The sequence below is a fragment of the Ischnura elegans genome, chromosome 1 (assembly GCF_921293095.1).
Source record: "Ischnura elegans chromosome 1, ioIscEleg1.1, whole genome shotgun sequence".
In the NCBI taxonomy this organism is placed as follows: domain Eukaryota; kingdom Metazoa; phylum Arthropoda; class Insecta; order Odonata; family Coenagrionidae; genus Ischnura; species Ischnura elegans.
In genome coordinates, this window is record NC_060246.1 from 39842461 (window position 1) to 39986639 (window position 144179).

Consider the following 144179-nt stretch of genomic DNA (forward strand, 5'->3'; position numbering starts at 1 on the left):
GTGGTTTGTGTGCCAAATCAGTGTGGCTGTTTTCACACTAATCCCAAGAGATCTAGTCCACTTAAACTTCCTCCTTTAAATTTTCTAGTTTCCTTTACTCCTATATCATATTCAGCTCTTCTGCATTAGTCTTCCTTAGCTCCAGCTTATGTAACACTTTTCTTCACCTCCACAATTCACTCTAGTGTAGTCATAATCTTCAAGCAGAGACCAATTGTTCAGAAATATTATCCTGCATTTGAATGCTTTTTCCAATATCTTTTTCGAGACCTCTACTAAGCTGTCTGGCAAGGATGGATCAAAGAATTTTTTTCTAGATGGTGCACCAGGGTCTAACAGGCAACAGTCTTCTCATATTTAGGATTAAAATCTAGTTCAACAATTGTTCTATGAAAAATGTTCTTAATCATAATATATACATTACTAACATATTAATGTTTTTACTCAAAATCTTTTCTTATTTAAGAACAAGAAAAAGTCAAAGAAAAGTTTGTAAAATGTATTCAGCCTGTAATGGACAGGTTTCCTAATTTTGAAACCTTAAGAATGTTAAACATGTGACTAATAAGACTGTAGCATCCTGTCTTATGTAATCTGCTTGTTACGTACAAGATACAATTTCTTGCTACAATGGAATGTTTGTATACTTCATTATTACAGGAGCAGTGCAGGACAGCATGATAGCCCGTGAAAAAGATGTGGAGGTTGCCATCCAAAACTGGCTAACGCACGCCAAGGAGCGGTTGCAGGGGAAGAAGAAAATTAAATAATATGTATGTAGTTTCTTGCATTGTATTATTTTAAGAAGCCAAATAAATATTGTGCATGAAATTGATGCCTTATTTATTTAAATTCTTGTCTGGACCTATTATTTATTTGTATCGAACAAAATGCAATCCTAACCTAAACGTGTCCTGAAGGTGTCCGGAGCGGACACTTTCAGGACGTCCGTAGGCCACCTTTTTTACTGACATGCGGACTTGAAGCGGACATCCTTTGGCATAAATCGCACGTCCGTAGGACGTCCATAGGCCACTTGGCGGACAATCACCGGATGTCCGAAAGGTGTCCGTGTGCTGTGTGGGTACTCGTCATTGGGTCCAGATAGTCGGCCTACCGAAGTAATTTATCTCGTCTCCTTAACAGAATGAGTTAATTTAGATCATAAATTAAGCGTGGGGGTAGTGGAAATGAGTTTTTTTAAGCAATACTGGTTGAGACGTAATTTTTGCCGTCATAGGTTATCGGGGCGATTGACTTCCATGTAGAGGGTCTACGCTACAGCCTTCAAGGTCATCGGTATTCACGGGGGAGAAATGGAGCGGTGGCAGAGTTGCGTATGAATAGCATCAACACATAAAAGGGTCCGCTATTGAGTCTCAAACACAATAGCTTCGTTCCCTCCCCGCAGTCGTAGGCCCTCTGCGTCTCAAGAATACAGTTCAGCAGTAGAAGGTGATTTCGATAGAGCCATGCAGAGTAAAAACCAAGAGAAAATGGCAAAAAATAGGAATGCGGGTAGAAAAATCAAGAATTTATTAAGAAAAACCATACACCTAGAAGAGAAATTGATATAGGTCAATTGCTTTGAAAACGGAGAACGTCAAAGCGATATTGCGCGGAAGTTTAAACGCACGATGCCTTATTCTGAATAAAGACGAAGTTAAAACATCAGTGACCTCAGCCGCACCAACTTCAACCAAGCGGTCTACACTACGGAAAGTTCATAGTGAATCAGTACAAAAAGACGAGAGTGGTAATCGCTCCGAGACATTTAGTGAAAGCTCCGGTTGGTTCCAGAATTTAAACGGCAAGCAAGTATTTTCAGTGCGGCGATATCAGGTGAATCTGCAAGTGTTGATAGCGCAGTCACCACAACATTTTCTGATGAACTCCAAGCTGTGATTGAAAGTGGCTCCTTTCCCCCTCAACTAGTTTTTAATGTTGACGAGACGATATTCTTTTGGAAATGAATGCATTCTCGTTCATTCATTTTCAGGGAAGGAAAACCTGGGTCAGGTTTCAAGGCATTTAAAGACTGTTTCATGTAGCTGCTAATGACTCGGAGGACTTCAAATTAAAATGATTTATCATTCATAAACTCCGCTAGCTATGAAATGGCATTCAAAGTAGCATTTGCCTGTCATTTCGATGAGCGACAAAAGGGCCTTGGTGACACAATAGTTGTTTTTAGACTGGTTTGAAAAATCGTCAACTGCCGGCAATGCATTACGAACCCCTGATATAGCAGATGTTAGCCCACCCGCACGACAGGAGGGAATTTCAAAAGCTCGTAAGAATTTTTTTTAACGTGAATAAAAGTCTTCAAATGCGTGCATACTATCTTTAAAGATGTTTTAAACTATAAACATTTATATAAATAATGTTTTCTGAGGCTATTTATGGGAATACATATGTTTTAGAGGAAATTCAATACCCAAGACCTATGCTACCAGGAACGCATCCCTATCTTCCCAATGTTAAAACGCTCTCGTATAATGCAAATTCGTATAGCGCAAAGACCCCAAGGAACGCATCCCTTGCGCTATACGAGACATGGGTGTACCTGTGTTTTTATATTTTGGAGGAGGGGGTCAAGTACCCCTTAACGCCCCCCTCGCTAGCCACTGATATCCATATAAAATTAATTGGATTAACATGGATATTGCATGGATGCCATGCATTAATGCCGATAGTGTTGTCTGGAAGTTGTTGGGATATTGATTGCTGCTTTGTGAGGAAGTAGTAGAGAGAGGAAAAGAGGAGATTCTTGTTGGAAGGCCGTATAAAGGACTTAAAAGAAAAGGGAGGCGACAATGAGGAGCCATTATACCTGTTCCTAGTGATAGTGCAATGAGAGTTCAGGATATTCAGGGTCCCATCACCACCTTATGACCTGGATGGAGGCTATGAGTCCTCCAAGCACATGTTGCTGCCATATGGATATCTAAGTGTGGAGGACATCTTTCATGAGTGCTATCTCAACCAAAAACTTGATGGCAAATGAGGATGAACATCCTCCCAAGGTCTCATTCAGGGCTTGACCTCTCCTCTGTCACCTCAGCCTGCTACAAATAGCCTTAACCAAGACCAGAGGGGACCGGAAATGAATCACCATGTTCAGTATAGGATAGCGAGCCTACAGTTTGGCTTCTTGAGATAAGCATATAATAATAATAATAATAATAATAATAACCTTTATTTGCCCAGCGGACACTGAACACAGTAAAAAATACATGAGTTGAGTGTATAGGACACGTCATATACATATAAATGTTGCAGACAATAATAAGATAAAATACACAAGTGTATGGCACCATAATTTGACCAAAAGAAGTTAATAAAGTACATAAAATTTATTCCATATTAAATATAATTATTTTTTCCCCAAAAATTCCTTTACGGAATAAAACTGTTCTTTCCTTAAAAACGTTATTAATTTCCTTTTGAACAGGACTGGGTCCATTTCGTACTTAAAATCAGTAGGGAGCCTGTTCAGCACAAGAAGGCCCATGGATTTAGGCCCCAAGGATGCATTTAAAGTCCTGCAATATGTTTGATGCAGATCTCTACAGGCTCTAGTTTGGTGGGAATGAACATTGTCATTAGACATATAATTAAATAAATTTCTTTTAGCAAACATGCTTACAACATAAATGTAAATGCATGGAACTGTCAAAATATTTAACCTTTTGAAAAAGGAAAGACAAGGTGCATTAAAAGGAGCATTACATATTAATCGTATTATACATTTTTGAGCTTTGAAAATTGAATCAGAATGGGTGGAAGAACCCCAGAACAGAATACTATAGATAATTAAAGAATAAAATTCTCCGTAATAAATTGAGAGTAAAATATCAAGGCTTACAGTTTTCCTGATACTTCTGATAAGGAAGCAAATAGAGTTCAACCTGTTACGAAGATTGCATATATGTTCGTCCCATGACACATTTTTATTTAAAACAACTCCGAGAAACTTGGAACTAGAAATCTGGGGTATGCGTGATCCCCCTAGATCAATGGTCAATAAAGCAGGGGGTTTATTTTTATTGGAAAAGTATATAAGTCCAGACTTGTCAGGATTGAGTTTCAAAAGATTTTGTGTACACCATTCACACAGGAGTTCAGAAACTCTAGATGCCCTCAAGGACAAATTGTTTAACGATGGTGCTGATACAATTACATTAGTATCATCAGCATATAAAATTGGCTCAACTCCTTGAACCGTCTGCAAAATTTTTGGCAGATCATTAATGTAAAGTAAAAATAGGATAGGGCCCAGGACTGAGCCTTGGGGTACGCCTAATGTAACTTCTTTACTGGGAGAAATAAAATTAGTGCCATTCTTTGATAAAATAACCTGTTGATGCCTTGCACTGAGGTAAGATTTTATCCAGTTATAAGGGATACCTCGAATACCATAGTGTCCTAATTTGGACAAGAGTAACTGATGATTGACTAGGTCAAAAGCCTTGGAAAAATCAAAAAATAGCCCCAAGGTTTCGATTCTGTTATCAAGATTTGAAAGTATTAAATTTACCAAATGATAGGTGGCTGTAGATGTAGATCTGCTTTTCCTAAAACCATTCTGTGAGCCAGACAAAAGGTTGGAAAATTCAAGAAATGATACAAGTCGATTATGGAAGACCTTTTCAAATAGTTTCCCTATCTGATTTAGTAAGGATATTGGACGATAAGAATTCATATCCTGTTCGCTACCTTTGCCTTTATATAGTGGTACAACTTTGGCAGATTTAATGGCATCAGGAAAAACTCCAAGTTGTAAGGATTTGTTAATTAAAAAAAGTATATGTTCCTTGATAGAATTAGCTGATTTTTTTATCACAATGCCTGGGATGCCATCTATACCAGGACTACTTTTGTTAGGAATTTTTTTAATGATGTTCATCAGTTCCAATTCAGAGCAAGGGAACAGGTACAAAGAATTAGGCAGGCTTGGGTTTAAAGAATGATTGACAGGAAGTGAAGTATTTGTAGTAGTCTGGTGGGACAAATAAAACTCATTTAAGTTAGATGCCATTTGAAAATAGTCAGAAATAATATTACCAGTGGAGTCCAGTAATTTGAAATCATGATGATCATTAATAGAACTCTTAGCTTCCTTTATGATCTTCCAAATTTCTTTAGATTTATTATCGGCATTAAGAATTCTACAGTTGTTAAATGATTTCTTAGCCAATTGTAACTTTTGACGGTACATTTTTTTAAATGTTCTATACTCCAAGCAATCAATTGAGTTATATTTATTTTTATAGGAAATAGCTAGTTCCTTCATTTTCTGAGAGAGGTATCGTATTTCGTCAGTAACCCAATGGTTTCTATTACTTAAATACAAGTTTCTAGTTTTTTGGGAGACCAGGGGAAAACAAATGTCAAAATAATACTGATATAAAGAATAAAAATACTCAAATGAGTCATTATAGGATCTGAGTTGATATAGATTAGACCAATCATGGGCCTTCAACATATTATTAAAGATATTAAAGTTTTGCTCTGTAAACTGCCTTTTATAAATTTTCTTACAATAACTAGGAGATAAGATTAAAATCTTGCATAACAGAGGATAATGATCAGAAATGTGGGACTTAATTACTTCAGTATTTACATTTCCTAAGTCAATGTTCGTTAAAATATTATCTATAATAGTAGAAGAATGGCCATTTACCCTAGTCGGTTCTGCATTAGTAACACAAATATTATAAGAAGTGAGGATAGCTAAGAATTCCTGTTTAGCTTTGGAATTACTTGAGAAATCACAATTAAAGTCCCCAGTTATAATTAAATTAGGTTTTGGTATAGCATCATGAATTAACTCTAATAGTTTAGCAAGTTTGTTAAGGAAAACATTAAAATCACTCATTAATTGATTTAAAATCACTCAAAAATTAATGCATTGAAGAATTTGAGGACTGTAATAATTGTGCTCTATAAATGACACTGTAATGGTTAAATGTAAATTGTAAGAATCAAATTAAATAATTTCCTATAAATTGCCACTTTTTTTTAGCCTTTGTGAATTAGACCCTGTGTAAGGTATGCACACCAAAACACTTAATATTTCATGATGGAATAAAAATAGCATACATGTTTATTGATAAATAATTGTTTAACATAGTTGAGCTATAGTGCAGATTGATGTAAATGGATGTAAATGGATTGTCCTCTTTAAAAGACTATAAAGAAATACATTTGCCCTATTTCCTGTTGCGTGATTGGAACAAGTAATCGGCCTTTTGTTATTGCATTGTGGTTCGGAGACTGCAGAACCCCAATATGCGTCTAAAGAATTAACAAGAATTTCTCTGAAGTAAAACATTTTGAGTAAGGGCTTCTTATTTGATAACATACACACAAATTTTGTATCTTGGACATATATTTCTGATTTATGAGCAAGAGGTTGAATTAAATAAGTGAAGGAGGTATGGATGTTAGGTATGCAATAAGGGATGAATAAACCCAACGAACTTTAAAAATCAAGCACAAAAAGAAACTATTTTGGCTGATTCACGGTGCACTACCCACAAGATTTTCGCCATTCGTACAATTGGACCATGCATAAGTATGCATATGCCTTCATGTTTTCTCTAAGGATCTCCCTGGAACCTGATAAAATTATATTTCAATGTCACTAATCATTATACTATCATATTATTATTATCGAAAGAGGGAAGAACTTTGTCAAAACGGATAATAATACACTATTTTGCTCTATAGCAATATCTACAGAAATTTTAAAAAAAATCCTATCTTTCCAGAAAAATGTTTTTTCGGCCTAAAGTAAATAATATGCACTATCTTTTTGAAATTTCCTAATTTGAGCACTTATTCATGTCATTGAAAAATGCACAAATAACATTCAGCATCATCTCTCAGAAATAGGGTAGTTTCCATCATCAAAGAAAACGAGAGGCATTGATTGGGATTCGTTACCCACCATTAGTGTATTCATAATATAAAAATTATTTGGTTTTAGAAATACCGGTTTAGACGAATGGCAAGGGTCAATTTTATCCTCATTTGAAAAAGGCCAGATTGGTGCCCATGTGATGCCACTCCACGTGACGTCACAGGGACCTAGTTTCTATATGAGTAGATAGGAGTTTCACATCGTCTGAGATTACCAATGCATGCATGAGGTACAGAGCTCAGGGAAACATGTCTTAATAATCACCTATTAAAACTGGCTAAGGTCGGAAAGTTTCCTTCGTTTGATAGGGGAATAATAATCCTTATTTAAGTCAAGCGCTACCAGCTAGCATGGTACTCAGCTACCTGCTAGCATCCTGCGTCGTATCAGCGCTCAGAGCGTCGCCCCAAGGTCACCTCACTTGCGGCAGCTGGAACCAGAACGACGTCACACGGAGATTTCCCGGCATTCGTACCTACCCGTCGTGTTTTCGCGCACATGAAAATTTTCACTTTTCCTTTAATTGCGAAAAATAGATATCGTTATAAAAGAAACTAAAAGCGTGAAATACGTACTCCAGGATTAATAATCTTTCGACTTAGGCAATAAAAAAATAACAGGAAACCACCATATTTAATTTCTTAACACTAGAAGGACGGCAGGGGTCATTTGACCCATTTTCAGAATTCAAATTTATTTTTCTCTTATTAAAATATTTTTTTTTAATTTTGAAAATTTTCACTTTGTTCATTTTGGTATATATTTTGATAAATTAGTGAAAGTTCAACTATAATGTTTTGTTTTAAATTTTTATGACGTTTTATACCTAGAAGGATGGCTAGGGGTCATTTGACCCACAACTTGCTTTCGCACTATTTTCTTGCCCGTGGGCACTTTTGTGCCATGTATATCATATAATCAGCAAGAGGCTAGTGTGGTAGATAATTTGCTTCATTTTGAACCTGGAAGTACCCGGTTCAGTGCCAGTTTTGTCCCAAGGGCTCCTATCTGTATTCGAAAACCTAGGCATAGCGACTTGTTGCGCTCAATCTTTTGATATTTTTTCAGGCAGCAAAGGGAGATAAAACGTTTTCAATCCTTGATTTTTGTAAATTCATGTAATTTTGATATTTTAATTTTGTTTTAATTATTGTTCAATGATTATTGTATTACCCACACTGGAAAATCGTCACGTATCCCATGATTTTTTTCCGTAGGCCAAGATTGAGAGCTCTCAGAGACATTTTTTTATTTTCAATATCGCATCATCAAGTTTACGAATAACTGTTTCATTTTTCTGGCCTGATGGCACTGTCACTTGGCCTTGCCCCTTTGCCGTGTGTCCAGCATTAGTGCCGCCTGACCCCGCCGGGGTTTGGGGCGGGTTGACTGCACGCTGCGCCCTGGGGAAAAATCCTGTCTCCTTTTGAGAGAGCGGAGGAATTGGGTGGACTATAAAATTCTACTGTAAATCCTACCCTTGGAATCTGCACGTAATTCAGAGAAGAAGCATTACTGCAAGTTCTTGGAAGATAGAATCAGGATACGGTTGGCGGTTGAATCCCTGCCTTTCGAACGGCAATTAGCGTTACTTCTGAAATGTTTGTCCTTTTGCATGAATTTCTAATGCTCTCCAGCTCTCTATACCTCCAATGCAACTGGAGAAGATTCTACCATAATGGGCTTTCATTTGTAGATTTTTTCGCATGCATATCAGTAGCGAGTTGAGGAAGAAAGTAAGAAGTTGAGAAATATATCATAAGAAGAGAATCGTTGCGATTCAAATAGCTGTAGGGAATATTGAAGATCAGTCTGGAAGTGAATCGGAAACATCAGTTCAAGGACATTCTGACCAATCCATCAACATCTGCGTGTGATGGAAGCGACGAAATCCAAGATAGTGAATCCGATGGCGACTTTGGCGTGACAGCAAATGCACAGCTCTATCCAACAAAATGCAGCTGTCCTTTTATGAGGTATATTCCAAATATACCAGACAAATTTGGAATCGAGAACTTGGTTTTGACAGATGTGAAATGAAAATACAGCCTAAATGAATTTCCATATTGTGGCAAAGATGATGATTGGCCATCAAATCAAGCGTTGGGGAAATAAATAGTAACTAAAGTGACCATAACATACAAGAATTCAGGAATAAATGTAACTTGTAACAATTATTTTCCATCCATCCAGCTGGCAGGAAATCATAAAAAAATGGAAAACTTCTCTTTGCACGGACAATCTGAAAAAAACAGGCGTGACGCAAGAATACCCATGACCCCTAAAATAGCCAAGTAATCCATTCAAAGCAAGTGTTGAAAAATACCTTAGGCCATACTCTTATGTAGAATCAGGCAAACTAGAACAATAATGTACTTTTACTCAGCAGCATGATCTCAGACGGCACTATTTCCGAAACGAATAAAAGAATACCAGAGACCATCCTATTTCATAATAAAAACAAAGCGAGAGTAGATATGATGGATAGCACGTATCAATTTATTTACACATCTCCAAATCCAACAACCATATCTCCACGGGCACAAAAAAGAAAAAGGTGCCAAATACCATCAAATTGAATCATTGCCCCAATTTCCTTTGCATTTTCCAAATTCCTTTTCATGTGCAAATGGCTGGTGTCCTAACACCCCCTGCCACACGCTTTTAAGTGGTTTGCGTGTTAGTGTGTAGATTTGGATGTAGATGAATAAATCGTCCAATGTACGCATTCAGTGCAAAACATATTTTGAGGAAACAGCGCTGAAAAAATACTGTCTGTCTGAGATTTACAACAAAGTAATAAGTTTTAAAAATTTTAATGCAAATTTTGTAAACCCAGTACGCCTATGTTTAAACATGTAACACAACTTTTGTATTGAGTGTAGGTATTTTCATTATTAGATTTGCAATCGACTAATAAATACGGTTTAATTCATGATTCTTTAAAATAATTGTTATTAACTTTTGACAATGGAAATAATATTTAATATGGTTAAATAGTGTTTTCAATGAACTGATTCAACAATTAATACGATTAAACTGAATATTGGATGAAAATTAGGCGTTTTATTCCCAAATACATTTTAGGGGTCAAATGACCCCTAGCCGTCCTTCTAGGTAGCGCGAAACTCCCGTCCTCCTAGTGTTAATTACACTTGTAAGGAAGATGAATTGAAAATGCCAAGCAGGGCACAAACGAGGACAAAACCTGTCTCCAAACGTCATTTTTTTCAATTAAAGTTGAATTCACAGCCAACTCTATGGATTTATTTAAAAATATTTACCAATTAAACAACATTTTTAATGTCTTTTGTAATTAATCCTTCTCAATATGGATAAAATACCTAATATAGTTTTGGGCTTAACTAACTGATGGATTTCATTAATATACCTTCTCTTTCACCAAATTCCGAACCATACCCATGCCCTTGAAATCATAGGGGGCCACTTCCTTGATTAGATTCATTATACGATGATTTATTCATCATGGCAATGGTAGTTAAATATGAAATAGTAAAGAATGATTTTATCACAGAAAAATTTCAAAATCTAACATTATGATGACCTCATTGATGACAATACTGTTGATGAAAGTATGAAATTTGATATGAGATGCTACCTGGCATCAGTGAAAAAAATTACATGATCCCATGACAGTAAGCATGTGGTATCAAAATGTGACAATCTGAAGGCTTCCCTCATTAGTGACAGTAGGAGCATTTAAGGATAACCGCTAATTTGGGAAATATACTGCTTATAGCCTCTTTACTATTTTTAATGAACAAAGAAAACATTCAGTAGGAAAATTAAAAGATAACCACTTTTTTGGGAAATCTACTGTTTATAGCCTCTTCATTATTTTTAGTGAAATATCAAAATCTGTCTACAAAATACGGTAGATTTTAAAGCAAAAAAGAATAAAAAACTGCCAATCTAGCCATTGTGACATTTACATAAGCCATAGGGCTCATAACACTTGGCATTGCATAGATAAGCTCTACTATATGAATGCATAGAATTTAAACGAATGAGCAAATTTGAGATGGTAAGAATTTGGAATCAACTCATTACTGATGCTCATTCAAGTAAAAATCTGAGAGAGGACAGTTTCAAATGCTAAAAGATATGCATCCATAGATATACAGTTGCATAGATATACAGCTGCATAAATATACAGCCAAGACTTTCACCAAAATCTATATAATTTACAAATTATAAAAAATAAAATTCAGAAAACTCTATTATGTATCAATAATTTATTCATCGGGATAACTGAACAAAAATTAAAATTCATAAATGCCAGATTGTATGGACCTTGAATAAATTCATTTGTGTCATACATGCAGTATCAAAGTTTTTCAATGCAATTACATTTTAAATTGGTACCTACACCATCTTTTATCATCTGACCCTGTGATGTAGTGGCTAACAAGCACAGCTGACGAGCTGTAGGCTAAAAGTTCATTCCTCCCCATACTTTTTTTTCTGCCATGAGGAAAAATTTTATGCTTTGCATCTTCACCAGCAAGCCACTTGAAGTTGATAATTTTTTTCTACTATTGGAAAATCTGTTATCAGTTGTTTTCAGCTCTTATAAGGACTCTCTGAATTTTACCGGTAGGCTTTAACCCTTTAGCTGTGGGAGTAAATGTTTTTCACTACCAGCCTGTGTGGGAGAGAACCAAGAAAAACTTTTCCTCTAGCCTGGCTGAGTGTCTTGCTAAGAGTTAACCCTTATAATCTGGGGCAACCCTTCTTCCTTTCTTACCAAGGGATGGGCATACATTTGGGCACATATCGTAGGCATATTAACTATGTGAAGTGGGAAGGAAACAGCACGAAATGGGCAGTACGACAGGAAGTGCAGGGATGCACCACCTGCCGTGAGGGATGGCCTAAGAGTGTTAAGCCACATTAATGATCCCTACAGTGAGGAAAAGTGCACCAGGGCTTTACTCGGGTAGCAATAAAAATTTTAGGAAACTGCCGTAGGTAGTCAAGCAATGTAGGGAGTCGAGTCAAATGTTTGAAAATGCTTTTCCCACAGTCAGCATACAAAACGTTTAAATACATTCCCGCAGTCTAAGGGTTAAATTCATGTCAGGCAGCGTTTGTAGTAGCATAGCATGCGTAATACGCTGTTCTGCCACCTTTGGCGCTCATCCAACAGAAGCAACTTATGCAAATCTGAGGATATTTGATGGCATTCCTTATCAATTCTTCCCTAAAATCTTATCCTTGCCTTACATAAGTCCCTTAGCTTACGATAAGCTGCTTATCATGTTCGTAAGAAAGCCATAAGAAACTGGTAATGCTCTAACTTTGTCCTACCTGGGACATTACCCAGAAGATCTTCTTCGGTGATTGAGCTATTCATTCCTTCAGTGGCAGTTTTCAGGTGATAAGAATGTAGAGCCACTTCAACAAAATTTTGAGAGGAAATATGAGAATGTCAATTTTCATATAAATAATGTAGTGAATTTTGGAATAAACTTTAAGTTTTTATAATAAACTCTACAGACATTAAGACAGTGGATAGATGGGAACCAGTAAAGCAACGCTCCCAACGGATGCTGCGTTACTTTCCAATAAGCAACAATTGAGTCTCTCCAGTAGGTGAAGGGCCCAGCTCTGCCACTTCACTAACAATTGTAGTGACAAACAGGAATGTAGGGAATTGTGTGCGTGAGGCAGAGAAGCATATGTAGTTGGTAGCCATAGCTACAGAAAGTAAGGTGACAGGCTTTTCAAAACACCTCCCTTGCCTATAGAGCTTCCTCGTAGTTTTCTAATAATGCATACCCATTAGGATGATCTACATGCCGGCAAATTGTCTGCAGCCATTAGTTTTCCAAATTTAAAATTACATGCATGCATTTTCAGCTATATGTATATCAGTCACCTCAATTCTAAGACTAACTTTGTCAGATTTTGGAAGATTCATTCACGTGATGAAATAAATTTCTTCAAAGCAACTCACTCTTCCATTACATTTTGATGTTGAAATAATGGGTGGATAGCAAATCAATAAAATTAGTCTTCTACTTACGTGGCATATTACTGTGGTTAGGCTCTGTTGGTTTAAAGTGTATTAGTAAGGAAATATTAATATAACTGTCATTGGACAGTGCCTCAGATATTGTATATGTTTCAACTTGCTCTTTCAAAGGTGGTAGATTGTCATAAAAGACTAAAATTACATGTAATATTGACTGCGTAGCTGTTATTTGATTAGCCTATGATGGAAGTTCTAGGATTCTGAATGCTGCCCTAGGAAGTTAGTTTGTCAGTTGTAATTCACTCCAGTGAAAAGCTACGAGCTGCCACTGCATCAAGCATTACATTAGGGGTACTAGGATAATGACTCACCATCAAATTTAGACTTCATACGGAAAACTTAGCCATGGGGCAGTCCGAAACTTGATAGATGTGCCAGCACAGCTGAATGAAGGATGGCTCTAATGGTGCAACCTAAAGGGTTGAAAGATTAAATATTTATGTAGCACACAAATCATTTAGAACTTTTATTTCTATAAGTAATTCATAAAATACATATAAAGAGGAGAAATATAGTTAATTAGGTACTTGTTAGTGAATGGTGCAGGAATATGCTTAGGAGGGAATGCAATGATTGGATTATTACCACCCTCAAGTAAGTTTTGGAAAGTGCATTTGTGCTGCTGAATGATACAGAGTCAATTTACTATAAAATCCAAGGGAAGTGTGGCATTATTTAGGGCTCTCAGCTTGAAATAAACAGAGTCTCATATTTCATTGGTGACTGGCACCTGTCAATTGCATTGTCCAAGGTGAGTGGGCCCCCACCGAAGTTGTATTTACACTAATTTTTTGTACAAGCCTATATCTTCGTAAAGCTTTTCATTTTACCTGGCTAAAGAAAAATTTTAATATGTACTAGCCCTGTTTAGCACATTTTTCGCTATTATGGGATTTCCTCGTTTCGAGTAAAGCACAAACAAAGAGCGAGGACAAGTGGTCCATTAAAATATATCCTGACACCAGTGCTGCTCCACCAATCTGATGAAACACACCATCCAGAGGGTAGTGTGTTTCGCCAAATCTATCTTCCTCCCCCCAAACGTTAACAAAGGCCTTCCATGGAAGAAAACGCGAGTGACTTATTTCACACACAGCCGCATCACATGCGTGAGCCGTGCCACGTGGAGCAGCCGCCCCTTCAGAGCCCTTATTACTTTCTCTCCCTAGCCTTGTGCCCCCTTCATTTTTATTCTCTCAAAATTAATTTTCCATCCTCTCTCTGTTGTGGCTTGGCGAGGGGATCCGCTCCAACGCCAGCATTTCACATTCTTATCACTGCCCACATGGGTATTTGGTGGTAGGAAAGGGATTGGAGGAACGTTGGAAGCTTAGGCGAATGAGCGCCATCCATGGCTGCGGTGATTACAATGCACTTTGGGACTCAAAAACTACTTGTGCCCTTCTATCTCTCACATCATATCTATGCACTGATGATTGCAATTTCTCCATGGCGGAAGAATACCAATTTAAGAATGACTGAGAAGATGATTACATACTTTTTATACGAAAAGGCCGGGCAGCCTTGGTGGCGGCTGGTTAATATTCTCGCCTGCCAAACAAGAGGTTGTGGGTTCAAATCTCACCTGAGTAGGTTTCCCCCCACAGGGCATGGTTGTTTGTGTACATATACTTGTTACACTTGTTGAATACCCCGTTATAAAATGGCCTTTATGAGCTGTATCCAGTGGTTTGAGAATACAGTACAACAATAAAGTGAAAGCCTCTTTGTGACAGAAACATTTTTTTCATCAGAATTTAAACGTTGCTGGCAAAGTAAATAATTTTCATAATGATGCACTGAATAGTAGAGGCCTTCACGTTGTAGAAATCCATCTTACTGATTTGTGAATGAAAAACTTTGCTGTTTCTACAATTTTTTTTTTTTTTTTTTTTATTTGTAGAAACAGCAAAGTTTTTCATTCACAAATCAGTAATTTTCATAATGATAATAAAAATAAAAAAATGATAATAAAATGATAATAATTATAATTATGTCTCAAATGATCACAGGTGGGCCTAATTACAAGAGTTATATTATGACAACTCATTTAAAAACACCCATGCCCTGGGTAGGTGGGTTTTGCAAAGTGGGACTCAAACCCAAGTTGACCCAGTTATGTTGGCGCTAATTGATGGTCAGTGAGGCATTATGATAATTTTAGGCAAGTGGCATAGCCAGGGGGGGGGGCAGAGGTTCCGGACCGTTCAAATTGAAAAATCCATTCAAAGGTAGCACCTGTGAAACGGATTTCCATTCCGAGATTGAAGTTGTGCGGTGCACTTCTACTTTCACGCCTGTACAAGAAGGTGATAAATTCATTAAGGGTAGAGATTTTGGAATGTTTTTTTGTGGACTGACTCCTCAGTTGTGCTGCATTGGATCGCAACAAGCCTGACAAGATGGAAAACATTTGTAACAAACAGGGTCTCTGAAATTCAGGAAAATGTATTCATATACAAATGGAAGCATATCTCATCTGGTAAGAGCCCAGCAGACTTGATTTCTAGGGAGAATACTGGAGAAACCCTCATTAATTGCAACTTGTGGTGGCATGGGCCAGCATGGATGATGGATTCACCTGCAAGGGTGTCTAAACACAAAGAATTTACCGAGAACAATCATAATGAAGAGAGAAAGATAAACACAGCTTGTCTAGCAGTAACTCAGGAGGATATCACACTTCAAGTCTCTATGAGTAATATCTTACATGTTGAGATTTATCTTCAACGTGCATTGCAAATGGTCGCTACGGAGAAGTGGATCACTTACAACTCTGGAGTTGCAAGAAGAACTAACTGTATGCTTACAGTTAGTACAACCATAAGAGTATGGCAAGATAACAGATCTCTTGATCAAATCAGCAGTCTCAAACAAGAGCAAGTTGAAATCATTGCACCCATTTCTTTGTCAAAATTGAATTCTGAGACTAGGATGAAGGCTCTGAGTGTCTCAACTTCCATTTGAATGGAAACATGAAGTGATTCTTCTCCCTAAACATCATTTTATGAAGTTGATTATTGAAGAAAAATACACAAGACTGTTGCATGCTGGTTGTCAGTCAGTACATTCATCTCTGCAACAAAGGTACTGGATAATCAATGGCAAGAATTTGATTAAAAAAATGATTCACCAGTGCTTGACATGCTGGAAATTGAAGGTAGAGGCAGCAAAACAACTAATGAGGTAACTTCCACAATAAAGGGTTACGGCTGAAAGACCATTTTTAAACACAGGAGTGGATTGTGCTTGGCCGTTGCTCATCAAGTCTAGTCTGGTTCACGGAGAATCAAAACCAAAGTGAAATGTTACATCGCCATATTTGCTTGCTTGGCATCCAAGGTGCTTCGCTTAGAAGTTGTGAGTGATGTGACAAGCCAAGCTTTCCTTGCTGCATTGTGAAGATTTATTGCAAGACGAGGAAGGTGTTCCCTGGTATAGATCAATAATGGCTCAAACTTTGTAGGTGCCGCTAGAGAACAATGAGAATTAGCTGAGTCTTTCCTAGCACTTCAACAATCAAGCATCGCTCAGGATTATAGAGCCCAAGAAGGTATCCCTGCGAGAGCTCCACACTTTGGAGCCATCTGGGAGGCAGGAGAAAAATCCTTGAAACATCACTTGAGATGGGTTATTGGAACCAACTATCTAACGCTCAAAGAGCTAACAACCCTGTCAACTCAAATAGAGGCATGTCTTAACTATTAACACCTTTTTCAAATGATCCCAATGATAACTTGCCCGTAACACCAGGGGTGCAGACTAACAAAAAATATTGGAGGGGCCCTAGCCGGGAACCTTGCCCTGGTAAATTTCATAAGTAGCGAATTTTAAGTTTTTTAAGCATTTTAGAAGAGTCATATGATCAACATTAGAACCCTGATCACTCGAATCTTGATATCTGGACTCTCCGGGGAAAATCAACAAGCCTGACACATGTTTTCCTCACATCTGTAACGAATTTTTGGGGGGGCTTGGGCCCCCTCAGGCCCCTTGGAGTCGGTGCCACTGCTTAACACCTGGTCTCTTCCTAATCGGAGGTCCCTTGACTTCCCTGACTGAGCCAGATCCAAGCAATGCTTGTATTGGTCTGCTTTCCAGGAGGCAATTACTTTAAGCAAAACTTCAGCAATTTTTGGTGAAGCTGGTAAAATGATTATTTGACACATCTGAAACAGAGAGCCAAGTGGTCAAGGGAATCCAGCAATGTTCGCCCTGGCATGGTGGTGTTACTCAAGGACGACAATACACCCCCATTGACTTGGACTCTTGCGGATATCGACGAGGTGGATCCTGGGGCTGATGGACTTGTTAGGGTGGCCACAGTGTGGAACTCATAAGGAACATTTAAACATGCCATCACAACACTATGTCCTCTCCCATCACAGGATGAGAATAGGGAACTTTAGTTCCTTTTGGCCAGTAGTATATTTGGACCTTAGGATTGGGATGAGTGGAGGTTGGGATGATGGATGCATAAGTGGAGGCCTGGCGTGAGTGGAGGCCTGGGTTGGGGGCCTTCGGTGGGGCCCAGGGTGGAGACCCTGGGGTGACGTGACATGGTGGGAGTTACACGCTCAGGGACATAGACAAAGGAGGCAGTGTTCGGTGTGGCATTAGCCGTGAAGCATCTATCCTGTGATATGAACCATTCACAGTCCACCTATCTTTAAATGTTTTCATTTCATTGAAGTAACCACCCTTGGACAAATCCTTTTGAAGATGCAAATTCAGTATCGAACACAAGATCTATATATTTTGAGGTGAGACACTCGTTATAATATTGCTACTATAAAGGTACTACACATATCCCTGTTTGCACCACTTTATACAGGATTTTGGGGACATGGAATGAGTGTTGTCTAGACGTGCAATTACCTCTTTGCCTCCTGCATCTGAATAAACCACTGCATACCACCCAAGAGTATGGAAAGACAACTGAACTCTGTCATCGAGCATCTTCCATGAATAGAAAATTATGCATGGAATGAAATATTGAGAGATTTGGATCTATCAAGTTGAAACATTATGGTAATTGATACCACCTGCAGAACTACGGTTGCATTTTATAGTTATTCTTTATAGTTACTATATATAACAAATTTTCCCCATTTTTAATTATTTCCAAATTAATTAGCAAAGATCTTCATACTATAGCTGCATATCGTCGATTGTTATTACATAAAATAGCTGGCTACATTAACCTTAATTGCAGTTGCAACGACATTAATTTTTGCGTGCTATATACCTAAATTCAGAAAAAGTCCAGCAAATCAAATAATAATGAAAAAGCAAGAGACAGTCTGATGCTGTTGATAGATGAACAGTTAGACCAAAAAACTACCCAAAAATCACAAATATAAACTGAAATCCCATGAATTGTCACGAAAAGTATTTACTTGGAAATTTTCCACTACAAATATTTGAGCTGAGACCATACCAAATAGGGGCATAAAACATGATATGCTGAGAACAAAACTTGAAATTAAAAAAAATAAACAGCTCTGAGTAGTAGATCTGGGAAAAAATTATATGCCTGTAAAATTCAAACTCCACTGTAGGTACCGACCTATTATTTTACATCAAATGTACGATCAAGTGAACTGGATGAACAAATTGCCATTAGAAATAAATAAAAAAATACTGGGGAATTAAAGTGTACACCTTATGACAGGTTCATACCAATGTATTTTAATATCGGGGAAAAAAAATTGAATGATCATATGTATACAGGGGCGGATCCAGGATTTCTTCCTGGGAGGGGTACAAGCAAGGCCATATCCAGGATTTTGTTCAGGGGGGGCACAAGGATACCTCGTCATACAAAACGAACGAAATGATAATGGGACCGTATTAAAAATCTAGCATATTTTTAAGAGTCTGGGGGGGGGGGGGGGGGCACGTTCATAGCGCATCATCAAGTAATTTGTCATTTAAAAAAATTTGAATGCTAGAGGGTATGTTAGTTCACCATCAATAGCGAAATTTTTTAGGAAAATCCAAATTGTTGTTTAACATAGACGTATGTTCAACAAAAAATCGCGACAGATTGTTATTTAAAACCTCCGCCAAGAGATGTAAAGGAAACATGTTCATCATGTACTTCAACTAATGTCAAATAATTTGGAAAGTGAATGAATCATTTCACGGCCATATAATTTTTCCCCTGATTTACAGCAACTCGCAATAGTGCAAAACTAATTTTTGTTCAGAAAACTACTTATAAGTTGCATTTTACGCCCTCGTGGCGCCATCTCTTGCGCATTCATAAAGACCGCGCTAAAAGTTTTCTCGTTGGCCGGTAGAGCTCCATTTCCCTATATAACTCAGTTCAAGCGCGCTTAGATTCACTTCGACGTTCGACGTGAACTGTTGCAGTGACCACCTCTGAAGACCACAGAATACAACGATACTACCTGAAGAGTTAGCAGCCACTACCGGAGATTTCCGAAGCATTCACCATTGTGAACATTGGTGGTGAAGAGATCATCCTACAGCTGACATCCCCTCTGGCAGCCAAGATGATTCACCTTCTCTATCAGCTTTCCTGGTTTCTACTGGGGATGAGCGGTCTTCGTAAGTACCTAACCCTTTTCTAATTAGTGAAGTGCAATTGAGTTTTTGAAGTGAAATGCCGAAATTTCGATCAAGTGAACTTTATGCTAATGCGTGAATTAATGACATTTTAACGCGACTGAATGACGAGGTATTTCATTCGAAGAGTCATTTTCATTCTTCGTTAGATTCCTCGAAACTTCGGCCATTTTTCAAAAATTCTTTTTGAATCCGATTTTCGTGTCCTACTCGTCCTACTAATGAAATGCCGGAGTTTAATAATAAGGCGTCGTTAAGCTGATATCCATGGGTCCAACCATCCAACTATGGTTGACTAGGTCGGAAACAATCGGAAATAGCATTGCCACTAACAGTACAAGGTGTACATCAAAATACTGCAGTTAGTCAATTATATTGTCAACCTAATGGATGGATAGAAAATGATAGGGTTGGTGTTAGGACTGTGATGTGATTTATCTAATTGTAAGTACTTAGGGATATAAACCGTGGCGTAGTCAGGAATTTCGTTCGGGGGTAGGGGGTCCAAAACCAGGGGGAAAAAGTTTTGAAAAATAGGGTACGAACAATAAGTAGAGGGTTTTAAACTAATTTTAACACTTTTCATAATCGAAAAAACTTCATTTGTTAAAGAAACATTTTGAAAATTCATGATTTTTCAATATTTTGTTTTATTTTATGAAGTAAAATAATTGTTTTTATATTTCTGGGGGTCCGGACCCCCGGATTCCCCCCTGGCTACGCCACTGGATATAAAACGTTTATTCCTAAGGTACGTTAAAGGAGACGATATTAAACGCGTGGATAAATTATGTCAGTGCTTTCTATCAATTGCTACATTGATGTTAACAGACAGCCTGAGCAACGATCTCGATTTGCTCAACACCGGTGTCCTCCAGTGTCTTTTCGGCAGCTACCTCGCGAGCTCGGGGATCTTCGCCTGGGCGCTCTTCATGCAATAGAGCTCACTCCTGAATTGGATCCCTATTATGTTCAGTGGCGCCGACTCCATGGGGCCTGCGGGGGCGCGAGCCCCCTCAAAAGTTCGTTATGGGTGTGAGGAAAAAATATGTCAGGCTAGTCGATTTTCCCCGGAGTGTCCAGATATCGAGATTCGAGTTAACAGGGTTCTAATGTCGATCACATGACTTCTAAAATGCTTAAAAAACTTAAAACTCACTACTTATAAAATTTCCCGGGGTTAGATCCCCGGTTTCGGCCCCCCAATATATTTGGTATGTCGGCAATCCTGATTATGTTTATTGTTTCACCAGACTTTTATTGAAAATGAAAAATTATAGTTGCTCTAATTAATCGATTGTTGATAATTACTGTACTGAATTCATGATATCTAGATCCTTGAATCGCATAAGTTAGTCGAATGACGGCGTCATGTGCTTACTGTCAAAGAAATACTCCGTGACAACGTTAACAATCGTTTTCATAGCATAGAATTGCAACGCAACAATGAATACATAACTAAGCTCGCCGGCATGGTGTGATGTTCAGAAAAATAGGTGCATAGAATTGTAATCACTAGATAGTGAAAATGAGATGTGAGTTATTGCTCATAGTTTATCGCTGTATTGGTACATATATGCAATGGCGTAGCCAGGAATTTCGTTCGGGGGGGTCCAAAACCAGGGGGGGAAATTTTTGAACTAAGTAATGGCTTTTGAACTAATTTTAACACTTTTCATAATCGAAAAAACTTCATTTGTTAAAGGAATATTTATTTAATTCATGATTTTTCAATATTTTGTTTTCTTTTCTGAAGGAAAATGAGTATGTTTTTATATTTCGGGGGAGGGGGGGGGGGGGGTTCGGACCCTCCGGACCTCCCCCTGGCTACGCCACTGCATATATGAATATATTTTCATGACATATGATCAATTTATGATTGATTTTGAATGGAATTAGGGGCCATGCCTAGCGTTAAATAAGTTTTATGACGCGATTTGTATTACCTTTGTTTTCAACATACAATCAGCTCACTTAGTGCACCGACCTGCTAATCTACTACTTGCACCGCTGTTCGCTGCAATGCCTTTATTAGCTTGCATTCGAGTTTGTAACTGGCGTCTTGAACGAGCCCTCGTGACTTCTTCAGGGTATTCAACTATTTATTATGCTCGTGGCAATGTTTTTCTTCCATTTCTTCCGTGTTGCCATTTGGGGGAGTCCGTTAATTACGTGAGGCGATTTCGGCGATCTCGGGCCCCTCCTTCCCCTTTAGGTGCGTTTACACTGTGTAACATGTTACATAAAACAAGTTACAAATAACATGTTTTGCGAAAAAATTACAAATCCGTGTAACATGTTACAAGTAACACTGTGTCACAAAAGAAAATATCATGTTATACAAGTTTTTGGTTTCCCGCTTCCTGTGGGAAACCAAAAACTACCCGTAAAACACGAATTTTTGTTTTAAAACACAGTGTTACATGAAATATGTTACACGGATTTGTAACTTTTTCGTAAAACATGTTACACGTAAAGGTGCGTTTACACTGTGTAACATGTTATATAAATATCTTATACGTAACAATGTGCTTGTAACATTTTTTATAAAACATTTGTTTTATAACAAAAGTCCGGCAGAACCAAAAATGCACAAATAAAATTGTTACAGATTCAGTCGCAGCCTACCCGTCAACTGGATATCTCCAGCATGCGCCTCACTTCTTTTCTGTCACATGTTACACGTTTTCCCCCTTCGTGCGGGAAACCAAAAACTTGTTATACAACACGAATTTTACATTATTTTTTATGTTATACACAATGTTACATGTACCTTGTTACACGGGTTTGTAACTTTTTCGTGAAACATGTTATATGTAACTTGTTTATATAGCATGTTACACAGTGTAAACGCACCTTTAGTGAGACATCGTGACAGTGGCGGATACAGATGGGGGGCGCGCGCCCCCCCCCTTGCGGGACCGCAGGCACGCCGACTTACAAAAAATATTGGGGGGGCCCAAACCGGGGATCTTTTCCTGGAATATTTTATAAGTAGTGAATTCTAAGTCTTTTATGCATTTTATAAGAGTCATATGATCAAAGTTAGAACCCTGATAACTCTAATCTCGATATCTGGACACTCCGGGGAAAATCGACAAGCCTGACACTTTTTTCCTCACACCCATAACGAATTATTGGGGGGCTCGGGCACCCTCAAGCCCCATGGAGTCGGCGCCACTGCGGGTCCGGCTGTATTGCCGAACATTGCAAAACCACAATTGTGACTTTTTTATATCATAAGATGGCATTGTCTTTACCTGTGACTTGATCATCTCTTATTACGATAAAAGTATAGACAACTCAAGATATGTTGCGCCCCCCCTTGAGTTTTTTCTGTATCCGCCTCTGCATCGTGAGAGCTGGCTCACCCCCTCCTCCCTCCCTGTAATCTTACGTGAGATTGTTCAAAATGCGTATTGTCAGTGTAAATACGTAAATATATTCTTCATTGCCCTGTATTTGTTTAAAGATAACTATATGTTTGACTAATTTTATTCATAATCAGTTAATACTTTTATTTTAGATTATCAAGAGCGCAAGTTTACACTGTTTCTTGCGGAAAAAAAATATGTGATACTTGCTGGGACCCTCCTTTCCCACGTTAGATTGGGTGAGAATCGGCTTGACCCCCCCTAAACGCCTCACGTAATTAATGGGTTCCCCCTTTCGGATTTCTTAGTGCCGTAATGCAGGTATTCTGTATAGCTACACCTAGGCTTCAATTACAATTGGAACTCAAAACAATTATTACAAGAATTAATATGTTCGTGGTGGAACTGAAAAATCTCTCTTCCAATAGCCCGGAAAGGGCATAACTTTGTAGGGCACAAATGAAGCGAATTTTCACTAGGCACAAATTAGTATATGCATTCGGCATACCCAAATTAGGTGAGCTACGCATGCGAATTTTTGCCAGGAATATGCTGGCGTATGCTGTTTTGCACTGTTTAGCAGTGGACGATTTGAAGCTTATGGGAGGAGTTCATGACGTTCCTGGGTTTGTCCAATAGAAATCTTGCTGAGCGTAGGTTCTCAGATACAAAAAGTGCTTAGAATACGATAGAAAAAACTGCACTTGATACATGATAGTCATGTCATGATGATAATGGCAGTGTACCAAGAAAAATATCTCGACAGGTTACAGCGTAATCCGGCCTCATCTCAAAATTAGCTGAAAAGCAGGAAGTTATTTGTTTTGTTTCCGTCTCAATCTTTATGCACAATCACCTTCACTTCCGTTCACGCGTTGAGTAGGTACGTATTTGAACAGCAGGGAAATGATAATTTCCGTTCTGATTTCCACGAAAAAATTTGTTGGTAAAATCTACACCGTCGTCATCCTAGTATGCCCAGTACTACTTCACGTACAGTAGCGTATCTGTAAAATGCGTAAAATTTATGCGCACAAGATTCAGGATGCCAAAGCCCAGTGTTATTCAGTACAGCTTAAAAAAAACTATGATAAGGAATGACCAATTGATTGACCAATGATATGACCAATTGATTGTTGAGACTTTTGTTGAATAACGTCTCATATCTTTTCATTTTATAGAATTTTTCAATTTTTTTAATCTTCGTCACATGAGTGCCCTTATTTTCATTAAATATCTTTATTTTTTCATTTTTTTCATTTTTTACGGTTTACCTTCTTTTATCCGATGTTTTAAGAAGCGTTTACACTTTGTAGCATGTTATATAAACAAGTTATATGCAACAAGTTACTTGTAATATTTGTTTTATATAAAATTTGTTTTATAAAAAGAGTTCAGCGGAGCAAAAAATGCACAAATAACATGTTACATATTCAGTCCTAGCCCACCCTTTCAACTGGCTATCCCCACCATGCGCCTCACCTCTTTTCTGTAACATGTTACACATTTTCCCACTTCGTGCGCGAAACCAAAAACTTTTTATGTAACACGAATTTTACATTATTTTTTATGTTACACACAATGTTACGAGTAACTTTTTACACGGATTTGTAACTTTTTCGTAAAACATGTTATAAGTAACTTGTCATTATAACATGTTACACAGTGTAAACGCACCTTTAGAATAGTGGCGAAAGCTGTTCTCATATAACCAGAGGAGAATTGAAATACTTAGCATTTTACTTAGGATGCAGTAAGAGCCATCTCGTTGTCGGCCCCAGACGTGTTAAAAATATCACACCAGCTGATCATCCTTTGGGGTCTTGCGAGTACATTGTTACCCTCATAGGTTATCATTTATTTATTCGTTATTTTTTATTTGGTCCATTGATTACGTGAGATGATTTTGACGTTTTTTGGACCCCCTCTTCCCCCTTTTGGTGAGATTTGGCTTGATCCCCTCCCTCACGCGACATTATTCAAAACGCGTATTTTCAGTGTAAATACGTTAACCTATGCTCGATTGCGTTATTAGTTTAGTATAGCATTTAGGATTACTAAGATCGCAATTTTACATCGTGCCTTGCGGGAAAAAATTACGTGATACGTGTAGTGATGGGTCGTTCGCGATAGATTCGTTCAAAACGATTGAATCACCATGTGAATCAAAAGACTCATGATTCTTTTCTTGTAACCAAGTCAATCATCAATCGGTCCCACTCTCGGAAATAAGTGCCGGGACATATGAGTTTTTTTTTGACTGGTTTGAACTTTGGAAAACGCTCAGGAATTAATAGAGAAATGGAATGCCACAATAGTGATAACGTGCATCAGTTCCTGATTTACAAGTAACGGTTATACGATTTTCAATGTGTGTAACGTCGATTGTGTTGATCATGAAGGATATAACCTCTATTGTCGTAACCACCGAATCCTTCGAATCTCGAAACAGGCTCTCCCAACGAGAAACGTTTTTGATAAATGAGTGGCCATAGTCATATAGATAAATAAGATTCAATATAAAAACTCAAAATGTTTAACTGTCAGCAGCGTGAATGTGCATCATAGGTGTGGTAACAAAATCTATGAATTAAATAATGATAAATATCTTAATTTAAAATAACCTACACATTTTAAAAGTGAATCCATCACATCTTATATCATATAATTGAATGCACTGAGTAGAATATAGGAACGATTTAAAAAAAATCAAAATCTAGCCTTTTTAATCAACCAATTAATACGTAGGTATATACCAGGCCCATGACGATCGAGAACGAGAATCTTGAAGGGGAACGGTGGATCCCACATGAGAGAAGAATCATGATTCTTCTATGACTGAATCAATTGATTGAATCTTGAAGTGACTTGAATAAAAATGATCGAATCAGCAAAGTGAACGACTCGCCCCATCTCTAGATACGTGCCAGTACACCCCAAATCCCCCAAGTGAGATTGGGTGAGAATCGGCTTGACCCCGTCCCCCCTAAACGCCTCACGTAATTATATAATGGATTATAGTGTAATAGGGTAACTATGAGGGGGATAGATCCCCCTCCAAAGCCTCAGAGAAGTAATAGTATCCTAATGTTTTCCCTGTTGTGATGATTTCCCGCGGAATCACTCATCACTCTGCAGCGCTGAGGGCGTGAACGTTGAAACCGCTGAAACTTTACCGGTGAGCCTATCTCACCTCAACCAGTCCCACAGAATTACGAGTGAAGCCTAAATTTTAAGTGCGGATATGTTGCAAAATATATTTCCAGGCATGTCATTTTTTGTTAAATTTCCGGACTTCTCGTTGCCTGGGGGAATCACCTCCCAGAGACCCCCTTTCATCCCTCCAAAGCATATACCTAGTTACGCCAATGCTCCCATGTATATTATGTGTTTTTGCTCCCTTCACCTCTTTGACAAGAGTGTTGTATGCAAGAGTGCGTAGTTTGTATATATTTGTGCCTTTTCTTCTCAACTCCCATCCCTCCCGTCTACTGCAATCCTTCAACTGAAACTTTCATTTCCACGGCAATTTCTAAATTGGCGAACTCACATAGTCCGCTATTAAACCCTCTGAAGACTGCTACATTGTATGAGAGGCATCTGGTTCACGCACCTCGATTTTGAAAGTGCGTCTCAGCGCTTGCAGATTTAGGTTTTTTTAATTACGTTAACATAGACAAAGGGAACAAAGACGCCTAGAAAAATTATAAATCTGTACCCATACGTAAAATAATTTCTTTCAATGTTCAATCCTTCACTACGCGCATGCATCTATTTCCTAAATTATGAAAGAGTGGGGAATGTTACCTGATTTTTCGCAATGCCGCAGGTCTTTTGATAAATTTTTCTGAAGGACACCACATTCTTAATCACCAAGAAGACTGGACTGCACCCTAAAAGCCTAGAGTATTAGTTTCCCCAAGATTCTTGATATTCGTAAGTCACCATTCTGATTCCGTAGGTCCCTATTCTGTGGTGTTGCTATATTTCTGCGATGCGACAGCGCCCATAAGGCAATATTAGGAACATATGGTCTATGTTAGGAATCTTCAAGGAAGTTGTAAGTATGTAGGATATTAACAACCTACTTGGGAACCGTAGACCATATAAGGTACTAGACGAGCCGTTGGGCCGGTACGCTGTAGCCAACATCACACGGAGGGTGATTGAGGGGAAGGTGAGGGAGCGTAACGTCACGATTGGGAATGCAGACGATATAGACTTTGGGGGGGAGATGGGATGGCCTGGGGTAGCGACTCCTCCCACCCCCAAGACCACAATGAAAGGAAAAAAATGAAATGCCTGGATATAAATTTCACATCATTTTGGCACTAAAAATTTAACTTTAAGCAGATGCAGTTATTGTACGTCAAAACTAAACAATGGTTTAAAAATTTTTTTCTCAGACGCTTTGGCGGGGGATCTATCCCCTCAACCCCCCCATAGTTATGCCACTGTCATATATTAAAAAGCTTTCAAAGTTTCAACACTAAATAGTGTGTTTTTCTGGTGTCCGCACTTTATTTACAGTAGAAAAAACGTGTTCAGTCGCAGCATTAGCTCCTGGTAAGGCAGCAAGTATTCCTTAATTTTTAGTGCATTATTGTATGGAATATGGTTTGTTTCAAAATGATGAACCATTTGTTCTCTATCTATATTTAACCTTTTTCTTATCAATATATTTTTTGATAATGATACCGTACCTCATTAAAAAGATCATTTTCGGAAATATGATGTATACTATGATCATGATTTTTTAAACATCATTCTCATTACATTCATGGTTTAATGTAATCCAATGAAAATTTTCAATATCAATATAATATACCGTCCATTCTTCCATATAACGTATGCAGTAAATATGGAAATTTTTAACGTGATTCTTGATATCTGCACGATTTATTGCACTTTGTTCTTATATCTGACTTACATTCTTACCGATATTTAACGGAGGAAAATTACTCTCTGACCGCTGTTGACAAAGAAATTTTTAATTTTTAAATTCATTCGGCACTTCGATTACCGAAATTTTATCGCCTTCGATAACTATAATAACATTTTGAAAAAGAAGTGATTGATTGTGCATAAACTCCAGCTAAATTTGAGAATTCTTTTTCAAAAATCTCATTTCTCCGTTGGTGAGGCTAAACATTAGCGCTAAATATGGGAGAACTGCCAGGTGATTCATCCGAGGTTCCGGGGAGAGAGCTTTCGTGCTCATTGTGAGCGGCAATGTTATCTGGAGGATGATAGCACGTGTATGGAAGACTCGAGTAAAGAAGTTACGACGCGCGGAGTTCTCGTTGTCCCTAAACACAGGAGTAAATATAGACGAGTTCAATGGAAAGAGGAAGCTATAACCCAAAACAATGCGCATGACGGCAGCAAGGAAACTAGGTATGCCACGCGCTCTGTTTTCCAAGATACCGCTGAGTATCGTCGACAATCCGAATCATGCCATCGGAATCCTGGAAATGAAGTTTGAGTTTGCCCATCGTAACTAAGAAACAGAAAGACAAACGTTGCTGTTTTAGGATGTGACGCCTGCAACTCTTCGAAAAGCTATTATTCTTTTACACATCCTGTTCTTGAGTCATTTCCAAAGCATCCGCATTTAGTTTATTGCTCGTGATGAGGTGACTCAAGAACAGATCCGTACCCGTGGTGTGTTTATTGACTGTAAGCCTTGAAAACAAGATTCAAGTTTTGAATGTGGATTCTTTGCTGTTTCAATAATAACGTGAAATTTCAAGACCACTATGAACAATTCATGGAAAATCAAGAATATACGATTTTGAGGAGGTGGGAGTTTGTAAAATAAATCAACAGATCGGTCTTCTGCGACGCTCTCGATGACAATATTGTTCAGTTCCATGTTATGTCCTTGAATTATATTGCGCTCACAAGTGACGGCAGGAGTCACGTGATCCCAAAAAGCGTCAACTTAGTTTAATGCCTACATAAACTTTTTTTTCTCGTTGACGAAAATTTACACCCAAAAGGAGCGCCTGAATATCATTCGAACAAGCCAAAACGACACGAAAAGACGCGTAAATATGCCAGCCTAGACAAACTTGGGCGTATCCAGGAATTTATTACGAGGCTTAAAAATCAAATCATTTGCTCATAAAATGCGAAATTTAACATGTTGTGCCCATTTTGGGAAGTTGGATGCATTCCCTTCATCACGAACTAGGTTCGGCCCTGAAGATAAATAACGGTTTTAAGGTTCGAGCGCTACGTTGCGCAGCGAATTATTTAAATATTATTTATAGATGAAAAAAGGAAATGAGGAAACAAAGCTTCATACGTTTAATTTATTTAGATGACGATCCTAAGCTGTGCGAAGTCGTTGTCTGGTAGGGAACCGAAGTTTTAACTGAAGCCAAAGATAAGAACCGAAGGAAGAAAGATAACCGCTGCTGGAGGAAACTTGCATATTACAAGCTCTAGTTTGCCGCCTTTAGGGACCAGTAAGAGCCCTTGACGAAGTTCCTTTCCCTGCGAGGCGTGCAATTTTTCCTTGAAATCACTGCTAACCCAATAATGTACATTGTTGCCAGGGATCACACCCATTGTCGCCGGAATTCTGTAGAGATGAGTCATTCTCCAAAAGACGTAAATTTTCCACAGGCATAATTTAAAAAAATTAATTTTGTTTGTATAAGGACCAAAATTGTGCAGTTACAGTTTGTCAATTGTGTAATTACAATTCATACAATCTAATGACGTAAGTGGTAGAGATCGTTAGTAATATTTACACTTTTTTATTTTTCATTTAGCGTTTTCTACAGACATGATTATATTGGATTTGCCTACGAACATGACATATATGTCCACGCACACGACAGAACAGGAATATTACGTGTTTACTTACGAGAAAAAGTTTGTTTTATTTGCCATTGGACATTCTGTATTTAGTCATAGTGTATCACTTTGCAGTCCACGGAAATGATAATTTCCTATAAATTAAGTTTTATTAGAACGTAGGTTTCCGCGGCGATGGTTTGACCTCTGCATTTCTTCCGGGTTTCCTTCCGCGTCAGCTTGTTAGTAGACAACAGTTTCGCTGGCTATCCTGCCAGCGTCTTCAGGTCGAAGGTATCGGCTGTCGGTTTCTGCCTCGCTTATATACCGTAGGCTGGATGGGAGCTGCACTGCGATTGGCTGTTTGACTGGTCGCTTCTATCTGATTGGCTCTCTCTTGGATTACTCTTTTCCACGCGCTGTGAAGGAAGTATCCATCTTCTCTATTGAAATTCAATGGTGTTTTTTGAATTTCTATTGCTTCCCTGATTTGCCTTGGGAAGTATCGGGACTCCTTAGCTAAAAGTTTCTTTTCTTTCTCTCTCAAGCTCTCAGCCATCGCCGAACATGCATGGTCGGAACCTGGCCACGACATAAAATTTGAAGAAAAGAAACTTTTAGCTAAGGAGTCCCGATACTTCCCAAGGCAAATCAGGGAAGCAATAGAAATTCAAAAAACACCATTGAATTTCAATAGAGAAGATGGATACTTCCTTCACAGCGCGTGGAAAAGAGTAATCCAAGAGAGAGCCAATCAGATAGAAGCGACCAGTCAAACAGCCAATCGCAGTGCAGCTCCCATCCAGCCTACGGTATATAAGCGAGGCAGAAACCGACAGCCGATACCTTCGACCTGAAGACGCTGGCAGGATAGCCAGCGAAACTGTTGTCTACTAACAAGCTGACGCGGAAGGAAACCCGGAAGAAATGCAGAGGTCAAATTAAGTTTTAGTTGGGACTGACAATAGGTTAGGACACTGTCCTTCCTACACTGAACTTGCATCATAATGCCGTAAAATAAATCGCAATTGTAATTAATAAAAGGTGCAGAGTTACCTCGTTTCACTTGTCCACGGAAATGACTGATGATCTTGGCTCTTTCAATAAACTGAACTAAACTTTTACTTTAAGCATTAAAATATTCACTAAACCAAGTATAAACTCAAGCAACCCAATATATCTGACAATCTCCTTCTCTGCACACTGGTTATTTAGGGCTGCCACCATCTCCTATGAATAATTCCACCTTTTCCTTGTGTGTCCACGGGTATTACTTTTTTGGGAAGGATAAATGCTTTTTTATTTTATAATAAATGTTATGAAATATAAGTAACCCCAAAATACTATTTTGGAACGTTCATATTGTTGTAACTTGTTTAATTATAGATTTTTTTATAAATTATTTAGTAAAGGTTGTTAATACAATAAACACCTCTTCGAAAATCTATGTGGGACGGCCCACGGACATGTCGAATCATAGTTGTTGACGTTAAATTTGGGAAATATAATTTTTTCTTCACTAATTTGTTACTAAAAGTAACAACAATAATAATAGGCCAGTTTAGTATTGCTTCAATATTATTATATTTTTTAATGGCAGTCGATGGACATAATTTTGTACGATTATGGAAGTGTGATCCAGACAATCCTACATATTTGTATATTGTTCTTAAGCCGAATCTCGCAGGAGCACTTTGTTTGAATGAAGCGTAGGGCGTGATTTGCCTTCTGGTTTGGATTCTTTGATTTTTCATTTATAGTTAATGATACGATGAAAATAAATCTACAAAATTAGCGTCAGCATAAGAGAAGGAAAATGAATAAAGCATCCTTTCAAGAAACATTTCGATTGACCTGTGCTCCTCTGAGGATTTTATCTGCCTGCAGATGCACTTCGCTCAGTCAAGCTACCTGCATCAATGCTTTCCCTTAGAAAGTCTCCTCATGAAGGGATGAGCTGGAAGATGGGAAAAAACGAATGCGAATTTATGACCCCGATTATTTTTTTGTCGCACACCGTGATGGATCAAAACACAGGAACACGCTAAAAGCAGTCAGAAATCCTACATGCCCATCCAGCGTCAACAATCTAAACTTTTACAAGCGAAATAGACACTATTCCAGGGTTTGCATCTAAAGCCTGAATCACACGATCATTTTTTTTCGTCGCGAAAGTGATCACTATCGCGATCACTGCGCAAAATGATCGTCGCCGGCAATTGTTTTTCGCGATCGCGATGAGGATTCCCATCGCTATTTTTCATCACTCGTCCGGTCGCTTTTTCCGTCGCTAAAACCGTCACTAAAACCCCATATCAGCCAATCGGAACGCATTCTCCTATGGAGCGATTGCAGCGCAACGTTTGACAATTGTGGGAACGACATAAATAAACAAACACGCTATATTTCGTGATGTGGGTCCTATGACAACGAGCTGTGATATTGGAAATGATGCGAAAAGCGACGGCGGGAGTGACCGTGTGATTCAGAAAAATGATCACTGGAGCGATTGCTTTTCGCGACGGGAAAAGTGATCTCGATAGTGATCACTTTCGCGACGAAAAAAAATGATCGTGTGATTCAGGCTTAACGTACGGGCAATTGTTTTCATTTCAACGAGACATTTTCTTGTGGCGCAGTCTAACGCTTGGATCGCCTTGACCTTCAATCGGAGTCGGACTCGGAGCGTCTGCTATACGGGCTCAAGCATCCGCATCGCCTAGATTTTTTTCACTGAGCGTTTTTCAGCTTGATTGCTTGAGATCTCGGCAAGGACCACAATGCGACAACGCGGTTTCAAGCAAATATCCCGTTGATTCGCCAGTAGTTCGGGCCGATTTTACCCTAATTTCCTAGAGCTATTACATTTTGAACACCAGCAAGAATTTAGTATCAGGGCTTTCTGTTATGTTCCTTGAATTTGATTTGTGTGTGTGTTAAAATATACTTACATTAGCAGCAGTAATTCTCCCAAAAATATCATCCATAACTGATGCAGAAACATTATTTTCCTCACGTAAGTTTACCACTTGTTCAATTGTTTTCGAGGCAATTACCGAAAAATATTTTGGATAAGCATGGCTTTGTCAGACATGGGCTGATGACTCGTATTGTTAATGATACAGAGTCAGTATTCTCATTACCGGCTGAAAAAAAAACGAATCCTCTAAATATTACGTGATCATGAAAGTATAGTAGAAAACAATCTCATTTCTAGTTTTGAAAAATTTCTCCTTACCAATAATACTTTCATGGTATGATGAAAAATTATCATTTTGAGAATACGTAAGTTTTAAAATACGTATTTCAATCAAAATCTCGCCAAATTTTTCTTCAGATTTCACAGGTGAAAAATTTGAGAATGTGGATAGCCTAAGCATCAGGGTTGCGATTGGCGGTTGTTTCCCTAAAATAGCAACAGTTTGTCTCTCTTTCAATTGTCACCAAACGAACCCCATCCGCTTGCATACCCTGTTTGCTTCATTTTATCTCCCTATGGAAAAAAGAGACACTCGGGAAAATATTGAAAGCCATAAGAATCAGAAGAATGAAAGGAAATAAAGATATTACTATCGGAACAAACCGAAAAAATACAAACGATTGGGATTTCCTATCGCACGAGTTTTATTCGAGGAATTTTTGTAACGAATACTTTTGAATTATTTAAAAAAAGGTTAGACAAGAGTTTCCTTCCTTTCGTTCAAGCCTTCTTTAGAATTATGCAGTTATATTTTTTTTCCTAAAAAAGTTTTAATTACTCTACAAATTTTACAGAAAATAAATGCCTTACGGCGTCGCTTCGACAAATAGTTGAAGAATGAGTAGTGGCTAATCATAACAAAGACAATTAATGAACGGTGCTTCACATTTTATTTTTCGGAAATCCGATTGTGGTTCCAAAAACTAAGCTGTACGCTGCTTTGAGAGTGACCAAAATGCACTGACCTTGATTGGTATAGTCAATGGTTTAAATTATGGCTCTTCCTTAAATTAAGCACATAATGAAGTCTTGGATTGACTCCCCTTATTATTTTAACTCCGATTATTCAATATTTTGACGCATATCAGTTTAACTGCGCACAAAACTCGTCAACACGTTTAGTAGCACCCTTATTGCAAAAAATATTATCATAGGATCACGAGTGTCTACAGAAACGAAGACATTCAACGAATGGATGTGAAGGCTCTTTATGTATATAATTCAATTTTTTGCCACATAATTCAGCAGCAAGCATCAATTTTTTTAAAAGATACAGGCGATTAAAGTTTTCCATTATTTTTCTTTATTTCACAAAGAAAATGTGGGTTGCGACAGTTGCTAATTAATCCCGGTCCCGATCACACTTTTACTAAATTATGTGTTTCGTCTTTAGAACCTCTTATATTTTCATTAATAGAGTAAATCTAATAAGTGCTAATAGATATCTCCAACAAACGATTTCATAGCGATTATAATTCAAACCGTCAAAGAAATTGACCGATTTTTAGTGAGATATCAATACATTAAACTACGTACTTGTTTGTGTCGGTGAACTCCTTGATCCTCTATGTGTTTACATCTTCAATGAAGATAGAGATTGAAATAAAGCAACCTCAATGCAAATAAATAAGTAAAACAGGGTTCATAAGTTTTATTGGTGCTCCATGAGAGATACTTTTCACATCTAATGGGCTCTTGCAAGAGTTCATTCATGAACTCACTGCCACATGACAATATCAGAGATTTTTGGATTGGCATGACATTGTACAGTGATTGATTTTTACGGACGGAAGTGGACATTAACTGGCCTGGAATCAAAATATGAATTTTAAACTTGTATGACTTTCTGATTTCTAGTAGATGCGATTCATTTGCCTCCAACCGCCCTCGCGCAATGCATGACCTTCGAACCACGCATAAAATAACTGCAGGCCAGCTATGAAGGCGCCGGCACAGAAAAAGCTAAGGATGTCAAGGGCTTCGCGCTGCATTAGAATAACAGTTGTTATGACATAGAAACCTCCACAGATGAAAACTCCAATTCTAAAGTTCATTCGCAAAACCCTCGCATCACTGGCGCTCAGCAACAGGACACACGACATAAAGCCCGTTGCTTAAGGAGATTCAAAAATACAAATAAAGTAAAGTTTTATCCGGTTCCGATAGTTTCTTTAACACTTCCTGTGAGAACGAGATAAAGACGAGAGAAAGATGAAGTGAGTGGGGATAACTATTCTGCGAAGCTTCCACTCGTGTAAGTCCAGATGCTTCAAAGATTTCGACCATTATATTTCACGCACGTTATAATTTTGCTCTTTATGCAGCGAGTTAGAGCAGTAGCGGATACAGAAAACACTCAAGGGGGGCGCAAAATATATCTTGAGTTTCCTTGACTTTTGCCGTAATAAAAAATAATCAAGTCGGGGGCGCCCCCTGCGCCCTCCATGCATGTATCCGCCACTGACTTAGGGACATCACTTTAGGATTATAAATAGTATGTAAATGATTTTATAAAATTGTGCTTACACGGTGGGCATTTCCTTCACGTTTGATGATCTATGCATGCCTACAAGCAAATGGAAACAGATGACCATTCTCTAACTAGATGTGAGAAAATAATATTACCATCGATCACACAACGCTTGGGTTCACGATGGTTCATTATATTAAAACCGTTAAAAAAAATGTACGTACGAGAAAGATGCAAATGGATATGTGAGCGTGAATTTTGCCAATTTTTCACTCAATATTTCCAGCATATTGAACAATCTAAGACAATAGAAATGTAATGATGCTCACTATCTTTAAAATTGCATAACAGATATTTCACTTAGGAATAGTTATTTTTATAGGTAGCACAATAGCGATGAAAGACCTTCTATGATATTCAATGTATTAGATTTGAAAGGAGACAACTTCATACAGATGAATATCATAATCATATTTCATGATAATGATATTCATCTGTATGAGGGTTCATGATGTTTCAAGGCCAAATTAAGAGCGGGCTGCTACCTTTCTCATATAAAAAGGTTTCCAGTCAATCACCGACATTACATTTGCAAACATGCTGTTAAAAATTTCCGACTTGAATATAAATCCTCAATTTAAATGAAATTGTTTACAACTCTTTCCGCGCATAACAATTTTTGAGAGGGAAAAATGGTACACCGAGGCTCCTTAATGTATATTTATAACTGTTTACAAAAGAAGTTCATTGTTTTTTGAGCAGGTCTGTTTTCCGGAAAACTCACAATCGAAACTTTCTTAATAACCACGAAGAAATATATTACGCCCCTAATTATCCACGATTAATTCTTGCGTGGCTAAAATCTGTAAATGAGACGAAGGTCTCAGGAAAACATCAGAAATTTTTAGAGCGTTGTTTATCTTCGAAAGTTAACCCTATGTTGGATGGAACCTTTGGTTGATTGTTGCACGAATGCCTTGAGATTTGTACAGTCGCGTTCATAAGTACTGCAACGAATTGATAGGCGCAGATTCGCCGCAGTTCGGAAATATGAGTTTCGATATCTTCCGTAGTGCTGGAAGGAGGGAAATTTGTACAAAATTTTCGCTATATTTTTATAACTACATCATTCCTGGAAAATGTATACGGGATATGTAAAATGTTTAATACTACATGAACTGTGCGGTGCAAGTGTAAATAATATTGTTTATCGTTTAATAAATTGTTCTATACTACATGAACCATGCGGTGCACAGTTCATGTAGTGTGCAATTAAACACAGTGTGCAGATAAAAAATTCACTTCCATAACTTCAATTTACAGGGTGTTTAAAAAAGAATATGTACGTATTTCGAATGAATATAGTTCTTGAACTTTAAGACACACGAATATGAAACTTTATACGCATATTTACGAAGCTTTCTAGTTTATACTGCAAACGTTCGTTATGTCTTCCATCACCGATACGAACAATATCACATCTATACTCAAATTCCTTTCATACTCGGGCAAGCATTTCCTTCGTCACTGATGTTATCAGGGGCGCAGCTAGGAATTAAGGCTAGGGGGGATTTCAGGCGCAAAACACTGGAGTGTTTGAGGGAGTGTTCGCCGCCAGGGTAATCGGGAGGTGCGGGGGCCCTCCCCTAGAAATTTTTTCTTATAAATCGTTCAAAATGGTTGAGATTTGGCCTTCTGAGGGATATTTTATTGATATTTACATTATTCTATAAGTAATATTAATCCAGTTAAGTGAAATGGATTAAACTTAACAATTTCTCTGAGCTCTGGGGGGGGGGGGATTTATTCCCCAAACACTCCCCCCCCTCGCTGCGCCACTGGATGTTATGACAGTATGGATCCGATTCTTCACCTCTTCAAGGTTCTGTGGAAGTGGTGGTACATAAATTTTGTCTTTATCGAAAACCCAAAGGAAGGAGTCACAGGGTGTCAAATCCGGTGAGCGTGGAGCCCAGCTGAGAGCCTAAGGCCGTTTTCCAATCCACGTAGTATGCAATCTTATTCCCTCGTTCTCTTTCTCCCTTGCACCCTGCTCCCTTACTAATGCTCTACTGGCGCCATAAAGTGTGAACGGAAATAATGCGAACTATTGACAGTAACGAAAGATGAAGCGCGGGGTAGTGTTAAGGCCGTTTTACACGGTACACGGAATTGCGCAGGTTAGAGCTGCATTAATTTCTAAAATGGCGTGGAATTGCGCGAATTCATGAACGAAATTAGAACAGGGGCTATTTTGCCGTCTCGCATCCACGCATTCTCGCATGTGTTCTAGCAATTTACCGCTTTACACGACGCAATTTTGATTGCGCCTTCACACGTGCGTCAGACTGCGCAATTCCGTGTACCGTGTAAAACGGCCTTTAGGACATCTAGTGGTGATTTTAGAATCAATTTCACCTTTATACTTATATTTTTGCTGGTGAAGAGCAAAAATTCACAATGCCGATATAATATTACGTAAAAGAGCTCACCCGATAAGCACAAAATTACTTACAACTCCAGTTCAAGATTTCTGAGTTTTCCATTGCCGCCATTTTCACGTCCACTTCCTACGAGGGCACGTTAACGAGGGAGCATCCGCGTTCCTTTGTTCACTTACCCTTCGTTCCCTTGCGCCCTAGCCGATTGGATTCACCCTTGATGTCGTCACATCCGTAAGTTGACGAATGAAAAGTGCACTAAGGGTGAATAATTGCGAATTGGAAAACGGCCTAAGTCGCCAGCTCCTTGACGACCAATACAACTGTTCCGTAGAGTTTCATCAACGAGGTTGTAAATATCTGGAGGCGCTGTTTCCGAGTTTTTAGCGTGGTCAAAGTTCCGCCATCTTGGTTTGACAATTTTTGGAATTAGTCTCCGACTGATAATTTGAGTTGGCTAAGTTTTGTTCTGAAAATGAACTCCATTAGGTAAAAACCATAGGGCTACCATAATCATTGTATTTCGCTGGTGATTGTCATCTGATTTTTCCGTCATTCGCGATACTTCGGTGTATGTTAGCCACTTTACTGGTGGGGATATACATGAAAATATACTTCATTACTGTGATTGTTAGATTTCCGTTGTTAGATATCGTTTAAATTAAATATCAGTATAAGTGAAGGTAAATGATTAGTTTACTCTCGTAAAATAATATTTTCAGCTGGTTGTAGAACGTAACTGGGGTGATTGATAATAATTTTTCCCTGAGAAAAGATGAATGAGTCATAACTTCGCGAAGCCTACCAATGAAGAAAGAAAAACAGGTTTGCATTGTATGTTCCATAAGTTATTTTAATGTATTAACGAATTACGACCAAAAATTTCACCCAATAGTAAGCTTTGACCCTTACGGGATTGTCAATGTTTTGGTCAAAATGGGCGTGTCTTGTCTTACCCATGCACCTCCATTCCGGCCGCACTGCGCTCCACCCTCGAAACCAGTGGTACCCCCTCCAGATATTTACAACCTCCTTGAGTTTCATTCAGATATTCACTTACTTGGCGCTCCAAGAAAGGGCACTGTATTTTGTGGCCCCGTATTGTTGAAAAATGAAGTTGTCTTCGTTCAGCCTCCGAAACAACCGAGGCGCAACGATGGCTAGTTTGGACAAAATAATACTTTGTATTAAGTATATTCTCTTAGAAAAGCCCTGTACCTTCTCTCGCAAATTGGCCGATCCGTCGAAGTAGGTTCATTTTCTTACCATTTACGCTGTGGTCTTTTGATGAGACATAACGAACGTAAAATATCTACATCTACATAATACCCCGCAAGCCGCCAAAAGACGTGTGGCAGGGGGTGTTAGGACACCAGCCATTTACGAATAAAAAGGAAGTGCTCTAAGGAAATTACGACTAGCATTTATTAAAATCCTATATGGTTTGGGGGAAAAACGAATTTCCATATCTATCCGTTCGGCAAAACATCTCTCTCAATTTATCGCTTCTGTCGCACCTTGAAATATATTGCGGCTCTAATCTAATAATTATGTTTTCCGTGTCGCTCTTAAAGATATCCATTCTCAATTGTTCAAGGAATCTAAGGCTACCGCGCAGCCTCCGAGTCTCCAGCGGCTCCCAGCCTAATTCGCTTAACATCTGGGCATCGCTGTCTGTACGCCCATAGCGGTTAGCGCGCAGACTTCCTTTTCTAGTTCAGTATTTTGTTCAGTTCGCGGATTAAGTCTTTCTGCATCGGATTCCATACGCTCGCTGCATATTCAGAGTGTAAATATATGACAGATCTGAAGCAATATCACTGCAAATAATTCCACTGTGTGACACAGTTCAGTTTGATTTTGTGGCACTAGAGGACTGGTTCGTTCGCCGCGGTTAGGGTAGTGCATTTTCAGCCCCAAAAACTCTATTGTAAGTCCTCAGTTCTTAGGGCCCTTGGGGCACGGGTTCCCGTTATTTTGAAGTAACCAAATTTTAGCGCGTGAATATAACCTCATTTGGATCATGTTGAGACTAGGAAAACATAACTTTTCTCAGTTCTGAAAAATAAGGACCGGCCTAATTGTAGCCCCTTAATATGTCTCGGCACCCCATTTCCAGAATTTATTGTTATCAGTAAACATAACTTGGAAAAACATCTAGTAGTAGCGCTACATCTCGCGCTGTACCGTTCTTATGACGGCTAGAATTTATCCCGCCCTCGCCCATCCGAATCTATCTAACGAACCCATTCTTCCCCAACAGGTCCAAACTCCTCTTGAAGAGCGGTGTAAAATATTTCTTTGACTTGTAAACTCGGCTTCTGAAGTGTAAACCCCCTGAAGTCGAAGGACTTCTGATTGCAGTTCCACTTATGGTTAAATTTTTGGAAAAGGAGCACCATCTATTAACAGCAATAACCTTAGAATTTGATTTTACAGTGACCGCCACATTGTCGATGGCCATCCTGTTGAAGTGGAAGAAACCAGGTGCTGCCAACGTATTGTCAAAATTATCGCTGGCTTTAAGTTGTGTCGCCGCTCTGACCGTGCTCTACTCGGGTGGATACATCAGCATGAAGCTGTACAGCGCAGACGATGAAGAAGCGTGCGCCTTTTTTGGCCTCAAGATCAAGCCTAATGAAACTCACTCAACAATGGTTGCTCACACAAGCAGCCAACCAAAATTCAAGGCAAGCGGTGAGTATCGTAACAATATTAAACGGAGCAATCATGTTTTAAATTACAAGGTGCTTAGGTATAGTTTAATATAGATAGTCACTTGCTTGATAACATTTTCTCAATAAAGCCGAGGGATAATTTTCGAGTTACCACCTGGGTGTCTCACTATCAATTAATAATGAACGTTGACAAGAAATACATTTAAAAGCATTATCTATAGGTACTGCTTCTGTATATGATTTAAAAAAAAGCTTACATATAATGAATACACCAATACGCAACAACTTAACTGTGGACTAAAAAAATTATTTTCAAGGTCAAAAAAAGTATCAACTAATTGGGAGAAAATGTATGCCACCATAAGATCACGTTAGAAATTACTTACAATTAGAATACTTGATCATCACAAGCATGCGCCAATCATTAAAGTTAGACATTCTGATAAGAGAAATAGTGATTCACAACGCTTAATTGGCTACAAACTAGAATTTTTTCCTAAATACAAAGTTTATTGCTAACCCTTCTTATTAAAATACCAAGTTCTCAAAACGTGTGAGTAAATGTACTCATTTTGCGAAGTTAGAACTGTAGTCCCAGAATTCTGGATATCAACAATTGTGTACTCTTAGATAGCCATGGACGGAGCAAGTGGCAGTAAGTTTCACAAATGTTCTTGGTGAAATGGAAATTACTTTTACATTCAAGCAATAATCACAATGAAACTCTATACTCAGCACCTATTTATTTGACCTCATCTCTTCCTTCGATTATTTCAGTTGCTTCAGTTTTCTGGATGGTAATAACCGAAGATTGCGTTATGCTGGATAAAGTGCTTCTTTGGATCGGCATTTGGCTATGCATTGGCGCCATATTATCATTTTTCTTTGTCCTCAAAAATGCTTCACACCAGAGGCGAATTGAGAAGAAGAGTAGCGAAATCAAAAAGGCACTGCTGACACGCCTGATGAATAGCCACCATATGAAGAAGTTGTCAGCGGGTGAGGATTCCACTGCGACGAAAATCAAGGGGCACACACCATCTGTTTGTTCTCCAGTGGGCAGAATTGTTCATTTCGGAGTTAGTAAGTATCTATCGTTTGATGTTACTTCTCTCTTTCCCAAAAGATGAAAAATTAAAACATCCAAAATCGAAGCAACCCAAGAGATGCCTAAATATAATGATAATTTCTTTCCTGGCGTATACTATGAGTATCGACTACGCCATGGATCAGTGGCGTAACTATGAGGGGATGTGGGGTGAGGATGAGAGGATAGATCCCCTCCAAAGCCTCAGAGAAACAAAAAGTTATTTAATACTATAGTCTATTTTTTTCAATTTCATGACTGCATCTTGCTTAAAGTTAAATTTTTATTGTCGAAATGATTTAAAATGTATATCCAGGCACGAATTTTTTCAAAAATTTTCCCGGACCTCCGTTGCTTGGGGGGGAGAGGGTCGCCACCACAGGCTATCCCATCCCCCGCAAGGCATATTCCTAGTTACGCCACTGCCATTGATTATTATATCCATTTCGGCCGACGCTAACTCGTTTTCTCCCAAAGCAGAACAGGTTTATATCTTCCCGCCAAGGTTGATGCTGAAACGAAAACGTTTTTGTTAGTCCGAGGGTTTTACCAATAATGGCTGGCTCGTAACTTTATGCATCCGTAATTGTACTGCGAAATGCTGGACCAGCCCACCGCCGCTTCATGTCGAGGTTTGAAGTGGTTGTCGGTCGGCCAGCTCAACCTGGAGGAATTGATTTTTTTCTTTCGCATCGAATACAGCAACTTACAAGTATATCAGAGGGTTTTAACTCCTTCTACTCCGCTCGCTACGGCCTCATAATGCTCGAGGACTTATATTATTAATTGGGTAGGGATATAACGCTATATACTTTTCTAAACTAACGAGTGCTTTACGGCATCGGCAAAATGATTATTTATAACAAATTTTTTGCATCAATGCACGTTGATACCGGTGGCGTAGCGAGGTGGTGGGGGGGTAGGACCTCCCCCTCCGAAATATAAAAACACAATTACTTTGCTTCATCATAAAACAAAACAAAAGATTGAAAAATTATGAATTTACAAAATATTTCTTTGAAAAATGAAGTTTTTCGACTGTTAAAAGTGTTAAAATTAGTTTAAAACCATCAACTTAATACCCTGTTTTTTCAAAAAAATTTCACCGGCTTTGAACCCCCTCCCCTGAACGAAATTTCTGGCTACGCCACTGGTTGGGAGCCATGCAATATCTTTAGTGAAGCAAAAAATTTAATAAATTTCTTCTAAGATTTGTTTGGCTTTGAAGCCAGTCCATAATTTTTTGAGCAATACTGCATAAGTGTATTTGGTTCATCGCACGACACCGATAAAATAATGCAAGTAATTGTAAGAAAATCAAAGGAAAACAGTGATTTTTGCTGTGCAAATCAAGGAATTGCGGTAACAGAATTCGTATAACTCTGAAAAGGATTTAATCTTTCGACACCTCTGAAATACCAGTAATTAAAAATGATTCCGTGTCATTAGGCTTGATTTCCGATTCCCACCTGATTTTTCGCAAAACAGAGCGAAAGTCATCGCTCACGCTGCGGTGGGTACCATTACCTACCGTTTTTTTTAAATAAATATTAGTATGAGATCCTGCTTAAAGAGCTCAACTTTCCCTAAATTTACTACGAAAATTCTGTGTGAAAAAATTCATTATTTTCGATCAACCTAAGCAGATTCATCATTAGGAAAACATCAGAATCGTATATAACTGTAAAAATAACTATAGTAGCTGGGGCTATAGCCCCACCCCCTTGGGTATCCAATTTACACGAGATAAAATGGTAATTTTTTCCGACCCCCCACTACTCCTGGAATTTTCCCTCCTCCCCCCCTTGTTCGTTTCCCGTATCCGCCACTGCCTGAGGTCGATCAATTAATGCATGTCAGGAACAAATGAGTTAAATTATACATAATTTCACACCTGTTTCACTTAACTGCATGCGGGGAACGGAGAAATTTTGTATTTTCAGTGCGACATAATTCGTCTCTCTCTCTATCTCTCCTTTCACAGGAGCTCCATACCGGCCAGTGCCCAAGCGCATCTTGTGGACCACGACTGCAGCCATCATCATCTTCTCCGTGACCCTCGCTGGAGCCCTACTTCTGAATCATTACTACAGCAACACGAAAGAGAGACTCATGTACAGAAACTGCGTGTCTCGAGACTACGTTCCACTGAAACACATGGCCAGCGGGGGTGCCTTGTGGAAAAATATTACTGGTAAGCATATGAAATTATAGACGCCGAACAACTAACACGCCTGTGAGTATTTGTTAAAAAAAAGAGTTAAAAATATTTGTGATTGCGAACAGGTCCTTTTCTTTTCAGCTCCGCGGTCTCCGCTTAATTATTTCAGCGACCAACGCGATATCCCAAAATTTAGGATCAAGTTTTAATGAGGCCTAAAATTAACCAGAGGAGGCAGAATCTTGGTGGAAGAGGTTTTAAACCTCGAAATAAATATACGATAAACAGTAATTAGTTTACATGGGATATCCGGAACAGGGTTTACGAGGTGGTACAGTAGAATTTGTCTCCATGCCTATTTTACTAACAAGATTCAATTAGCAGACTTATATACTTCTCCGCTATATTATAAATTGTCCCTCGCCATTTACGAATAAACGTGATTTTCATCTGAAATTACTACTGATAACACCACTGAAATGCATTAAGTCAGTGGCGTAGCCAGGATTTATAAATGAGGGGGAGGGGTTTACCGGAGATTTCGGGGCCTTTCCTTCCTAGGTGTACGGAAAACACCCAAGGGAAAGGGGGGGAATTTTTTTTTTATTTTTGCCTTTGAAAACGTGATTTGTAGGACTCAAAAATAGTAATTTTCTCCGAGTATTTATTAAAATAAAGTAAAGGCAGTGCTTTTAAAGGCTCTTGGGAGGGTTGTAAACCGGGGGGAGGGGGGTAAAATAGCCTCTTTTTGTCTTCAATCATTTACCCCCCCCCCCCCCGAAAGATCCACCACTGCTTACACTCCGTCCTTCTAAAGCCTTTTCATACATTGGAACGGCACGTCTTCTGATCGTCATTTGTTTCTGTTATTTGATTCACCAGATGAACTCCATCTCCCGATGCACATTGTCTCCCGCGACGAGTGGATGGCGATGCCGCCTAAGGAAACCAAACCCCTCAAGAACCCCGTGGGTCACGTGATCCTCACCCACAATGCCGAGGGATCCTGCTCCACCCACGACGAGTGCATTGCGGCCGTCCAGATGATGCAAGCGAACAACATGGGCCCCCGAGACGACATGCTGGACATCGCCGGCAACTTCTTGATCGCCGGGGACGGAAGAGCGTACGTGGGAAGGGGGTGGACCGCGAGGGCCGACGACGCCGGTTACTTCACGAACGACAGCATCACCGTCATGTTCATGGGCACAGCAGTCAATACCACACCGACTAAGGGGCAGGTGCAGGCTTTCAATGAACTGATTGGCGAGGGAATACGCGATGGGCACGTTGCTAAGGATGTCAAGATCGTTTTGGGCCGCAAGAGCAAGAAATCGGAGCTCAAGGCTTTGATGAACTGATTAATGGACACTCCATTATTCAGGTCAATGGATGCTCCATTTCCTTGACTTAATTTATATCCCACCCCTTTTTCAAGTTCCGACTGAATTTAATGTGTTTCATAGAGTATTTGTGCAGAAAACTGCAATATTTCTGGGGTTTGGAGATAATGAGCCGGATGATTACAGGTCCTTATAATTATTGCGATGACGCTTATATCACAGCGAAAGATGGCAAACCTTTTTTTGGGCACAAGAGTAAGAAGTCCTGTCTTAAAGCAATGTTCAATTCATTGGATATCGTCGTCCTACTATCTTGCTATTTCAATAGTTCACGTCTTTGATGCTCCCTCTTTCATGCTCCCATGGCTGTGTTTCATGGAGTGGTTTCGTAAACTTTGCTAACAGCCCGCTCAGGGGACAAAATAATTCGCCTTCTCTATACGGTTCGATTCTAATAGACTGATAACACTCCGAGGAATCTAATTTTTCTCATGGTAAGAAATATAGGAGGGAATAAGCATTGAATTTTGACGATTTAATGGTGTTCCATCACCTCACGTTTTACTTCTTCATATATCTCTCTATTCCCATTTTCGTTTTTTTTGTGCAGTAAATATAGGCTTTACAGGCAATTGACGACAGCCAGCTTTTAGGGAGAAATAATGTGTATTCATCGGACCTAATTTCAGACCTGACAATTGATGGTTTCATAGAGTTATTCCGAAAAGCATCCGAACTGAGAGAAAAATTGAAATGGCAGGATAGCTAAGGACTTTTTATTGCTTGTGGATTATATTTGTTTTTAATTTGGTTTGCCACCCTTTCATGCTGTTTTTAAATATTTTTGTTGCAAATATTGGCTTCTCAGGGCACTATTGACAGCCAGTTTTGCGAAAATGGAGAAATGCTCCCGTCTGATCTCGTTACATGCCCATTTAAATGGCATATTTTTTAGTCAATATTTAGCTTTTCCCTTTTTCTTGCTTCTATTAAATATTTTGTGTCGCAAACTTAGCTGTAGTTGCTGTGATCACAGGGCAATAAGCAGCCTTTTCAGGGATTGTATTGATGTTCATCCGTCCGACCTTTTTACGGGTCCAATCTATTAATATTATTTCTTTTGCTAACGTTTGAGAGAGAAATCAAATGATTTCAATTGATTGTTTGTTTTTTGAAAGAGCCCGTTGTATTGAACCATCATCATTTCAGCCATATAGATGTAATCATAAATCTTCACTGGGCTCCTTGTTTGAGTGAATTGATGATGGTTCCCTTAGATACATTGTAGTTTGTAGTTGTTTGTTTGAAATTGCAATAAATAAAAATGTAAATACAACTGTTTCATTGGACCAAATTAGCCGTTAAGTACTACTTTTCTTTTCCGTCCGTATTTCACATCATTCTACCATGTTAGAAGATATGCATTCAAATACTCGACTTCAAGGACCATGGAATCGCGCTTACAAGACCCAGAAAAGAGTAGGAAGAGTCGGTAATAACATTATGGATAGTAATGGCTGAAAAGCCAATTACTTTCGGATCGTGGAATCCACAAAAAATGTTCAACATTATAACCAGTAGTAACATAGAGATTAATTATGAATACGTATCAAACTTATGCTCGAAATCGCAGGTACTTGATTTTTACAAGGTCAATCATTGTACGGACACCGAAATTTATCCAGCATCCACACTTTAATTATAAACAGATGTTAATCGGAAAATCAACGAAGTTTCATCGACAAGTGACGAAATTGAATACAATAATTACAATAAAATATCATATACTGAATAGATTTTGTCGACAGGATAATTATTTTCTGTTTAAGTAACTCCAAACGTGGAGCGAGTCTCCAAGGTAAGTACGATTCATGACTTAGAAACATCAGCGCCCTCAAAACGTGGCCAAAACTCGACCAACCATGAAGGGATAAAAAATCACACGAGATTCACCAAAAAAGCAAGCCGCGTATCCCTAGAAAATTGCTGGAACTCAGCTGAACGGTGAAAGTAGATCTGAGAGGTTTTAGATTTATGGACAACATTTTTAATAACTGCATGCAATGCTCCTGCGCTACTAGAAAAGTTTATTTTCCATGATAGAACCTTGCAAGATATAGTAAGAACATGCAATTCCAAGGAGATACGCCCGGAAAGCATTTGTGCATTCTTCTGTGTGCATGTGCCTTTCTTCAGTGCTGTAGTTGGAAAAAAATTTAGGCTGTACCCACCAAAAATTCCAAAAGCTGAACATGTATTATACATCCAGCCGCGAAGGTATTTTAACCGGTACGCTTATAAAAGTTTGGATTTTAGAGGGTACGCCGTACCGGCCCAACTACAGGACTGCCTTTCTTTCAAGTTACAACTACTCATGCAGTCTAAAGTAATCTGACGAAAGACAAACGAGGATTCAGTTCTTAAACGTGACTACTACTCATCAAGGTGTAACGAGATATATTGCGCAATCTAAAATATAAAGATTATTTACAGAAAGTTTATTTCAACTACATTCAAAATGAACAACAGTGGCCTCAAGTTATGGGCAGTAGCAACAAGTATTTAATCAATTACACAGTCGAAAGAAATCTTTGGGAAGATGGGCACTACATCAATCAATCTAAATAAATAAACTGTCCACAATTATACTCATTGCGAAGAAAAATGAAAAAAAATACTGCTCTAGTGCTTCCATCCTTAAGGTCTTCTGGTAAATTCACATGGAAAAGTGAAAAACGAAGTTAGTTTTTTCAGGTAGAAGCCCTTATTACACGATTATTCTTCTCTTCGCAACGGTAAACTCCGACTTCTCATTCAACACATATTCTTTATTCCTTTTACCTGTTTCGATAGATTCGCTCATTCAGAAAATTAACCAACATCTAAGTTACAAATAATTCACTTCCCATCATCGATGGCTCCTTCCGGATCTTATACGACAGCCGACAACACGTCGAGAACTTCAGTTATCCTCGATTTTTTAAACTTGCCCAATTAACAAAATTCAATAACTCATTAAGTGTTACTCATTATGCGTCAAAATATTTTCAGTAAAAATAAATTATTTAATTTCCACTCTGGCCGTTAATGGCAAGCTAATTTCAGAAACTATTAAGTCCTGGTCAAATAATCACCATATGAGAAACGAAACAGGTGGATAAATGCATCATCTCATATCAGGAAAGATTCATACAATTTTCAAACAAATTTATAAGTTTTTGACGAGCAATGTGAAATATTAATACACCTCCAATACCATCTGTTTCGCTCAAATTAAAATTGGCTATGCGACCGAGGAGCAATATAAGCCTACCTATATATCCTTCGCTTGCCAAGTGTGTCTCTGGCGCACTTCTCAAAGCTGCAACCCAAATAACTAATTAAATCTCTTCTCCCTGGTATTCCCATGGTCTGAACGAAGTATTTCTGTGTGGAAGGAGAGAAGCTGCTAATTCACCATAACTTACTACGCAATCAATTATTCTCCAATCATCTTTCATCACTAAAAACCTTCAGAATCGAAGTCTTTTCTCACTAATGTTCTTTCTCATTAAAACATAAATAACGATGTTCAAGGAAAAAAAATATTCGACAGCATGATGGACAGACAGGTAATCAAAAGGTTGAATTGACATTATAGAAAAAAATTAAAATAAAATTATTTTAAATTAGTGAATAAGTGAAACAGTACTTTTCCCACGATTTAATTCGGATTTTTTCCATAGCTTGAAAAAATAAAAGAGAATCGCGCCATTTGCGCATTTAAAGAGCTGACACTGCCTACTAGTAGGCTATTTTGATAGATACCCGATGTCGCGCCGCCAAGCCTAATTATGATTTTCAACCTAGCGCAAGATCGGGGAGGAATTGCAAATGAAAATGATCAATTCCAAAATATCAGAGATTTTTTTGGCGGACATTTTTTCAAATGTAAAGAGGCAGCATCCAGTGGTGTTATGGTACCGGAACGCCATTCTGGCGATTCCCTACCTTTTTCCCGAATTTTTTTTTCCGAATCCATTTTTCCCGAATAACCATTTTCCCGAAGTCAATTATACCGAACGTCTTTTTTTTCGAAACTTTTGTTCGATGATTCCATTGCTATGAATGTGTTTCCATGTTCCAGTTGAAGACGTTGAAACAACTTTCGAGCTTCTAAGAAAGTACGCGGATAAAAATATTCCCAGACTTGAGCCAATTATGAAATATTTTCAAGAAACATACGTTATTGGTGTAAAAGCTGTTGGCAGACGACGCGCTGTTCCTCCTCGATATCCTCCTAGTCTATGGAATCAACATGAAGCTACAAAAGCAGGTTATGCAACAACAAATAATCCATCTGAAGGTTGGAATAACCGCTTTAGATTACTAGTCGGGAAAAACCACCCGGATTTATACTCAGCTGTAAAAGAGCTGCAGAAAGAACAAGCTGACACAGAGATTGCCTTGATTGAATTAAGTGTTGGGAAAAGTATCAAGGGCAAGCCAAAAAAGAAATGGTACGACATGCACGAGAGGCTGAAATCGGTTGTAGAAGATTATGAAGATTACAAGAACGATAGGAATTTTCTTGAATTTCTTAGAGCTATCGCGCACAATATAATTTTCTAAAAAAATGATGTATCTTGTGTATGAATATATTTGGTTATGAAAAATATGAACTCATTTTTATACAATCGGGAAATAAGGTGTTCGGTAAAAAATGTTTCGGAGAAAAGGGTTTCGGGAAAAAAGCTTTCGGGAAAGAGGACGCGTTACGATTCGGGAAAAAATTCTTTCGGGAAAAAGGTCGTCGGAAAAAACGATTCGAGAAAACGGTCGGGTACGGTTCTGGAAATGGTTGAGAAAAGATACACTAGTAATAGATGAGAAACACTTTTAGGAAATTACGCATACATATATAAATATACATTCGTAACCAAGTCAAAAATATATTTTAAAATATGGAGACATAACTAGTAATAAATAAATATACACAATAATATTTTACTTGTAAAAAAAGGTTAAAGAAAGTGCGTTCCGGTACTGCTAATTTTGCCATGACACCGCTGGCAGTATCATTAAACACCAAACTAAACGATAGGAAAACGAAAGCTTAGCGGGACACAACCCTTTACTTTTCCCTCATGTGTGAGGAAAGCTGCGGAAAAATAATCGCCGTGACTGCGAGCTAAGCACGACGAGCGTGCTGATAAGGACGCTAAGAGAGTCGAGCGGAAAAGCGTATCGGCAAGCGGGCAATGTGGCGACAGTGGAAACGAGACACCTAGGACGGGCTCGCGGGTTACACTCCTGGAGCAGGGACTGCACGCGCTAGCTTTTCTCCTCTGCACCCAGAAGAGGAGGGACGGGAAGGAACAAGAAAGGAGGCGCCGCCGCGATAGGAGCCCGACGACGCCTCCTGGGAGGGGATAGGTAAGGAAGGGAAGGGACGAAGCAAGGGGACGAAGAATCCCGCACCGTCACAGAGGCGGGCGGGTCCTACTATTAGCGAAACCAAGCAGACGCAATTAATGTGCCAGCGATTTTAGTGGGTTTTCCTATTAGGAAGAAAAATCCATCGATCAAATCGCTAGATGGCAATGTGGCGACAGCCGGCGAGGCTCGTTGCGTGCCGAGTCCGTGACGGTTCAATTTTTCCCGCTCGCTCTTGTGGTTTCACCGATCTCCGCCAGAGAGCCGGAGTATGCGGAGACAAATCGCCAAAACGAGACCTTGAATTGGCGGCGAGAAGATACGGCGGGTGCTGTCGCCTGAATTCCACACGAGATCAACACGCTTTTTTCCGGCTCGAGAGAAATGCACTGGCCTCTACTCATCTCAGGCATTGCCCTCATCATAAGCCTCATACGTGAGTAATTGCACACGCCACTTTCTTTACTTATAATCACGGCTGGAAATGAAACTCGGGGTGTAAAGACACTATGCCTTTGGTACAAAAGACGCTAATACTAGATAGGCCAATGCAAATGTGAGCCCATGTGTTGATCAGAGCTTTCCGGGAATGACGTCACTCCGCTACTATAGAGGTCCAGGAAGTCTGAATCTACATCCACACAGGGCGATAATCGCCGGCAAATTTTCCGCAGACGATGTTGCCCGGCAAGTGTCTGGATACAAAGAAAAATCGTCGCGTTGCCCGGCGACAAATTTCAATGGAGTATTGAATTTGCAGTGTATCCCACTCGAAATCGAAAACATTGCTCTGCTACCGAGGGTGGAAGTTCCTCGCGATAAATCACGACTATCTCCCATTAATGTTAAGAAGTGAAAATATTTTTTGCATATGTTTTTGATACAATGAATACTAGTTACGAGTGCCCCGCCTCCAACATGCCCTCATTAGGAATAATCTCGGCCACCCTGCGTTTCCGCAAAAAAAGTGCGACGTCAATATTTTTCTTGCAGGAAAAATGCACCATAATAGGTAAAATGCTATATCGACTCCCAAATCCAAACTTTCCTGCTCAGTTTCGGGTACTAACTTTCTCCTTTCCACCGGATTAATTTTTCTTCTTCTGTTCCGTCGTCTTACCACGCCTCTTATCTTCAGTGTCTTCTCCTCGCTAAATCTCCCCCTCCTTATTACGGGCGATAACTTCGAATGAAGAGCGGAAGGCGAAGTGGCTGGCAAAGAGGAAATCCCCTTTCTTTCTCTCTCTCTCTCTCTCTGCCCCGCATTTTCCTGGCCAGGAAACAAAAAGCGCGATTCCCTCACCGACTGAACGTATCGCGGCAGAACCTCACAAGATTCGGTATCAAAGTTTCTACTTATTCATATAAGGAAATGGATTCTCTGTTATCTACCGCGTTCTTTAGCAATGGCCAAAGACGTGTACGGAAAAAAATCAGCATTTCAACATTGAAAAAAATGCGAAGTAATTCAATGCGAACAGACGGGAGCGGAATAGATTTTATCCCAGCATAGCCGTAACCGGAAAAGATTCATGAAGCTGGCCCGGCGTACACTTGAAGCTCAAGAAAGTAGAAAAAGTTCTTATAAATAAATTTTATTTCAAATAAATATGCTAAATTTTAAGGACACATTTTTGGGATTCACTTCATATTGTAATAGTTGACGATAAGAAATACTTAGGGCAATACTTCAAAGCCAGAAAAATACTTTTCAATTTTACATCCCGACGTTCACGGCCGGAGTTATCATATTTCAAAAGTAGAACGCCGAGGTGTATTTGACTGCCGGTCATGTAAATTTGAGAAAGGAGAACGAAAACCTATTGCATGAGTATCCACAATAGGGTGGTTTCCTATTATTTTTTATTGCCTAAATTGAAAGATTATTACTCCTGGAGTACATATTTCACGCTTTTAGATTTTTAAATGACGATATCTATTTTGCGCGATTGATTGAAAAGTGAAAATTTTCAAGCGCGCCTAAACGCGACGGCTATCATAAATATGAATGCTGGGAAAACCCCGTGTGACGTCGTTCCCGCTGCCGCAAGTGAGGTGACCTTGGGGCGAGGCTCTGAGCGCTGATACGACGCAGGATGCTAGCAGGTGGCAGAGTACCATGCTAGCTGGTAGCGCTTGGCTTAAATAAGGATTATTAATACCTTATCAAACGAGGAAAACTTTCCGACCTTAGCCAGTTTTAATAGGTGATTATTAAGACATGTTTCCCTGAGCTCTGTGCCTCAAGCATTCATTGGTAACCTCAGACGATGTAAATTCCTCTCTACTCGTATAGAAACTAGGTCCCTGTGACGTCACGTGGAGTGGCATCGTATGGGCGCCAATCTGGCCTTTTTCAAATCAGGCTAAAATTGACCCTTGCCATTCGTCTAAACCGGTATTTCTAAAACCAAATAATTTGTATACTATGAATACACAAATGGTGGGTAACGAATCGCAATCAATGCCTTTCGTTTTCTTTGATGAAGGAAACTACCCTATTTTGAGTTCTCTCAGTGGAAGAACCATGTCAGGGTACTGAGACTAATGAAATCACATCACTGAAGAGGGAATATTTTTCTTTAGAGCACCACGGGAAGTTTCCGTACTTCAAAAATATATAAGTATCTACATAATTTGTTACGCATAAGTTACCGCATTTCTTGCAGGGATATTGAAAATATATCCTCATATTCCAGTGACTGCCGGCAATATACCCAAATACATTATCAATGAACCGGCTGTGATCGCTTTATTACAGAACCATCAACTGACTAAGGCAGGGTTTAGTCAGAGGAACTTGTTCTCGCGCAGGCATAATAAGATAACAAACGAACCGGAGGTTACTTCCGGAAACAACTTCAGAATCAGAGGCGTGAGATTCCTTTATCCGCCAGAGCGGATATCCACCAACAGGAGATAAATAAGAACTGCACCTCCAAATAAGAGCCTAATGTGAGATGATCTATTATGTACATCCTAGTCATTCACGCGTTCATGTCTGTGAATTACTAAAAAACCATTAAGATGGAGAAAATAATAAAGAATTTTGATAGCTGCTCTAGGTTTGCCGACCCTTGGTTATGAGATTATATTATGCTATATGATTTGATGCCTCCTTATATCCACAGGGCATTTATGCATAAGACAGGGTACCAGTCCATAACCATAAGATTTCCGCGACTGGGTTCATTCACTGGGTCACTTGCAGATGCAGACGTTCGCACAGTAATAGGATAAAACATTGGCGTGCGTGTACCAAAAATTACGAGCTTAGATTAATAGAAATTGAATTTCAAATGGATACTGCATACAAACAGTTCATGACGACAAGATTTAATTAATAGTATAACGAGATGTGATATATGGTTCACTTGATACCTACGCACATATTTTGCGACTCGGCAGCTAACTCCAGGTTCATCGTTTGTCAATTTACAGAATTTCTTTCGATTTGCACTAGTATAGGCTTCCCAGGAACCAATCAGTCCCAAAATATACGTATATGGTATGTTTGTAATTATATCTTTTTCGTTGGCCGCTGAAATTGGGTATATTTTAAACACTGTCATCCGTGATTGTGGGAAGAATTAAAAATAAAAGCGGAAGGGGTGGGATGAAGAAATATTATTTCGATGTCTAGAGGAAAAAATGCGATCGATGGGCATGGAAAAAAATAAGCAGAAACCGCAGCGTACCTGCTTCATCTTTCGCTCATCCGCACGGGGTGCCCTGAGAACGGAAACTCGGAACGAGTGAAATCATCCGCCTCTTCCACGTCAAGGCGGATTACTTATCCCGGTGAATCGCTCAGTTAGTATTAGTAATTCAATTATTAAATCCCGGGACCTCCTACATAAATCTCGGTGCATGAAATTACATTCGGTAGCAATTCTTTCCATGAATGATGTAGCCGTAAGGTAATTCAGGTTTTAAATTCAGGTTTAACCTTAACGCAGTCAGTAGCGGATAAAGAAAAAACTCAAGGGGGGGGGGGGGCGCAAAATGTATCTTGAGTTGCCCTTACTTTTATCGTAATACAGGAAGAGTATAAGAAAATTTAATTTAAAGTGATTATACACATGTAAAAGACAATGCCATCTTATGATATAAAAAAGTTACAATTGTGGTTTTGCAATGTTCGGCAACACGTGCGGACCCGCAAGTGTGCAAGTGCAAGCGCGCAGTATCCACTTGAAATTCAATTTATATTAATCTAAGCTCGTAATTTTTGGTACACGCACGCCAATGTTTTATCCAATTACTGTGCGAACGTCTGCATCTGCAAGTGACCCAGTGAATGAACCCAGTCGCGGAAATCTTATGGTTATGGACCATATGTCTTATATACCCTGTCTTATGCATAAGTGCAAGTGCAAGCGCGCCCCCCATCTGTATCCGCTACTGAACGCAGTACATGTAAGCCACACAACTTCTTTTAAAAACTACATTTTTTAAGTTTTCGTGCGATTAATCTGCTCATATCCTCTTCAAATGAGGCTCACAGGGATGATATCTTGGTAGACTGGGAAAATTAAGTTTCACTACTCGGCAGAAAACGATTTAGTCGTTTTTATTTACTTCTTGCAACTCTCATGTCTCTACAATCACTTAGCACGTATCATTTACGTGATCTGAGTGGTAGCTAAAGACCCTTACTATGTGCTATCTCACATACCTATCTGCAACCGCCAATTCAGATTTAACCGCCGGATTTCCTTGCTGTGTCTATCTGTGGTCAGGGGTCATCCGTTACATACGTGAGGCGTTTAGGGGGCGAAGGGGTCAAGCCAATTCTGATCCAATCTCACGAGGGAGAGAGGGGGGATCTTAGAAAGTATCACGTAATTTCTTTTTCTGCAAGAAGCAGCGTAAAATGCGACCTTAGACTGCGATCTTAGTAATCTTAAATGATAATCTTAACTAATCTTAATAAAAACAATTCAACAAAACATTTTTAATAAATATAATGCAATGAAGCATAGCTTAACGTATTTACACTGAAAATACGCATTTGGAATAATCTAACGTGAGATTAAAGGGAGGGGGTCGGGCCAAAATGTCACGTTACCTCACTAAGGGGGAAGTGGGGGCCAAAAAATAGCCAAAATCACCTCACGTAATTAACGGACGACCCCTTACTGCAAGTTTCATAAAATTCACTCACACTTCGACCACATTCAGCAGCTCATAGTATCACTACGGTTAATCTGTTCAGCAATCTCTTCTAAAGTGTCCACTCAACTAATATTTATAAATATGGAGAATATTATTTTTTTAATATAGAAAACTTACCAAAACACACGTTACTAATCCCTCCAAAATGTAATGAACGGCAATGAAGTTCTCTCCCCCCTCAAATCTCTCATCAAGTTCAAAATGAAACTGAATAGTATATAGACCTGTTTATACGATATCCAAGACGAGGTACAGAAAATTATTCAAGGAAATCGATGCTGGTCGAGTCATGTACCCTTTTTGCCAATTATAACAATTATGTATATAAGAAATATAGTTCCTGAAATTTCACCACTTTCCATTACCAAATTGATAACTACCTACGAATACCTTTCACATATATTTCTAATAAACAATAACAAATTCGTCCGTCACTCAGTGCTTCAATGTTGATACCCCCTGCTTATCCACTGACAAGCGAAATTTGAGAAGAGGATATTTGTTCCTGAAGGCAACTGCGATTACCAACATTGTTCTCGCGTGACAAAAACTTGTTCCGAGAGGATTTTCGTCGTGTCCACAAGCATCAAACGCATATGAATACTGAACCTCCGGTCGGCTTCCGAATACTCTACCATCTTTATCTGGCCAGCCACTTACAATTTTTTGATTTAATATTCTAAAATCCCCGTTCTTTTTACTCCCCGTTACTAAGCGAATATTCTCATACTACAATAGTTTTCTCGATTTTTCCATTAATTTTTTTCTATTGACGCCTTCCTAAATTTTTTCCCATAGAATTGAATTCATTTCCCTCCTATTTGATTTGGCTGTACCTAATTTTAAACATGATCATAATCTCAACATTAAACTTCTATTTATTTTCTTCGAAAGAATTAACACAAAGTATTGCCATCGTTTATCGCCTGGATCTTCAAGCCTTTGTATCTACGACCTCCATTATCATTTTATTCTCAGATATAGATAGAAACCACCACAACACTCACGGAATTAACGAGAAATAGAAGTTTAAGTAGGAAGATTAGAAAAAAGAATATGAGATATCACTAATGGAAATAACATTATATAATAAGAGCTTCAGTCCAAAGGTTGAGTTGGATAGGTGGATTAGAGCTCACCCCAGACCAAGCCACAGGCGAGAGAATCACCGTTAACACAAATAAGGCACTATTAACAGAATATCAAGGTACAGTTTTGAAAAAATTAACTCGTAAATTAACGGTAAACATTTGTATGTGTAATGGGTATTTGAATCCTGCCACGTGATCAGCGGTGAAATTCCTGAATTGTCATGAGAATAAATTACCCTGGGCCGGGAATCGAATCACGGACCATTGGCTTCCGGGCCACGCAATTGTGCGAAAAACCAAAGGCCCGTGGTTCGATTGCAGATCCAGGAGAATTTTTCTCATGGCAGTTCATGGGAAACATTTGCATTTTTTCGATAGTATCCATCTTGGAATTGTTAAATTACGCACTTATAAACTATATTCAACAGACGAAGGAAATAACGACTGGAAGAAACATTTATGACAAATGGAGGCACTTGGCATCCCGAAGAGGAGATGACACAGAAAATTCAATGATGACATCGGAGTTCCAAAATTCGAAATAGTAGACCTCGTTAAGCGAATTTAAAATTATATGCGCAGTCGTCTTGACAACATATAAATCATTTGTAACCGGAAGACATATGAACATCATCTTCGACATATGATCATGGAAGTTCCAAAGGCCAGTCGAATGAGACGTCAGGCAGACTGAAAATGCGTCCTCTATAATGAAGAGGAATTCTTAGGTGATTTCGGCTCAAAAATATGACTAAGGGTTAATCGTAAGCAATCGCAGTCAGGCTATCACAATACAAATTGTGAGCGTTTATTCTATTTCCTTGATCATTCGCAGGTCAAAAGGATTTTATTACACTTTCCATCATTTCGCGGTCACCATATAGTCATACACTCTCACTAAATAGTGAAGGACTAGTGTTACATATAGGAGCCATTCTTATTCATATACACTTTCGTCATCATTATTGAACAACAAGCACGAGGATTAAATGTCGTACAAGATCTGGCCTTAAACAGCCTTACCAGGTGCCAAACCCAGAAGATTTCATCACAATCCTGAGATTTCAGAAACGGCTCTTACTTAATCTCTCGTATTAGCTAGTTTTTATTATTATGTATTTCTCTTCTTTTGCACCTCACATCACGCTAGAAAAACGAAGAATACCATTTGAGAACGGAGAAAGGTACCATTAACAGAATATTATAGTAAATTTTAGAAAAAAATCAACTGAGTAAGCAGTCACGCAAACAGGTAAACATTTTTATATTTTTTTCTCGACAAATTACATCTTCAGGGTACCTAGTGAAATCTATTCAAATGTGAAAAAATGTTAGATTATTCAGTTAAAAAATGTCTTTACATTTCTCTGAGGATAATTTATTTGCCTATCATAGTTTACTATCTCCACAGCAATAGGTATCGGCACCCACGACGCGACGGTTAAACCTCAGACGAAATACTTCTATGGCAGATTATGACCAGACGTTATGAACTGTACCGGACAGAAAGAAAGAGGATAATTATAATTGAGATATATTTACAGCAATTCGAATTTCCTCAATGAAACACGCACTGAAAAATATAATCATTTAAGAAGGAAAGGAAAATTTCATGTCACTGTGAGCGCAGATCCTACTAAGCATGGACTCACTGAAAAAGAATGTTCCGCACACTCTAGAAGATTCGCGTGCCTTTCTCGTGTCTCATAGATGAGCAGGCACAACCAAGTCACACGTGCGAGGAGCGAGGAAAAAGGGAGAGAGGGAGTGCTCGTAAAAGATGGGAGAGACTGGCGTGTTATTATCGGAACGAATGTACGGCCAGACTCGGTTGTCAATAGCAACGGCACGAATTCACAATAACACAGCGTGCCTTCTGTTTTGGGGTAGGAGCTTGTGAACTAACTTCCCACTTCAAGGAGTCGGATTCTAACCCCAGAGAGAGGACTTTTTTCCGTAGGACTTTCAGACAAGTGTAAAGAGCGGAGAACAAGAGACTTCACTATTTTCCGGGGAGTAAGTTACATGAAACACTCGAGCTTCCAACTTCCAAGGTTAAAGTTGGTTTCAAGCCGCTATAGCTACATCTGATTGTGCTGTAGACAAGGCCGGCTGCGTAAGATGACAAGCAAGCGCCTGAGCGCTGTTTTTAAGCCCTAAAAATATCACATTCAATAACTATGAGCAAGCAAGTAATAAGTCCACGCTGTAATATTTAAGTCGCGACCCTTATTCCTAAAGTAATTGTATTTATTTGAAAATTTACCCAGACAGAATCCCTACTAACTCTCAGGTTATTTTAGAGGGGAGGCGCGATGTTGTTCTCTTACGCAAGAAAATGACTAGAACCGGCCCTGGCTGTGGTCATCAGGAACTGAATGCCTTGACTAATTTTGGTCGGACTTAATAGATAACGCTTGCGAAGGAAGTGCCACCGGATTGGTCGTTTTTAACCGCGCCCTTTTCATGTATTCTATGATTAGCATCCACTTACAACTGAGTTGAAAACCTGTGTCGAGGTTTATTTTTTTCTCCTCCAACATGATTGCAATAGTTTCTTTTATTATACTGTCCCAGTAACAAGTGGACCGCCGATGACGTTTAGTTCTCTTAAAGTGGACTTCGTGGCCGTGAATCGGCCACTCCGACGCATGTCTCTCGGCGCAAACGACGCTTGTCGTTTGATATTGATGCCTACTGGTTACTGGAATCGCAAAGTAAAAGAAACTATTGCTGTCAGATTGGTTGGGATGAAAATGAACAGTGACTCTGGTTTTCAAATAAGTCGTACGCGGACTCCGATCACGCAATACATGAAAAGGACGCAGAAAAAATCAACCAATCATATAGCACCTCCTTCTCCAATCTGAGCAAGTCCGACCAAATTTAATCAAAGTACTCATGTCAGTCCTAGAGGACGGCCGCAGAGTCAACTGTCGCAACGTCGGCATTGAGCCGGCATTAACACGTTTGAAAGCCCGACAGAGCACAGTGGGGTAGAATCGAAAAAAGCTGGCCAAAACCTCAAAATCGTTTTTTTGAGCTAGGAAGTTGAAAATTCGCATACATATTCCCAAACAAATTGTGCATAACTTTCCAGGTTATTTATTTCCTGTATTTCACGTTAACAATTTATGTGAGGTCAAAGTTGAACAAATTTTATCGAAAAACGACCACCCTCGATTTTTTCTAAAAATTGCCGACTTTATCCTCGTGCAGTGGTTTCATTAATAGTTTTATCGAAAAAACTGTATTTTCATCTTAATTGACACTTTTTAAATTTCATTTGAAGGGTTTTTAAAGATTTTGTTTCATCAATAACCATAGATATATAACAAAATGGCGGAGCCTGTTTTCAACCCTTTTTTTACATAAACGTAGACAAAAAGTAGACATTACCCCGGACTTCCGCCAAGCAACTGATACCGCGTCGTTCTATGAAGCTTCTACATTGTGGATCTTAAGTAAAACCTTGCACCAACTTGCAACCCCGAATTTTAAATCGTTTTTCCGAGCGTGCGGTCGACTCCGGTTCTGGTCGGCGGCGGCGGAGAGTACGGCGACGAGGCAAGCGTGTGGATGCAATATGGTATGTCATTCACTTTTATATGTGGATAACAGATATAATAGTGATAGAAAATAATCACCAGAAAGTAAAAGTAATAAATATTGCAACGACTGACTCTTATTATGCAATCGCTGGGCACTGCAAGAGGTGCATTGGAAGGTTTCTTTCTTTGAGTGCATTCCATATACTACTACGGGGAATGGACTTAAATCGTGTGTTTAAAGTAGAAAAACGGACACTTTTATTAACTAACAAACTCTATAACAATAACAAATAATATAATCCTTAAACGTGATGGAAAATGGCTCAAGACAGTACTCGATTTTTCCGAAAAATCAAGTTCTGTCTTGGTGCCTGAAGAGTACATTATTCCTATCCAGTAAGTTCATTTAGTTTATATCCTTGATTTAAAGTAATTAATAACTATTCCTTATGCAGCATAATGTACAAGTTGCTTTAGTTTAGCCAGTGCAGGTGGACATCAAGTCGTATGTTTTCAGGGTTGTATCGAGAGAACGAAAAGGAGGAAAACGAATGCAAAAGGAAGATACAGTGACCATCCCCGGAGGCAAGAAAGACCCTTGCAAAGTGGATACAACGACGTGGTATCAGTTACTTGGCGGAAGTCCGGGGTGATGTCTACTATTTCTCTAAGTTTATGTAAAAAAAAGGGCTGAAAACAGGCTCCGCCATTTTGTTATATATCTATGGTTATTGATGAAACAAAATCTTTAAAACCCTTCAAATGAAATTAAAAAAGTGTCAATTAAGATGGTTTAACAGTTTTTTCGATAAATCTATTAATGAAACCACTGCACGAGGATAAAGTCGGCAATTTTCAGAAAAAATCGAGGGTGGTCGTTTTTCGATAAAATTTGTTCAACTTTGACCTCACATAAATTGTTAACGTGAAATACAGAAAATAAATAATCTGGAAAGCTATGCAAAATTTGTTTGACAATATGTATGCGAATTTTCAACTTCCTAGCTCAAAAAAATCGATTTGAGGTTTTGGCCAGCTTTTTTCGATTCTAGTCCACTATGCAGAGTGGAGAAAATTTTGAGGGAGTTGAACCGCGAATCAGATAGCACATCAAATCATCTAAATTACTGATAACCCCTCAAGCTGCCTCAATGGTTATGTGGCGGGCAGGGGCGCAGCTAAAAATTAAGGCTAGGGGGGGTTTTAGGCGCAACTAATACTTTGGGGTGTGGGGGTATTGCATACCCGCCGGGGTAAGTGGGAGTTGCGAGGGCCCTCCTCCAGAAAATTTTAAGATTAATTGTTCAAAATGACTAGTTTTACCGCTTTATGAGAGGTATTTGATTAATCCTAACACTATTCTAAAAGTAATACTAATCCATTAAGTAAAATGGATTTAACTTAAAAATTTCTCTGAGCTCTGGGGGGGTTTTATCCGAGAGAGGCGTATGAAAAACAGCCGTTAACCGGAGGGAGATGAAAAACTAACAAAAAAAATATGAAGGAGCGGTTTCGTAGAGTTTTTTGACGGTGGCCTAAACTTCATGACAATATCTTCTTACTTCTTGGAGGATTTTCGGTATTTTTCTCCCTTTAAAACTGTCGCTGGATTAATTTCCCTCTTATTCCCTTGGATTAAGTGCAGTTAAAGTGAATTTAATCCAGCGCATTTCGTATTAAGGGAAAAAAGTCGATCTGATTCACAGATTATGGTTTTAATAAAAACCAAAAGTTGGCTTAAAAATGAAAATAAATTATTTATTTACTGAATACTGACCAACATCTGAGAAGAAGGATGATATTACCAGAGTCACCAGGCGACGAGAGGAAAAACATCACTTAATTATTATTTTAGCCACTTATGATGTTCGAATGAACAAAGAAATGCTATAAAGCTATCCAATAAAATCAACAGATTTAGGCGTTACTTGGTGGAACGATGAGATATTCATGGTGAAATAAAAACACAGTACTATTCCACAACCTTATATTTTTGCAGTCTACTAGTTTCAACGTTTACACCGTCATTATCTTGATAGTTAGTCTTGATAATGACGGTGTAAACGTTGAAACTAGTAGACTGCAAAAATATAAGGTTGTGGAATAGTACTGTGTTTTTATTTCACCATGAAAGCTATCCAATGTTCAAGACTTTTCGAGGGAGCCTAATTATTACGGTAAAAGCGATCACAAGGACAAGATTAGGGAAATAGGCTGCAGAACCGAAATAAGGGACCATAATACCTGCGATAGTTCAACTCTAGGATTACTTGACTCGGACTAGGTAAAATAGGCTCTGCATGTATATATAATAACTTACTGTAATTATCAAAAATAGCCATCTGGATGCACTTACTGGCATATAATTTCATGCATTAATCACTTACGACGCTAACTTTTCGTTTTCTATCCCTATTTTTCTAAACTAATAGTTTTATTTACATGGTAGCATGTTTGTGTCCTTAGCATTCTCCTAGCTTCTGGTCAGACCGTATCTCGCAGTCCTGTGTGCTTGGACTGTGTCCTGCAAGCGAGCGCGTGTCTGATTAAGGCTAGGATGAGTGCTGCATGCCTGGTGTGGAATCACTCCGTGCCACACACCCTGATGGTGTATTGCGCGGTACCTTGTAGATGTAGAATTAGTTGGGTAGGCTTCTCAGCACAAACATAAGAGCCGTTCTTTTTTCCTACCATCATCATCATTAGTCAACAATCCTGAGATTGGTTTGACGCAGCTCTCCATTTCTCTCTCCTATCCGCTAATCTCTTCATAGCTACATATTTATTCTCTTTTACATCCTTTATAACCTGTCCTATATAACTCATTCGGGGCCGTCCCTTGCCCTTTTCCCCTTCCACTTGTCCTTCAACGATTGTCTTCATCAGACCATCGTGCCTCAAAATGTGGCCAACTAAGTTGTCCCTTCTTCTGCTTAATGTTTTTAGGAGGCTTCTCTTTTCTCCCACTCTCCTTAGCACTTCCTGGTTACTCCTTCCTACCATAATCATGTAAATTATTGTACACGTTATTTCCTAGTCTCCAATTTCTGCTACCATGTGACTGTGACTTGTCTATTTAATTTCTGTTTTCTATAATTAATGGGGGGAGGGGCTATTCCTCTCGACTCTCACTCCACAGGACATTACAGCCCTGTAGCGGATCTATTGGGGGGGGGGGCGGCTAACATAGCTATAGCCCTCCCCATTGGGTATCCAATTTAGGCTAGATAGAATGGTAATTTTTTCCGACCCCCACTACTGCTGGAATTTTTAACCCCACTTACAATTAGCCCCCCCCCCCTTGTCCCTATCCTGGATCCGCCACTGCTACAGCCCTCATTAACACCTCCCTATCCTGAAAATGCAAATTGCCTACTGCAAACGTAAAATGTATTCTATTCTGTCTCACCCAGTATGGAAACGGATTGAAATCGTAACGAGAGAGGAGTGGGGAGCGAGGCCGCCCAAATCCATGGTCCCATTCGAGAATCCGGCGGACTACGTCATCATCATCCACACGGCCACTTACACGTGCAAAACGAAAGAAGAGTGCATCCAACTGATGCGCGTGATCCAATCGTTCCACGTGGACAGCAGGAAGTGGCCCGACGTGAGCTACAACTTCTTGGTCGGCGGAGACGGCAGGGTCTACGAAGCGAGGGGCTGGGACGTAGTCGGCGACCATTCCAAGGGCTACAACGAGGTGAGCATCGGGATAGCACTGATGGGGATATTCTGCGACGAGCGGCCGCCGGACTTCCAGATCAAGACGGCGCAGGACCTCATCCGGGAGGGAGTGCGACGGGGGAAGATCTCGCCAGATTATAAGTTGGTGGGACACAGGCAGATCTCCCCAACCGAGAGCCCGGGAGAGAAACTGTTCCAGGACCTCCAGAACTGGGATCACTGGTCCCCAGACGTGTGAATCGTGAGTGGAACATTTTGAGATAAAAATATCGCTCGGTGCGTTACGAGACAATGCCACGCGAGGCCTCCCAACCAGGGGTGGGGCGAGAATAATTTTAATAGGTTTACATTCAATCGGATTACTCAAATACAACGCCATCCGATGAAAGCGGTCGCTCGTCAAAAATAAAGACTTGAAAATTGAATAGGAAGCTTGAAATTTCCCGATGTGATTGCATGATCGAGTACCACTTAACTTTGGTGGTTAATTATGGTGACTATTCATCACGCAGTTCCCGGGTTCGCATTTACCAAGGATTGGAGACTTCATTGGGGAATGCCAATCCCAAATTCAATGATATGCGGAGGACAAGTCAAACATCTTAGTAGTTCTTCGCTGCACAAGAAAGCCAGAATATTATACTACCATATTCAGGCATCAGAAAATAAGTTGAGTCCTTTTTCAGTCATAAAACGCGACGGAATCAATGCTAAAATACATATTTTTTCGACCACGCAATAAAATATGTTGGCCATAAGGGAAGTAGCTAGCTCGGATGGGCCATCCCTTGGATCTGAAGCAGCCTTAGTCCCCGTGAAATCTCTTTAAGCACTCACCGGTATTATCTCGCCACGAAAGTAGCGTCCCTAATATCTACGGTGCAGTGATTTTTTTCAGGATTGTAACTGAAGTTAAATCATACAAATTCAGCAACGAAAACTGGGATGTCTAAGGTCCGGTCGACCTCAGACACGGCGCAGAGAAAATTTTCCTTAGAACCATAGAACATTTTCATGATTTTATTTAGCATGATCGTCTACAGGTGATAGTATAGTATATATTAATAGTGTATATAGTTTATATCTAAACTATTAGATTACCAACCCATTAAAAGTCCTTATAAAAATGATGTCAAATACGAAGGAAAGGGAGAAAGCGAGTCCAAGAATGTAACTATCGCATAAACTTGGTCAATGCCATTTCCAATCTTCCATTTATTAAGAGCAATGAGATTATCCGGCAATGGTGCTTTTTGAGCGAATAGGTAATGAAGCTATGTAAAAAAACTCCAGCTCCAGATAGTTTCCAGGAACAGGCGTGAAGATATCATTCCTGATCGATGGGGTAAAGGTTTCCGTGTGATAACTCGACTGTGATTTTAAGGATTATAATCCTGAAATAATAATTATTTTAAAAATCCAGCAACTGAGTTTGATTATTGATACCTTACCACGTAAGTCACGAAGTTTATTTTTTATTTTTATGTATTTTAATAGCTTATTTTCCCGCGAGACCAAAGGAATGACCATTCTAACTTCTTGTAAACAAAGAAAGAATTTTAGTTTTTCCTTTGTTTGAAGGAAAATTTCTTGGAAATTTCTATAATTATAACTATTATTGTATTTATCTATTTAAATGTTTAACAAATAAATAAAAAATACCGTAAAGAATATACCCCTGAAGACAACGGCAGACTCAGCCGTTGAAACGTAGGGAAAAAATACCCAATACCACACCTAGTGGGAAACCCGAGAAATTTACCATCAAAGAAAAAATCATTATTTACATCCCTTTAAACAGGCAGATTAATTTATATTAACCCTTAGCTACACGCGCCCGAAAGGATAGCGCCAGTGAAGGCTTGCAGCTTTTTTGCCGCACTTTAATATTTTTGGTTTTCCTAAATATACATTAAAATTTAAACGCATTTGGTAAACTTAAAATAATAAAAAGCTCTTTAAATATTTTTCTTCCATTTTTACCCAAAAATAAAGCATATTAATATGCAATTTTCTTGATAAATACTTTGTATAATTTTTATTAAAGAATTGCAGGCGATAATGTTCTTGGTCGAGGAAAAAAAGTACAGAAATACAACACCAAAGTGTGCCATCAGTGATCTATACGCAGTAAACGGGCTATTTCGAATTTTCGAAAAATGCGGCAAAATCCCCGCTTAGCGTGTAACTATCGGTTAAACACGAATGCGGAGTGAGAGCGTAAGCATCAACTTAAAGAAGAGAATAGAATTGCCCGTAAAATATCAATTGTATGCACTGCGAAATGATTCTGTTAAGTATAGCATGCTTATGATTTTATATAGGTACCTATATATTACCAATGCTTATGCTATGCTTGACAGAATCATGCCGCGCATCGATGTATATCTATCGTTCATATCATTCGGGAAGTACGATTTCCGCATTTAAATGGTGCCTGAGATCAGGGGCGCAGCTAGGAATTAAGGCTAGGGGGGTTCCAGGCGCAAAACACTGAGGTGTCTGAGGGTGTGGAATACCCGCTAGGATAAGCGGGAGGTGCGGGGGCCCTCCCCTAGAAAATTTTTCATATAAATGGCTTGAAATGGTGAGTTTTACGGCCATCTGAGGGATATTTTATTAATATTTACATTATTATATAAGTAATATTAATCCAATTAAGTGAAATGGATTAAACTTAAAAATTTATCTCAGCTCTGGGGGGGTTTTATCCCCCAAAACCCCCCCTCGCTGCGCCACTGCCTGAGATGGTTCCCAGTAGAGGCAACAGCCAAGACTCTTTCCATCCTCCTATTCCTTTAACCAGCTTTTTGACACCACACTTTAAGACTTTAAAATTTTTAAGGTATTTAACGGTCATTTCCACAGATTTTTCCTCTCCTTCGTCTTTCTCCCGCGGATTAGTGGCGGATCCATAGGAGGGTAGGGGCATAGCCCTCCCTGGGGGATCCAATTAACACTAGATAAAATAGCAATATTGTTCGGTCCCCACTACTGCTGATAAATCCTGGATCCGCTACAACCGTGAATTGATATGGATGTCAGTAACCCCACTGTGCTTTCAAGCCCTGAAGATCTACTGGCTGGATTGGGCATATGGATAACCAAGTCTTTCGGGAAGACCAAAAATAAGAAATATTCGCGCAAAATTTAAATTAGCTCGTTTTCTGGTCCATTAATCATAAAAAGTAGCTTCTTGACCGACATTTCATCCTTGATTAAAATTTTAATAGATAAGGTCGTCTCCACTACCCAAGAATCCATAACTATTTTGGAATCTAACTTTTGGTTACTCCAACTGTATAAAAGCTACTCACTTTACCGGCGAATTTTATAATGGCATACGACATAAGCTGTCAAATTACTGGTAAGATAAGTAACCGTAGTAGCAATGCTCGGCTTTTTTTCCATGACCAACATTTTCCGATTCACTTTTCCACTCCTAGCATTTTGGCGACAGTAAGAGGCACAAAAGCATGTCACTAAAGTCTTATATATATATTCAATCATTTCACAGGTGATATTAGTTCAAACTTCACTCAAGCCCCAATGATAAGCAAATGAAGGGGCGCAGGGCTGGCCAAAGGGAACTATTTCATTAAAATTTTGTTTGTTTGAAATTACCAAATGACCGAAACAAGGTGATTGAGCAAGTGGCAGACCAAAATGTCATATCATTTGAACAATATGGTGCAGGAAATTTCGTTGAAGGTCAAGGTATACGGCATATATTTTAGCCATTCGTTTTTTGAACTTGGCGAAGACTAATGATTTCATAAGTTATAAATGAGAAACAAAAATAAGAGCCGCTACTAAATGAAAGAATGATTTCTGAAAAGCCAATTATTATACAAATTTTGCTGATTTCTTTCCTGATGAAGCTGGGCAATCGTTACACATGAGGTACAGAGAAATCATTAAAAAAGATGAGAAAGGAAATTAATTAGGAAGAAAAATGAAAGGTCAAGGCCATTGATAGAAGATATGAAGAAAACGAGTGAATGAGGCGGCAGTAATGAATAAACCGCGACATTAATTTACAAGGATTTCACTCGTTTACAGTGGAGTAGAAGAGAACGAAATACGGCGAACGGAGTGAGTAGCTCCGTTATCTCAAGAGTGATAAGAGAGCAAACAAAAACTGAACGCAAGATTCCGCGAGATGATATCGCGAGATGACATTTATCAATGAAAATTATTACCTCAGCGCAGTTCCTAGCGTGTTTGTTTACTTCTGCAGGTGAGCAACGCAAACTTCTATCCCTCGTTCCCTTCCCAGCATTTCATTGATTGTTGACATAATACAGAAATTGACAAATTTGGTATCACCACTTTTTTAATCGACTGACAGTAACTATTTTAAGAGACACAAGCCCCATTTAAGAAAAAATGTCACTACCACAGTTTGATTTTGTTCGTTCGCTGCCGATGAAGCAGATGATAATCCCAGATACATTTCTCCCGACGCTGGGATTGGGATCTCTGTACAAGACGGGCGATCAAGCCACCATCGAGGGATTCCGTAGTTCACTAGGAGAATGTGTATGCGATTTGAAACGATATAACATGCTGTTGTCAAAGCTATTTTCAGCGCCAGAATGCTTTGTATTCATGTCCAAAAATGAATAAGTGTTACATTTCAGCACCGAAGGAAGCGCGGCGGCCTCATGCAAAGCCCATTTTGCTCTAAGCCTGGATTTCTGCCAGGGGTTAAGAGACAACGGCGGCTAAGATCGTATGAAATACCACCTACATCGAACACAGACACTGTGAGGCGGAAGGAAATTGAAGACTTTTTCGAGGTAGGCTTCAATAATAAAAGGTTTAACGATAGAACATCAAAATAAATATCATCATTTGCCAGTTTCCACACACTTTCTGTTCACTTACGGAGTTACCATTCTTTCGATTCTAAACGCAACATTTTTCAATTACCTAAACACCACGTATCTGGGTTGCGTTATTACCGTTGATTTGTAAGAATCCCCGCGAGGAATTTCAATGAAATATGGGGCCCTCAACCCAAAATTAAAGAAATATCGATAAAAACAGTTTGATAAAATTTTATTTCGAAAAATAAAAGGTAAATTTGTTTGGGAAAAGTAGTAATCGTGAGCTTTCAGAAAACGATTTTTGTTAATCCAATCCTAACTCACAGACTACCAAAAATACGGGAATTAATTGTTATTGGCCCCTCTAAGCGCTTATTACTAGAGCAATGAAAGTGAACGGAATACCTGTGAGTGAAAATTGTAAAAATAATTCTTATTTAGACCGGGAGACGCAAATAATACAACAGAGCTTTCAAATTTCTGTTGTAACATATAGGTAATGCCATTGACAACATCTGTAAATAGTCATGGTTTTTATCCATACGTAGCATTACGTAAAGCATTTGTACTGGTGAAAGGGTTTGACAAAAAAACTATAAATAACTTCTGATGGTAGAGGAAAGTCAGAGACATATTCAGACATAATTTAGGGGTGTAAAACTTATGTAGGCAATACGCAATACATGGTTGGGCAACACTGAGGACACAATAAAAAAGATAATTTTAGTTCCTCTACGCAGGGCTTTAGTAGATCGGGCGGGGAACAACCTTAGAGAATTTTCGCCCGACTTGGACAACTTGAAATGCAAACATTTTACACTTGTGTTCATCATACCTCCCCTCCAGTAACGTATACTTGTTGCCAGACCTGACAACCTGTCTGTTACCCCTGGTCAATAGTCCTGGCTAAGGCCCTGCCTCTCGGTGAAATATTTAGTATTCTTTGTTCAATTTTGTACCTGTTTTCCAATGAAAGGTTTCCAGGTCAAGGACCTTGGTACAAAAATTTTCTCTTGCATTTTGGGGAGGGATTCTCCCCTTCCCATCCTCATAGATTCCTAATACTAGAAAGATAAAGGTTTACATAAAAGGGCATAGTCTGTGGGCAGTTAAATTGTGACTTCTGAGCACTCTAAGCGAGGGTTTGTGGTGTGGGAGTGACAAAAAATATTTCACTTGTGAAGGGTAAGGTTTACCAAAAAAGCATTCAAAAGAGAGTGAATTTTCGAATGGGTAAAGATTTACATACTTAAAATTACCTTACTCTGGTGAGAGTCAAGGAGGGGAGACAAAAAATCTATTAGGAACAGTAGGCAGTGTTAACATCAAAAGTGCTTGAAAAATTTGGCCTAGAAGATATGGCCACAAGATCAACTCTTCTCTAACTGCATTATCTGCAGTGCATTGGTGGAATAGCACAATCAGAGCAAAATGGATGAAATCAGGAAATAATCAAATTTTGAAATTCATTGTAGAATAAAAAAAACTACAGTAAGAAAGTAAAACTCGCGGCTGAGCTTAAAGCCACCGAGTGCGTCCACCGGGTTGCGGATGGTGGGTCGACCTTTAGATATAGAGGTTAGCTGCGAGATAAGCGAGTTCTCTCGTCGAATAAGCAGTCGTGGACAAAAAGCGGCCGTATTCTGAGGGGGTATTGGGCTACCCTTGGGTAAGGTAGACCATTTAAAAGATACCAAAACCTGTGAAGATACTGTGACTTGGCGACTGGGGGCCGCTAATAATTATGCCTCTCATCACCCGGGGGAGAGGGCAGCAGCTCTTCTTCACATGTGCGAAGGTGGAGACCATACTGGTCGGTACAGCGACACACATTCCACTACGGGCGTGGTAACATTTACTTTAACGGCTGTAGTACTGCGATGTGGAAGGCAAGGGGAAACCACCACATTATCATCCCGAGGAGTCACAGCTACTCCACTCAATTTATATAATGACATGATGGAATTCTCTCGGGTAAAATATTCCGGAGGTAAACTAGTCCCCCATTCGGATCTCCGGGCGGGGACTACTCGAGAGGGTACATCGGTCAAACGAGATAGAATGTTACAGATAGGAACATGGAACGTCAGATCACTTCATACCTGCAGTAAGCTAGAGAACTTGAAGGTGGAGATGCGAAGAATGATCCTCGATGTATTAGGCATCAGCGAAATGAAGTGGCCCCAGGAAGGAGACTTTTGGAGTGGAAGCTACAGAATGATACACACGGTATCGCTAAATGGTAATGCTGGAGTAGGCATAATGCTTAGAAAGAGCGCCGGGGTGCGTGTTAAAAGCTACCTGCAGTTTAATGAAAGGATAGTAATGGTGAAGATAGATACTAAACCCGTAGCTACTGTAGTGGTACAGGTTTACATGCCTACGTCAGATTATGAAGACGAAGAAGTAGAAGATGTCTACCAAGATATAGCGGAAGTTATCAAGCAGGTAAGAGGGGAAGAAAATCTTATTATTTTAGGTGACTGGAACGCTGTCGTCGGCAAAGGTCAAGACGGAATAATAACTGGGAAATATGGGTTGGGTAACCAAAATGAAAGAGGAGAAAGGCTACTTGAATTCTGCACGGAGCACATGCTAGTGGTTGCCAACACTTTATTCAAAAATCCCCTGCGAAGAAGATACACGTGGAAGATGCCAGGAGACCGTAGAAGATTCCAAATCGACTACAATCTAGTGAAACAAAGATTCAGGAACCAGGTGAAGGACTGCAAAAGCTATCCAGGGGCAGATATCGATAGTGACCATAACCTAGTTATGACGAAATGCCACCTTAAATTTAAAAAGTTGAAGAAAGCCGTGAAAAACATATGGCAAGTTGAAAAATTGAGGGAGGTTCAGCATCAACTGGCTTTTAAAGAGGCTGTAGAAAATAAAATAGGGGAGGATACGACCAACAAACCAATGGAAGAGAGTTGGAAAACCATTAGAAGTTCTTGGTAAAAGAAGAGTCGTTATGAAAAAACCATGGATCACGCAGGAAGTATTAGATCTCATTGAAGAAAGAAGAAAATACAAGGCTGCGAAAACAGAGGAAGGACAGAATCGTTACAAGAGGATAAGGAACGAAATATGTCGTAAAGCGCGGAAGGCTGGAGAAACATGGATGAAAAGCATTTGCGAAGACGTGCAAAACAATCTTAAACATGGAAAAGTAGAGGCCGCTTATAGGATAGTGAGGAACCACTTTAAGGAAAGGGGCGTAAGATGTAATACCCTTAGGGACAAAAACGGAGAACTATTGATTGAAAACGAAGAAAAAGGGAAGAGATGGAAGGAATACCTGGAAGATTTGTACAAAGGAAGTCACCTCAGAACGAATGCTATCGAAAACGAGAGGGAAGTGGATGCCGATGACATGGGAGCCCCAATTTTAAGATTGGAATTTGATGCGGCTGTAAGAGACCTCAGGATAAATAAAGCGTCTGGCATTGATGACATTCCTGCAGAACTAATCAAAATTCAGGAGAGAAGACGTTGAACCAGCTATACAAAATCATTAGTGAAATGTATACGACAGGTGAGATACCAAAGGATTTCGAGAGGAACATTATAATCCCTATTCCTAAGAAGAAAAGAGCGGAGAAGTGCGAAGATTTTAGGACCATAAGCCTTACTACACATGCATCAAAGATACTGACAAGGATCATCTATAGAAGAATAGAACGAAAAGCAGAAGAGTACTTGGATGAGGACCAATTTGGATTCAGAAAAAACAAAGGCACAAGGGAAGCAATATTGGCCCTAAGACTGCTCATAGAAAAGAGAATGGAAAAGAACAAGCCAACATTCATTGCATTTGCGGACTTAGAGAAAGCATTTGACAACGTGGATTGGAGCACAATGCTTGGAATCCTAAAGGAAATTGGGGTTCTTTATAATGACAGAAGAATCATCCACAGTTTATACAAAAACCAAGTAGCCGTGATAAAATCAGGGCCCAGCTGTGAAGAAGCAAGAATTAGGAAAGGAGTGCGACAAGGCTGTACATTGTCACCCGTAATTTTCAACGTTTACATTGAAAAAGCCATTAATGAAATCAAAGAAAAGGAATTGGGAGTGAATATCCATGGAGAAAAAACTAGCATGCTAAGATTTGCCGATGACATAGCCGTTATAGCAGAAACAGAGAAGGATTTGAGATCTAATTAGAAAAGTTTCAAGTCTACGATTAAACTTTTACTCAATGCAGTTGCCAAAAGGAAAGAGAATTCAGCTTTTTATCTGGGGGCTCCAGATTTGAAAGTGCTCATACACGCTTGGAGGGGAGGTAAGTGTGCAAGCATGGGTTGGCGGAATGGTTAACAAAGGAGGTGGTGGGAGGGAAGAGGGGTGGAGTATTGTGGAGCATTTGATACAATGTATGTGAAACGAAACTCACTGCACTTTACATTAGGGACGAGGGACAAAAGGCACTGGAGGAGGATTAACACTAGGTTTAGGGAGATGCGGAAGTGTTTTGGTCAAGGTTGATGCAATATTGTCCTGAGTCCCTCCTGCAACTTGATGTCAGTCAATAATGACGTAGACCATAGTGAACGTACGACATATTTAGCTGGTTCCATTGGATTATTTTTTATGGAGAGGGCTTTACAAAACATTTTAGGATTTTTTTTCCTTACAAAATTGTCCATGGAATTTTTTTTTGCAATTCCGCTTAATCAAGAAACATGTGCCTGGGAATTGATTCCGTTTCTGCATTTGACAGTTTCCGTTTAACAGAGGGCGCCAATGCATGTAAAACCCTATTGTGACCGCCAGGACCAACAAAATTTTCCGGGTTCCCGCTTAAACAACTGACACAAGTTCTGACTTATAACCTAAGAATTTAAGATATGTACTTTCCACCCCTGAACGTTGCCAATTCTTCACAAGGGCACAGTTTAAATTTTAGAAGTAGTTCCTTTGAAGCAAACTAATTAGTGTTATGTTTTATTTGCAAGAACTTCACATTCAACTGAATTTTTCATTGGGCTAATATTTATTACAATTTGTACATTTCTATGCAAAAAAAGACATTTCAGTATCACAGGGAACAGAGTAAAGACTGCTTTGGAATACTCCACCCTCTTCAGTATTACCAAAAGGAAGAATATCTCTACCAAGACCCACCGAGCCTAACAAGGTAAGATTTACAACCATCAATGTGGATATTTTTATAATTTTTTTTTTACAAAATATGAGTAATAATAGGCATGAATAATTAAAATTGCTTTAAAATAATCGTAAGGCATTACATTTGATAATTGTTACTGCTAAATTTCGATCAGTCACACTGATGACACATTGTTCAAAATTTCTTAAATGCTAATGATATAAGTTTGCCACTCATGCATAACATAGTGACACCTTCCCCACAAAATTTATCTATACTGGAATACGTATGATAAAGGTGAGCAAAGTTATTACATGCATTTCAGTTCCTTAAACGGAATAGGAAAATAAACACCACATGACATTACCATAAGAATCTCGGAACCCCAGTATTAGTTGCACCTAAAGCCCCTCCTAGCCTTATTTCCTAGCTGCGCCCCTGATTCAGTATTTAATCTACTTCCCCTAAAAAATAATTAACATTCATGATTTCATTTTCAAAGATTCTTAGGTTGTTCACTTCATGATCTAAAGAAATTTGGAGGTGGGATTGCACCACTGGCACCATACATGCTCATCCTGTGACTTCAAAGGTGTACTCACTTATTTCTTTGACTTCACATCCTTCTCGAGGGACCACTACATGAGGGGGGAGATAAGGTCTTCCAATCACAAAAGAGACCTACTAAAAATGCACTGCCCAACTGCGTACCTGAAATAGTTATATAACTATCGATAAGAATATAGAGTAGTTAATTAACCCTTTTACCGTCAGCCCATTGCAGGTGGGATGTACTAAGACTGCCAAGGCTATTTTCGGGAATTTGCAAAATTTCAGATTTTAAAATTTTTCAGCTACTTTATTTTATTTAATGCGTCTAAATTTTTTCCCAATAGAGTGGTATCCTATCATTTTTTTATTGCCTTAATCGAAAGATTATGACTCCTGGAGAACGTATTTCACGCTTTTTGATTTTAATTAACGATATCTATTTTTCGCGATTAATTGAAAAGTGAAAATTTTCAAGTGCGTGAAATCGCGACGGCTAAGTATGAATGCTGGGGAAACCCCATGTGATGTCGTTCTGGTTCCCTCTGCCGCAAGTGAGGTGACCTTGGGGCGAGGCTCTGAGCACTGATACGACGCATGATGCTAGCAGGTAGCAGAGTACCATGATAGCTGGTAGCGCTTGGCTTAAATAAGGATTATTAATACCTTATCAAACGAGGAAAGCTTTCCGACCTTAGCCAGTTTTAATAGGTGATTATTAAGACATGTTTCCCTGAGCTCTGTGCCTCATGCATGCATTGGTAATCTCAGACGATGTAAAACTCCTATCCACTCGTATAGAAACTAGGTACCTGTGACGTCACGTGGAGTGGAATCGCATGGGCACCAATCTGGCCTTTTTCAAATGTGGTTAAAATTGACCCTTGCCATTCGTCTAAACCGGCATTTCTAAAACCAAATAACTTGTATATCATGAATACACTAATGGTGGGTAACGAATCACAGTCAATTCCTCTCGTTTTCTTTGATAAAGGAAACTACCCAATTCTTAAGAAATATTTATATCTTAAAACCAGAGATAGATTATGGGGGTTACTTAAATTACAGCCATTGAAAAGTCCACAATCACAAAAAAAGTGAAATCATTTGGGCCGATAAATCGGCCCCTGGCAGTTTTCGCTCAACCAGCAAGGGCCGATACATCAGCCCGGTGTTAGTAAAAGGGTTAAATAAGAAAGAAAAAAAAATACTATGGAACATAATGGATGAGTCAAATGTGAATGACCTTTCAAGAAATACTTGCACAAAAATACATCATCTTAAATAAATATGTAGAAATGTAGTAAATAGGAGGAAGGCACCATATTGAACTAATGCCCTGGAGACACACATATGACTCCATCACTGTCTCTGTTTAGGGTACAGCATTTTACAGGTTTCAGCTTAGAACAGTTTTTAATTTTCCAATGGATTTCCCCAGATCAATTCTGATATTTATATGAGCTTAAAGATACCTCCACCTAAAATTTCATCAATTGATTGATGCGGCAGAACCCAAAAAATGGAGAAATACAAAAATGAAGGGCAGGACCAACAAGTTTATTGAAAAAAGGAAAATATAAAATTATTAGATAGATTTAAAATTAAATATTAGAGGAAGACAGAACAAATTCATATCACCCATATTTCAAGTAATAGGTATGCATTCATCATTATTATAATTAATTAGGAAGTTTCATTATTGGGTAGGTGGTATGCACTGGATTATATACTTAGCATCACAAACTCCTCCACTTCAATATGTCTCTCTTTCAAGAAAAAATGGAGGGAAATACTCGAAGCAGCTCCTTGCAACTACAAATTTGAGCCCATTAAGGAAAAAATTCATTCCAAGCAGTGGGAGAGGTAGAGCCTGGAGAGTCATACATTGATGAATCAGATATCATACATGTAAAGATGTACCACAGGGGTGTGGTAGCCTATAGTGGGTTGAGCCCTTCAGTGGCGCAGCGAGGGGGGGGGGTTTTGGGGGATAAAACCCCCCCTAGAGCTCAGAGAAATTTTTAAGTTTAATCCATTTTACTTATTTGGATCAATATCACTTATAGAATAGTGTTAGGATTAATCAAATATCCCTCAGGAAGCCGTAAAAATTGCCATTTTGAACCATTTTTCTTAAAATTTTTCTGGAGGAGGGCCCCCGCAACTCCCACTTACCCTGGCGTGTATGCAATACCCCCACACGTGTAAGTATTAGTTGTGCCTAAAACCCCCCCTAGCCTTAATTCCTGGCTGCGCCCCTGGAGCCCTTGGCTGCTGATCAGGTTCAAATGAAATTCAAATACCTGTGGCTTAATCCAAGGTGAACTTTACCATCACCAACCAAAACCTTATGATGGAATCACTGAGTGATAGATATATTATCTCAGAAAACCTCTGACAAGAGGTTTTAGAATTGAGATAAAGAAGAGATTGTCGAGGATGTGTAAGGAGAATTAAAAATATGTACATTTGTAGGACGGATGAATTTTTGATGGAGGTGAAAGTGGGGAAACAATAACAGTATTAAATACAAATGGAAGGAAACAGTAGATTTGAAAATATGCAAAATACAGTGGTGATGCAAATAGAAACTTCAAGACAGGACGATTTACTCAAACTGTTTTATGAGGTAAAACATAGAGGACGAGATTACAAACTATTGATCAGGGCTAGTTGTACGGAACTGATACATACTTAAACAAACAGTAGTGGAATTTAACAGATTTTGAGATAATTTTGCAGTTTCAAGTAATTAGAAGCGTACACATCATCAATGACAGACACAAGTGGAAAGAGAACAGAAAAAATGAAAATAGAAACTAAGAATATAAAAACTCTCATACTGAATCAAGAACAGAATAGGAGAGGATGGGACTAAGAAAAGAATAGGAAGATATGCACTAGGTAAAATGGAGAAAAAAACTCCACATTCTTATAGAAAGAACATAAATACAGCCTTAATAATAATTCAAGTTAGATATAACTGACGATGCAGATGGACATGGAAAAGGCCAAGAGGAACAAATGGATTTGAAACAGAGGATACAACAGTGGGCCAGAGATTTTGGAGCAGTGAAAATCATCACAAACTCTCTCAATTTTTCAGGGGAAGATGGGAGTTCAGATTATTATCTTTTTTCATAAAATAAGAGGCTAGATTTTAATGCCTTATATGTCATGGTAAGGTAACAAATAAGGCACTCCACTACATTTGACCATGGAAAAATTTTTGATGACTGTTACCAAGGGTAAATTATGCCAAAAATAAATGTGTATCAAGTACTTGTGGTATCCACGATTATTACAAATAATTGCTAAGCAAACTTCATTTTAATTTTTTTGCAGCTTATACATGCTATACCCCCATCGCTATGTTGGATATCGACAGCCAGCTATCGCAGAACATGATTTTAGAAGCAAACTTGTACCATCATCTATGACCCCATATAAGCATCTGGCTGGGAGAACTTCAAGACAAAAGGATACAGCATGGATTCGCTAATGTCTAGTTACATATGTTTTTCCTCATGAATATAGTTTTGAATGAAAACATTAAAAGTTAATAATTGCTATTTTATTTTGAATTAATTCCCTCCATTCGATCCATGATATGATTAATTCCCCAGGGAGAAGACAATATCCATCAGATACCTATCTAAATCGGGTTGATATATTTAAAACACACATTGTTATTATAGGTACTCCTATTGTCTTAATTGACTTCCAACTACCGTTGCCGAAATATTTGTCTGCTAGAAACAGTTCCCGTGGAATTAAAACACCACAAGCACTTGGGATTGGCTACAACCGTTTTCGGGTTGTAGGAGCTTAGAATTTTTCATACAAACGTCACTTCTGCCGCATCGGTCCTCTCCGACCCCGACAGATGTCCTCACTGCCTAGTGGTGTCCCTCTGTACCTGGAGTTCTGGACCACCATTTCTACCATACCCATATTAATTATTTTCTAATTCCATGAGCACTGGATTGAGGAACACTACATTTGCCATTTTCACTCCCTGCCTATTGGTAAAAGTTGCTAACCTAGTTTTAGCTGAGATAGCCCCTAACCCCATTTATGGGAGATAATTATACAAATTACACCCTATAAAAATGATGCTATATTCCAGGTTATTACATAGTAATCTGAGGAAATTTTTTTATTTTCATCGTCGTCGGTCCCGTGTTCGTGCTAGCAGTTTATTTTTAATTAGACTCACTCCACCAGAGATTTATGCTGGAATACGTGAGGATGTGCGGGACAGTTTGCCGCCAAGCGTTAGTTTTCTGGGTGTTTCAATTACGTTCTCCGCTTTCAAAATGGGACTAAAACGAAACCTAGATATTTTGCGATTTAATTTACGTTTCGCAGTCATCATCGGACGTCGATATCGTGTAAACCTCCGCTTCTTCGCCATCAATTTCCTCGATCTCCATTTTAACTTCCGGAAGTAAGGACGCCTTCTCTTCAAAATACGCACCATTACAATTGACGACTTCTAACCTACAGAGAAGAGCATCATCATTAATATTAAAATCATTACTTACAAAAATTACAGGTTGCCGCCATGTAACAACTTGCCCAGCTGTGAATTTTTGAGGGGCGCGAAATGATAATCCTTCAAGCAGCCTTTTCAACATGCTTACGCAATGAAAATTAATTTCAAATTCTTCAAAAACAATAATTTTGTGAAAATTAACATCCAAATCACCAAAAGCAAACTTTCCAACATCAGGATAATAAACATATTTCATATTTTCTCTACCAATTAACCTAGCTATAAATGTACTCTTTCCACAATTTTTTTCACCATACAAATATAAATTCTTTTGTTTATGATACCAACCTTTAATTTTTAAGTTCCACCAACTCGAACAACGGTCGGCCCAATCACAATGCGATAAATGATATTCCTTAAAACACCGAAATGGACATGGAAATGGACAATCAAATAGAAATGCGGAATCTGGATTGATATTAAACTCTGTAGCTTTGGATATAAGAAAACCATTTGCTTCTTATTAACATATACATTTTATGTTGCCCATTTGCGACCTACTCTAGTGCCAAGATAGACTTAGGTAGTAATCTTTTAGGGTAGATTTAACTCATTGTGTAAAAAATGAGGGAAATTTGTTACAATAGTGTGCCTTTAACCCTTTTTCAAATGCCAGAAATGTACCACCATAAGTTTATTAACCAGGGAAACAAATACCAGAAATTTCTGTCGAAGATTCTCCTATGCAAACAAATGAATGTCATATATATCTGGCACCTTGCTTTCCCCTTTCATGTAAGTCGCAGCTACATGCAAAAGTTAACTTGCATAAAAAAAAAAGTTGAGATTCGGGACCCTATATGCAGCGTGGGTCAGGCCTTGCCCTCGAAATCCAGGAGGAACCTGGACCCCTCATCTTACATTACTCCTCTTTGCTGTTAGGAACTGTAGTCATACATTTGTATATTCAGGGATTTTGCAAACAAAATTATGTTTCCGTTCTAAAAAAAATATATATGTACTAAGAGTTGAATTTTTTTATCTTTTGAGGAGGATTAGCCATTAATAAATGAAATTCTACCATAAATATTAACTGGTGCCTTGATTTCAGTACACGCATCATACCAGCACTTGATAATGCATACCAAAAATGGTTAGTTCACTGTTTTATTGTAAAATGTGTGAAATTTCATTCAAATATTCTTTTTGTCGATTTGCTATAACGTGTATTTCCTTGTGCTGTCACCATAAAATCATATTTCCCATCTGGGCTTTGCACAGGCAGTGGCAAAGTTAAAACTATTATCTTTTGTTTTATACAGAGCGCCCGCGGTGATGTGTACTTTCCAAACGAAAGCACGATAGTCCTAGCTGTGAACGACAATGAGGTCTTCTAACAAGTAAATGTTTAATTCTAGAAATACATTTCAAATGAATATATACTTAATGAGGTTTCTCACCGGGTTTGGAGTCTTTAAGGAGTTTTTTAGGACCACATTTTCAGAATGGAAATGATTGATGCATTAAATCCATACATATTGATCCTAGTAAACCTTCGTTTAAAATTTGACAATGCTCAGAACAATACAAAGAATGCAATAAAAATTCTGCAATAAAAGAGCAAGAAACAGCTATACATGAAGCAAATACATATAAACAAACCATAAGTTGACTGGAAACCAATGCCACTGGTAGGGTTTAAAACCCAGAAAGGAGGGAGCCCAACTACCCTCAGAGTCTGAGATAATGCAGAGTAACTGTTGAGAGGGGTCGAAAAAGGTCGGAGGAGAGCAAGTGTGATTACCTGGAAAACCCTTCTCAATGGGTGTCCTACAAAAATACTCCTTATAGAGGGGACAGACTTGAGGCTCAGTTCAACAGTCATGCCAAGGATTCTCGAAAGGGTAAAACAAGTGAAAGGTTTCGAAATTCGTGTATCGGAGGCGCACATGATAGCTGAAAAATGTAGATTCTTCTGGAAAGCATTGGATTAGTTTTGATTTTTTGGCTTCGTCATGAGTTTACACGTACTACAGATTGTTTTTTCAATAAATTTCGCGTTAAAATATATCAGAAAACGGCAAAAACTTTTTGCATTACTGTAAAAAAATAAAATTTTCTAAACTTTTACACAAACAAATGGAATATTTTTATCCACAATAGCAACTACTGAAGTGGTCTATACCGTCTATACTATACTAAGGTCACTCCGAGACATAAAATTGTTTGATGCAATAAAAACAAGTAAAACTAAGATTAATAAAAAGAGTGAGTATAAAATGACTTGAAAATAAATTACTATCCAAAATTCTAAAAAAATCATATTGCTACCTCACAATAAGAATATCTTCAAACCATGCATGCTTTCATGTATAAACACGCTTGTTAACACATTATTCTAGGTCCAATACCGTAATATACCTATTTCCTCGCCAATAAAACTTACCTTTTTTATAAAAATAGGGAGATAATTATAGTATTCTCTTTGAATATCAGCGGAGGATATCATTATAGGTAATTAGTTTTCAACATTTGCATCACGAAGGAAAGAGATTTTTGAAAGAGCGGCAAACATGGCGGCGAGCGTGCGTCGTCTGCTATGAGTTGACAAACGTATTATTCTTAAAACAGAATATGGATGTGTTGGATTTGTAGAGTTGTCAAAGATGTGAATGTTATTATTTCTTTATTGATTAATAATCATGTATACTTTGCTTAGTGGGTTCTACAAATATCTTGTTCAGAAGGATGAATACTGTGTCTTGATCCTAGGCCTCGATAATGCTGGAAAAACTGTAAGTTTATTGAAGTTTATAATTCGCTTAATAATCGGAGAAAGCTAAGCGGTTCCTCGTTATTAATTAGAATGAGCGTATTTTGAATAATTTTCTGTTTTACCTCATTCTTTAAAATGATATTTAAGTATTCGTTTCTTTATTTTTATATGTCTGCTTTCCTAAGTTGACGACTTACGAATCGAATTGAGAAATGAAATTCACCTCTAATTAACTATAGCATTCGATGTAGTAATATATGAAGTGTGCATTTATTTCATTTCCTCTGACAACAATTTAATCTTTGTCAATGATTGATCTCGCATGTACCCGATTCTCCTCTTTTTCATTTTTTGTTTTCGTTGCAAATTATGATTTTATGTTTCCTTCACAGACATACTTGGAATCTGCCAAAACTAAATTCACTAAAGGATACCGGGGAATGAACCTCAGCAAAATCACAGCTACCGTCGGCCTCAATATAGGACAGATTGACGTTGCTGGTATAAGGCTTCATTTTTTTGATCTTGGAGGCCAGGAAGAGCTTCAGTCTTTATGGGATAAGGTATTCATTAAACCCGCTAAGTGTTCTTTAATTATTGTATTGATTCATAGGTCATGGACTGCTGTCCATGTACTCTTCACTATAAATGGCATTATCACTATCTATGTGAACTATTAGCCGGAAGTTTGTTTTGACCATATTTCCTAGGTTTCACCTCCAATTTCACTTACTATACCATCACAATCTTCAGTGCAACCTACTGGCATGTCCAAAAGTAAATTATCACCCATTTAATTTCAAAAATCCTTTTTATTCATTCCGCAAGGAAGTCTCCCGACAGAGGCAGTGGGCCTGCAATCACTGTCGTTTAAAATTCAGCTTCAATTATTATGGTATTATCTTCCTTGGTATTGTCATAGCCATAGAATTTTAACAGTTACATGCATAAATATACATGCTAGACTTATGTAATCTAGTTTATTGACTTGCTGAACTCATAAAAGATGTTTGTCACCAATATACTCTCTTTAGCTCACTTACGATATTTACGCAATGGGTTTTTGTGAAATTTGTTTATGCTGCAGGGCAGTATAGTACATAACAGTTGCATTTGTTTACTTTTCCCTCTGATCATTGATTACTGATTGTGAGGTTGAAATTTTTTCATGATATTTGAATTGTGATCTTCATGTTGCTGCCAAGGAATTCCATTTAGCAGTAGAGGATATCAAGGATTCACTTGTTGCTAATAGGGAAGCTTATTTGATCCATATCTGATCACTGACTTTATTGTTGCATACTGTCCTGAAATCATTATTTTTTTAGGCTAAACTTATTTCAAAAGCATGAAAAGTCATCACAATAATTCATAAAAACCTAAGATCCATTTGATGCAGCCCTCCTATCTGATGACCTTTACATGGTGACTTATTTATTCTTTATTACTTTCTCTATAACCTGCCTAATGTAAATGATTTGGGGCAGTCCCTTGCCCTTTTACCTCGTTCAATAACGAAAATGGTACAGTGTAACCGAAACTAGTTGGCAATAAAGTGTGTGTTTTTGTAGAAAAGCTAAGAAATTTCCTTCCAAACATTAAATATGGAATTCTACAAAGTAAAGGCCTCAACAATTCAGTGCACACTGACATCAGGATATCATTCCTCGTGAAATGGCAAATTGTGTCTCCCACTCTCCTTAGCACTTTCTCATTCAATCCATTTTACCTTCATCATTCTTCAGTAGCATCACATTTCTAACGCTTCCACTCTATACTTTTCTGCTGCCGTTAACATAGGCTTCTAAGCCTTGCTCCCATGTACAGATCTGTACCCTGACTGATAGCTGAAAATACAAGCATAGAAATAAGGCTGCAATTCATCAGATGCTATGTCTGGAGTATGACTCAAGTCATACTCCATACATAGATAGCATCTAATGAATTATTTCCTTACTTTTATGCTTGTAGTAAAATTTTCTTTTTGGAGAATGCCCTCTTAACCTGTGCTGTTCTAGAGTTTTTTATTTTTCTTGCTTAGTCCGTCAGATATCATTGTCTAAGCTATGCAGTCACTCTTGCTGTCCATAAATGGCAGCCCTAATTCTTTCTCCTTGGATGTTGACATTGGAAGCTTTCTCTTTGATTTAATAAATGGTTTCCTTGAAGTAAACGTTAAAATTAATGGGGACAGTGCACACCCTTCTCTTACTCCTTTCCCTATTCCTGCTTCTTTGAATTTGAGTCCAGATTGTATCATAGCTACTTGGTTGTTATGTAATTATATATGTACAACCCTTTGATGATTAATGCGATGGTGGGTGGCGTAACATGGTGGAACTCCTTCATGATGCACAAAGGGTAAGGAAAAAATAAAATATATATTTGCAACTGGTTTCGATATGGCGTATCATCAGCCATATCGAAACCGGTCGAAAATATATATTTTATTTTGTGGAACAGCAAAGTCTTTTTTTCTTTAAACCCTTTGTGCATCCTTCGATGATTGTTGAGCACTATTATTTCATTCAGAATTCTAAGCATTGAATTCCATCCCATGTTGTCAAATGCCTTCTTCAAGCCAACAATTGCTATGAATGTTGGTTTTTTTCCTCTCTCTATTCTCTTCTCTATAAGCTGCCTAAAGGCCAAAATTGCTTCTCTTGTGCGATTGCTTTTCCTGATACTAAATTGTCCTCATCCAGAATTTTTCTCTTTTTACTATTCTTCTGTTGATAATTCTTGTCAGTATCTTTAACACATGTGTCATCAGGCTTATGATCCTAAAACTTTCACACCTCCCTGCTTTATTATTTTTGGGAATAGGAATGACTGTAGGGTCATACCATGTCAGTTCATCCAGTCATGACACTCACCGTCTCAGATTTTGATGAAACTTGGCAATTTTCATCTTTTCATGAAGGAATGAAACAGTGTAAAATATTTCTTGGCTATCTCTAATAGTTATTTTTTTCGGGAGCATTTGAATTTTGGGTGAAACTGCAGTTTTTCAATGAATGCGGTCTCCAAAGGCATTTGTACCTCCAGAGGGAATTAATTTGTCTCATTTTCAGCCATAATTTACATCCGATTCTTATGAAAATTTGCACGTTTACTATAGAAGTCATGAGGATCCCAAAAACTAGTTGAAAAATATCCTATGGCATATTGGCAGTTCTCTAAACTCATATGTTTTGTAAGATTTTAGAAAATTTTGCATCAAAAACATGATTCTATAAAACATCATATTTTGACCTGAGGCAGTGTGTGAATAAAGCTAAACTATTTTTTCTAATATTCCTTAAGGTATGACCCACCACCTGTAAAAATAAAATTCATGGCTTTTTGCTGGCTTTGTTGCTAAAAAAATATGTAAAAAAAACCCTTTTCACGACTCTGGTAGTCAGTGTTGGGTCTGCCTTCAAGTGTGATGAAATGCTTGTGTTAACTGTTTAATATATCGAACAAAATGTTTATGACATGAATCTAGTGCATAATAAGTTCAAAAATAAAAACATTTTTATGTGCAGGTTGTTTTTCTCCCGATAAGAAAAATATATTTTTGAAATAGAATATTTTAAGGAATTCATAGCACTTACCCATCATTGCTGGGAAAAACTTAATTGTTGCTTTATAGAACACATCAAAATACTGGATGCATGTCAATACAAGTTCACTTTCTCCATTTTGTGTTGACAAAATTTTCATGAATGTGCTTTACTTCATTAATGTTGCACAACTTGTCAATCAACAATCACAATGTAATAACTTTTGTCTGTGCATAAGTTAGTGGGCAAATAGCATAGTTACTCTTCTTGAAGTGACTTGGTACTTCTCCTGTGAAGTACATTTAGCAAAAAGTTATGTAGAGCTGGTTTGAAGTCCTTTCTCTTGCATTTTTAATTAGCTCTGCGAGAATATCATGTGTTTCCGGTGCCTTATTACTTTGCTGGTCTGCAATTGCTGCATTGAATTTCAATCTCAACATTGTGGTTCCCATATCATCCTTTTCTACTTAAATTTCCTTGTCAATAATTTTTGTGCTGAGTTTTCTTCTTTATTTCCACTATTGTCCAGTGGTGGCTGGTGGTAATTTATTCAGGGTGAGCATTAGAGCAGATACAGGATGATTTACTTATGTTATGTTAATTCTAATCTATGAGCATCATGTTTCGTCGTAATAGCATTCAAGACGTATCACTGGTACATTCTACACTTAAAACTGCATGAACAGAAATAATATAAGCATGCTAATGAAAACAATTATTATAACGACATCTTTACGAGTGATGGTATGTGAATTTAATTCTTCCTTCCTTCTTCTGAGGGAACTTGTCTATCACCTTGTCAGTGAAACCTTCGATACCATCGTGGAACTTTTTTTTCAATTGACAAAATTGCCTGAGCAGTGAGCCTGTCATTGTCCATCTGGCTACATAGGAATGTTTGAACACGTTTAAGGGTTGAAAAACTCCTATCTACTTCACTAGTTGTCATCGGAATTATCACAAGAATTTTCAGTAGTTTAGTTGTTTCACGGAATGTGTTTTGAATGTTATTGTGAACAATGAATCCTAGTAGGGCAGCGTCACTGGAGACTTTCCGGAAGTCTTGGTGCACAGTGGCATTACTATGGGGTGGATGAGGGTATAGATCCCCCTCCCCCAAAGCCTCACAGAAATAAAAGAATTATTTAAAACTATCATCTAGATTTGACGTATACATAATAACTTGCCTCAACGCTTGTTCCCTACGAGGATTTAAGAACATCTCTAAGAAATGCGGTATTGGAAAAATGGAGGGAATCGTGGAGGATTCTTATTAATAACAAGCTCCGTGGCATCAAGGACATAGTAGCAGCTTGGCCCTCCTCAGCTCGTTGTAATCGGAGAGAGGAAGTAGTACTAACACGATTGAGGATAGGGCACAGCCCCCTGACCCATGCGTATCTCTTTACTGAAAAGAAGGAACCTCCCCAATGCGATGGTTGTAAGTGCCCATTAAGTATTAGACACATCATGGTAGATTGTGTTAAGTACTGTGAAGCGCGAAGACGAAATAATCTAGGGGGAGACCTAAAAACCCTTTTAGGAGATCACCCTACCAACTTAATCTGTACATTTCGGTTTCTCAGAGAAATAAACATTTTTAATAAATTCTAATTATGCACACTCTTTGAACGAAGACATCAGATGCAGTGGATTACTTTATACATAACTTTTGTAATCAAATCACACAGTAGTGGTGCAAAATGACCTAGCCGTCGACGCACCCTAAATCCAAACACTACTGCTACTACTACATAATCTGCTTAAATCTGCATCTTACTACATCTTACTGCATCTGCTTAAAGTTAAATTTTAAGAGCCAAAATGATGTAACATGTATTTCCAGGCATGTCATTTTTCAACAATTTTTCCAGAATTGCCTGTGGTGGGAGGGGGTCCCCACCCCTGGCCCCTTCATTCCCCCCCAAAGCGTATCCCTGATTACGCCACTGCTTGCGCATGTAAATTATTTCAAGCTCAGTGCTCAGACGAACTTGTTCTATGAATGGGTATGAATCGTGCAAACTAAGCAAATACTTTCCCGGGAATGCCTGGTTGAATTTTGGAAAAATTTCGGAAGAGAAGAGGACATAAGATGGCTCGTAAAATAAAATCGCTCCTTAACCTGACTGATTATTACATTACACACCTCTTTTGCCGCCATGTTTCTTGAGATGAAATTGACCTTACGTCTTCTCTTCTTATATCTTGTCTCGCAAATTCTCGAGTTATTGCAAAAAACCCGCATCTTGCAAAATCTCGAGTTATCGCAAATAGTGTCAATGCTCTCCCTGACATTCATTACTACGGATTTGAAATCCTTAATTTCTGCAGTTGCTGACTCTGAGTCTATCAGATTTCTCTGTAGCTGATCGTAGAGTGAAGTCACGTGTGGCATTACTACATATATGGAAGACTTTTATCCAAAACATAAAAACTGGCTGTTCCATCTTAAGGTGTAATGCTCTTGCTTGAGTAGTAGCACAACTTTGTCTACTGCTATTTTCAGTCTTCTCCAAACATTCCAACTATGAATCTTTGTGTGCAAAAACGGTATCAATTAACCTCGACTTAAAATTCCACCTCACATTTGACACGCCAGGAATTTGCTTTCCAACCGCTTCACTAAGACTTTCACATATTCCAGTTGAAATTTAGAAATGTTGATACTATTCAAAATGTAGTATAGAAGGCACCCCAGCTAATTGCATCTAGAAGCACTCGAAGGAAAGCGTTTTTAGCATGAAGTTCAAATGCATGCCGCTAAATGGCACTGGATGCATTGATGGACTAGGATCCTGGGCACAGGTAGTGTAGGTAGCAACTACACTACCTGCTAGTTACTCACCAAATATGCACGCGCGCACTCACATGGTTTTGAGTCTGCTACCAACACCCATTTGAGTAGTACATGCCCTCCACTTACCTCGTCCGCCCGAGCACCCTCAAGTGATCGCATGGACCGAATTTGTGGCCAGTGCAATGCCACGGGATCACACACTTGTAGATGGATGAATTTGCCAAGGAGATAGCTCCAGCGTTCGGAGCTTCATATCACATCCATAAGTAGACAGGATTTTTATCCTTCTCGTTGTAGAGGAGTAGTTATATTTTATAATTCATTCATCTTAAGGCGTACACTTGCTAACATGCATATATGCACACGCCGCCACTGCTATTGTGTTTTAGGGCATTATGTCTTACTCCATAGCTTGAAATGGTTCCTGGCTATTCTTTAAGCAGCTCCTGTTTTCCCCTGAATTCAAGGTTATTTTGCGCATCTTCACAAAGGTTCATCATCCATACTTCTTCAGCTCTCCTCACTTTGCAACAAATGTTGTTCCTTATTCTCCTGTAACTAGCCTGTCCTCCTTCAGTTTTTGTATTATTGTACTTTCTCCTTTCTTCAGTGAGGCTGAGGACTTGATGAGTGATCCATGGCTTTTTTTAATACTTTTTTATTCTCCCTGGAACTTCTCTTCAAGCCTCCAGTTGTCCACTTTGAATGATTTTCCTCCTACACTCTACACTTATTTCTCAGTCGCATCCAATCCTATTTTTCACTCCCCTCTGTCTTCCAAATTCATGTAAGTATTACCCTTGATTTTTGGGCAAAATTTTGACTCCTTTTGGACGTCCTTAAGCTTATCAACTTAGTGAAAAGGTTTAGTGGAGATCAAATGATTATAATAGTCCCAACCAATTTGTGGAAAAAATTTTAAATTGTGGCATTTGCATACATGGTGAAAAATATCACACAAAACATGTTGCCACGGTATAAAAATTGGGAACCTGTGTCAGATGCTGTGTTCCAAAAGACATGGTTCACACATGAATTAACCAATAGACTTAATTAAATTGATTGTTTGAGGCGTAACTTTGTGAAAGTGATTCATTATTAATATTAATGACGAATTTACCTGATGATGACGTCTAACATTTAAACCATGGTCGTGTAAATGTGTGAATAAATACTCATGTGAAAGCACAAAGTTCTTCTTTTTTATTTTAATAACCAATATACGATAAAAGCATTGTGAAAGGAATTGGGTAGTATATGTATATAATAAATTATCTTGTTGAGAGTAATGATGATTATATTGAGGGCATTAGTGATATGACTTTAGAAGAAAATATGGCTATGCATATAAAAATTAGTTCAGTTCATTCTTTCTTTGTATCCATCCTGATTTGCAATTGGTCTGCATGAATTTAGTATAATGATTTACACTGTAAAATACTTATGCTTAGATGTTAATGTCTTTCAGTATTATGCAGAGTCGCATGCAGTTATTTATGTGGTGGACTCATCAGACAGAGACAGAATTCCAGATTCCAAGGAAGCATTTGGTAAGCATTTAGAGTCTTGTCTTCTTTTTTTTTTCAAAATAAAAATACATGTGTTATGAGCTGTGTTTATATACATTCAGAAAACCCCATGCATATCCTTAAAGTAACACTTTTGTCGAGTATCGGAGAGGAATTTCTAAAACATTCCTAATGTCCTCCTTTTCCAAAAATTGATTAATTTCATAGCTTATCCATGCTAAATAAATGCAAAAATAATCATCCTTTACCCTATTCAACAAAAGCACTCCAGTCTCCTAAAATAATTAAGTTTTTTTAGTCCTCTTGCCTTTTTTTTACTACTTCCATATCTCTGTAGACGTCATCCACCTCGTCACTGTCATGAACTGCTGAGGCATGGATACCTGCACCACTACAGTATGCACTGGTTTTATCTTGATCTTCTCAATTATTATCCACTCATTATCTTGCTGAGTGCATTTCATATGGATTCCTGTGATCTTTCATAGCACATATTAACCATACTCCAGCATCATTTACAGATCCTGGAGCATTTACCCAAACAGTCTCCTTCTTGCATGTCAAGTTTTCTCTACTTCCAACCTTAAGGTTTTCAGTTCTCCTTAATCTATCTTCCTAATCTATCTCTCATTCCACGTTCGTACCCTAAAATTTTTTTATAGCATGAATTACTTATTCTCTTGGATAGTCTTAACCCAGAGATTTTAATGTAGGACTGTTTTACTTCTGAAATATTTTACTTGATAGGATTTCATCATGCCTTAAGGGAAAATATGATACCGAAATGGCTGCTATTTCACAGGAGAGTTATGTAATGGTTTCTCCTTGCCTTCCACATCGCAGTACCTATACAGCTGTTGAATTAAATGTTGCCATGTCTGCATGAAAATAATTGTTGTTGTACAATCTTTGATCTCCTCTCATTTGAATAAAAGCTGCCACCCACCACCCTCTCCTCTAGGTGATAACAGGCATAATTGCTGACAGCCTCACTACACTCTACCATGGCATGTTCACAGGGTTCAGTATTGTTCAAAACAGTTGAACGTAGTGGATGCACTTGTGGCTGTAAGAACAGATATAATCATTAATATATATTATAACAGACATTTCAATCATGAATTCATCAGTAAAAAGTCAACACAAAAGCTTCAATACACCACTTTATTGCAAACTACCAGATAAAATTTAAATATTTTTGTTAAACCTCTTATCTTTCACCATAAAACCTAGATCAAAAGATATGTTTTGAAGTGTAACTATTTGAGGTATAACAAGTACCTTTATTTATTGCTACTCGCACAAGTTACTAAATTATAAGTTTTACTATAACTGATAGCTAGGCAAGGGTTCTAATCTGACTTTGGTGTAAGTTTGCAACTTCCTTAGACATTCACTCTTCATCTGGGTTGTAATCACGTGCCCGAACAAAACTACCACTAACCCCAAATGCTTGTAAAATTTTGTATGTAGCCACTTTTCTCTTTAGTATTTAATAAAAGTCATATTTAATCTCTGCGACTCAAACATCTCACTGAAAATTGGAGGTCACAGAGCTTTACAATATTCTTAATTCTGGAAAAAAATCATTTGAGTTGTCTGAAAACATGCCAGATATTGTACACACAGTTTCATCCATACATACAGTAAGCATTTCATCTATTGCAAGGATTTGCTAGTTAATGTATTTACTGCAGATAAAAACATTCAACTCTCTAATGTCCTCTATACCTAATAGGTACTTATAATCAGCTGTATCTCTTTTCATGTTGAGCAAGATGTTTAACAATACATTCCGCAGTTTCTTGAGTGCACATGGAGACAATAGGTCAAATCTTTATGCTATCTGTAATGAATTCGATTTCAGACTTATGATTCAAATAGTTTTCCTGCAAATGAATATTTTTAAATCAAAATTCTGCATCGATTGACATTCTACTTACATTTAATTGAGAATAACGAAATTATGGATGCATTCATTTCACAATCCCAAATGGCTTGAATGATAGCATGAAGGAGTCGTTATGTATGTTACTGAAGTTAAGAAAAGTATAAGGAAATCTATTCCATTGCTTAAACTGGTAGTTCCTGACATTCACTTGGTATGGACACCCATAAAATCACAGTCCATCTCATGCAGCCAATTTATTTTCCTGTTTCTGGCAGATTACTGTTGAACGCACTTTCTGATTTCAGCAGATTTCACTTATTAGATTGCAGTTTTTCAGGCCTATTTTCTCAGTCAAATGTTGGGTTATAATGCATGCTTTATGCTATAACTGTCAATGTTAAAGGCTAATTTTTGTTTAGTTTTCCCCCAGTACTTTTTTTTAAACTTCTGTTGTATTAATTTATTTTTTTGGATAACCACTTAAAGTGGGAAATTAAATGTTAACCTCAGATTGATAGATTTAGCTTACAGTGTCATACATTCCATAAAATTTTATTTCTTTAACCAAACTTCATAATGTATAAAATCGTTTTGGGCTTGATTTGGTGGAAGTGTGATATATCCATGATAAAAACACAAATGGTAATTTCCACACGTTAATTCAAAACTCAGCTACTGAACATGGTTTCAAACTGTTTCCCTTCCCACTTCACTCACGCCAATTCCATATATCCACACCTCTTACCTTGGCTGTAGGTATAAATACGAAGAGAGTGCTGGTTGTATCACATTGAAAATGACATAATATGTTGAAATCATGGTCAGTAGTTGAGTTTTGAATTGAAGTGTGGAAATTAACGTTTGTGTTTTTTATCATTGACCAAACTTCCTTGCTGAGGCTGGCTGAGAATTACATGTTTCCTTATTCATGCATATATTTGAATAACTTCTTTGATTTCCCTTTCTTAAGACCGAACGATTGGGAGCAACCTGTTGACTGGTGTACCTCTACTTGTGGTGGCAAATAAGCAGGACTTGTCTGAGTGTATGGGAGTCCGTGAAGTGAAGCCGATTTTCAATCGCTCTGCCCACTTGATCGGAAGAAGAGACTGCATGGTGCTTCCAGTATCAGCTCTCAATGGGTGAGATTTTCATTACTATGGATTTGAATACCTAGTCCATTTTGTAACCATATTTATCTCTCACTTTTGCTTTCTGTATGTAGTTTCAATTATTCAAGAAGAAAGCTTTCATGATAATTATTATGCATAGGCTTATTAACTAACTTCCAAGCAAATTTGAAAAATTGAAGGCAATTTACTTATATGTAATATTAAAATATTTGAACTCATTGACTGCCTCACATTCCATTTTTAAGCTAATTTTAATTTAGTGTAATATAATTTTTATTTTGGGTCACCCAAGGTTTAAGGCAATAAACCAAAACATCTGTTACACATTCAATGTGGCAAAATACCTCTCTAAAATGTCACCCAATGTTGGAGAATTTTTCTTTAATTCTCTAAGTATTGAAAAATAACCTCAATTTACAAAATAACCAACCACACGAAAAGTAGGGAGGCTTATTTTTACTACAAAAAGTGTGGCCTCTTAAGAACCCTCACATAATGGGCAACAGGTTTTTTTTGTGTGCAACCCTCTTTTTACCACATTTTCTAGTGTTCATAATAATTTATATTTGCACTGCATACTGAACACCCATTTAATCATTGAGGAAAATAACTTTCTTGATAGGGCTTATAAATTTAAGTCTAATTACACACTAAAATCTAAGACCTCTCAAAAATAAAATTCATGGGACCAAAATTTTGCCACTCTGTTGATTGAGAGTTGTTCCTCAGAGGTGATTGGCACATAGCTTTATCTCACAGGCATGAAAACTCATGCAAGCATGGTTATTTTCCTTGTACCTCAATTTCCATAAAGAATGTGGAACAATACTGATTCCTTCCACTGCAAATATAGTTGCTGGTTAAAAAAAAAAATACATTGAAGTGGCAGCAGTTCTATCTCATTGGATAGATTACAGTTGATGTGGAAGTAACCAGATGGGCCTCAATCAAAATATCTTGGAGCAAAATAATTTATGATTTTAAAATCAAGGTATTGACCAGTAATTCCCTGTTTTCCTCGAAGCATAGGGTTATTTGAAAAATTAAAAAAAATCATGTGTTAAGCATTTCTGTGTGGAGCCTTGTGCTTGTGTTTGCATCAATTCCTTTAGCTTTTCAAAAATTGATTTGTCTGATATCTTTTCTCCTGTATACTGTGTGTGTACTGACAGCATCATCCATTATCCAATGGAAATTAATGTGTAGAACAGGAAATTAGCAGTTAAACCCAGTTCGAAAAATCAAATATTATATGTGCCTTGAAAATCATAGGGAGTGCAGATTAATAATAATAATAATAAATAATAATAATATTTAATTTCCTGTTGGCTATACAAGTATAACATAGGATTTAGTCAAAAAAGAAGAAAAGTTTATACAAAAGTTACATAGAAATTACAATAAATGATAAGCAGTTAAATACATACATAATTATATTAATTTGTCATTTAGATACTCATCAATGCTATAATAGCATTTCTTAAGTAGCAGTTCTTTTAGCTTATTTTTAAAAGTATTATTACTCACTGCACATTTTATTGCATTTGGAACTTTATTGTAAACCATAGAGGCTGAGTGGTGAGGACCTTTTCTGCTTACATTATAAGGCTGATTGTTCAGATGGACATTGTCTTTACTACGTGTCCCGTGGTTATGGATTGACGAGTTGGGCATAAACAGGTGCCTATTGTTTCTCACAAAAGTACAGCAATTCAAGATATAAATACAGGGGAGAGTAAGTATTTTAAGTTCTTTGAATAGGGGTCTTCCTGGGGTCCTAATTGAGACCCTTAGCATACTCTTAATAGCCCTCTTTTGTATTGAAAATGCCTTTATTGCAGCACTACTATTACCCCAGAATACAATTCCATAAACTAAAAAAGAATGGATTTTGGCGAAGTAGATGAGACTTAGAATCTGAGTTGAGGTGGTTTGGGCAAGTTTCCTGATCATATAGATCCCAGTATTCATTTTATTGATTAATTTGGTTATGTGAGGCTGCCAGTCAAGGTTCATATTGAGATATAAACCGAGAAATTTAGTGGTGTCACAGTGAAGTATAGTGATATTTGAGTCTGTTCTGAGAAGAGGGCTTTGAATTGGTGGGTTTGTTTTATTATGAAAATGAACGAAGCATGTTTTGTTTTCATTAAGAAGTAGGTTGTTTGACCGGCACCATTTGGACATAGTTGTTAAGGTTTGACGGGCAGCACTGCTAGCATCTAGGAAATTGTCACTTATGTTCAGTGTGGATGTATCATCAGCATATAATATAACTTCATTGTTTGGAAAGTTATTATGTAGATCATTAATGAAAATGATGAATAAAAGAGGTCCTAATATAGAGCCTTGTGGTACACCACAATTGGTTGAGGCCACATCAGATCTGAAAGAACGAGCATTTGAATTGAGGTTGAGGTTTACCTGCACAAATTGTTTACGGTCTGAGAGATAAGACTTTAACCAAGATAAGGCATTGCCATTGATCCCAATTTTCCTGAGTTTGGAGTAAAGTATGGTGTGGTCAATAGAGTCGAAAGCTTTTGACAGGTCAAAAAAGATTCCAATGGTCTCTTTCTTATTGGATAGTCCCCAGATTATCTTATTAATGAGGTGAAAGGCAGCGGTTGTGGTTGACTTTCCTTTTATGAAGCCATGCTGGGAAGGGTGTAGAAGGTTATAACTGTTTAGGTAGCTAAAAATACGGTTGTAAAATAGCTTTTCAAAGACCTTGGAAAAAACAGGGAGAATAGCAATGGGTCTATAATTTTCTGAATCACTATGCGACCCTTTTTTATGGATTGGCAGGATTAAAGATGTTTTGAGAGCTGTAGGAAAATGTCCATTCAAGAGAGAGAGATTGAATATATGACAGAGAGACTGGGATATAAATTTTGAAGCCTGTTTAACAATTGGCATAGGTATTCCATCCAAGCCAGCAGACCATTTATTGTCAAATGTTCGAATCACATTTTCGACTTCAATGGGATCAGAGGGAGCAAGAAATATAGAGTTGGAACAGTTTATCGAAGTGAGAATTGGGTTAGTATTGAGATTTGCAGATTGGCAGAACTGTTCATTGAAGCGATTGGCAATTTCCAAAGGCTCAGAAACTGGGATATTATTGAAATTGATTGGTGAAGGAATACCTTTGTTCATGTCATTATTTGTTTGTTGCTTGATAGCATGCCATGCAGCTTTTGTGTGACAACATTTCACCCATTGATATCGCTAGATAGTCTATGTCAATGAGCCAACGGAAACATTCAATTTGCAAAACACTCCCTAGTCCAAAAATCTATTTAAATATATGTATCTATATTTCTGGCTTTTTTCCATGTACCACAGCACCATTGTCCTCATCCTTTTTCCATTGTATGTTCCTATCCCTTTCTTTCCTTACCTCTGAATTTATATGTATGTTTGCGCTTAAGGCGCCGTGTGAATGAATTAAGTAGTGTATCGGCCATATTGGCTTATTTCACTTGGGCTCAGCGTGCCCCGAAACGCATGTTCCTGTCTCTTTCCTGCTATCGTGTGAGTGTGTATCTTTCCTTTCATCCTTGTGTCCTCGTCCATTCCTTCTGTTGGTGAGTGGTGAGCTGCCCCAGTGCCATCTATTGTTTACTCTTTTGGGCCAAAGCAAAGGGAGTTTTCTGTGTATAAACCCCCGCCTAAATCATGGTAAATCTAATCGTCCCGGTAGCTCAACTGGTAGAGCACCTGGCCAGCAACCAGGAGGTTCTGGGTTCGAGTCCCAGTCAGGCCGCATTTTTACCCTCTGATTTCTGGCTTTTTTCCATCTACCACAGCATCATTGTCCTCATCCTTTTTCCATTACATGTTCCTATCCCTTTCTTTCCTTACCTCTGAATTTATATGCATGTTTGCGCTTAAGGCGCCGTGTGAATGAATGAAGTAGTATATAAATATATGTACCTATATATAAATCTTTGATAAGTACTGTCAAGAATAATATGTACTTACCTCTGTGATATGGAGTGCCTTCAATCGCCAAAAAATAATTGTATGCATGAATCAGGGGGAAAGCTTTGATACTTAAGAAAATAATGTTTTTATTTTGATTGGCTTACTTTAGGTTGAGAGAGCAGTGATGATTTATGGTGTTTTACCCCCATTTCCTTCATCATCCTATCATTAACATATATGAAGGTGCTCATAACATTCCTGTGCTTGAAATAAATTTTTCTAGATTGTTCAATGCTGTTCTGAAGAGCACTGAGTTTTGACACTCCATTTCTGGTTCACCATTGCCCTCTGTTGGCACCACTTACACCTCAGGCTCACCATCAACTTTGTCATTGCAAGTTATTAATTTATAGTCCACTACAGCAAATTCATAAAAAGACACATCAATTTTCATATTCATTTCAACTGTGGCATACTACCAGAATTCACTAATTCCACTGTCATAATTTGTTGCCTGGATGTAAGTTTCATTATCAGCAGAAAACCTGGCTCTAGAAAAACAATTAGGAAGGAGATTTGTGCGACACACTTCTAAGACTCTCAAAGCTGCTGCAAAATCTGCTTGGCCTGCAGAATAGTTTACTTCAAAATACTATGGTTGTAATTAGGGTTATTTTGATATGTAATTCTCGATACCAATTCTGATATCTATATGATAAATTCTTGATTCCAGTTACCGATACCATCAATGTTTTACTAGTGTTGCTAGGTTTTTTGCTAAAATCTCGTAATTTTTCTTTACTCTTTTAAATGATGTTAGTTACACCATTTATAACTCAAAAACAGCCATGCCAATTTTAATGATATTTGGCTTTTTGGATTCCTCTCTGCCCCAGACAACAGCATAAACATTAGAAAATAGTAAATGTTCACGAAATAATTAATATGATTGATAACCACAAAAATCACAAATGGTTGAGTGTGTAAGCAATTTTGGCTGCTAATAACAAATATGTGGATGACTTAAACTTTGTTATTCAGAATCAAATCGTTGGCACACTGCAGTCACTCAAATCTATTGATTGTGTAACAAACAAAGAGGAAGTCACCAACTATCCATCTGAATTTTTTAACTCCTTGGATGTGCTTGGCTTACCACAGCGCAAATCACAGCTGAAGGTTAGCTCGGTGGTCATGATGCTTCAAAACCTAAAACAACAAAACCTTACAATTGAATGCGTTTGGTGATGATAAAAAAAAACTGATGGTCAATCTGATTCATGGGACTGTACTCAAAGGAAAATTCAAAGATGAGGAAGTTCTTGTAATGAGGATTCCCTTGATTCCTGTTAATATGCCCTTTGAGTTTAAAAGAATTCCAATTCGTTTTGCGTTCACGGATATGACAGATTCACGGCTTGGTGAATGATCCACATTATTTATTCTGTGTCTGATAACAAAAAAAACTGCTGCATATCAGAAGGTACTTGACTGAAGAGAATAAAGCCGCATGTGTTGGGTAGACTGGGGCATGTTTACACTGTGCATTTTTCCAAACCTAGTTATTGCTATCTAGTGCCCCACAAGTCATGACGTATTAATGCTGCTCCCTAGGGGCTATTCTTAAGAGATTTTGAGCATCAGTTAAGCATTTTTCTGGCGTTGCCTAAAGAAGGGGTCAAGTTTACGTTCAATAAAACTACAAAAATAAGTACATAATTTGTACAATGGCTTGACGGAAAGACATTTTCTTTATTTAATCTACGTAGGGTAGACTGGAGTACTTGTATGTAGATTAAAAAAAATTGAATTTTCTCATTTTTATGTTTTAACTAAGGAAATTTTAGAGTTTGTGGTTTTATAAAGCAGGTAATAGTCAAAATTTTATGCATTCAGTTGTTGGCCTATTTGTGTTTTTAATCGTGAAAAAATGTGTTTAGGTCCAAGTCTGTTGCGTAAACTTTCCCTTATTGATGCTTGACTGACGCTCAAAATGTTGTAAAAATATTAGCTTTAACATGCTATGACAGGTGGCATGCCAGTTACGACTCGGTACAGAAAAAGTGCCCTGCATAATTATGCCACAGTCAACTCTGCACATTCAGGTTTATTCTCTCAAATTCTTATCCTGATATACAACATTCTTAAGTATTTATTATTTTATTCTGATATCAACATTCAATGGTTCTTATTTTGTTATCAGGCACAATAACAAATAAAGTGGATAGTTTACCTACACATGAATATGACACCTATGATTGACCATGAGAAAACCCATGGATTTTCTAGATTCAGACGATACAATCATCATAATCACAAAAACCCCTCTGGATACAACCCAGCGCCACCAAATATGAGCCACACATTTTACCTCCACTTCTAAAGACTTATGTCCTCTTGGATGTTTTTTATTCATAAATCATCTGAAATGACTCGCCTAAGGTATTTCCAGTACATATGTATAAATGAAATATTTTCCGCATTTTTTGTGGCATGAAATTTCACATGACCACCCCTTTTTTTATGGTCGATGAAGTATTAAAATTCACTAATAATTGATTGATGCTACCAAATGTGATAATCAAAATGGAAAGTACAATAAAATGAAAATTGAGAGTATGGAGATACATTGTAGCATATTTTATTGTTAGTTTAATTTATTTGTTATATCTATCATAACATGACATGGAGATGGAGCCATTAAAATAGTAATTTATGGAGTTAAATTATTGCCTCAATGCTGGAAAAAGCCACCTGAGTCTATCTAGCGCTTAAGAAACATTAATAGATATAGTAGGACATTTCACAGCCTCTTCAGAGGCCATCCCTGTTGCAATGGATATTTATATTTAATGAGTACATTTTTATTTATTTATTTAGTGACGGCATTGATGAAGGCATCCGATGGCTGGTCGACTGCATCAAGAGGAATAGTGTCAATCGCCCACCTAGAAATCAACTCGATGAATGAATCTTGGCCTCATTGTGAATGTGATTGTGCTTTCAGTGTCAATATGTTAAGGACTTCCAAGTGCTCTACTCATGATGTGCTGTCTAAAGTGATTGCATCCTGTGAACTATTTATCAATTGCTGGGAAGTGGAATAAATATTTTTACAAACTTGCTAAAGAAAAAATACATAGGTAATTTGTGGGTTGCCTGTTGTTTGTTCATTGACAAATATTAATGCAGGTATTTTATTGTCTGTTTCATGAGGCAGTTAAAATTATGGTGAGAAATTTAAAGTCTTGACAGCTAGTATGGGCTGGAAATGTTTTTCGATTTTGTATTTTTTTGAATGAAATTGTAACAATAACATGAATTTAAGTGAGACATGGTAAAGTATGTGTATTAAACAACAATGCTATTATTTATTGAACTGTGATTGTTAGGCTAGGTTGTTAATGTTCACTCAATATATGGTAGGTGCACCCCTGGAATACAAAGTTATCTTTGAATCTGGATCATATGTACATAGCTGTTGGTGGCATTACATTTCTCAAGGAGAAGATCAATATCATTCAATGATCTTAAATACTTTAACTCTACCAAAAAGTGATGTTGGATTCGCAAAAAGTTATTTTTTCTGGTCGAAGCTGATATTTGGACAGGGGACCAGGAGCAGCAGTGGAGCAGAGCGAATTTTCATTGTTGCTCTGGGGTGCTCTACTCCTCTCCAGCCAGAGCGGAGCATTGTTTCTCTGTTCTGGTGTTCCAGAGCGGAGTCTCTCTGAGGTTAACTTTGTTCCAGAAATTCTCTTTCCATTCTAAAGTGTGTATTTTCCAATAGGAATTGCCCTTAATTAATCGTATGTGTATATATAATGAAGGGTCCCTATAATGCAATGATACATTGGTAAAGCATCGACTGTAGAAGTTGTGATTAAAATGCCACTGATACTGCAAGATAAATATCGATTCTTCGATGCTTGAAGAGCAGTATTAGAGTCTATACTTATCATTTGGAATCAATGGAGCAACATATTTGGGAGGTTGCTGACATATTTGCAGGAAGCAATGATGGATAGGAATGCTATTTGATTTCCATTTTTAATGATTCATAATTATATCAAGACTACTGGAACTAAAAGAAGGAGGTTACACTTTAGGACTCAGTAGTGAGGAAAAAAAACAGAAATATCACATTTAAAAATAGGTTATATCGAACATCAGTTAACATATTGCTTAGGAGAACCACTTATTGCAAAGCATGTCATTTGGAAAAAATGTTTAGTGTTTAGGTTAAAATATGTATATTTCTTTCAAATCGAAGTAGATATTGTAAAATTCTATGAAAGATATTCTTTGCACCCAATGAATGGACCAGGCCTGTATTGTTAATAGGTATTTTAAATCACAAGCAAGGCCATATACAGGATTTTGTTTTGGGGGGCACAAGGATACCTCGTAGTACAAAATGAACGCAATGATAATGGGACCGTATTAACCCTTTCTCTGCTGTGAACGTACCTGGTACGTTCGCACGGCAGGCTGCTGTAAACGTACCTTTTCTTCCTCCCTGCCAGGCGCTCAGCACTTTCACCAAAGCACTCCTAAGGGTCGCAAATCCGGGACCCTTTCCTCAACGAGATCACCCTCGCTGGCCCCTCTCTTTGACCCTCCGAGTGGGGGGCCTCCATCCCCAAAAGTGACTGTTCTGACTGCATTTTGAAAATCTATCAATCAATCTGATCATCAAAAAATGATTGTTTGCAATGCACTTCTGCCAATCAAGCATTTAAGTACGTATTTGAACCGTGTTTCTGCGATGAAAAATAATGATTTAGTTAACTTTGCTAAAATGGCCATTTTTCTGGTGGTCCCCAGCCACATTTAGTAGTGGATTAAAGGAGCGCTCCAGGTCCCTGATTTTGACCCAACCCAGCTGTAAGTGTTACAAATTTTTCCCACCTTTGACCTGATGTGACCGCAAGTGTAACAATTAACACTTGCTTCCACTTAAATCATAATTAACTGCAACTAGTTTAATTACTCAATTTCTGATCTATATTGACATGGCCAGGTATATGGTTTGCTGAACAGACATAGGGAAAATAGAATGGTTTCCATGAGGGCAATGAATAAGCTATGGCCAAGAAACCAAGCATAATTGGGCTACAGTTTTCACAAGAAAACTTAAGACCATTCAGAGAAAATGTATGCAAAGATAGGTTGCCGGGTAATAGCTACTTTCATTATTTTACTGGTTGGGATATAAAATCATGCATTGGGCCGTGGAAGAACTACATCTGTATGTATCAATTTGGAGAAAGACAGTTAACCTATAAGGCTATGGTGAGTGATGAATGAGAAAGGTCTACTCAAGAAATGATGGCATCTCTTCTTACAAGGCCCAGTTTATTATGTGAAGTAGGAAACAAGGAATTTCTCTTCAAAGTTATGAATGAATTGGGTACATCAACACATCACTTAATTTTCAATTGGAAAAATGATTATCTTGTTAGAAGTCGAATGTGAGGAGAGACCGTAAATGCAGTAAATTCACTCTCAACTTAATGCAACATGCTTGAATGGAATGTAGCATGGCACTTTGATTTCATTGATTAAAGTAAACCTATTATTGGAAGTGGGGCTCTGAGCAAACACTGTGGTCGCCAACAAATAGGCAGTAACATCAATAAAACTCGCAATAATGTGAATTTGTGGCTGTGAATGTTAAGGTGGTATCATTAACCTTTTAAGTTTTTCCGAATATAAGCTGTCAATTTTACCCTTGTTTTTCAGAGCAAACACTTATGTTAGGTACTTGTCTTACCAACTGGAGTTCCGACCCTAGAAGTGCCTGTACCACTGCAATCATTCTTCTCAAATTCTCTTTCCCTGATGCATGAACTCACCACTTACCTTAGGTTGGTATTAACCACATCATCCAGCCACCCTTTGCGTGGTCCCTCCATGATTCTTCAATCCTATAGCTCATACGCACTACCCTCATCAAGTCATTCTTTTCAAATGACCATGCCACCTCAGTCTGACACAATGCGCAGTCCAGGTTTACGCAAAAAATCCATGTAACTTGGTAGTGCTGCATATGTGCATGACTTGGTTTCAATTTATTGATCAGTAAATTCCTTCAGGATCTTACTTTTGCATGCATTGAGCAAGTATTCACACTCAACAGCATTCAGGAGCAGCTGAGTTGACACCAATGAATCTCGCTGCAAAAGCCTACATTTCAAGTACTCAATACATACTAGTTTTTTTATGCTCCTGGTTTCACAGCTACATGGAACTATACAATGAATTGAAGAACAATGACCAGAGCTGCAGAGGTCCTGAAATATAAAGATAAATGAAATGCTGTGAAAAGCCAGAAATGATATCCAGAGCATTTCTCATCACTCTGACTCATCATGACAATTTGTTACCAAGATATTTATGGCATCAATTGGAAAACATACTTTCATTGGGTTACTTACTGAGAAACAGAGAAAAAATGTTTTCTTGTTACATACAGTCTAGATGAAAGATATCAAAATGCACTATTATAACTTGCGTTTATATGCCTTGTTCTCCGCTAATTCTCAACCAGGCTGAAACCAGCCACTGCCTTTTAAGATATGTACCCTTTCCTAACCCAGCCAATTTCGGCTGGCCTGCCCCCCTATACTTGGGGCTCTGCTCCTATGGGGCAGTCTTCTGAGCTTCATAGGAATCTGTTTCATCGTGAGAGTTTATATTTGCTAAAACCCGAAGGCCTAGTGTAGAATAACTATCATACACATGCAGTGTCGCAGCGAGGGGGGGTTTTGGGGGATAAAACCCCTCCCAGAGCTCAGAGAAATGTTTAAGTTAAATCCATTTTACTTAATTGTATTAAAATTACTTATAGAATAGTGTTAGGATTAATCAAATATCCCTAAGAAAGCCATAAAACTCGCCATTTTGAACCATTAATCTTAAAATTTTTCTGGAGGAGTAAGTAAAAGTAAGACCCTGAGGGAATTTACTGATCAATAAATTGAAACCATGTCATGCACATATGCAACACTGCCAAGTTACATGGATTTTTTTCATATCCCTGCAAATCCTGCTTACGCTGGCGGGTATGCAATACCCCCACACCCATAAGTATTAGTTGTGCCAAAAACCCCCTCCAGCCTTAATTCTTAGCTGCGCCCCTGTACACATGTATTCAAAAATGTTTCCATGTTAGTGAAGTAACTTCAGAAAAACAGTGGAAAGGGGAGGGTTTTGATGTATTGAAAAAATTAGGCTGGTTCTCAATGCAATGGAAACTTTCCTTCAAATGTATAAATCAGGTAAGCAATTAGGTAAGTGTCAGGGAAGCAATAGTTGCTTTTTAAAGGATGCCTATACATTAATAAAAAATAAATCCAAGGAAAGCCAATAAAGTGGAGATTTCAAGCTTTGATTTTAGCAAGCTCCCATGCGTCCTTCAGGGAAATGCTAATTAAGGGAAAAGATGCATAATCGTAATGAATCTTATGACAAGCTATTTAGGGAAAGCTCATCTCGTGTACTTTGATAGCTTTTCAAGTGTTACAATCATGAAAGAAATACTTCAAAATACAATGCATGCACTAATATAAGACCATCTGGAGGGATCTTGGAAATTGGGGGATGGTCCTTTACATGCAATAAAATGTGGGTAGATATATGTCAATAAGTAACACACTAACAGCTTTCCACACTTCTTTGCAGCTTGAAGGTTGCTCTGTGGTTGGCTTATTGTATTAGGAGCATGTATGTAGTGAAAGAGTCAAGAACCATTGAATGAAAATGGGTCGTTCATTTAGTTGTCAACATATAAATTTATACCTTAACGCAGTGGCAGATACATATGGGGCATGCACCCCCACGGCCCCCCGTGTAAAATTTATATGTTGACAACTAAATGAACCACCCATTTCCATTCTATGGTTCTGGACTCTTTCACTATACATGCTTAATATTGCTTCATACTATTCTTCTTATTCTTATACTGCTACATGCTATTCTTCAACTTTGCATGCGACTTGATTATTTTTTACTGCGATAAAAGTAAAGGTTGCTCAAGATATCTTTTGCACCCCCCTCGATTCTGTATCCGCCTTTGCCTTACTGTAAAGACTTGTTTTTGGTATGGACGAGTCATAATGGTGTGGCAGGTACACAGACAGCCCTCTTGGGGAGCTGTGTTACCCTAACACATTTTCATGGCCAAGGCACTCTATTACACCATTCTCTACACAAAATGTCACTGGCGTAGATGTGTGAGTTTGATCTTTTCTTCCAGTGTGTTCCAAGTTTGTTAGGAAATGAGTCAAATGTAGCAACTGCAAGTGGAAATTTGGAGGATGGTGCCTTCAAACATCCTCTCACCCTTTGTACATGGTTTCTGATATACGTACTTCTGGCCTACATTTATCTCTTCTCATGGCTCTTTCACATCAGCAATTTGACTTTTATTATACAGGATTTTCCAGATATTTTAAAATTTTAGCGATATAACCCAGTCAACACAACAATGTGGCCGAATTGTGGTTTACCAGTGGCAACTATGGCTATGGCTAGCCACAGCTTGCCATTTTATGGCCCAGCTGCGGGTGCCATGCGGCAAGCCGTAGTTTGGCTTGCCAAGCACATGCGCAACAATGGCCACACTTTGTATTGTCTCAGGCAGGCTACAGATTGGCAAACCAAACATTTGTAAACATAAGTATATTACGGTTGCTATTGATACAGGTTTGTTAGTGAGTTATTAAAATGGAAGTTGATTGATTCTATTGATATAAAGAAAGTGTACTATCCATACTTAGGCCACATTAAGGTTTGGCCATAATATGGCTGCGGTTCTAAACCATTATGGGGCCATAATGGCAACCCACTTTGGCCACAGTACGGCCACATTGTTGCCACAATTGTTAAGTTGACTGGGTAGAGATGGAGAAATGAAGAAGACTGATTGAAAAGGTGGAGATAAGTAAAATAATGTGGGACAATGCCATAAAAAATAGGAGAAGCTGTGATTGAAATATCTTCGATTTGAGGACATTCAGGAAAACAGCTAGTAACCTAATGAATTAACTGAAAGGGAAGCATTGTAGCAAATTGGTCGAGTGCTCTGCAACTTACCTAAGAGTCTAGGGTTAAAATCCCAGGCGAAGCCTTGGGACACCCCCAAATAAAACCATTGCCATGTGAGGTGGCCAAGGGTAAGGAACTGTTCCCCCCACTTTGAATGCCTGTTATGCACACGCCTTGGGTGAGTCTACCCTCACCAATTCAAATTGACCATCGGGTTGAGACATTGGATGAATTTGAGTAATTAAATAAAAAAATATAAAACACTAAAAAGTTTCCAGGAAATACCTATGTCTCAAGAAGGGAAGATAGAAACTAAAGGTTAAAGATATTATTCCGATTTTTCTTAGGGTAGCCCCTTTGTCAGTTAGCCTTCCTTTTCCTGTTCCTAACATAGTTTTATGGGCATCCAAAAAGTTAATCTTTTCTCGTTCATATTTTTCTATTGATATATACCTAGTGACATGTGCAAACTCTCCTCACGCTGTTCAAAAATGTCACCCCTCGAAGAGCAATTTTTTTTCACAGGAAACGTGACGAATGCGGAAAATAAAATGAACTGCCGACTGTTTCAGAAACATTCAATAAACATCAATTGCATACATCTCTTCAAAGGTGGACGATGTGTCCGTGTCAATATTCCTCACGTAATTGCAATGATATGAAAGTGTGTATACTACATTCGGAATTGTTTGGAAAACCTGTTACTCTGACCACACCACACGGCAGAATAATAATTGATAAAAACATATCAAAATGTCTCTGTGAGAGGGGACGATGCAACACGGCGAGGCATCGAAGCGAGAGAGGGTGGGGTGGGGGAAGGGAGACAGGTGGGGTGGGGTAACGACGGAATGGTGGAGGGGGGGGAAGTTTATTGGCGCGACAGCTTTGTTTCCTGCGAAGGATAACAAGTGAACGATATGTTGATGCCACGCTTAATGGGTCTCGTACGGCCTGTATGCGCGGGATGGGGTAGGGACGCGACGGGAGTAGTGGGGTCACAACGAAATGACGCCTGGAAAAGGGTGGGAACGCAGCGGGCAGCGGGATGGTGTTTGGCGTTGGAAGGGAGAGAGTTTCACCGCCGCTCGGGAGTCGGTGCGGGGGTGGTGTATTGGTGTCGCTGATGTTGCAGATGGCCTCTCTCCCCCGCGGGCCAAAGGGTGGTGTTGTCACTTGCTGGCACCGCCAGTTTGCCAGGATGAAAAAAAGGAAGAGGCAGGAGGGGAGGCGGTTTTGCCTTCTTTCCGTCGTATGATCGGCTTTGCAGAGGCGATCTTGGGGGAGGGGAGAGGGTTGGGACAAGGCATTTGCGCCCACGTAGCAGACCGTGGACAGACAGTGGGGTGGGTGGAGAGGAGATGTTTAAAAGAGACAGAGATAATCGGATGCTAGGAACAGGAAAAGAATAGACACAAAGAAGGAAAACGCGTAGAAAATGAGGTCACTCATAGAAAACCGGAAAAAGTTCCCTGAAGGTATAGTGTTTGCTAAGTAAGAGTCGGTTTGGTCTTTGGTTTTGAGCCTGAATCGGAGCCGAAGCTAATTAGTACCGAAATATTGTGCGAAAAATCCTATTTGAAAAATTTCCCTCGGCATTATTCGCATAAAATGCTTTCAATGGAGTGTTATTATGGATTCAATCGCTTGATATTTGAGGTAGCTACCACTATACACTAACGGAAATCAAAATAAAAATTTGGAAATTAAGCGATTAAAATGAGATACATGATTAAGAAATGGAATCGAGAACACGGATAGAGAACCAATTCCAGGAACCAAAGCGGAATGGGTAAGCTACAAAAGTGTTACGAGCCATGCTGTTTCTTCCTTCCCATCGAGTGGCATATTGGTACCGATTTTTATAAATAGTCAGTCCCTCATGCTAGCAGCTCGTTTATTTCAAAGGGCCCTTAATATCAACGTATCCTTTTCATTTTTTTGTCAAACTTGGCCATGTTTATTCAGCGTTTCACCATCTTTACGTAACTGATCTCCACTTGTTTTAACTTTTTCCCTAAACATTATATGGCCTTCCTCATTTTCTCTAAGAATAATATTCATCACTAAAATTTAAAATTTATACACGGTGAACGATCTTAAAAAGCGAAAGGTGAACAATTTTAATGCGACGAATAATTTCAAGTTTTTTAAAAAAATGTATAGTTTAATTTTTTTAAATATACCGATTTTGGCTGTATTTTCATTGTTTTCTGAAATTAACTTTCCAATCTTTGCCGCGGGTTGGCACATCAGTGCAGTACCGCCGGACTTAACCCATTTTAAGTAAACCTGAGACCGTAAGTTCATGAGATCTACATAGAAATTTCTTCCTTGAGCAAATTTGAGAGATGTGTGAGTAAGCGTTTGAGTTTAATTTTCTATTCTGATTTTTCTTTGGTAGGAGTGTGGTCACTGCCGTAGGAGAACTCCTCATAGACAATAGTGGATACATTTTTGAGATATATGCAGAAATATGTTCCTTGTGGAAAGTCTACGGGGAGAGTGAGTGAGCGAGGGAGTGCTTGTCTTTTTCCCTTCGTTTCTTTAATTTTGGTGTATTTTATGCATTGATTAACTTCACCTTACTTTATACAAAATCCCTTCTTTCACTCAATCCCGTAACTTGTGCACTGTAGAGTACGGCCTTGGAGAATTTTATTCAACTTCAATTTCCCAACATAACTGTACCAGCTTGACTAAGGCAAAAACGTGGGTGAAACACTTAAAGATATTCACAGTAACTGCATTTTAAGAGGTAATAACATAGAGTAAGTATATATCTACTTACTAGAGTAATAATATAATTTCTTACGATATTTAACGCGAGTTTAATTTGGGCAAAACCTAAATTGAAAAATGCAGCAGCACAGCAATGTTCAAGGATTATTTAACATCCGTTACAACCTTAATAAAACAGTAGAAGTAAAAATAGCATCTGATCAAAAATGTTTAAATTGCAATCCTTCACTACTACTGTAGCTTTATCAAATTAAAAACTTCACTGATTATACTTTTTCAAAAATTGACTGTAACCAATAATTTATTTCGACACTTTACGCGAGTTTAATTTGGGCAAAACCGAAATTGAAAAATACAACGACACAACAATGTTCAAGGATTTTTTTTACCGCCCATTACAAACAAATTTAAAACAGTAGAAGAAAAAATATCATCTGGTCGTAAAGTTTTCAATTGAACTCCTTCACTACCGCTATGGCTTTACCAAATTACACTGATTATAAATTTTCAAAAGTACCTTTAACCAAGTACAGATATTTTTTGGGTAGATTCACCAATCTCAGGGGAGGAGCATGGGCAGATCGGAAGAGAGAGGGAGGAGGCGGTAAAGAGGGTGGTTAGGGGGGCTAGGGCAGCAGGCATGTATATCGCTTTTCAGATGTCGTCGTCCCTCGTGTATCCCCCAATGCGTGCACCGCCGCCCTTTATCCTCCTCTCTTAACCCTTTCCCCGTTTCCATGACAGGTCGTAGACGATCCAATAGATTATAATTGACCAATTTCGGGAGATATTGAAATGGGCTCGTGAGCCGCGAAATTATCGGTCGTTCCGGTGCAGCGTCGTAAATTTCGGGGACGGAATCAGCCCGCGCTGGATGGCCCGCGGGGAAGGAGATCGGCAAAGACGATTCCGGGAGTTAATCCCGCGTGAGGAATGGCCCTAGGAAACGACCGCCGAGCAACCCGCCTCCTCTTTTTATTAATCGATGTTTACCCGCACCACCACCATAAGGAAGCAATCGAATCGCCTCTGTGACAGACATGAAGTCCTCCTCGTTTCGGCGATACTTGTTTGCTCTTCCGTCATTTCGCGTATTCGGGAACGATTATTCGTCCATCGCTTCCTCAAGAGGATCCCCTCGTTGGAGGGCGGGGAGCAGGACTTGCGTTGAAGGATCAAATGTGCCATCAGAAGAAGGAATAACTTCGCATTCAGAAAAAAAATAATTTTATCAGCATTCCTGATATTACTGATAGGCGGAAGTTCAGTACATGCGCTCCTCTTAAGTTATTGAATACTTTTGAAAATAATGAACAAAATTTCTAATTGAAATCAATACGAGGTTCACTTTTTGAAAAATTGTAAGCAGGACGACAAGAAAAACTATGGAAAGTAGTTAGATGAACACGAAAGCATAATCTATTCTCACACTTAACTCCGATTGCATTTTCAGGGTTTCACAGGCGAAGAAAATTGATTCAATGGACTTCAACGAATTTATTATTATTCTGTACTGATGTTTTCGAACGCTGGGGCCTATATTTATTAATCACCTGCTAGCACTATATTCTCCATAAATTTCCTCTGCATCCATCATTTATCTTAATTACTTGGTACAAATACGATATATACACTATCATATGCAATGCGGTCATCATTAATAAATTGTATGGGTGGTAATTTATATTTATTTCGGTAATAATTGTTGGTCAAATGTACGATAATGAATTTCTAATGGCTTTTATTAAGCAGAGTCGGTATATACCTATTGAATTATGCTCCTGATGCCCTAATCTAGGTTCTAGGGTTCAAGGAGTAGATACGGAGAAAATACACTCGTTAAATCATGGAAAGCCAATGCTGTATGTCCAACTAAAAGCGAAGTTTTGAGGTTGAGGAGCGCCCATATTTCAGAACCCATCATTATGAGTTTGCGCATGCCACCAAACTACCCGAATCGAAAAAATATTTATTTCCCCAAAGAATAGTATACTCTAAATAGGATTGAATTACCATTTGATCGTGAAATTATTAAAACCAAGGCTTATTTTCATACGATTCTTAGGGCATAAAATTACAAGTCAAAATACAATTCCTCTTCCGAATTCTTCTTATTAAAAAAACACACTGCTACCTCCTCTTAACTTATCGTCAAAACAACCAGCTATCTAGGAATTACTTATTTTGTTGAATTCAAAATGCGGAAAACCTTGTAACTTCTGTATTTAATAAGGGACTCAATATTTTGACCTTGCCACGGAAGATCAAGCTCACGAAAAGCCACCGCAAAAATGATAAATTATCGAGTTAGTTGGAAGGGCAGACATATTTATCAGCGCAATAAAATACCGAGGATATTGCTCACTTTTCATTAACAAGGTTCGCTCTTTGAGTGTCTAGTTTTAAAATTTGTCTCTACTAACCGATGCACGTAAAAAAAGCGCTCATATTTCTGAACCCAACCCGGGCACGTAATAGAGAAGTCAAAAGACGATTTATCTGCATGCTCCGTGTCCAAGTCGGGAAAAAAAATTCCCTCAATGGGAAAACAACTTAAACATACCCTGAGAAGTCCCGGTTATTGCCAGAATAAAAAGGAGATAAGTCTCGCAGTCACCGTACGTCGCTCCGAATGATTTCATTTTTCCTGGGAAAATGGTGAATTTACCGGGGTAGAAAATACTGCGCTTAATTCTAGGGACAATAGTTCGAGTTAAATAAGTCTGGGTCGTTCTTCACCAGAACAAAACGCCCGTTCACTTTTCCGAACCCATAATTTGAGAGGCATTTTATGCAGGCATAAGCAAAGAGTTGTGCTCCCGAGGCTTGGATGAGGTTTGAGGAACGAGAAAACGGGAAAGAATGACAAAAGCAGAGAGAGAGGGAGCAAGAGAGGAAATTAAAGAGAGAAAGAGAGAGCATTGAGGGGATAGAGACGGGTGGGGGGGGGGGGAGAGGGGCGAGGTCTTGGAATTCTGTCTCAGACAAAAATAAAGAGAAGAATATGAGGGTTGAAGGCTGAGGTCGGGTCGCAAAGATATGAAGTGGAGAGAGGGGCAGACGGAGGCGGAAGGGAAGGTGAAAAAAAGGGAGAGAGGGCGGCTTTAGGTATTATTATTTCTCTAAAGGGTTCGTTCAACTTGGTACCGGAAGTTGCATGCGTTTTCTCACCATTCCCTTTCCGAGGGGACGACAGCGAGCAATCATTACTGTAATATTGCCCATTTTCGCTCTCAATATTTATTACGCCTTCCGCATTCGCAAAACTCTTTCTATGCTCACATTCCTCTCATAAAAATAGCTAAGTCCAAATGTATGAAAGAGCAAAATTCAAATTCGCTTTCGTGTCCTCCATCAATCCCTGATATATATTTCACATTAAAAATAAGTGAAGTTCATTAATTTAAATAGAAAATTTAACTGCGGATTTCAATGGATGTGAAATAGGGGGTGAACTCAGTTGAATTAGAGTTTGATGAGGATTGCGAGTGAATGTTACAGTAAAGAAAATTTCATGAGAGAAAATAGTAAAAAAATTGATCACTGCATGAAAATTGAACATACTTAAGGAAAATGTGAATTTTCAGTTTTTTTACTTCCTTGTTTTGTAGGCAGATTAAAAATTCAGGAAAGAAGCATATATCTGAATCTAAGGCGTTTAAAACAAACTTAAGAGTGAATTACTCCAAAAATATACGAATATATCGGTTATAATAAATACAAAGACATGCAAGCATTCTATTAAAAATCTGCGGAAATGGATTAAAACCATTTTATAGTCAAGGGAGACTTCTGACATTATGCTTTGAAATTTAATATAAAATAAATTTACAGGAAAGGGAGAGATGCTCCCTTAAACCGAAGCATTGGAGACAGATTACAAATTCTGTAAGTGACGCCGTGAACAATCTCTTTTTTCACGTCCCGCAGATTTTCCATCTCAATCGAAAGACCTTCTACCTCGCACACAGACGTAGCTGCTAGGGCTATAAGACCGCCATCTTGGGCGCATTAATAAACTCGTCGCAGCCAGTGGCTGATTTAGTTTAACGACGAACACAAATCGCACACATGCTGCCATTCCCGACTCACAGCCGCCCACCCAACGATAGTTAGGTACCCACCTTCTCTTTCCCACTCTTTTTTTTTAATTATACTTTTCGAACCCTCTCCAACTTCCCTGCACCACCCTCCCCTCTCTGTAACCACCCACCCACGCATTCAACCGTTACGCGCGCACTTACACCTCTGAAACTCCCCCACCCCTCTCCCCACGCTCGCTTTCAACCCCAACCTCCCTCCCACTTGTGTGTCCATACCCTCTCCCCCTCCCATCCACACTGCCAGGACCTCCTGGGAAATTGCCTGCTCCTACGGTACCAGCCACGTGTTGCGGGGAGCGAGACAAGGGAACGAGGCATGGAGTTATGGCAGTTTAAAGGGAAGGGGCAGGATAGGGAACGCGGGCAGGTTGTTGTGAGTGGTGGTGTGGAGGCAGGGGATGCCGGGGAAGGGGGGGGGTGGGAGAGTAAGCGGTGAGTTAGGGAGGGATGAAGGGGTGAGATAGTGGAGGGTGGCTGCGAAGCGAGCGGGGCTGGGAAATGAACGGGCGGAGTGCGGTCGGGTAGGGTACGGGATAGGGTAGGGCTGTGCGAAAGGCTACAACATTGGATGGTGGAGGCGGATCATCATATTTTAGGCGAAAAACAAAAAAAAATTAGATCGGTGGCAAAAAGGCTGGGCTTATATATCCCGTAAGAAGGGTGGCGAGTGAACCAGGAAATCGAGACTATCTCGGAAAAATGTTGATATACAAAATGGGGAACACGGGGATATTTCTGAAAGAATAACCGAAATAACCTTTCATCAGGGGAAAAAATATGCAGCCGTAATGTAAATTTGAAAATAATGAGGAATAAATTCGGTCTTAAGAATATCCAGAAGTTCATTTTTTCAGGGATCCCGAGCGAGATGAGAAATTTGAGATATCAGCCGAAAAAGTGAAATAATACACTGCATGTACTTACCAAAAGGAAAAGGGCAATGTGAAAATTATAAGGGGAATGGAGGTATGATATTCGAATGGGTGACGACAGAACTGGAATGGCTACACCAGAGGGTAGACAATTATATTTTAGAAATTTTACATGGGTTGCAGTTTAAAGTTTATACCAGAGCATAAAATGATGCGTACGCCGACTTTAGGAAAAAAATTAAGATCGCCAATTAGGAAAAAAATATACCACAGGTATATTTTAGAGGTAACTTGGGAAAGACAAACAAAAATATAATCAAAGAGCAGAAGATATCCGGGAGATGAGGGTGAAACCTATGACAGCTTTTCGTCAGACAACAGCAATCGTAGAAGTGCCACGTATCCAACGCGTCCTTTCCTTGTTCAGATTCTGATAACTCAGGTGTTATATATTTGAGAGGACAAAACATTATTCTGAATTCGTGTCCTCCACACAATTTATACAGAAGCAGTGAAACACCACATCCAACGTCAGTAAAATATAACGACAGTACGCAATATATACAGAAACTATAATGTGGCTTTAAAAAATTAAGTATCTTTAAATTGTGAATGTTCTGTTCAAAAATATAAAACTAAATATCCTGGTCTCCTATTATGCGTAAACTTTACTTTTGAATTTTAACTCTTGAAATTATGCCTAGTACCTTCGGCCGGCACTGAGGAGTGATGACGGGATGAGGCAGTAGCGGAATGATAACTTCCGCGCTAACACCGTTGTCCTGAGAAAAGTTGGAATGCAGAAGAAAATAGGTCAGCTGATAATAAAATTCCTACGTCATTGAAACTTGGGCACTGTAATTGAAAAATCTCTCAGAGGAAAAAGGGAATGAAAAGGGTAACGAAAAGAAAAACCCTATATTTCCTTATCCGAGAGAGAGAGCTAATATTCTAACGCCATGATCTGCGGAAGACCAGTCTGTCCAGTTTTAAAAGCAATTCATACGAACGAAAAACAGCACACAAAACAGCACAACTTTATTCTTCATAGCCTGGCAACTGAGAAAAACAAAGGCGCGGGTACGATTTTCTTTCGGCGATGGAATGGTTCTATTCGCCCGAGTACATGGAGGGGGAATGTAACAGGATTAGAGATTGAATTTGAACTATGGAATAATGATGCAAAGATAAGTGGATTTACTACAGCTTCATCATAAAGTTCTGAATTCGCAGTATACTGATAATTTTTAACGTTTTCATACAGTCTGCAACAGTATTTTCTGAATACATATCTATGATGGTGGATCATTTTACTGTGTTCCTATCACCAGAGGAGGCGTGATTCAGTGGGTAGAGCTTCAGGCTACTCGGTCGGAGAGTTTGGGATTCAAATCCCGGGTGTAGCCTTCGGATCCAGTAAAAAAATATTCCACAAAGTTCCAAGTGGATCAAGGAAAGGGACTACCCCTCAGGCCTCCAACCCTGAATGAGTGATATCACTCGCCTGTGGCTAAATCTGAAGTGAGTTCTACCCTCACCTATCCAAACCAACCCTTAACTTGATTTTCTGAGTGAGAAGGCACGTTGCTAGAAATTTACTTCGGTAGATGCTGGGGTGGTATGGGAGTTGCATATGCCGATATTTTTTGCCAGTTCGTATGCATCGGAAAAACATAGGCAAGCAAAGCATTGGTAGGTTAATGAAATATAACTATATCGAAAAATGAAGCGTCAGAGGATAAATGGCTCAGGTTCAGGGTTAGTGTTCTCCACAGCAGATGTATAGTGGGTAGTCGAGATAGAAACTGGACTTTCAAATTGCTAACGTTGAATAAGGAAAAACTTCCAAGAGGATGATTAATTTACCGGGTGTCATAGAAAAATAAAGGAATAGCATCAACCTCCGTCGTTCGTTCACGCAGAGAAGAAACGGAATATGAAATAATATGATAAATATGTAATTTATATTATATTCCCTGACTTTTCGTAGAGAACAGATTTTCAGAACTGTTCTTTTTACTAAATAGGATGAAAACGAACGGTTCGCAAAATGAACAGTTAAACCCATCTCTAATTATATGGCTTCGATAAATGTAAATAGTAGATGAGTTTCTAGGGAAAATATTTGTTTCCAACATTAAAACTTTTCAATTATGAGCTTGTCCTGGACCACTAGCGTCAAACGCCTTACAATTGACGCAACCCGAAACGACTAGCTCAAACCATGCCATGAGCTCTTTAGGCGAAAATATAAACGGTGAAATCTCAGTGATACGGGTTAATGTCAGAACCTACCTCCTCAAAGCGAAAGTGTGTAAAGCGGCGTCACTCTTTACATGTATGATATAAGTAAGATATGGATGGATGAAGGGTGTATATGCGAAGGAAAACGAGAGGATGAATGGAAGCACCTAGCCTTTGACGCGAAGTGCTCCACATTCAATCTCTCCACTCACACGCGTATTCTCGCGCCGAAGTGCAGAGAGGATGCATCCCTAACTCGCATCATCGTACCAACTCCCCAATAAGTGCGAGCGGACCCGATGTACTGCGCACATGAAAATTCCATGCAGTCGGCGGAGCGCGGGAGGCGTGACCGATTCGACACGTCCACCATCCCCTTGGCTCTGCGCTCATTCCCCAGCGGACGCGTCTGCTTGGAAGCTGTGCGCGAATAACCGCTTCGGCCATGCATAACTTGCGCGCATTTCCATGACGAGTGAGGTCGTTTCTGGCGACGGTGCAACCAACGGATGCGACAAGGGAGTATGGACCATTCCCAGTGGAGAAGGAACGCAGTTTGAAATCCAAGATGTTACCCGTACGAGGAGAAGTAGCAACAGCTTGCGAGGGAAATGCATTTAATAAAAGGGGGAGTCATTTGCAAAGAAAGAGGACATCGGCCTCAGTGGCCATAATAGTATTCATTCAAGCCCTACACGAACTACAAAAATTTAAGCACGAACGAATTCAACATTTCACGAAAAAAATAAAACAAGTGAAAAATTATAGCGCGGGATGAATTCGGAATGCCGTTTAGTTTGTAGTGGCTACATGGTGGAGATATTAGAGAGGAAATTAATATTTTTATGAGATCTTTATCCCTCCAGGATCTCCACATTTTCAGTCCTGCAGGGGTAAAATTTACCGCAGTAAAATGTACAGTGGAGAAATACAAGGTGAACTATGTCAATAAAAAGTGCAATATTTGTTAGCTGGCAACCCAATGATGATATCCATGAAAATGCTGCGATGACAGCAGAGTTAAATTAGCTGAAAAAATCGGGCAGTAAAAATCTAGAGCGTAATAAGTGATTAATAAAAACTGTACCTAAAACAAGCCCTTAAACATAGTACAACATTATGGTTATTCCTGAATAAATAGGTTAGTATGAAATACAAGACTAAAAGAAGCGGAATCAACCAATAAAATGCGGTGCTGAATACGCGCAACACACATCACAAGCAATCGGTACCGAGCGGTATTTTGAACGCAGCAGCATTGTTACAATTACCATCATGTTACCTAATTCCGCGTTGTACAAAAATGAGCTAAATAATGCCTAGCGAAGCAATTGTGAATTATGAAAACAATTACTCACGAAAAGCTGAAAGTAAAAAAATAAATTACCTTAAAGTCTGAGAATTAACTTATAACTTTGATTCAAGCTATTTTTCTTCTATTTACTAAGATGACAAGGTGTGATTAGCGTGGTTAGTAATTACGTGGTAAAATAAAATCGCCGCGGTAAGTTCAACGGCAGCTTCGGTCGAGAACAAAACCCAGTGTGATCACATCGACCTTAATGACTCAAAGCACTGACACAGCTATCAGAGGGTGATGCGTATTTAATTTCGGCTAATGAGCTCGTTAGGCATGAAGAGCGTTGGCGTGAGAACTGCGATGTCATCAGAAACGTTTTAAATGGAAGTGCTTGTGATTTTCGGAATTCGAGAGCGGAGGATAAAGGAGAAGGGAAAAAAATGAAAGAGTTAAAATTAAAGGAATTGAAGACTAAGGTTAAAAATGAGAAAAGGCAAAAGAAAAACTCTCCATCCCTTATTTTTTTATTTTGATTGAATGCCTGGAAAGTGCAAAAAAAGTTCCTGAAAATAAAAAAAAAGCTTTTTCATATTTCTGACTTAATTGGGTGAGGCATAATGCCAAAGTCATCATGAGATAAACCAACAATAATTAAAGAATTTAGGTGAATACCTCGGAGCACATAAGAAAATAAATCCAGACGATGGTGAGGTACGGAGGACTGCAATACTTAACAACGCATCGGCGGGCCATATTTAAGAAATTTACATTTGTCAGAGGAACGAACTAGATACGATTAATTACATTCATCAGCATGTAAAGCATTAGGTTTAAAATAATGGAAAATACAAAAAACATCAATATCTAATAAAAATCATAATCAATGGTAGATTCCGCGTAAGAAGCTGGAAAACGGTTCGCTGGAAAGGGAATGACTTTCTATGAAAGAGGGAAGTAACAGTATAAGTTCCTCAACCCCTGGTAAGGATTATTATCTCGTTTTTTCCAGTTAGGAGTATTATAGCAAAGCTATGGTATAAAATAAAAATAACGGCGTGGAAGAAGGTCCTAGGAGAGTAGTTAAATGTTACGATCGTGGAGAAGGGATTGGAGACCATGTACGGTTCGCGGCACCATCCACTGCCAACAGCCGCCGCACCGCCCCTATCCCGAACTTAGCCTCTCTCCGTATATCCCTAGCATCCCTCGCCCCTCCTCCTCTCCACTGTGTCCATGCCTATCTCTCTCTGCGGTTCGGTCCGCGAGGTAGCGGCGGCGTGGAGGGGATGAGTATTTGACCGCGGTGCGATGCGCTCGTTGCATGCAAAGTGTTTCTCGAGTGCGGAATCGATTTCCTCCTCCACCCTCCTCCCAACCACCCATCCCTCTCTTTCCCATCGTGACGCGGAGTCGTCCAAAAATCTCCCGACCGCCTCGACCGGTCTTTTATCTTGTCTTTTGAAGCCTCGTTCTCTGTTGGGGATGGAAAGTGGTGACGGTTGAGAAGCTGGGATAGTGCTCGAGGGCCTGGAGTCAGTCCACCCCCAAGAGTAAAAATTATAAGCGCCATTGGCTTAGTCCGGGATGATTTCTACACTCGCTTATCCAAACCCACTTTAGGGTCGATCGCAGAGTGAGTGAGAAATAACGTTCAGCATAGGTTCTAATAGCGATGAAAAGGAAATGTAAGGATGACATGATTAATGACACCTTGAAAATGACACCAAGTGTCGAAACCATGGTCGGTAAAGTGATAAATAAAATAGTGTGGATATTACCATTTGTGCTTTAATCATGGATATATCATTATTCCACAAAATTAAGCCGGTAACGATTTTATACGTTCGTAAGGATGACAACTAGAATATACATATCGTTGTGACGAACAACACACTTGAAGTTCGTTACACTACAAGAACCACGATGAAAATGAAAAGTAAGCACATTAATCTCTACGTTTTGAATAAGAATAAAATGAAAGCTATGATTGAAGTAAAAACACGTTGACATTGAAATGGCGATAAAGTCGCCTCGAAAAGATTGATCATCATTATTTTGAATAAAAATATTAAATTATCCTCAAGTTAAGTACCTACGCGTAATATGTCTTTTAATATCAATGATATTATCTGTAAAATCTGAACTTTTTCCAAAAACTTAAAAAAAGAAGACGATCAAGGGGAATTGCCAGCGAGTAACGTAGTAAAGATGATTTTCATAAAATAACCTACGTAGGTATGAAATGCCGCTTTCATAAGAAATGATTAAACTGCCCACGGTCCCAAATGTGATTCATTCAACACTGAATTCATTTGATAAGTTTACAAATGTTTCGAATAGAGGCTAAGAGGTAGCCCAGCTAAACTAACAATAAGAGGCAGATTTGTGAAGCTAGTCGGAGCTGTTAGCCCCGAAAACGAGCTTCATAACTCGTGTCATCAATTTCCAAATTAGACACTTGTCATCACAGAGCTTCGAGAAATAATCAAAGGCTCCTTTTCCCCTCACTTAAAACTGAAAAATTATCTTTCCAGTTTAATTAAACTCAATTAGGCTCTTCGTCTCCACTACATTAAAAATTGTAAATGGCAAAAAAACAAATTGGCGTGAAAATTTTAGAAAAATTGAGATCTTTGTCAAAGTTTTTTTTAAATGTTGTATAGCTCATTATTCCACTATTTATATATCTAGGAGCTTCGTTAAGGAGAAATGAATTAAGATTAAAATCACGAGGATCCTTTTAAACATTCGATCAACTGGCTCCCAATGAAATATTAACTCTCAGAATACTGGATCGTAGCATCAAACCTTGATATTTATAGCATGGAATAACGCTATCCAAATAACCTCGCTATTCCCACAACTTGGCTCGGGGGTGCAACTCGCAGTCAAGATTTTGATGAAAGGCCTTAAAGTCATATTAGAAATTCGACGTGCTGGGAGAAACAAGGAGCAGGACCGAGGCGCGTATCGTCCATTTCGTTGAATGATGCCGTCATTCTCTAGCGTTTTGGGAGAGAATTTAACGTCACCCAAAAAAGGGGGAAAAATAAAATATCACCCCCATTAACCCCCTTAATGGAAAGATGTTACATCATATTCAAAAAAAAGGAAGGTTTATGGCGCGGGGTACGAAATTCACGGGAGTGATTCATTGGATCGAGGGGGGGGGGGCGGAAATGCGAATTAAAGCGAACGTCACAAGGTTGGAGAGGAAGCGAGAAATAAAGAAGGGAGAGAGAGACGAAAAGGAAAGAAAGATTGCTCCGACGAACTCAACCATCTCAGAGTTGATTCTTCATCCCCGGGATCCCCTTCGCCCAACCCCTCTCCCACGGCACTCGTGCTTCCGGATTTGCCCTCTCCTCATGCCGAAACGTACGCAATTCACCACCAACCCACCCTCCCTCCACCCCTTTCCCCGCAACACACCCCTTCAATTTTTTTCTCCCAACCCATCACGTCACACACTCCATCTCTCCATCCCTTTTGCAACAAGGCCATTCTTCCACACCCTCCCCATTCCCATCCCGCTTGTCGCCTTAGATAATTCCTCTCTCACTCTTCTCAGCGAGGGATTCTAACGTGCTAAGCCCTGTTCACAACAACTTGACGTAACTTAAAGAGTTGAACTCCCACAAAGATTGCCCATCGGACCACAACAACTAAAAAAGGCACAACTCGAGTCAGGATTGTCATACGTAGAGAAATGTTCGATTTTTTCTTGAAATCAACCGTTGGGATGGGAGATAAAATGAGAAATAAGATTTTCCCCCTCGAATAATCCTAGTGATAATTTCAAGAAAATAAATGAAGACTTAGGTTACTTTCTCAGATTTTTCACAACACTGGAGAGTAATGCATTGAAGAGGGTTGAAATGGTCTCGTATATTTTATATCCGCTCTATATTTCTAATTCAATAACTGTTATAGGGTGCACTTCTAGAGAGACATTAAATAGCATAATTAATTAACTTAATTGTATTTCCCTAGCTATCGAGAAATATAAAAAGCCTTTGACACATTGCACAACTTTGACTCGCTATTTTCGCTCTGAATTAAAGATATATCATTCATTGGTTTGGTTCATATTAATTTAAGTTACGCCAAGTTGAGTTGTTGTGAATGGGGTTTTTACGCTTTCCCGACACGACCATGCCTCTTCCTTGTCCTCCTCCAAACTCCTCCCCCGAGGCCCTCAATCCATTTTCTCTCTCTTTATCCCCTCTTGGTAGAAAAAACACACACGCCAACCCTTTACGCCCCCCGCGTCCTTCTCCTCCGGCGCAATCCGAATCTCCGTGTGCGTGTGTGTATTGGAGAGAGAGAGAAGGAGACTGTGAGTGCCATCGCTTTTCCCCCTCCCTCCCGCTCTTCCTTTTCCCAGCCACCCCCTCTCCCCCCCTGTACCCACCCTCCCCATCCTGGCTCTTCGCAAACACACGCCGCCACCGCTCGCGTCAAACCTTTCTTTCCAACCGTCCGATTGCAGAGCGTAAACCACTCTTTTTATCCCCTTCCTTTGTCGTCCCTAGTGCTGCCCCTGATTTCCGTTCTGCGTTCCAACACAAGTGTCGAGGAATAAGAAAGAGACTTAAAGAATGATATTTTTAGCTTAATAAAATGGTAAAATACAACGCAATGGTTCTCATATTCCATAAATATTTTGGTGTTCAGGAAAACATTCATTCAGAGAGATCAGAAAACTCGTTACTGCACGAAGGTGCGAAATAATTTCTTGATTATAGAGGTTACCATGAACATGGACTCCTGAAGAAACAACGGGCTAGAGGAACTGAATTTTAGCGAAAATACAATATGAACGGTGCAGCTATGCGATTTTTCTTAGCATAAGTGTAGTAAAAGCTTCGTAGAAATGTTATGAATCGCCTGCAGACATACTTCGCAGTATTTACTAAGATAATGAAAACGAAAATAGTTTAAATAAACTTAATTTATCATCTGTATTCGTTAACATCGGTGTCTCTACCCAGCAAGATGTTCGATATCCCTGGCACAAAACATGCATCTCAGACGGGTAAAGTGAATCACCATACATATGTCCATCGTTCCAAGGGCGTAAGTTACTTTAGAATCAACCAGTGATCGAATGCTATGTCCGTTAACGATTCATTCGATGGTTTCTCCCTACCTCTTGATTGTTTTCCGTTAAACTCGAGGGTTTAATCTCGCGTAATTGTCCGCCCTCCATCTTTCTCTCTCCTGAAAGTCTACAATCTCCCTCTCGATGCCACCACGCACGAGCTTTCTTTCCTTTCTCGTCAGTGTTCTTCTGGTCACGACTAAACCCCCACCGTCCTCCTCCACCCTCGGCGTGCCTTTCATCCCAATGGGGCGCGACCCGCCCATCTCTCCCCCACACTACAACGCACCCTTCCACCACCCCATTTCTCATCCCACCCGCCCGCCCCACCCGACTCCCCGAAAACCCCTTTTATTCGAATGCAAACGCTTGACGCATTTGAGGGAGAGATCCGCTGGCTGGCTGGCGGCGGCAGCACTCCACATGCGAAGCACAAACACTCTCGAGGAGACACTCACACCGCCTCCCTTATTTCTCTTTCCTCCCTCCCTCCCCTCTTAACCCTATTTCTTCTCAGCCTCACTCTCTTTCTCCCTCATGCGTCGGTTGATTTCCTCTCCCTTCCACTCTATTCGCCTTCTCTATTTACCGTAAATCCTTCCTCATTTCTGGGCTGGAACCATTGGAATTTGCGGCCGAAATAATCCAGCTCTCATAGTCAGTCGACTATTGAGACGAAACTATTTAATATTAGATAGTATTAAGTTGAAATTTTTTGCATCAATTGAAATTTTCCATGCGTGCGCATCATACCCAAGTGTCGGCAAAGGTGTCATTTCAGTACTTACTAAAGATTCACATTTGGTAAACTTTATTTCCTCGACTTCCCTCGAAATTTGTATGTCAAAGCATTAAATGTTTGATCTTTCACCTCGCTTTTTAGTTTTTGAAATATCGACCAAGAAAAATGACAGGAAACCATCATTTAGTGATAATTTTATAAAAGCATTTAAAATGCAATTTCATTAGAAATATGACAACCTGCTTACCTAAATTACACAAAGAGAGGTTAAGAGCACCTGGACAGCAGGCGTGCGTAGGCTCGTATTTAAGAGGTTGCTGGAAAAAATGAGATAAATTCGGCGCTGATGCCAATTTTCCCTGAGAGAAAGACACCAAGAGGATTTTGGATTTAAGTTCTAAGATGAAGTCGGAGTTAGGAGTATATTACTTGAATTGCCTTGCACAATAAGTATGCTCAGGCAAGAGGTTAATTTCCAGTAAAAAAAAACTCTGCCTCAAGGCAGACACATAAACCTGGACTAAAGGATTGAATCTATGAATCTTCAACATTACACAATAGCTGCTTCAAAAGAGTCTATTTCGTCTTCTAATTCTGATTCTACTCGCGCGGTTCTCTTCCCAGCAACAAACCAAATACCTCCCGTCAAATTTCCTTCTCTCTCCTCTTCCTCCGTCCTTCCGATCCCCTTCACAAGCCGTCTTGAATCAACCTTCCTCCAACTCTCTCCACCCCTTCTCGCATCTCTCAGGATCCTCTCGAAGAGAAACAGGCGTCAGCCGAACTTAAGGGCTGCCACAAATCTCTTCCTCAATCGCGCCCGCTTTGAAGTCTCCACGCCCTTTCCCTTCCCCACAGGTTTCCACCACGCCTTCCCCCTTTCTTTTCTCTCTCGTCGTCGTCTCCTTTCAAGCCCATCTTCCATTCTCCCCACTCATTCCCCCTATCAAAACGTACGAGTGCGCACTGTTCTTTTCATTTTATTTGCCTCTTCACCGTCTGGGTTAGTAAATATCATTCTCGTCTCTTCTTCCCTCTCCATCACTATCGGTCGGATATCGTCTTTCCCCACGGAGTCTCGACACCTCTGTCCTCATCTATTTGTCTCCCTCCTTCCGCATGTCCAATCTATTCTCATTCCTCTCCAAGTACCCTGATTCCAAGTATGTATATATATTACTCACGAAATGCTGATATCACCGCGCATCGCTGTGTCGCGAACGCGCCTGGGTCGTAAATTTTGATTTCGCGCAGCTCCGATCAAAACTTTATTCCCGCCACATTCAACGTCAGCTGGGCGATATATGCAAAAGATTGGATCGAAACCTTTTCTCTGAGATTCGCACGCGCCATTTTCATGAGCTATCCTTTTACCCCTAGGGTTTTATGTCCCTCAATTGTCTAGCTCACAAATACCCTCTCAATCACGAATGCATAGTCTTCCACCCATCAAAGTTTTCATTCATTTTCTTATCAGACATTGACCTTAAGCATTTAATACGTAGATTACACGAATAACATTAAATCTGAGTCGGAAAGAATAACGTCGAAGAAAGAATCGCAGGAAAATTTTCTCCTAAAATTGCGCGACATATGGTAAAGTAAAAAATACATCAATATACATAGCTACCAACATACATACCTTCAACAAAATCCCGTATGATATTGCAGCCATCAATCAAAACTAATTTTTATGCTGATGGACAAAACCATTGCGCGTTTCCTTGAAATGTGGTAAAAAAAAGATTATAAAGATTTTATGAAGGCCGTTGAAAATGGATTTTATCTCAAAAATTATTTTTCTTACTTCTTGGAGTTGAGTGCGATTAAATGGGCTAATATGCTTTTTTGGACAAACATACACATTTTCAAAATACTGATAAACACCTTAATTAATTAGCCACCATACAAAATGATTCATACTTGTTACTGAAAATTTTCTGTACGCATCATACAAGAACTTCTTCGAAGGCTAAAAGATATAAATAAAAACTTATCTCATATTAAACTTCTCATGCGTTTACAGTCCAAATAATTTTATTTGAATGCGAATGGCTGGTGATAAAAGTAACTTACCTTAACAATTTCTTCGACGATATTACCGAACTTCTCAAAACATGAAGAGAAATAAAAAAGTATGTTAAAATTATTTTTATGGAGACGCACTGCCCTTTTCCCAGCACTACAAGGTGCAAATCTTGAAGCCACTGTGGCTTCATAAACCGCTCGAAAACTAACGCTTTAGGAATATTATTCACCCGCCAAAGTTTTTCTAGATGCGATCAAGAATGCTCTACGCACGAAGCCTCCATGTACATTTTTTTTTGGCCGTCCAAGTGGCCGCAAAGCTCTGAGAAATGAGACCGTCCTCTTCTCAAATGGCGAAACAAATTACGTATCTCACGCTGCAAACCCAAAGGAAGGGCACGCAGAGCAGTCCAACGTCCACCCTGGAGGTTATTTACCCCCCTCCAAAATTCCCTCACCCGTTTATCACGCACCGCTTCAGTTTGGAAGGGCAGAAGTCTCTGTACAGCTTGATTCTCATCCTTCGACGCATTTTCTTCTCTTTTTTTCCTAATTAACTTCCAAAACCCCTCCATACCCCACTCCCTCTCCTTCGGGTATACTGAATTAAGTTGGCCATTGTTCCTATATTTGCACACCTAGCGCAAACCATTACGTCCCCGCCTTCAAGCGCCCTATCGCTACAGAGCCATCTAACCCTCTCCCTCCCGAACACAATGCCTTGCTTTGACCCTTTCCTTGTCTTCCGTCAGACCCCCATCCGAAATTCGATTCTTCTCATCTGTTTGCTGCCCTTCTCACCCCACGTACACACATATACTGACTCACACACATTCCGAGCGGTACAGTACCGAATTTGTTTCAGAATGATTCCACTTGAGAGGCCGACGTAGTTTTCCATTTTCGCCGAGGTAAGCAAACACGCGCCTTTTTGTGGCCGTCCAATTATGTTTGCGAATCTTGTTTCGGCGGAAGAATGTTCTGCCCGATGCGGTGAGTACTTTCTTTATGACTCTTTCCACCATTTCCTTAGGTCGAAAGACAATTCCCTTCCTTGCTCAGTTGATCTATGAGCAAGATGTTAAGATTCACGTGCTACATATGAGGAAATGAATGAATGCTACGATGACTGCCTTAGATTTTCGTTAGTTTCTGGGAAAATGAACATGAATTTGCACAACATATATCAACAATTCGTATGGAAAATGTAGCTTGAAGCAACATCTTTCCATGTACTTTCCCTTTGCTGCGGCAAGCATTATATTAAGTACTAATAATTACCTGAAATCAACGCAAATGGGAAAGGTCGAGCATGAAAAAATACGATTCCTAGGATTCCGTGATAATTCTAAATATTTGACCTCCACATTTTCAAATAGGTATCTATTTCGTAGTTTACGATGACATTATTCCATAAATGCTTATTTGAATACTATTAATTCAATAATATCTTAAATATTTACTCGAAAAGACCTGATTAAGGTGATATATGTTCGGCACAACGTATTACTGAAGTACTCTAAATGTCACGTTTTTTATATTATAATTCTTGTAAACAAAGTTATTTACTGAGTGAAGAACTCATGGCATTGGAAAGCAATTCCGGGAAGATCTTGATGTCTACATTGATTTTTCCAAGCAAACATTAGTGGTTATGTTATTCGAAATAAAAAAGTAATTATTGGTTAGAAATTAGTTGCATGTCTATGCTATGTTGCTATGACTTGCCTCTAGCCAAGAATCATTCCACAGAAGAATTATTAAGGTAATTTTTTACATTCTATAATTTAAACACAATTGAAGAGATTGGAAAAATGGCTGCGAGAGATGGATTCAATTCCCTAAAAAATAATTTTAAGCGTTTTAAAATGTATGTATTTAGCTTTAATGAACAGACGCAGTGAGAATTTCATAACCTCCCACCCCTAGACAAGTTACTCACAGAAATGGGAGGCAAAAAGGTAATTGGAATGCACAGTCTATTCAGCGGAGACTAATCTCATAAGTTTTCTTCATTCTGTTTAAAAAAGGGCAATCTTCATATTTAATAATACAATATCATTGAGCCATTAATTATAAAATTATTTAACCACAGGACAGGTCTCTCAATCCCAAAATTATTCTTTTCATGTTCTATTTTTGATTGGCATCTATTAATCAGAGTAAATTACAAATTCGAGGGCCGTGCTAATATACACCTCTATCAAAATTAAGGGATAGGCATGCGACCTTTTTGTTTACATACTATCTAACATTATTGACCACAGTAATATTCTCGCTCTAAATTCTGGACGTACTTGGCTGCCTTTTTATGTGGTTAAGAGGAAGCACTACTTTCGTTCAACTGGAATTTTTTCATGGCGTATAATTAAAATGTTTGCTATCCTCTTGAAAATTTCAGGATACATGAATGACAAAAAAATTAATAAATTACCCTTTTTAAAAAATTTCAGCATCTCAAATTCGTAAATTTCTCTTTAGAATTCTTTCATATTTATTTTGTCTAATTTGAGATACACGCAAAAGTTGACTGTAGTCTACACTGTATGCTCTGAAAAATTAAAGACGATTTATCGAGTTTTAAGTGAGTAATTACTCGCAAATAAAGACAAAATACCACCAGTCGGAAGGAAGTGATGCGTTCTAGGGAAATAAAATCTTCGGCCCCTTTAATAAAATACCGAATAAAAAATACTTATGCAAAAAATAATTTGTCCCGTGCAAAAATGCGCGTCATTAAATCCATCCTGACCGAGAAGAAAAAATAATCAGAAGAGAATCAATATGCGATAGGAACTTGGCCAAAATTTTCTTTTCACATGCCATAAGATAAATATACCGCCATCCTTTCGAAGCAGGAGAGCTTGCGGCGCGACTATTCGGAATCGGACGACGGGCGTTAGACAATGGCAGGGATGAAACACGTGCCGCTCACTCTTTCCAGCCAAGAGGCGCGACGTTGCGAAGTAACGGACGATATAAGTGTTGACCGAGGGGTCCTTGGAGTCGGTCCTCTAGCAACGAGCGGGCGGCGACGTTTCATTTCCTCTAGCTCACTTCACGGTTTTCCAATCCCCTGTCAATAGCACGTGATCTCCTTCAAATTCCGTAGGGAGAATGAAGGGAAATAAAAACCAGAGGAAGAAATATACAGGGTGTTACAGCAGGCATCTGCAATATTTCAGGAGGTGGTAGGGGATGCAATTTTGAGCATTTTTTGTCATATAAACATGCGGTCGCAAATCCTTAGATACTGAGCTATGGCAGAGCAAACATTTTTTGGGTGTAGGTACGATACTTTGCCGTAACCATGAAAACGGTTTTTCTTGGGTATCCAGCCTATACGAAATTTTATTTAACGCTCTGGATTTTTAAGGACATAAAATTATTAACGCTGGACGAAAATGTGCTGTTATAACAACTGTTGTCTGAAACAATTGATCCCAAAATGGGTGAGACTACACAATCGTATTGTTGATACTAGCTCAAAACTCTCGTTCAATTAAGCTCAAAAATTGTTTGAGACCTATGAAATCGCACATTTTCGTCCAACCTTAATTATTCTATGTAAGTAAAAATTGCGTATTATTAAATAAAATGCCGAAAAGGCTGGATACCCAAGAATAACAGTTTTCATGGAAACTGCAAAGTGCATTCAAAAATACCATATCCCCGAAACTAAGGAATTGTGATCCCATGTTTATAGGACATAAAATTCTTAAAATTGTCTCCCCTACCGTCTCCTATAGTATTGCAGATTCCTCCTGAAACACCCTGTATATCGGCATCGTCAAGCGAGGGCGGAAGGAGGAGGGGATGGTTTCAAGCGGTAAGACTCGTTGCGGGGAACCCCATTTGGGCCCAACCGTACTCCACGCGGGTCGTCGTGCTTGCGGCCTGTTTGCCTTTCCGCGGATTCGAACGCAAATCCCCCTTCCCCCGCATATTCCTCCTTTATAAACTCTGTCCTCCATTCAAGTCACATGCTCTCCCACCCTCGTTTGACATCCCGTCAACCGCACCTCAAACCATAGAAGTTTCACGTTAATTGCAGGAGAAAGAAGTTCTATTGACCGTGAATCGAACCACGAATCTTTGTTTTTTTTCGGTCACTGTGCAGAACACCAAGCCATTAACGTTATTTTATTTTCCTATCAAATTGCAGGATTTTTTTCTAGAGGAAAATTACTTCCTGATACGACTGATTTCACTTTTTATAGGGTTAACAGGCATGGCTTGAAATGGAAGTTTATGAGAATTTAACCGCCGCTCACACTAGGCAGGATATTAACGCAGAAGGGAGCAAATGAAGCCGTAATAGAGGAAGAAAATGTGAATTTTCATTGCAAGAAACGGGGAGAACTGTGCCAAGAAAACTAAATGTAAACAATTGCGAGCATTTGTATTATATGTCCTCCGATCTTCTTAACAGGGATAAACAAAATCGGCGAAGATTAAAATGATAAATACAAAGGAAATATATTTTGGACAAATAAAAAGTGTATAAGCTCAAAAGTAGTACGTACAACGTGAATCAAATATTTCCACTTCACAATGAACCTAATCTCCTAAAAATTTAAGCAAGACGAAACGAGCTTGGCAAAAATTACGAGGAGATTGAAATGTAATTTTGATATTTTCTTTTTTGAATTACTAAACAATGAGTTCTTACACAGAATTACAGATAAAGAATACGCAAAATTTCTAGTAATTAATTCACTGTAATTAGAAAATTATCTTGATTGGGTCATGGCCACCTTCGACTTCACTTGTGAGACAGCATGAAACGATTTGAAAGAAATAATACATCGTTGCATATTTAGATCAAGGGGAGAGATCAGGAGGAGGCACAATTCTATCCCGTAGAAGGCTGATTTCCGTTGCCACTTCGTTCGCATTTTAATCGGCTCTCAAAAATGCCCACGGCGCAGAGATAGGTGCAATGCAATCAACTTTCTTCCATTATTTTACAGAATCGTCGTTGGAAATGCGGGGAATAGCATCGAAGAGCAATGCATTTAATAAATAACATCATCATGAATGTAAAGTTCGGGTGACATCCTAATTATACCTTATTTCCCCATGAAACTCGGATCAAATTGTCCATCAACGACTTGAGTGGAGACTGTAATATTCGTGATTTAGATATACCATCGCGTTTTATAGGTACTTATCCTTATATCAGACTAGACCTGATTCGAGAAGTGTATTTTCAAGCACTTGCACCGCTCTTTTTTTCTATTCTGGATGGTGAATCATAAGTAGGTGCGGGGACATGGTAGTTCTAATTAAGAAAGGATGACATATGATTCTGTTCTTTCCTGGCGTGTGCCAAAAGTCGGCCAACAAGCAACTCACCCGGTGGAAAACCCGAGAAGATTTCACCAAGAAAAAGGATGACCTCATAAGCACATCTATATACGAAGATCCTTTTTTTATTAAACAAATATGCTTTAATCTCTATCTGTCATAACTTTCGCGTTAAGTACCACACTCTAAATCTCCCTTGCTTTCACGCCCATTCTCTCGTCCTCCACTCCTCCCACCCCTTTCTCCTACATCCGAAGCGCTTCCGGTCTCATCCAACTTTTGTTTCACACCCGCCCCTTTCAATATCACTGCCCTGCGCTCGTGCCATTTGCAATCACTGCACGCCCGATTTTCCCAAGCTCTGAGCTCCTTCAGCGTTGCGTTTAAAAGGCTTCCTCTTAATGGAGCTCCGGCGGCAATTCCTGTGCTCACGTCTCTATTTCCCGCTTTTTCCGTGCACCCGATCACTGTGCACCACCATAAGGTGAATAGCCATGGCACGGAGTTTTTAAGAGCTCCCTCTTTTTTATTTACATTTTACGTTCCCATGGATCGGAAATACTTACCGAGGCGGCGCGGTAGGGGGGGGTAGCGGAGTAACGCGATAAGATTGCGAGTCGACGACGCTTTGTTGGCGAACAACGCCCAGGCGCGCGAGCAGGGTACTTCATTAAAATTACAATAGGCGGTACTGGAAACGGGGGCAATTTTCAACGGAGCCAGTAGATAAAACGGAGGCTTATGAATGGACTAAAATGGGTAAGTTGAGCTATAAAAGTAAAGTTATCGCGTTCACAAATGTCCTAAGTGAAATGAAATATCATCTCATTGCTGTGCAAAAACAGACTTCAAAAAGCATTTGGAAAGAGCATCATTCCATATCTAATGTTTTAAAATTCAGTTCATAAATAGGAAATTATTACCTTGGAACTGTTCAAAAGTCATGAATGGATTAGTAAGAGAAATCAAAAGAGGATGAGGGTTCAGGAAAGAGGAATTGGAAGTGAAAAATCATGAAGATTGAGTAAGGAAGCCAGTGATTATCGTGATGATGTGTTTTTTTCGCCGACATTGAGCTATATGTATCCTTTTTTTCCAATGAGTAAATCGATGGAAGAAGATGCAATTCTAACTAATACCTGTTCGCTAGCACATGAAACAAATCATCCCCAATAGAATGTATAAAGTGGACTGTATTTGCAGGTCATAACAAGATTTTTAAATACCCGCAAGCAGCACTACCATCCACTCCTCAGGGCCGTTCGAGGCAGACTGACTCAAACGCCCACGTCCCCACGACGGAATTTTAAATAATTCTACCTAGATGACATATCAGTCCAATCTGTTGTTACACTGGCAGCGCGCCCTCCAAAAAAGGGTTGAGATACCATTTTTTAAACGAACATTATACGGGGGAAAAGAAAAATAACTCCCTACTCTTAAGTATAAATTTAATGCGGAAATTAATGAAAAATTACATCAATGAGTACATATCATGAAAGGGAATTCTTTCAAGTTTTGTTTAATGCTAGAAGACTTCAACGTGGGATCCATTCGTTGCCCTGCATACGTCGAGACGATACAGTACTTCTCGCCACGTATTCACCAATATTTCAGGTGTTATTGTCCCAACCGCTGTGATGATTCTTACCCAAAAGTGATTGATGTCTATAATACTTTCACTGTACGCAAAATATTTTAAGCAGCCCTAAAAGAAAAAGGCCAGAGGGGTTAACATATTGGACCACCCCTGCCTATTCACCGTCCTGAAAAGCGAGTGTCAATAGCCGCACGCACACGGCTACTGTAATGAGGTGGGGTGCAATATTGTTGGAAAAACACAACCCCATTTTCTGCCTCCATATTGTTCATTTGGGGAACAGTTAACATGCCACAGTAAAAATCCCCGTGCATTGTTTTTTTTCCATAAAAATCACACGGTCTTCCATGAAATCGCACCAGACATTAACTTTGGGAGAGTCACGTAGATGCTGAATTTGGATGCTCTGCACCCAAAATTCTGCAGTTATGACGATTAACTGTTCCACTGACATGAAATTTAGCATCATCATAAAAGAGAATCTTAAAAAAATTATCATCAATTCTGGATAGAAATTCAACAACAAACTCAAACATTTCGATTTCATCAGTGGGTTTTACTTCATGAAACACTTGTAATTTTTAGACGCGCAACGTCAGTCTTTTAGGCACAATATCATACACAGTACCTTTAGACACTCCCAATTGTAGACAACGACAGGCCAATGACTTGTTCGGGTTCCGAACACAAGAAACACGGATATGTTCAACAACATCTTAAGAAGTTCTCGGTCTACCTGGTGATTTTAATTTTAAAACACCACCGGTTTCCTTGAAAGACTTTAGACAATGACGGATAGATGTTGCTATAAGAGGTTCACGACCACACTGACGTCTAAAATTACGTTGCACTGTTACAACTGACTCAATTTTCAAAAGCCAAATAACACACTGCGTTTTCTGTTGCGGAGTACATATTGTTGCTGAGTTGATATACACTGCACGCACGCCTGGACTGAACAGAGGGAACTGGAAAAAAAACAGTACTGGTGCTGTCTGAAAGGTGAATCAGACCTGCCAACTGCATGACGACCATCCACACCAGGATGGACCTCCTCGATGACACCTAGCCTCCAAGCCATAAGGCATGTGTTGTCTTCCTTCATGACCACCACGGCATCGGGTTGCAAGTTGTTAGTGGGAGTGGGCAACTTGGTTCTCTGCTGTAGACGGTGGACCACAGCTTTCAAAACTGCTGAAGCTGGCGCTGCAGCTGCTGCCATCTGGAGAGTAAACTGAGTCTCACATTTTTCAGATCTGGTTTGGGGTATGATGTAAAAGGTTAACCAATTAGGAAATGACCTGGGGCCAGGGGTGTTTGTTCATCAGGGTCATTAGAAACGGCAACTGCTGTGGACCAGTACGTCCGCATTTAAAACCGTAGAAATAAGGTCTGCAGGATTGTCTCTTGAAGGAACATGCCTCAATTTGGCAGAGGAATATACCTTAATTTCACGTGAATCACCCAGCTGTGCAAGATCTACCTAAAATGGTAGACGAACTGCGAAAGGCCCAGTTTCATCTATGATGGTGTTATTGACGAAATGATTTTCGCATTCTAATTCTTCCTTGGAGCGCGGAGGTTGGGTTAGATCTTCTCTCTCCCAAAAACGTTGTAGCTGCTCCTCTAGGCTCCCTTCTCTTGAAACAAAAAAATACTTCCGTGGCGAGAAATGTGATGATCCTGCTCCCTTGGTTTGAAATCCCCCAGCCAGTATCCAACCAAGTTCTGTTTCTTGCAAAATGGGGAGAGGTCCTGGTAGGGGCTGCTTTCCTTGTTTCAGGAGATTAAAAAAGATCTCACCTCCTATCAATAGATGGACTTCCCCAGGTTCATTGAACGTTGGATCTGCCAGAGGAAGCTTTTTGGGAAGATTCCATTTCGAAGCATCTATATATGAGCTTGGTATGTTTCCTGAAATACTTGGCAAAACTAAACAACTTATGTTAGCGGTGTAAGGACTACGCATTGACTGAATCTGCAGAAACGCACTGTTCCCAACTTCGGACATTTGCGTATTTATACCCTGAATGGGCGTGTGCTGGCGCTTCTTCATTAAAGACAAGCGCTGGACAAGTGATTCCGTTACAAAATGACACTGTGAACCGGAATCCAAAAGAGCTCTACACGAATGAAGCCTCCCATTGCTGTCACGTACGTTTATCAACGCAGTCGAAAGCAGAACCTGAGTCTGACTCTCTCCGTTCAGTGAACAATATGACGTAGTGTTGCTACGTTGATTCCAGTCGGTGAGTAGTGATGCGTCATTGGTTACATTGTAACGTGAATGAGCACGGTTACTATGCTGCCGATTTGACGTTGAAATGCCGCTGTCGTCCTTATGCAAAAGAGAATGGTGTCTTTGGCCACAAAAACGACAATCTCTTGACTTGCATTCACTTGCTCGGTGGCTACCTTGCATACAATTAAAACAGAGTCGATTTCGTTTCACAAAATCGATCCGCTGCTGCACACAAACCCTCGCGAATTCTGAACATTTGTGAAGGAAATGATTTTCTCTGCAGAATGGACATCGACTACTAGTAGTCACATTTATTTGCCTTGAATTCTTGTGGACCTTGATAGATGCATGAAGATTGGATGGAGTTTCATTGGGCTTGATCAATTCTAAAGCTTGGCATCTATTCTGTAAAAAATCAAGCAATTCTTCCAACTTGAAAAATTGTTGAGAATTTCCTCTCATTTCCCATACCTTACGACTTGTATCATCTATTCTCTCAAGAACCAGCTGCGAAAGAAACACCTCATGCAATGGGGTACCCAATTGTAAAGCCTCCAACGCATTATAATTGCTGACAAGTTGATTTACCAATTCTCTCAAGTCAACTACGGAATCCTTATTCACCGATGGTAGTGAAAATAGAGACTTGAGGTGCGCGGTGGCTAAGAGTTTTGGATTATCGTACCTTCTACATATCATTTCCCATGCAACATTGAAGCTATCTGCAACGATGGGCAAATTTTCAATTAATTTGTGGGCCTCTCCTCTGAGAGATGACAGTAAATAATAATACCGCTGTATATCATCAAGAGAATCATTTTTTATCACTAGGTTAGTAAAGGTATCTTGGAAATGTTTGAATTCCGTCAACTGTCCTCTGAAAGTTGGTAACTTTATATTAGGCAACTTCAAGTTTCTGGACACTGTACCATCAAGACTTTGATTTGACCGAGAGATCGATGGAGTATGTCTTGCTAGCCCTCCCCTCTCCATGACAGCGGTCTTTCCCTCAAAAACATCCACGTAAGCTTCTTCAAATTATTTCCCGTCTTGTTCGTCGTTCTCTTCGTCATTCAATTCCAACCGCCGTTGAACTTCGTCGTATTATTGTGATATGCATAGAATAGGCATTCTTTCAGTCCGATTCCTTAAATTCATGACGTCTTAGTCCTTGCCAATCTTCTCTAAGTTACTTTCCATACATTTAAGGCTGGTCTTAGCTAAACCCTTAATTTTGATAAACAAATCCCCAGCCTTAGTCTCCATTGCTTGTTGCAATCGGTAACAAGGAAGGAAATGGGTACTGGATAGGGGTTCAAAAGGAATAACCAGATTACTTTGAAAGAATGTAAGACTTAGCTCGTATTGCCTTCTCTGTGCCGCCTGCTGCTGAGACTGCCGCCGTTCGCCGTCAGGTGATGTCCCACCTGTCCCACGATGAATGCGTGATGGTTGTTGAAGGTCTCGCTGCACTGTTGTTACAGATGCCTGCTGCGAGGCTAGCTGCCACGTCTTGGTTATGTTTTCTTCAGAATAATCACACTTTCACTTCGGATGATCGATAGCGCCCGCTGTATTGTAGTTGGTCGGATCAGAACGGAAAAAACACAGTTTATAGTATAATTTGATCTCCCACGAGACTCAGCACTGAATAACATAAACTTCTTCCAATTCATACGAAATGCGCACTGAAAAATAGTACCTTAGAATGACCAAAATTTTCGGTAGGACATTAAATGAATCTACTCCAATAGAATGAATAAAATTGGACTGTAATTGATGGTCATAACAGGATTTTTCAATGATCACAAGCAACACTAACATCCACTTCTCATGGCCGTTCAAGGCCGTTAGCAAGGATAGGCACGTTAGGCATGGATATAGGAATTCAGATCAAGGCGTCAAGGCCGTTATAGACAGCATGGCAACAAACCTAAATGTGGCAACAACGCGCGTTGCAGACGATAAACACATACCATGGAATATGACCGAAGGATTCAAAAGCAAATATAAGTGTTATATTTGCGGGACAAGTAAGGAAATTGTTATAAAAATATGGAGTACGGCGTAATATAAAGAAGACTAATGGCAAGGGAGCAAACAAATTAGGACAGGTTAAAATATAGCTGTATATTCCGAGTGAGGAAAAGCGATAACGTTGCGACAAACCTTATATTTAAATTAAAATATCTTATTTTTCTGTCAAGGGAATCAACAGTTGATGACATGGCGAAATGTAGTTGCTTATTTCAAGTGAAAGAACGTGATAACATTTTGGCAAACCTCATATTTAATTGTAAATATCTTATTTTTATGTCAAGGACGATGTATAGACGAATGATGATAAAGAGTGAAATCTATTTGCCTATTCTAAGTGATAGAAAGTGAAATAACATTGGGAAAACCTAATATTTAAATTAAAATATCATATATTTCTGTTAAAGGAGTCGTCAATTGTTGACAAAGTTGGTATAGTTACTTATTTCAAGTGAGAGAGAGAGAAGTCACCGCAATGTATTTTTCGGAGGTCAACAAATATATGGTAATAATGGTTGAGACTTACGTCTTTTATCAAAAGAGTGTATGATTTCATGATAAATATTCAAGTGATCATAAGTTTGAGACCAGTGGGTAACCTATTAAGTATATAATTATGCATCCAAAAGCGGTGTAGTGGAGTAAAATACTATCAGAATCTTGAATAACTGCATAAAAACTCACAGCATCATCACAATCTTGTTTTTATAAAGCTCACTCTAATAAATATTACTTAAATAATCATACAAACCACTAAAATTCTGTAGACAGAGCCGGATTTACCCAAAGTTACGCTATAGGCACCTCTCTATTGAGCGCCCCTCCTCACTTGAGCACCCCCTTCCCTGACTTTTATGATAAGGCAAGGCCACTCGTATGATGTAAGGATCGGATTAAAGGAATAAACAGATATATGGCTGACAGCATAAGTTTATGCTTGAATTTTTACGATGGGAAAAATAGACCTCGAAAGGGAAAAATAGCCTCGAGTGAAACAATATGAAATGGTTTAACTTTTATGCACCTAAAACACTTTATGAATACCCTTTCCGAAAACAATGACTAGCCTTAATTCATACAGCAAAAAAGAAGAGTAACTTCAAAAATGACAACATTATGTACTGCTGAAACCAAATGAACTGCGGTAGCACGAAATATAGTATAAATTAACTAATTTTAAAGTGCATGAAGAGCAGGGGTATGAGCTACATTTTCAATTGAACAAAGCCTCTAAAATACAAATACGGCCAACTGCATATCTTCCTGTCTTTCTGCAATATCTTCTACAGAAAATGAAGGTTGATTTAAAAACATGAATGAAGATATAACGGGGCCTGCCTCTAGCACAATGAGAACTACTTCAAAAGTTTCCTTCTTGCCTTCTTTTCCACAAATTCATTTATTGTGCTATAGCAGGTCAAGTTTTGCCATAATCCTAACTTAGCACATTTAAAGCCCTAGCAAGGAGGGCACCTGCAGGCCGACGGAACCCACACAATAAGCCTGCTGATGGCAGTGCATTTCGAGGTGCCTCCAGTACATGTCATATTGTCAGTTGCATGACAGAAGGCGCCCCTTGGACTGCAACACCCCTAGGCACGTGCCTATTTTGCCTTATGGTAAATCCCCCTGCAGGAAGATGTGTAGCCAGGACAAGTTGTATTGCATAAACATGTAGGCAAATTATAGGGGAGAGTGGGCTTCAATGAGACAAAATTCACTTTACCATTTTTCATATTTTTTCCAATTCATATTATGTATTACTATCTTGTCAACTGATAACTTCACTAATTTCTGCACTACCTTCTCTGCTTACAATTTTGTAATTTAAATTTGAATGGCTCTAAAGTTATTTTACAAAACTCCTTGCAAGCATCTCAATGTAGCCCAATGTTGTCAAACACAATGAGCAACTTAATAAATGCTTATTGGTTTGCCTGGGTGGTGATAATGTCACCATTAAGAAGCTAATCAATTTTTGTAAAATTCCAGGTAGAAAAAGATTAGTTAGGTACTCACAACTTCAAAAGATCTAAATCAACACTAAGAATTTTTCCAAGTTTAGAAATGCTTTTTGTTTTATGGATTAGCTTTTATCTTTAAGTTTTGAAATTTAAATACAATACAATTCCATGGGCCACATTGATGCAACTGAAATCTGTCTAATAGTGGCTAAAGGTGCAACCTTTGATTGCTTCCATCACACAACTTGTTTCAAGAAGAGTTAATGCAAACATATTGAAATGTCACATTTGAAACATTCTTTAATGCTTACTATAAAAAATCAAAATACCCATCTCCACCGAGTGGTAATTGACAATGAAAAACAGCAGTACATATTTTAACTTTTACACTATAAAAACAATGAAAGTACATCAATCTGCAATAGAGTGATGGCAGCCGTATGCAAAGTGGAAGCATGGTTAATAATGAGTTTTATGCTTTTCCCAAAAGATAATAGCACCTGTCACACATCTCCAAAGGTATAGCTTATAAATATGCTCTCTGGCTCAAAGTGGCCCTTGTTTCATTGTGGCCTACTCTCCCCTACATAATCTTTTACTTTTGTGTTCAAAATAAGCCATAAGATAAAATTTTAATAGAAATTGGGATATCATTGTAGATCATTGAGGCTGAATGATGAGGACCTTTCTTGCCTATGATTAGCCAGATGAACATTTTCTCTACCCTGAGTGCAATGGCTGTGGATTGCAGAATCGAGCATACACAGGCATTGGTGGATTTGGGGGGGCCTAGATGCTTAAAAAATAGACAAGATTTTTATTATGGTTATATTATCATTACATTTGTTTTTTTGTGTATTACGGAGCTTCAATCATATAATTACATAATAATCGATACCTCCACTGCAAAAACGCTCAACAATCGCCCACCAAATCAAATCTGCTCATCTAGTAGCCCAGCAATACGAATCCCCTCAGCTGGCAGTTTCCGGAGCATAAACGCTCACCTCCAAGATTGGAGAATAGGAGATGAGCGTTTATGCTCCGGACACTGCCAACTGAGCGGATACGTATTGTTGGGCTACTAGATGAGTGGATTTGATTCGGTGGGCAATTGCTGATCGTTTCTGCAGTGGAGGTATCGTAATGACTTTCATATCCAAATAAAGAGAATATTTCATTCAGTAATAGCTGCATGTTGTTTTTAATCTCAAATATGAGAGGACTGCTTGGCTGTGAGCCCCTTGTGCCCCCCCAGAAAAACATCCTGGATCTTCCCTTGTAAACAGATGTCGATTATTTCAGACAAACATAGTACAATTCAGTATATAAATGCATGGCAGATGGAGTGACATGAGTTTCCTTATCAGTATAGTCTTCTTGGCGACCTTATTCAAACCCTTATCATTGATTTAACAGCTGTCTTTTGCATAGAAAATGACTTTGTAGCTACACTACCATTTCCCCATACCACAATTCCACTGGCTCTATATAAAGTAATTTTGGCATAGTAGAAAAGACTCTCCTCCATGATGAGGTAGTATGGACAAGTTTCCTAATCATGTAGATCCCAATAGTAATTTTATTAATTATTCCAGTAAGATGTGGTTGCCAATCAAGATTCACAGTAAGGTATAATCCAAGAAACTTGGTAGTGTCACGGGGTAGTATTAATGTATTAAAGTCTGTTCTAAGGAGAGAGCTTAAAGTTGAATGATTTATTATGAAAATGAAGGAAACATGTCTCGTTTTCATATAAAAGCAGTTTGTTTGACTAACAGTATTTGGACCTAATTATTAAGGTGTGACTGGCTAGCATCTAGAAAATTGTTACCTATTTTCCGTGAGCATGTATCATCCACATATATTCCTTCCTACTCTATGAATTCATTTGTATGTATATGCATACACATATATTTTCTTTCCTTCTCTATATAGAGATATAAATTCATATGAATTTATTTGTATGCTTGCATTTATGGCACTGGTTTGAACTAATGAAGGAGTATTTATGTAACTTCACTGTTAGGTAGGTTATCATCATGTTAATCATTCATGAAAATGATGAATAAATAGTGGTTAAATAAACTACATCAGATTTAAAAGTACAAAAATTTTATTTGTGCTTGAGGTCTATCTCCACCAATTGTTTGCGACTTGAAAGATAAGACTTGATCCAAGATAAGAATAAATTTCCATAGATGCCAGTTTTCATTTTTTAACAATTGGCATAGGCATTCCATCCAAACCCATATCCCACTTATTCTGAAACATATGAATGACATTTTTAATGTCATACAGATTTAAGAGAGCAAGAAATATAGTTTGTACCAGTGGCATGACTATAGGGGGGGGATAACTATAGATGGGGATAGATGCCCCCAAAAGCCTCAGAGAAAAAAAAAGATTTAAAACTATTGTCTAGTTTTGACTTGTATTAACTGGATATGCCTAAATTTGTTTGCGATTTGAAAGATAAGACTTGATCCAAGATAAGAAATCGCCATGGATGCCAATTTTCATTTTTTTAACAATTGGCATAGGCATTCCATCCAAATCCACATGCCACTTATTGCAAAACATGCGAATGAAATTTTTAATGTCAATCAGATATGAGAGAGCAAGAAATATAGAGTTTGTACCAGTGCTTGGGGATGAGGGGACAGATGCCCCCGAAAGCCTCAGAGAAATAAAAAAAATATTTATAACTATTGTCTAGTTTTGACTTATAATAACTGGATTTGCTTAAAGTTAAATTTTAAGTGCCAAAATTATGTAAAATATATTTTACTGGCATATCATTTTTCAAAAATTTTCCCGAAAAAAAAATTCCCCAGGGGCAAAAAATTTTCAAAACATTTTTGCCTGGGGGGGATCCCCAGCCCACGTTCCTTCATTCCCACCCAAAGTACATATATTCCTAGTTACGCCACTGGTTAGGATAATATATCAAAGTGAGAATTGGAGATGGGGTGAAGTTCACAGATTGGCAAAACTGTTTAATGAAGCGGTTGGCAATTTTCAGGAGCTTCAAACCGAAATATGTATTATTGAAATTAATGAGTGAAGGAAAACGTTTCATCATGTCATTACTTGATTGTTGCTTGATTGCATGCCATGCAGCTTTGCTGTGGTTATTAGATCTAAGGATGTGTTGACTAAAGTAATACTTCAAAAAATATTTGTATTATTTAAGGAGTTAGACGTAAGCATCATGAAGTGAAGGGTCATGATATTTCCACACATTAAGAAGGAATCTCACATTAGCTCCCATAGTCACCACGTCCAGAGAAAATTAGATATTCCTATGGTTATGCCTTGTGGTAATATGCGTCAGCTGGAATGCATGGTTAAATACATATCATCGTAAACTTTCTTAAAAAGGAAGAAAAACAAACGTCACCATCAACAAGATTTTCATTGTTGTCCCAAGTTTCTGCTGCCAGACATACCAAGAATTCCTCAATGTTACAGAATTATACAACCTTTTTTTTTGTTTTTTTTTTGGGATTTGGCACAAACAGTTTCATCCTTGTGTTGAGTGCACAATGATCAGAAAGCAGGTGAGAAATAGTCTCATAAGAAATATTGCTGGTTGATATATATGTCGGTATATCATTCCTGATGACAAGTAGCCAAGACTTGTCGCTTCTCATAAACACTACATTGTTAAAGCTGCCCAAGTTTTTCACGGTATTCATAGATCTCTGGCTTACCATGATAGCTAATCGGGTATCTCCTCAACCTCTGGACTCACCCAAGCGTACCTTCGCCCTATCCTAGACTTTGCGTTTGTGATGAATAATTTGTACCCCCAGCAAAATTCTTGTTTTCTCCACCATGATTGATTCTCATTCCAAACTCTCCTTTTTCCTTCCTATCCATGAATGAAGTGCTCCAGTCCATCATTATTAGATTTTTCTCAACCCAAGATTTTCCTGATTATATCCTTGAGTTGTTCATATACCCAATGGCGTAACTATGGGGGGAATGAGGGGATAGATCCCCCCCAAAGCCTCAGAGAAATAAAAAAATATTCAAAAATATCGTCTAGTTTTGACATATAAATGCCAAAATGGCACAAAATATATTTCCAGGCATGTCATTTTTCAAAAATTTTCCTGGAACCCCTGTTGCCTAAGGGGTGGGCGGTCCCCACCCCATGTCCCTTCATCCCCCTAAAACATATTCCTATTAAACCCCACTTCATTTACCCAATAATCTTACTCCCTTTAGCTACTAGTGGGCATGCACACGTGAAACTATAAGTAGTAAGAAGAATGGGTATTTCTACCACTGTTTCCTTCAATTTCAACCACTAGAATCCTATTGCTTACCTGATCTGTACCCAGTGACGGATACATATGGGGGGCGCACGCTCCCCCTTGAGGGGTTGCCTGCATTGCCTAACATTGCAGAACCACAACTGTAAATTTTTATATCATAAGATGGCATTGTATTGTCTATGTGTAAAATCAGTTTAAAAAAATGTGTTAAAATTTGCATGCGACATTTTCATTACGATAAAAGTAAAATTAGCTCAAGATATATTTTACTTTCCCCCTTTTGAGTTTTTTCTTTATCCGCTGGTGCCTATACCTATCACTGTCTTTACCAGCATCTTTCTGCCATACACTTTCACTTGTACATAAAAATGTTTTTTTTTTTTTGCAGCTATTTGAACTCGAATAAATGTTCAATAATTCGATTCTTCGCGCTAATGGTCCCATTTTTAAAGTTCGAATAGAAAATCACGATTCAATACATTCAGTTCATACCACGGATGATTAAGTGTGAAGGATTCATTCATGAACGAGACATCTCTAGAGGGGAGGAAGTGGAATGGAGGAGGTCTTTCCTACTCCCCCTTCTCTCTCACACACACGCACAACACACGGGTCCTGATCGTAAATCGTTCGCTTCTCGCGTTCCATTACCTCCCGCACCGTGGTAGCGCACTTGGCGCCGCCGGCCGTGGGCCCACCGCCCACTCGCTCCGAATTCCTCCCGTTATCCCGACCATCTCCTGCCACAGCACACGCCCTGGGCCCTCTCCTTCCCTCCCAAGCCGCCTTTCCCCTTAGGTAAACCACCTCCAGGGAGCCTTCATTCCGCTACTTTAACGGACACTGTTTCATTTAGCATGCCTCTTTCTCTTTAGCGCACACTCTCGCTTGTCAGGCGTTCGCGCGTATATCTGTGGGCGTTCCCATGCCACGCGGTCCGTTGGGAAGGAAATTGAAGGCAAGAGACAAGCCCGTTTTGCGGGGAAATAAATGCGTCGGATCCGTAGTCCGAGCACTGACTGCCACCCGCGAATTTACCTCTCTTGGATGCGAGGGGAGCGTTGGCTCCGGAGAGGAAGGATTGAGGAGGACGCCCACACTTGATGCAGGCTACAGGGAATTTTGGTGAGGCCGCAATCAGAGAGGGGTGGATTGAAGGTTGTAGGCGGGGGCATTTCAATTCATCGGGGCCCGACCGTCAAGGGCTCTCCTACTGTATGCTTGGTAGTGTTGAAACCCAAGGAATAAGAAGGCTCTAGCCCACACTCCTATAACCAACCCTCTCGGATGCGGTCTCACAACATTCTTTTTATTAGAACTGCTCCTCCATTTTTCTATCACTTTTCGCCAGTTCACATCAGACGTCCATTCTGACGTCAAGGCCGGGAAAAAAATTATGCGAAGAATGAAAGAAGTGCTTAGTATGTACTGAACTATTACCACAATATTTGCTAAATCGTAAGATAATTAGGTAGCGACGAAACAAGACTTTCAGCCATTCCCTCCACTGGTTCTCCGGAATACGTCATCTTCAGATAATTTTTCTGAAATACCCTTTAATGTCCTGCGATCATTTGATGTCGCCAAATTTTTGCATTCAGGCCACCTGAAATTCTTTTATCCTCAGTCAACAGCATTTAATATTTCCTATAGAAATCCTCAAAGTTCGAAAGAAATATACTGCTTATTTAAACGAACATTCCTTGAAGAGATATTTTACCGTTTAACTGAAGTTTTAAACAAAGTGGTTCCTTCAGCACAATAATTAATATAGAACTTTCAAAGGGGACCTTATAGATCCATATTATTGATGCGACAAACAATAACCCCCCCAAAAATCATCTAAAGGTAGGTATTCTGGTGATGTTTCTACTTTTACTGTTAAAGATTTTTGCACTTCATTTGTCGGAATTCATCATGCTTCTGTTTGAGCTGATGTTGTGGAGACGAAGAAATAAATCAAGAAAATCTTAATCCAGCAATTTTGATCGAGCGGCCAGCGAGAAAATGAGAGGGTGAATGGGACAGGATGACACACGCACGATTTACGGCGGCAACACTTTCTCCTCCCGCGCCACCGCCACACTGACCATCTTCTCATCCCTCCAT

At 38.9% G+C, this 144179-nt stretch overlaps 4 protein-coding genes, 1 long non-coding RNA gene and 1 other non-coding gene across 6 annotated transcripts; 5 read left to right on the plus strand and 1 right to left on the minus strand.

Annotated features, from left to right (window-relative positions):
• Positions 1-19317: 19317 nt before the first annotated feature.
• Positions 19318-46252, plus strand: LOC124159261. The gene is made up of 5 exons (XM_046534959.1): positions 19318-19562; positions 40092-40349; positions 41108-41413; positions 43402-43611; positions 44461-46252. Exons 1-5 carry the CDS (start codon positions 19508-19510, stop codon positions 44937-44939), a joined length of 1308 nt encoding a protein of 435 aa, XP_046390915.1. The 5' UTR covers positions 19318-19507; the 3' UTR covers positions 44940-46252.
• Positions 46253-50452: 4200 nt separating this feature from the next.
• LOC124159284 (peptidoglycan-recognition protein LF-like) lies at positions 50453-65265 on the plus strand. The gene is made up of 2 exons (XM_046534997.1): positions 50453-50772; positions 63570-65265. The coding sequence occupies exons 1-2, from the start codon at positions 50721-50723 to the stop codon at positions 64079-64081; spliced, it is 564 nt and encodes a 187-aa protein (XP_046390953.1). The 5' UTR covers positions 50453-50720; the 3' UTR covers positions 64082-65265.
• Positions 65266-68093: 2828 nt separating this feature from the next.
• LOC124159278 lies at positions 68094-77912 on the plus strand. The gene is made up of 4 exons (XM_046534983.1): positions 68094-68385; positions 68487-68645; positions 73709-73818; positions 77686-77912. Exons 1-4 carry the CDS (start codon positions 68233-68235, stop codon positions 77840-77842), a joined length of 579 nt encoding a protein of 192 aa, XP_046390939.1. The 5' UTR covers positions 68094-68232; the 3' UTR covers positions 77843-77912.
• On the minus strand, positions 73712-81368 carry LOC124159289. Its single transcript, XR_006864937.1, has 3 exons — positions 81285-81368; positions 74391-74499; positions 73712-73810 (listed from the first exon to the last, which is right to left on the minus strand). It is a non-coding gene; the product is annotated as an uncharacterized LOC124159289 (long non-coding RNA).
• An 84-nt stretch (positions 81369-81452) lies between these two features.
• On the plus strand, positions 81453-99815 carry LOC124159269 (ADP-ribosylation factor-related protein 1). The gene is made up of 5 exons (XM_046534971.1): positions 81453-81633; positions 82007-82177; positions 89431-89512; positions 92353-92524; positions 99326-99815. Exons 1-5 carry the CDS (start codon positions 81541-81543, stop codon positions 99414-99416), a joined length of 609 nt encoding a protein of 202 aa, XP_046390927.1. The 5' UTR covers positions 81453-81540; the 3' UTR covers positions 99417-99815.
• Positions 96212-96284, plus strand: Trnaa-agc. The gene has a single exon. It is a non-coding gene; the product is annotated as a tRNA-Ala (tRNA).
• Positions 99816-144179: the final 44364 nt, after the last annotated feature.

Coding starts and splice junctions, on each gene's coding strand:
- LOC124159261 (XM_046534959.1), top strand. CDS start 19,508: ATGATTCACCTTCTCTATCAGCTTTCCTGGTTTCTACTGGGGATGAGC. Junction 19,563..40,091: donor ACTGGGGATGAGCGGTCTTC/GTAAGTACCTAA, acceptor TTGATTTTACAG/TGACCGCCACATTGTCGATG. Junction 41,414..43,401: donor AATTGTTCATTTCGGAGTTA/GTAAGTATCTAT, acceptor CTCCTTTCACAG/GAGCTCCATACCGGCCAGTG.
- LOC124159284 (XM_046534997.1), top strand. CDS start 50,721: ATGCACTGGCCTCTACTCATCTCAGGCATTGCCCTCATCATAAGCCTC. Junction 50,773..63,569: donor CCTCATCATAAGCCTCATAC/GTGAGTAATTGC, acceptor TGTCTCACCCAG/TATGGAAACGGATTGAAATC.
- LOC124159278 (XM_046534983.1), top strand. CDS start 68,233: ATGTCACTACCACAGTTTGATTTTGTTCGTTCGCTGCCGATGAAGCAG. Junction 68,386..68,486: donor GTAGTTCACTAGGAGAATGT/GTATGCGATTTG, acceptor GTTACATTTCAG/CACCGAAGGAAGCGCGGCGG. Junction 68,646..73,708: donor AAATTGAAGACTTTTTCGAG/GTAGGCTTCAAT, acceptor ATGCAAAAAAAG/ACATTTCAGTATCACAGGGA.
- LOC124159269 (XM_046534971.1), top strand. CDS start 81,541: ATGTATACTTTGCTTAGTGGGTTCTACAAATATCTTGTTCAGAAGGAT. Junction 81,634..82,006: donor TCGATAATGCTGGAAAAACT/GTAAGTTTATTG, acceptor TTTCCTTCACAG/ACATACTTGGAATCTGCCAA. Junction 82,178..89,430: donor TTCAGTCTTTATGGGATAAG/GTATTCATTAAA, acceptor AATGTCTTTCAG/TATTATGCAGAGTCGCATGC.